Consider the following 138,212-nt stretch of genomic DNA (forward strand, 5'->3'; position numbering starts at 1 on the left):
AGGAGACCAGCCTGGAGAGAAGGTGTGCATGAACTAGAGAGAACAGCAGATGTGGAGGATGGTTCAAGAGTCACGGTTGAGAGGTGGGTGACGAGCAGCGTCACGGAAGCTTGTAATTTGGCAATATCTGTGGACATGGATGAAAATTCAGTCTTTTGAGCAGCCATCAATTTGGTGAACTGAGTTTCCAAATTGGTGACATCTGTAGAAATTTTCGCCTTGAATTCCTGAAATTGGTCCGCCAAATTGGCAACGGTGATGTTGGGAGCCATAACGATTAGTAGAGGCAACGAAGCAAAGTAACAGCGGCAGAGCAAGAGGCTCTGAATACCAATTGATGTAGCACAGCCGTGGGTGTGTTAGTTTTAACATTCAGAGCAATAGGACAGAAAAGAATAAGAGAAGCTGAAGGAAAGAAAGATAGAAGGCAGGCAAAAATCAGAGAGTTAAGAGAAGGTTTAATCAATATTCAAATCTGAATTTTAAAGAACTACATAGGGGTATTTATAGCAAACTAAAACCTAGAGACAATAGGATTAAAATCCCCAGCTAAAACAGAAATCCTATTCCTAATAAAATAGGAAACTAGAACCTAGAGACAATAGGATTAAAATCCCCAGCTAAAACAGAAATCCTATTCCTAATAAAATAGGAAACTTAGAAATCCTACTAGGATTTGGAAAACTAAAGAATATAGGAAACTAACAAATAAATTAGGAAACTAAACAATTTAGGTCCTATGCATCCTGCATCAGATAGGATTTTAAATTTGTATAATTATTTATCTAATTAATACATATTTAGTATATGGATATATCTTATAATTAGTATGATATGTTGATTTAAAGTAAGAAATGTTGTGTATGAGTTGTGCTTGTTTGATGAGCCTTTTTATTTTATTTTATTTTATTTTTCCATTTGTTAAGGATGAGCCTGTTTATTGGGAGAACAATTGTTTAGCTTTCATATGAGCAATTAAGTGTCTAATACCAAAAAATAAATGTGTCTGCCTCGTCATTATATAATTATGATTAATAGAATGTGTAATTTTTCAGTGTCATAGTCATATAGTCACGTGGTGTTAGAGCATCTCCAATGCATATGGTGTACATTGGAAGTGTAAAACCACATTTACATTTCTTTCACACCCCGGGTAATTTTTCCTCCAATTGAGTGGATGTAAACTTGCATATCTTGTATAAATTCATTTTTGTGTTAGTTTTTGTTTTGCACTCATTGTTTTTGTGTTTTCATTTTTCAGTGTGATGTTTAATTTTTTTGTTATTTTTTTCAAAAAAATCGATATAAAAATTTTGATGATCCCAAAAGATAACAAAAAACACAATAAAATTTGAAATAAGGAAGTTTTGAAGGAGAATTGAGAGTGATGAAGAATGGTGATTTGTGAACAAAGGGTCATGGGGTATATATAGAAAATCAGAATTTTTTTTAAAAAAATTTATATGTTTTTTTTAAAAATCCATTTTTTTATTTTTTATTTTTATAAATTAGAACATCACAATTTGGCAAAACAAAAAAAAAAAGAAAAAAAGGAAAATCACAACATTTGCATATAACTGAAGAAGTGGACTCCGCATTGGTGGAGAAATTATACTGTGATACGGTACTACCACGTGGCAGTGCCATGTGGTAGTACGGACTAATAAAATTATGATATATGGCATTACTGTTATTAGAGAGAGAGAGAGGAGTTTCATTAGAACACTGTTAATGCTGTTTACTCTCTTTCTCTCTTTTTTATTTTATTTTTATATTTCTTTCAAAGCAAATAACCCTAACACGTGAATTGTCATTGGAGTCTGCACCAACATTCATAAAATACTTCTGCAGCCAAGAAAAGGAGCCGCCCCAAAAAAATAAAGGACTAGCCTCTGCCAAAAATGGATAATGGTAAATCAAATCAATCAAACAATCCTTTACTTTATACAGCTTTTTTTCCCCCCCTTATTTCTGCATGTTGTTTCCGATTGCAGGCTATAATGAAACTCTTCTCTCTCTCTACTAACAGTAATGCCAGATGTCATAATTTTATTAGTCCGTACTACCACATGGCACTGCCACGTGGTAGTACCGTATCACAGTATAATTTCTCGCATTGGTGGCTTTGTCTACCAAGTAACCCAACAAGCGCGCGTTTGGAAGTGGGAGTTTTACTTTCTCCTCCTTTTTTACCCCACTAGCTTTCCTCTCTTGTTATTTTCTTAGAGCAACTCCACTCATTTGTCCTTAGCCATGGCAAAAGGGGAGTTAGGGCAGCCACTATTCACGTGAATAGTGGCTGCCTTTACAAATAGTATTTTATGTTTCCACCACCCGTTGCCATGGCAAATGGCAATTACTATTCATTTTTTTGTTTTTTTCACAAATTTTTTACCTCAATAATTAATTTGGATAATATTTTTGGATAAGATTTTCGGGTTCCTACGTGTTAATACTATTCATATCTCATAATCGGATAAAATTTTCAATTTCAAATTTCAGATAAATTTTTTTAAAAATTGGCTGGTATTGATAGAAAAAAATTCATTAATTTTTGGGTATTTTTTAAAATTTTTTCCTAATTTTTTTTAGTAATTTATTGCAAAAAAATTGGCTGCTGTTGGATTGGAGAAAAAAATCCGATCGGAGAGCCCAAACGACGCCACATGGCAACAGAAAAAAAAATCAAATGAATGGGCTGACGCCAACCTGGCGTCAGCAATGACATCTGCCCAGCCCTCGGGCTTGAGCTCGGGCTGAACTGGCCTAAGGGCCAGCCCGACTTCGTGGGTCCTACTCCCAACCCGGGCTTGGGCTCCTCGCTGGAACTGGGTTTTTTTTCTTCTCCCCCCAGCTTCTGGCTGGGCTTGCCGCTGAAGTTGCTCTTATGTAGTGAATGTGGATCAATTTTCGTATTTCAGACCGTTTGTGTATATATACATCCATATACACCTTTAGGTTGGAGTGTTTTTCAGCTGCTAGAGATGTAAAAGTAGAATATACCCTATTTACACCCCAACAATATGGATGCTCTTATTATTTTACTTATATTATAATATGTATTAGTATTGTAAATGTATTTCTATTTACTAATGATATATCTTGTGTCATGACATCTTACCTATGTTGTCTACTCATGTTGTCATACTTAAACTAATAACATAATGTGACAATGTATCCTCACACTGTAGTATTAATAATTGACACAAATTATTGTGCTAATCATCCAATTATAAAATACTCACAAGTGTACTAATCTATTGGGGTATAGATTTGTAAGTACGGAGCCGATCCTACGAGGAACTGTCGCCCTATACAAAGTTGTAGTTTGAGTACATAAAGAAAGAACACTTATTTAACAAAACACAAATGTAAAATACAAATTGGAAATTAGGAATGAGTAAAGAAAAGTAAAAGAAATGAAACAAAACAAGAACCCAAAGATAAACACAATTAGCACTTTCTATCACCCATTTGTCATCGTTGTATCACCATTGCTATGTATCACCAGTTTATCACATTTTAGCAAGAGACGAATTTATGAACTTCTTCTGTTTTCCAGTTTCGACCTCTGTCCCATTTTGGACCTGTAACTTTCCAACCGTTAATCCAAATTTTATGTTCTTTATATGGTGGGTTCCAGTATAGAAAAATAATGAACCCAATGCAGGTCAAATATCAAAAATAGATACAAAAGTGAGCAAAATTCAGTAGAAACAAACACACAACGTTTCAAACAACACACACAAAACAAAAGGGGGTGGGGGGTTTTATTCAAGTGAACTAATTTTAATGCTTAAAATGTAACCAAACACAAATTTTAACAACATTGATAAAAATGAATATCAAAATGTGGCTTACAATGATGAGAAACACTAGGGTTTTTGGAATCCACTCTAAACCATCCTACTCAAGTTATGAACTCTAAATGTGTTGATGAAGATGTTTGCAATCAAGACTGGGTCTAGTGGCTCAAGATGCATTGATTCTCTCTAGTATAAGTAAACTGTGGGTCTAGTGCTACAATACTCGTGCTTTCCATATAATATATCAATCAAGGTGTACTTAGTACTTCGATTTAATTACACAGAAAACTCATTAAGTTCAAAGAGAATATGAACATCACAAGAACCCTAATAGTATGATGTTTACATTAGGCATTCAAGAAACTAATTTACATGGATAATTCTTACTTCATCTATTTGTTGCTTAGGAAAACCTGAGGGTACATATAATCCCAACAATCTCAAGAAGCATGCTTTCAAAAGTGATCAATCAAAGAAAAACATATATCAATGATAGATTATTTTAGTGAATGGGAATTCATCAACAACATCTAGAAATTCATAAACTCAAGCATCAAAACAATAGAGTAATCATGTTTTGGGCTTCAACCTAAGCCCTAGATATGGAGTTTAGCTCCTCATGTTCATAGTAAACACAAGTTCAAATACAATTAGGAAGCGTTTACAAATTTTGTGAAGAAGATGAAAGCACAAGGTCTTCAATGATGGAGTGACTTCTTCTCCTATTTGGTATCCTCTTTCTTGCTTGGTTGCACCTTTGCTCTCCTTTCTCTAGCTCCAATCTCAGAAATTCCAAAAGTGTTGACAATGTGTGGAATGATTCAGCAGAAACCCTCTCTCTCTCTCTCTCTCTCTCTCTCTCTCTCTCTCTCTCTCTCTCTCTCTCTCTCTCTCTCTCCAACTCACCAATCCATAGGATACTCCACCTTTTCCTAAAGTCTTTGAAAATTTTGATGATAAGGCTAAATTGACTATTTATCCGGATGCTAAATTGGGTGAAAAATTAGTTAGGAGAGTGAAGTTCGATTGGGGCGATAGTTCGGGGGATAAAAACAACTAAAAATCCTTGAAAATTATCTATAAGTTTATGGGCAAATCACCAATTAACCCTAAAAAATTATTACTTCAAAGGCTTGAGGCCTTCTTTTTTATGTTATTTATTTCACATTTCTAACAAGGGTATAATTGAAAAATTAAACAAAGTTTGCTTTCCAATCCTATACAAATCAAACGTGGAAAAGAAAATAAAGTGGTATTTCCTTATTACTTTCTATCATTATCAAACATGAGAAATAAATCTTCCATTTCTCATCTATAAAAAAAAAAACATTGAAAATGTTTCTCATCAAATACTTTCCATGGTGGGAGGCCCGAAAGTGTATACTTACTTGTTTATGTTTTTATTTATCAATTTCGGATTTAGGGAAATAAAATAAACAAATGAGGCTGAAATGCTTAGGCCCATTCTTTCTATATGGAATGTAGTCCCAGCCCAACAAGGGATAAGGATATTAGATAACATCTGAACGGAAAAGAAGAGCTCTCCGGACTCTCCATTGATGGAGGTCCTCGCCAGCTCTGCAACTGCTTCTTCATGCCCTCATTTCATAATCTCCAACATGTACAAGAACCCTAACTCCGCCTCCATGGCTACCACTCCTCAGGTACTCTCTCTCTCATTGATTTCTATCTGGTTGACGGCTCATTTTAGCTCTCTTTCAGCGGGCATGACCAGCAATTATGAAATTAGAGAACAGCTTAATTGTCAGTTTATTCTCTATTCATAAAATTCAAACCTTTTGCTTTCTTCTTTCTTTGGGTCAAATTGTCTTGAACGCTGAATATTTTTGCACTTGGCTTGCTTTGCTTTACAACATGTTACGTCTAAACAACTGAGTATAGTTTTCATTACTTTGACTCATTTTGACAGGAAAGGCATTTAATTTCCTGATCATTTTTGCTACATTATGGCATTTAGATTGCTTTCCCTCAAGTTAGAACAAAAAGTGAAATCCATTCAGGTAGTTGGTAATATCTTGTAATAGTCACAATTTTATGTTGGAAATGAATCCAAAAGAGGCCTAGTGTCTTCTGAAAGATTTAAGATACTGCTCTATAATGTATGCTGAGCGCTATCTAATTGTAATGGTAACTCCATCAATTTATAATTTTCAATTGGACTCTTTGCAGTTGCTGCAACGGAAGTATGCACCAGTAAGGATTGTAGAAGCTCGAGCAAAGGCTCCCTTAATGTATTTGAAGATTACATCCTTTAAGAGACTATTAAATTATGGTAATACGGATAGGGCCTTGCTTTTACCGATATGCAGGCTCAACCAGAGTTTCTTTTCTCAGTGTAGTTTGTTTTCAGTACGCTATAGTAAGCTCAAGAAAAAACTTCGATTGAAGAAATATGCTGGCAGTCTCCATAAAGTGATAAGTTATTCAGAAAAAATTGGACATCATGCTTTTGTTCGATTCGTTGTTGCACTGATGGTGGTCATGTCAGTTTCTGTTTCCGTTAGCGAGAGTCCATCATGTAAGTTTACTTTTTATGGTAATGCAGTAGTGAGAGCCACAAATTGTGCAATGGTGAGAGAATTTACTTCTTGTTCTTTTATTTACTTGCGTAGGGGCTCTCACTGAAGAGAATCTTCTGTTCTTAGAGGCATGGAGGATGATTGACCGTGCATATGTTGACAAAAGTTTCAATGGACAAAGTTGGTTTCGATACAGAGAAAATGCACTGCGCAATGAGCCGATGAACACGCGAGAAGAGACATGTACGGATTCCATCCTTTTAGTAGTCACTACATACTGTATTTTCCTACATCTTCCTATATTAAAAATAGTTTGAAATAATCCAAGGCTGTTCTTTAAAAGGACACCTCTATAAGGTTCCTTGGAATTCAATTAATAAATAGTTTTGTACTATAGACTTCTGCACATACTACCATATGTGACTTGAAACATGTTGGGATTATTTGGTTCTTCCGACCCCTTGGTTGCAGAAACTTTATGACGATCTCTAATGTCTGCTCCAAATAGAGTACTTTTAATTTCATTGTTCCAGCTTGAGAGTTTTCAAGATTTACTGATCATAGCGTACCAAAGCCTCAATTCACTTGCCAGGTGGGAGATATCACCAAAAACTCTAAAATAAGATGCCATAATAAAAGCAGCACAACTTTTATAAGAAGAAAATATAAGAATTAAGGCTGAGCTGAAAAACTTTGCAACTTCAAAGGACTGGTCCATGAACTTCCGTTTTCTTCAAGAAGCAGTAGATTTGGGCTTGAAATATGCCAACTATTTTGGGCCATCCCCAGGGGTTAGCCTGGTAATTATCCAGTACATGTAGGATGGGGGGCTACACATACCTGGAAAATAGTCAGGTACTAAAAAATATGTGGCTACCTCATGAAGATGAAGCCAAAATTTTAAAAAGAAGCGAAATGAGTAATAAGGTAGGTGAGTTGTCATGTAAATTGTTTCAATATTGCATAGTGTTATATTATTAAGCTGTATTTGGGTGCTTATCAATATGAATAAACTTCATCCCTGTTAGTGTACTTCATTTAGTTGAAAGTACTATATTGTCTTTCCAGTTTCCCCAACTAAATCCTAATGGCGTATTTACAATCAGATATGGCAATAAAGAAGATGCTTGCCACATTGGAGGATCCTTTCACTCGATTTCTGGAACCTGAAAAGTTAAAGAGTCTACGGGTACAAGGATTTATCTTCTTATGGTCTTAGTGTATTGCATTTTGGCCTGAATAATAATGTGACACTCTATTAGATACCACATTAAATACAATCTCTACCTGTTAGTTTTAGATAGCATTTCTTCAGTGAAATTTCAATATAGATACTGTCCCTAAAATCTGTTTATATCTTCTTTGAAGGCAGTCTGGGACTCAAGGTGCTCTTACAGGCGTAGGGCTGTCAATTGGCTACCCTACAAAATTTGATGGATCACCTGCTGGTCTTCTTGTTATTTCAGCTTCTCCAGGAGGTCCAGCAAACAAGGCTGGCATCTTGTCTGGGGATGTTATTCTTGCAATTGATGATACAAGTACAGAAACAATGGGTGTATATGATGCAGCAGAGCGGTTACAGTAAGTTTCTTACCCACTTAACCTGTTGAATTAGATTTCGCCTCAAATAATTAGGTTCTAATAAGGAAATGCAATTATAACATGGCTTACAATAGTATGTATTTCATTTGCAATTTATCATTGAAATATTCCTTTATTTTATCTGACATGGACATACGCAAAAGACACTGTAGTTTTCCTGTCAATTTCTTTCTGATCTTGCTGATAGTTGTTTATTTGTTTCTTAGTTTTGAACTGTGGAAAATAAAATTTACCAAGTGACAGTTATAAATTGTGCTAAAAGTTTGTTATGCTATCTAATGGCTATATTACTAACTACCCATCAAGTACTAGGATATTTATTTGTGGATCAGTCACCAAATCTGTAGTTGAAAGCCATATCAGTTAACTTTCTGGAGAAGCTCGCTATCTTGAGGTCTTTGAATTTTTGAGTGCCATTGTCCGATTCCTTGTAATTGAAATAAGTTGTTTCAGAATCAGGACTTCTCTTTCCCATTAAATTCATTTATTTATTTATAACACATTTTTCCTACTTGTATAGGGGATCTGAAGGAAGTTCAGTGAAATTGACCGTTCGTAGTGGACCTGAAATAAAGCACCTGGATTTGATGTAGGTTCAGTTCTTCATTAATCCCTTCAGAAAGCCTGTTATCTCATTATACAGGGAATTATTTTTTCTTTTCTTCTCAAGGAAATACAATTTTGCATTCCCAAAAGTGTTTGAAGATTTATTGCTTTGATAAAATTAAGCTGAAAAAGCTTCAATATTGATATTCAGTTCATGGTGACATTTTAAAAATGCTTTTGGGCTGGTTGTCATTGTGGCTGGAAATTGAGCTCAGTGTTTAACCAAAGTCATCGTATTCGCTTTGACACTTGAGCAACTTCTAGGGGTTAGCACTTAGGAGCGGGGTGAATTTTCTTTTTTTTAAAATTATCTTTTGTCTGAATCTTCTGTCCTTTCTTTTTCATTATTTAAAATACTTTAAATTACTTTTTGCTGCCTTTAGGCGGGAGAAAGTTTCACTGAATCCAGTAACATCAAGACTATGTGCGATGCCTGCTTCGGGAAAGGATTCCCTTAGGATTGGCTATATCAAACTAACATCGTTCAATCAAAATGCATCTGGTAAGCTGAACTAGTAGCTGTTATCGGTTAGGTTTTTCAAGGAGTGGTACCTAAATCAAATATATATATATATATATATATATTTAATAAATAAGTTAGGAAATGTATTTCTATTCATAAAAGCAAGGTCTATTTTTCTAGTTTATTTACAGAAATTATATAAGTTGTGTCTCATGTGGCAGAACTCAGAATTTTACTGTGTTGTTTTGATCAATTATGTTCTCAATTCCCCTACCATTGATAGACGAATTTGGCTCTCCTGTGTATGGTTTTCAAGGAACATTGTTCATTTTGTTTAGAATTTTATTGACTTATTCTTTCACAATCTCATTTAGTAATTTGAAATGGTTTGAGCTCTTTTTGCATTGTTTTTGGTTTCTATTTTCATCCTTTATATATATATATATATATATATATATCAGAGAGAGAGAGAGAGAGAGAGAGAGAGAGAGAGTAGATAGAATGTGTTCTCATTATTATTTAAACCATTATATCTGTTCTCTCTGCTCTCTCCCTTGCCTCTCTCCTCTTTTTAATTAAAAGAACACAGATTTAAAGCATTACCAAAGGAGCTCATACTTCTGAGTGTCAATTTCTGCAATTTGGTTTAACAACTTGCATGCTGTGTAGGTGCTGTCAAGGAAGCAATTAATACTCTAAGGACTAATAATGTTAATGCCTTTGTGTTGGATCTTCGAGACAATAGGTGATTATCTTTCAACCTTGGTCTTGTAAACTTTGCCCTTTGGCAGGCTTTCTGAATGCTCAAGTTTTCTTAAATTTGGTGCAGTGGTGGTCTTTTTCCAGAAGGAATTGAAATTGCCAAGATTTGGTAAGTTACACTAGAGAATTGTGGCAAACTTAATACTGCATGCCTTTAAGTCTTACACTTTCGTGGTGCCTTTCGAAGTTGTATATGTTAGCATTCATTTTGTATGCACATGAAGGTTTTGAACTCGTATTTCATATGCACAAATACAAGAAACCAATTCTCTACAATTCATTTCGTTGAAAGCCATTTTAATGCATTAGAGCCTAAAAGGGATTTATGTGATCTGCTGGGCGTGTGAGATGTGGACGTGTAGGATTCACACATTTCAAGAAATGTGGAAAGTCACGTTTTGGGAGACAGTTTATTTCTTTTCCAAGGGTTTTCCTTTTTACTTGAGTTGTCACATCCATACGTCATTGTTTTGATTAAGCATCAAAGTTTTGAAAGTGTGATGTTTCAGGGTTATGCTATAATAGTGTCTTTTGCAGTTAAAAACAACACAAGATCAGTTAATGCTGTTTGTTGGTATGGGTTTTTTCTTTGTATGGAACACTGGTTGCATAAATTGTATCCATGTATATTAAGAGATACTGACAAAATGAATTTCAAGTTAAAAGCTGTAAGAAACATGCCAACGATTTTTAGATTTCATTAAGGATTAAAAAAGAGAAGACATGCTTCTTTCTCATTATTCAACCGAACGATGTTTATGATTAAGTTAAGCTCAAAGTTTTGAAACTGTGATGTTTCAGTGTTATGCTGTAATAGTGTCATTTGCAGTTAAAAACAACACAAGATCAGTAAATGCTGTTTGTTGGTATGGTTTTTTTTTTTTTTTCTTTTTCTGGAACATGTGGTGGATAAATTGTATCCATGTATAATAAGAGATACTGACGAAATGAATTTTAAGTTAAAAGTTGTAAGAAACATGCCTAAGATTCTTAGATTGCATAAAGGGTTAAAAAAGAGAAAACTTGCTTCTTTCCTCATTATTCAACCCAAACGATGTTTAAGAAGAAAACCCATTAAAGCAACCAGATTACTACATCATTGCTTGAGGTCTTTTGATTATTAATATTCTAATCTGTTATGTTTGATCCAAATTTCTGCAGCACAAACTTCTATAATCGAGTTTCGGTTTTTTATTTTTTATTTTTTAAAAAGACATTGTTAGTCTTTCAAAATTAAGCTTACGCTGCATTATGTCAGGTCCAGTATATTCTAAGTTTTCACAATTAGATGCTGCCTTCCAGGTTGGACAAAGGTGTGATTGTATATATATGTGATAGTCGTGGTGTTCGAGATATATACGACACTGATGGAAGCAAAGCAGTGGCACCGTCAGAACCCTTGGCTGTGCTGGTATACTTCTATACATTATACAATGAACTAGATTTGTTCAATTATATTCCGTGATACATAGGCAAACATTTGCAAATGTTATTATTAATGGTGCAGAGTTGTCATCATTTTGACCATCTGTCATCAAGCTCGGGCCTGTCTCTCTATACTGTTTAATAGTGGACCCACTTTTTGATTTTTGATATTTTATCTTATTAACAGAGAGCCTTGCTATAGTTGCATCCATGTTTTATTGCTTTAGAATGTGACATTCTTGAAAAGTGGGTAATTTAAATTCTAGGATTCATTGTTATTTCCCTTTCTGATTTTAATATTGAGTGGTGTTTTCAAGTGCTTTCCCATGAAATATTATCTTTAAAGAATTGTGTGGTCAAAAATTGGTGTATGTATCTTCTGAGATTTCTTCAGGTGAATAAGGGCACAGCTAGTGCAAGTGAAATATTAGCCGGGGCATTGAAAGACAATAAACGTGCGGTGTTGTTTGGAGAGCCCACATTTGGGAAAGGGTAAATTTTTTTTTTTTTACTCTACACAGTTCCTATAAATATAATCATGCATTCCTGACTTGAGCCATCCATCCCAATATGCAGGAAGATTCAGTCAGTTTTTGAGCTGTCTGATGGCTCCGGGTTGGTTGTTACAGTTGCTCGTTATGAGACACCTGCTCACACAGATATTGATAAGGTCTGATGCTATCTTCTCTCTCTCTCTCTCTCTCTCTCTCTCTCTCTCTCTCTCTCTCTCTCTCTATCAATTAACTCTGTTCTCTCTCTCTCTCTCTCGCTCTCGCTCTCTCAATTAACTTTACCCACATTGCTTCTTATAGGTTGGTGTGGTTCCAGACCATCCCTTGCCAACCTCATTCCCTAAAGATGAGGAGGCATTTTGTAACTGCCTCCAAGATCCTGCATCTGCTTGCAACAAGGTCGAGCTGTTTGCAAGATGACAGTATCCCCTTTGAAGACAAGACCTTCCTTTTTCTTTTTGTGCATTAGCATTGTTTACAGTACAGGAAATTGACAATTTTTTGTTTTCATGTGTAGTTTGACATTCTTTCAAGGTTTTATTTGTTTATGTAATGTCACATATTCAATGTCTGGGTAGAACCAAGATGGTAAACAAATTGCAAATATTTGATTAAAATCAATTAAAGAAATTTACCATGTCAATGTGGATTAGTTGTGCCACTGTCTTGCAACCCACAGAGAACAAATGCTTATTTTGTTTATTTATTTAATTATCCAATGAAAGTCATTTCCAGGTAGAATATTTAGATTTACCTCGTCTTGGAACTGTAAACCACAAATTTCTGCAGTTATCTAAACTGTACCATAAGAAGAGAAAATTCCTTATGAGATAAATACCAAATTCTACACTGTATGGAACAAAATGTACCATGAACTTGTACTTTGAGTATATACATGGCGTATGGATACTGATAGAGCCTCAGCATCCAAGCTAGACGTACGAAGAAAATGGCTTAATTATGCCATCGAAAACCATCGTGTACACAAATTGGCTCTGTCTGAAACTTGATTCCTTGATCTTAGCTTCAACTGATGTAAACGGGATCCGAAGGTCGTGTAAGAGGAGGAGCAAAAAGCCTTGTAGTGCTTGATCTCTACACTTCCAGGCCAACCAGTGAAAGTCATTCTCCAGGTTGACAGCGGGTTTGTATTCTCTATTCACCAAAACATCTTTGTCCATGAACCCAAAAATGGAAAAACAGCAATCAACAACCTAAACAGCAGAGGTGTGTCACTTTTCCTTTCTCTCTTACTCAACTTACCCTTCCCCATCGGCTTTCTTCGAGATTGCCTCCGTGCAGATTCAGTTCTTTCAAGATCATCCCACCCACCAAGACCTGATGCATTTTGGCCACTATTATCAACTGAGACATCATTGCCTACTACCCAAGATTGATAATCCATCTTTTTGTTGCTAGTTTCTTGTTCTTCATCCATTTTAACGTTATCTACAGTGCTGGCAAATGGTTTCCTTCTCCTCCTGGTCTTGGACTTACGTTTTGGCCTACTTTGTGTTCCTCCCCACAACTTCTCAAATGCCAGTGAAAATGCTGACTGACAAAGGGGGAATGCTAAAGCCATGAGGAAAGCTTTTGCACCCGTAGACAGCAGCAAAGATACGATAATAGCTGGAAATGCCCAACCATAGGATCTGAACACCTGCACCCACCAAAAAGCAAATATATTTCATCTTACAAAATTTTTGTTAAGAAGGCTTTTGTTTAACTTCTAACTCTGGATACAACACATGGAAAGATGCCCAAAGCAGCCAAAGATAACAAAGAACAGAACACAATATCCAGTTTTCACAGTGATTTCTATCATTTGAGCTTGAACCTGATATGGGGGCATTCACACATATGGGAAATGCAAGTATCATGACAATAGGAAGAAAAAAAAAAAAAAGAGCTTCCTCTCATTGAAACAAACAACAAAACCCAGCTAAAGCATTGATGCATTTTAATACTTAAAACATCTGGGTTTTTTTTTCTTTCTTTTGTTTTTGTTTTTGGACAAGTCAAACCAAAAATTGCAACATCCCAAATCGCAATTTATACAAATAACCAAAAATGAAGTGAAAGTTAGAACCTTGAGAATCCAGACACTATCAATGGCTTCATCCAAGATTCCACCAGAGCCTTCCTCCATCTCCGACTCCGAGTAATCATCTGACCACCACCGCCTTTTCTTCTTCTCTTTACTTCCATTGTAATTGTAGTCTTCTTCTTCTTCTTCGTCGCCATCAGCATCTTCTTCTTCTTCTTTGTTGCCTTTGTCTCTTAAATTAAAACCGAATCTTTGGGACCGAATGGTTTCGGCATTGGAATCCCAACGACGGTACTTAGGAGTGTAGGAGCGACTTGGTTGAGACGAAGGAAGTGGGTTTTGAAAGAGAGAGTGAAAGGAATATTTGGGTCGCCATGGATGAGGCTGTGTGAGAAGGAGGACACTGCTCTCCATTGGCGGTGTGAGCTTCCATTTGCCACGTTCTTGTTATCTTTTGTCCAATTAAAACATCTCCAACTTTATTACCCAAAAAAAAATCTTTAATTCTTTCTCGGTCACAAAAATAAATTCCGAACTTTTTGGCAAAGCCGCGATTTCTTTTATTTTCTTTAAAGATAATAAAAGGGAAATTCTATATGAACCCTATTATTTGCTCTTTACACTCCATAATTTTTTACACCCCATTAAATTTTAATAAAATTTTAAATTACTCATTATATCCTTTTTTTTTTCCTAAATTGCCCTCATGAACCCCATTCCCTAACTCACTATGTAAACCCTATCCCATATCATACACCACCTATCAAAAACCCCCTTCCCTTTCAAACACACCCCCTTTGAAATCAAAACCACCCCATCTGATATCAAGCCCCACCCTATCGAAAATTCCCTCCTCTTGCAAACACACCCCATCAAATTTACAACAAGCTCCACCGCACACCCCATCGTCTTTGAAACAGAGTCATCGCCCAACCCATCTCTGCAAACCACCGAACTCCATCGCACAATCCATCTCTGCAAACCCGAACCCATCTCTGAAACAGAGCCATCACACCCCACAGCCAACCCCAAATGCCTCACCCCGTCGCAAACCACCATCTCCTCAACCATCTCAAGCATCCATCACCAATCTGTCAAGTTTTCACAAATCCTTTGAAGAGCCAAGGTTTGATTTCGATTTCGATTTCTATATTTACATTTCTAAGTGTTGATTAAGCCTACGTTTGATTTCACTTTTGAAAAGCCAAAGTCTGATTTTAATTTTTGATTTCAACGTTGTGGGTGTATGGTTCGAACATGGTTTTACAAAACTAGAATATAGTTTCGGTGGATTACCACCGAAATGGTTCCGTTGCTTTAGTGGTAGTCCACCGAATTTGAACTTGATCTGTACTAAAATTAATTTTACTTTCGGTGGGTTACCACCGAAATCGTTACCTTATTTCAGTGGTAATACACCGAATTTGTTTCTATTTTTTAGGAGATTCCCACCAAATTTATTTCTGTTTTTCAGTGGTACTCCAGCAATATGTGTTCTTTTTTCAATGATAATCCACTGAATTTGTTTCCGTTTTTCAGTGATTATCTACCGAATATAGGAGCGTGACAAACGTATGTTGTCCTTTACTAGGCCGTTCGTGGCATTAGGGGAAATAGCTGCATTGCGTACACGACCTTCCCAAGTTCAACAAGCAGTTGAGACCTTGCAACAGATTTTAGAGGGTACAAACATACGGTCTACCATGACATATCAATGTCGTCATGGTTAACTGACTTGCTAGCATGCATTTATTAGAACTCATGAAACTTTTGTTGTTTTGATTAGTTATTGCATGTTTGTATTATTAGAACTCATGGAACTTTTGTTGTTTTGATTAGTTATGAAGTTTGTCCCACTAAAAAAAGTGAATGTAAAAAAATAAATAGAATTATTAGATCTGGAACTATTTTTGTTTTGATTAGTTATGAAGTTTGTCCCACTAAAAAAAGTGAATATAAGAAAATAAATAGATTTATTAGTTTTATAATCTCAATTCTGTAATGGGTGCATTTTGGTCAGTCATTAGGATGTCCGTATCTGTAGTAGCTAAATTCTCCACTCCCGGAAGTTGTTGAAAAGCATCCATACGCGCTTGGTACCTCGAGTACAAATGTGTTACATTGCATATGTCACTTTGTTCATGCCATATTCTAGAAACTGGTGGAATAGGATGATCTGGAGACAAATGAATCTACAAACCAAGAATTCATTCATATACGCATAGCATATAAAATTAAACAATGTTGCATAAACAAATAAATTCATACCTGGACATAGTGATCATCGTCAACAAAATCAATGGCAATCTCACGTAGCTTGATTTCGCTTGATTGAACTGAGAAAGGAAGAAATGTAAGGCATTGACGCATGCTTAGAAGGATTAAAACCACATTATAACATGTGACAATAATAATTTGCATTCGACCTTATATCAGTTGTCTCACTAGACTTGCAAGACTTATAGTTACCGCTCCTTTCACAGGCAAGTATTACACGAGGTCTCCTCTTGCCCTCACCTCCATAATTAGACATTTTAATTACAATGACAATATTATTCATTTTTCCTTGTGCACGAGCCCATCTAAGTAATGCATCTCTACCATTAAATATCTACACATAAAACTCATCTTATTTAAAAATAAAATTTGAAACGTTAATGCCACGTTAATGATACTAAAAAGGATTTTAGACAAATAATTACCGAATAAATTGTGAATTAATCACTGTAGTCCATTACACATTCTGTTCTCACATTGTTGCCTTCAGTAGGGGCGTCACCTTATTTTTATTCCTTCAATGGGAGTAAGATCAAAATAGCTTGCATTAAATTTGTGGTCGACAATAAGTTATTGAAAAAATAAATAAATTTCGGTTCGATGCCACTGAAACGCAGGTAAAAGTTCGGTACTGAACCACTGAACTACGTTCCATGTTACGGTGGATCTCCACTGAATATTAAGTTCATAACAGGTCAAACCCAACCGAAAAAGTTGCAACATTTCGGTGGCATCCCACTGAATTTACCTATTGCATTCAGTACTGATGTACTGAACGCAACCAACGACCATTATGAAATGCTAAACTTGCAAAACCCCAAAAAATAAACTCGTACCTCATTCGAAGCCCTCTCTAACTTCAATCTCACCTTTCATGAATAAATACAATGTATATTTTCACAAATATAAACATATAAATCTAGGGTTTAGGGTTTAGGAACATGATAGTTTGAGATTAAAGTCAAACTAGGGTTGCAGGAATATATGTGGGGTGTAGTGAGCAATTTTAATTTTAATTTTAAATTTTTTTTGTCCTTAACAGTAATTATATACAAGGGTAAAATAGGTTATTCATGTTTAAAATTAGTATGGGGTGTAAAAAGTAAATAATGGGGTGCCAATAAAATCTCCCATAATAAAAAATTACACCAGCGGTTTCTAGCCAAGTAGAAAATGACATGACTTTAGGGTCAGTTTGGTATTGTTGTGCTGTTAATATAATCATTATCAGATTTTCTGTGAGAGAAATCAGCTGTGAATGAAAGCAATTTGGCGTTTGGTAAACTTTTTATTAAAATTGTTGTTGGTACTAATTCCCGCATAATCAGAAAATGATTCTCGCATAATTATTAAACCCAGCACCTCTTCGAAACTGATTCCTTCATAATCAGAAAATGAAAACACTTAATTAGCTGCTTTCCCTTATAGCTTTATCTCACAGCAATTTTTAATAATAAGTGATTTTCTCATAGTTTACCAAATGGGCTGGGCTTTCCAAAAAAATTTAAAAATCAATTATCACCTCAAATAAGCAATGCCAAACGAGCACTTAGAACATCTCCAATCGATATGTCAAATTGTCATAAGGACATGAAATAACAAAAATTGAATGTTAAAATTGCTCAAACCGAGTAGTCAAATCCTATATGAATTTGAAGGCTGGATGAAGTATGTCAAAAATAACATATCAAAAAGCTTGATGTCAAATATTATTTTAATATTTTTTTAGTCATGTACCCCACTATCATTTACTTTCTTTTAAAACTTTATGCATCATATGAGTCCCATCTGTTTTTTAAAATTTAATAAAATAATATGATATTTGACAAAGGGTGGAGTTAAATTTTTTTCAAAGCATCAAATGACCAAATAAGCCATCAAATTCAAATTTAACATTTTGCATTTGACATCTCCGTTGGAGATGCTTTTAGTTCTAACACAAATTGAATCCTCAAATTGAAAAATTCCAAAAAAAAAGGTTCTATGGGGCATGATCTAGAAAATCCATCCATTCCAATTGGAGTTTATTAACTTGATTTTTATTATTGGTTTTTATATTGGTTTTTGTTTTTATCATATTCCTAACTCATTACTCCACATTCTCACGTCATTAGAACTAACTTGGGTAAACTCAATTTGATCTTTAACTTTATAAATGAGATGTTAGTTAGATTTACCTAAGTTTTTGTGCACTCCGAAGTGGTCTTGGAAAGTATAAGGTTTCGTCTCTCTTTCCCCTCCATGAAAAAAAGCATTGGTCTTTACTTTCATACTAAACACGTAAAGATGAGTTGATTATTTGTTGTCCCCTAGACACGATATATATATATATATATATATATATATATATATTTGGGGTCGGTAAATAGGCTTTACAATTTTTTAGCTGTAAGTTCTAATTTTACGTTTACCAATTCCATCCTCCATATTCCATCATTGTGGCCGTTTGACTCTCGTGGTGTTGACCAATTGTAGCTTTCTTTCACCAATTATATTGTTCCCATCTTTTAGGTTCATTCGACTCGAAGAGGAGGATGAACAGGAGACACACAAGAGAGACAAGGAAGAAAGAGTTTGAGAAGAAAGGGAGGGAGGCTCGAGGACACATAATTTCATACAAAATTTGCAGGTATGATACTTTGAATTACTTAATAGTTTTCTACTACAACACACTCATAAATTATGTTTTTTTTTTGTGGGTCAATACTCATAAATTATGTTAACTAAAAAGAATGTTTAACATATTACTGACAGGATTTATCATTCACCATGGATTCTCAAAGTTTCTTATTTCTTTTTGACTTCTGTCTTAATTCATGTTAAAGTAATCAAGTTATTGTACGTGATAATAACACTAAACGACATGTTATACTCTAGGTGTTATATCATATAATGGAATGATTTGAGGAAATTAGTAACACCATACCACATCGAATTCAGTTACATCAAAACATTACTCATATCACGATCATGCACATTAACTTCTCGTCAAATTCTACTCGAAGTGACATTAGCCAAAAAAAGAAAATCTACATAATTGCAAAACCTAACTTGGTATTTTTATTTATTTTAAATAAGACCTAAATTGGTATAAATAATGAGCAGGTGACTATTTTTACATAAGAAAACAACAACTTGATAGAGGAGGGGCATTGAAGAAGAGTTTGAGAATCAAGAGAGGGGGAGGCTCAAGGAGATTTTCATAAAAAATTTACAGGTATAATTATTCTTGACTGATTTTTTGTTCATCATCTATTTTAATTTTTTTTTTCCAATTAATTTGAAAGTTTTTATTTATTTATAGAAAAATGAAATCTTACAACCGAAACCACGCGGCTAGGCAGGCCAACTAAATCAAAGTAAATCCATTTAGAAGTTGAACCGATGTTGGAAGGAAAAGAAAACTAGAAAATTACAATTAAAGAGTCGGCGATAAATCTTACAAAAACATAAGAAGGAAACGACATGTCGTCGCCAGTGGCAAGACAAAAGGCGAGCTCCCCTGCCGAGAACCAAAACGTGAGGCGCTCCATAGCCATAGCTTCCGCGAGAGAGAGAAGGTTTGGAGCCATGAGGCCGACTCCGATGGACTTCTTCGGCGACATGGACGACCAGGGCTCCACCATGGCCATGGACGTTGACGACGTTGACACACTCGAGAGCTTTGCCGACGGCGTCATCGGCGAGAACAAGCTGGCCGACGCTGACTTCTTCAATTCCTTCGAGGACGATTTCGACGACACCGACATCAACTGAACCAACCGCAGCTTCTTCTCCATCGAACCCATGTAATGATTTGCTTCGATTTGCTCTGTTTTCTAGGGTTTCGGCTAGGATGAAGTTTCTTCTTTAATTAGCCAAATTGGTTATATATAGATATGGATTTTAGTTTGTGTTTATGCTATATGTGATTGCTGTGTGAATGATGGATGGTGTTCGTTCTGTTTGGTTGGCGTTTTTAAGCTCTGCGTGGTTTCTGTTCCAAATCAGAAAGTAATTGGTTTCTTATGTGTGTTAATGGGATTATGTTTTTGGGGCTTTTGCAAATGGTGTGTAGTGTTAGCTGTTTTGGGTTGTCTAGAAGAGTGAGGAAAGGCAAAAGAGAAGTGGGTATGTGAAGGTTTTGTTGAGTCAATGGTAATGATTCAGTGATGAACAACGTTTGAGAATTTTTGTTTCCATGCTAATTCTGGCTTTGTATGCAGTAACCATGTGGAATTATGGTTCTGCTTTGCAACTTTGGCATATCTATATGCTGTATGCATTTGGTCTATGCTGTTCAGTCTCTTGCATATTTTGCATTTGATTATAGGTTTGTCTGTATTATATGTCATGACTCAGTGTCTGTGCATTCACGGTGGTTATGCCATTTAGTCTAATTACTTCTTGTCATTCCTTATTTCTTAGGTGCTCTTTTGATTTCTCGGTGCTCCATGTGCATCGAGCTCTAGGTGCTTATGAATTGAGGTTGAAACCTCAAACCATTGTTAGTCTTGCTTATAGTTTTCTCTTTTGCAGAGGTGTCTATATGAAAGTTTAAAATGATTGGTTAGTGGGGTACTCTTAGTTGTTTGGCGGTCTATATTACACCTTATGTGCTCGAGTTATGGTGATCTGTGGTGCACCTTAGGTCCTCAAGTTATGGCGATCTGGGACACGCCACAGGTTGCTTGAGTTATGTTTTGGAGTACACTATAGGTGCTTGAGTTAGGGTCCCCTCTTTTATAGCTGCCGGGGGGGTTGGGGGGAAGGGTTGTATCATAGAGAATCTAGCAGTTTATACTTTCGTGTGACTGCAAACTGTGGAGCTACACAAGATTGATTCAAGATATAATAGGAATCCTGAAAGCTTGTGTCGCACTTTGAATTGCTATAGCTGAGGAAGCGAAATCCCACGACTGAGTCTGCTGCTTTCGACTTGGTATGGCCATGTTGGGTTTGTCTAAAATTTTTATTCATATGCCAGAGCTTTTGCATTTAGCATGCTAGATAGGTAATAAGTAACCTTCTAGGTTGGCTTAAGAGTGCATGGCAACCAGTTTGGGTCAATTGGGAAGCCTTCTTGATGAAGTTTAATTGGATGGGTTCCGGCCGTCACATTTAACCGAATTGTATTCGTCCTTATATTAATATAAACCAAATCAACTAGTGACCCAAAAAAAAAAAACCCAATCAACTCGCAAATCAATTCGAAGAAAGAAAACAGAAAAAAATATTTTTTTTTGGTGTACAAGAAGAGAGTTCATTTTTCGTTAGACATGCAATACTGCAATGATGGTTCTTCTATTGAAGTAAATCATCTATGGACCCTAAGAGGTAGCATTCACCTCTGTACGGTTGCACCCGAAGTCTTGTGTTTAAATCCCCATTCTTAAATATTGCTTGTATTAAACAATAAAAAAAAAGGAATATACACCAATTAAACCCTTATACAAGATTGATTACAAACGATGCCTGTGGCTCTGGATAGTATGACAAAGTTGGGTTTCAAAATGTAGAAGATGCAATTTATGATCAAGGACAAGAAGGAAACAGAGACTAGGAATAGTAAGTTTACAGGAAGAAATGTTGAGAAACAAACACATATGGAAACAAGGGAGTTTAGATAGAACAAACCAAACCACAAGGTTTTCTAAACTACTCGAAGAAAGCATATTATAACATGAGCACAAAGTTAACAAAATAAAGCCAAACTGTTATATGTTAACTAGCAATAAAGATTAATTAACAATAGTCACCCCAAGTTCCTAGACCTAACTAGCCTAGCTAGCCACAATGCTAAAAAGACTAGGTTCAAGCCAGTAAACTTGTTTTTCAAGCCCTGTTAATCCAAGATCATCACTGACTCTTTTTATGTTTTTCCCTCTCAAATTATACACACATAAAAAACAGGTGTCATCAGATGGTGCATAGGTGAAGTAGATTGAGTTCTCATGATCACATTCCTGGGGTGTGACGAATATGGACTGATTCGAACCCAAAACCAATGCCTGGTTGCCAAAGGATTCCACCTTTGTCCATCCAGATGTACATGTACCATCCCGATTATTATATTCGAGCTTATAAACAACGAATCGAACCTGGGGGATGGGCAAAGAACTGATCCTCTGAACCAAGAACAGATCACTTGCCCCAGTTTTGGCTATGCAGGGCTTTGGGAACCAATTATTTAGTTTTAGTTACAAGGGCGCACCAGCTGGGATAATTTCCAACTTTTTTATGGGAATCAAGGAATTGGTGAAATCCCAGACTTCAACGCTGCAATCTACGTTTAAGGCATAGAAGCCATTGCGATCGCTCGTAACATCAACATACGCTTTCTGCCCGGCAAGCTTTGTCCACTTGTTATCTGCAGGCGTGCAGAAAGCAAGACAGTTACACCCATCTTTGGAACCGTGGTAATTGTACATTAGCAAGACCCCAATGCTTTTTTTGTTGCCGCAGGTTGGTTGCAAAGAGACAGCAACCTTGAGCATCCTTTGTCGCCAATGTCTCCCAGACTTCTGGAGTACTGGATCAATGCTATACAGAAGAGTATCAAGTGGTGGGAGCAGAAGCTGGATCCCTACAGATACGGGATTTAAGAGCAGCAGTTGTTTCTTGTTGCTCAAGAAAAGCAGCCAGCCGTGAGAGGATCCAATGCAAATACTATCTCCATGGCAGAACTGTTTAGGCATGTTGTAAAACTTGCCTTCAAGACTGTAAAAACCAGCACCATCTTTGCCCTCGTCTTGAAAAGCAAGGAGCAGCGGCGGCTCTGGTAAGCAAGTGAAGGACGGCGATGAGCGCGAGATGTATTTGATGGCCTTAAGCCATGGACGACAAACTGCTTCGAGCCGCAGTATGTTTCCTGGGGACAGTTTTGATAAGATCAGTTGAAAAGGGTCAATTGGAAGTTCGGACCAACTTGTTCTGCTATGTTTTGTTTTTTGGGAAAGAATGGCTGTTTTGTCGGCCATTGATGTGTGACCTTGATCAGACGCTGAACCAATATTTTGGAGATTCTGAGAAAAGAGAACCCTAGCGAGAAGAGAATAACGAAAACTCACTAATAAAGGGTCTGACAAAAAATAAAACGAGTTATTTATACTAGCCCCTTGGCACATGCTCTGCATGTGTGAATTGGTTTTCTTTTTTCTTTTATATTTTATTTTTAGAATTAAGAAAAGATAATATCTATATATATAAAGCAAAAGGCAGAGAATGGTGAAACATTCAAAATACCAGAAAATATCCTTGGTTAATGCAAACATTAAGAACTAAACTTACTAATTAAATGAGGATAATATGGTAAATTCACACTTTTTCATATTTAAAAAAATTAAAAGAAAAAGAAAAAGCAGATAATAGATCCTATTTTTATGGAACATAACTACCCATTATCTTTTTTAATTCTAAAATAAATTTACTTATTTTTTAAAAAAAACCTCTCACAAGTGCGGAAGCACGTGCAGAGAGGCTAGTAGATAGTTATGTTCCATAAAACAGGACTTATTATCTGATTTTGTTTTTAATTTTAATATGAAAAAAATGTGAATTTACCATATTATACTCATTTAATTAATAATTTTAATTCTTAATGTTTGAATTAACTAATGGCATTTTTTTTGGTTTTTGAATGTTTCACCACTCTCTGCCTTTTGCTTTATATATATATAGATTAACACCCCTCAGTTTCTTCGAGTTTTTACAAAACCAAGGTTTTAAAAATTACTCAAACACTCTCTAAGGTCTTTGTCATGTTTACTAATCCATAATCAAATTAGGAGGAATTGAATGAGGATAAATTGAATTGATGAGGAGTTGGATTGAGGAGAATTAGATTCCGGATTCCTATTGAAGTTGTTTACTAAATCATATGGAATTGAGGTAGGAGTGGTGCTAATTGCTAAAATGTTCTCGTTGTTGGGGTAAAGTAGATGACAAATTTTAAAATTTTAAAATTGTGTGAGGATATAATGGGTAAAAAAAGATGAATTCCTAATGAGTTAGTTCTCCAGAAATTAGAATACCACATCGATCCCACCCAAGAATTTGAATTCCTCCAAAAAATCAGGAATTCAATTCCTAATTTTGTGTGGACCCTACTTACTTTTTAATTCATTGATGTGAAGTAAACACATGAATTCTCAATAATTGGAATTCAATTCCTGATTAGTAAAAATTGCTTTCACAAAACCCCTTTTTCTTAAAATTCCTTCACAAAAATTGTTGATTTCATAAAAAGAAATATCAAAATGACAAATCTGCCCTTACATAACATGAGCACAAAGTTAAGTATACATAACATGAGCACAAAGTAACAAAATAAAGCCAAACTGTAATACGTTAACTAACAATAATCACCATAGTCCCTAACTAGCCTAGCCAGCTACAGTGCTAAAGGACCAGGTTCAAACCAGTAAACTGGCTGTTCAAGCCCCGTAAATCCAAGATCACAGGCTTTTGCAATTTCTTTCCCTTTCAAATTGTACACACTTAAAAGCAGCTGTCAGAAGATGGTGCATAGGTGAAGTAAATTGAGTTCTCATGATCAAATTCCTGCGGTGAGATTAATATGGACTGATTCAATCCCAAAACCAATGGATAGTTGCCAATGGATTCTACCTTTGTCCATCCATATGCACATGTTCCATCCCAATTATTATATTCGAGCTTATAAACATCGAATCGAACCACTTTGGGGTTCAAAGAATTGACCCTCTGAATCAAGAACAGATCACTTGCCCCACTTTTGGCTATGCCGGGTATTCGGAACCAAGAATGTCCTTTTAGTTCCCAGGGCACACCAGCTGCTGGGATAATAATTTCTGACTTTTTTTTATGGGAATTAAGGAATTGGTGAATTCCCAGACTTCAACGCTGTAATCTGCGTTTAAGGCATAGAAGCAATTGCCATCGCTCGTAACATCTAGGTACCGTTTCTGGCCGTCAAGCTTTGTCCAATTGTCATCTGCAGGCGTGCAGAAAGCAAGACAGTTACATCCATCTTTGTAATTGTAAATTAGCAAGACCCCAATGTTGTTTTTGTTGCCGCAGGTTGGTCGACAAGACAGAGCAACCTTGGGCATCCTTCGTTGCCAAAGTCTCCCAGACTTCCGGAGAATAATTTCTGGATCAATGCTATACAGAAAAGTATTGAGTGGGGGGAGCAGAAGCTGGATCCCTGCAGATACGGGATTTAAGAGCAGCAGTTGTTTCTTGTGGCTCAAGAAAAGCAGCCATCCGTGAGAGGACCCAATGCAAATACCATCTCCATGTCATAAATGTTTAGGCATGTCGTAAAACTTGCCTTCAAGACTGTAAAAACCAGACTGGCTAACACCATCTTCGTCCTTGTCTTGAAAAACAAGGAGCCGCGGCGGCTCTGGTAAGCAAGTGAAGGACGGCGATGACTGTGAGATGCATTTGATGGCCTTAAGCCATGGAAGACAAACTGCTTCAAGCCGCAGTATGTTTCCTGGGGACAGTTTGTTGATGTGTAAAACCCTTAAGCTGAATGCCTTGGAGCCAAAGTTACAAAGTCTGTCTATGTTTCAGTCTATAAGCTTTATTTTTTTCCTTAATGTAATTTGAGCCATTGGATCATAGTCCAAGTGGTCTCTTAGCTAGCCTAGGATTTAAGTATCAGATCATGACAAGTGGGATCATCTCATAGGATGATGGAATCAAAGGCTAGGATTGAATAACTTTTGTAAATCAGTTAGAGAATTAGATTCTTCTCTCACACACACACTTACATACATGTAGAGTGTAATACGAATTCATCTATCTACAAGTTTCTAAGAGAGCAACGTTCTCTCCCTCATACATTCTTTGTGATCTCTTTCTTCTTCCCAAAAATATACAAACTGCTAAAAACAATGTACTCTAACATGGCCTCAGAGCCAGGTTTGATCACTTGAGCTGGGCGTGAATCTGTGAACAGGGAGGAGGAATTGATTTGAGCTGGTTCTGAGCTTCTTTCGACGATTGCAGCTGAGATTTCTTGAATCCAATGTCTCACATGACAGGATCTAGCACTTCTGAGCTTCGCACACCAGTGTTCAATGGATAAAACTATGAGTTATGGAACATTCGGATGAAAACAATACTGAAATCTCATGGACTGTGGGATCTGGTTGAACATGGCTGCAATGGTTTAGATTCAAATAAGGAAAAGGAGATAGAAGAGACTAAGGTTGTTGAGAAGTCTACAATGGCTGAGCTTCTGATGAAGGACGCTCGTGCACTTGGATTGATCCAAAGTGCTGTCTCAAATCAACTCTTCCCCAGAATTGTGAATGAGGAGACCTCAAAGGGAGCTTGGGATATTCTGAAGCTGGAATTCAGAGGAGACAAACATGTACGAAATGTAAAACTGCAAGGATTGCGTAGAGAGTTTGAATATACTCGCATGAAAGACAGTGAATCCCTATCTATATATCTTGCTAGATTGTTTGATATCTTGAATCACATGAAGAGTTATGGTGAGGAACTATCTAGGGAGAGAGTAGTGCAGAAATTGCTGTTTAGTTTGCCAAAATCCTATGATCCTATTTGTTCTGTGATTGAGCATTCTAAGGATCTAGAAACTCTAGAAGTGCAAGAGGTGGTTGCCTCCTTGAAGAGCTTTGAGCTCAGATTGGATCGCCATACTGAAAATTCTACAGAAAAGGCCTTTGCTAGCCTGAATATTGAGGAGAAGAATCCTAAGAGTGGCAGTTTTTCTGGAGACCAAAAATCTCAGAAAAACTGGAAGTCAAGTGATGGTAACAAAATAGCCTGTAAACATTGTGATAAGCTGCATTATGGCAAGTGCTGGTTTGAAGGCAAACCTAAATGCCATGGATGTGGAAAATTTGGGCATATGATCCGAGAGTGCAATGGAAATAAAAATGCACATAAGGTGAACTATGCAAATCAGGTGGAGGAAACAGGAACTTTGTTCTATATGTGCAATGCTGCAACAGGTGTGAAAAAGAATCACTCATGGTATATTGATAGTGGTTGTAGTAACCACATGACAGGAGATGAGGGACTCTTAGTGGATATTCAAAGGAATTTGACTTCTAAAGTCAAGATGGGGACTGGAGAGGTAGTTCCAGTGGCAGGAAAAGGAACTCTTGTGATAAAAACCAAGCTGGGGAAGAAGCACATTCAAGAAGTAATGCTTGTACCTGGTCTGGAACAAAATCTACTCAGTGTTGGGCAAATGATGGAGCATGGTTATTATCTTGTGTTTGGAGGGAATATGGTGAATGTTTATGATGATCAGTCACTAGGAAATCTGATTGTGAGGGTTCAAATGACCAACAACAGATGTTTTCCACTTACAATGATGCCTGCAAGTGAGTTGGCTTTAAGAGCAAGTGTTTCTCACTGCCTGCAGACATGACACAAGAGGTTAGGACACTTAAGTGAGAGAAGCATAAAACTGCTTGAGAATCAGGGCATGGTTCATGGCCTACCTCATTTGGAGCAAGTCTCAGTGGTTTGTGAAGGTTGCATGCTAGGAAAGCAACACAGAGATTCCTTCCCCTTGGAGTCTACTTGGAGAGCATCATACCCTTTGGAATTGGTTCCCACAGATATCTGTGGACCAATGAAAACAGACTCAATCTCAGGAAATAAATACTTCCTGCTATTCACTGATGACTGCACTAGAATGTCATGGGTGTACTTTATTAGAAACAAGTCAAGTGCATTGGAGTGTTTTAGAAAATTCAAAGCCAAGTGGGTATAAGAAAATTCGAACCAGCTACCTAAGGATGCGTGGTTTCTGATAAACTAGTTCAAATCATAAAGTAATTGGTCGCTTATGTGCGTTAATGGGATTTTCCCTCTTTATATTTCATTGTTTATCTTCGCAATAATTGGGGCTTTTGCAGAGCGAGGAAAAGTAAAAGATAAGTGGGTTTGTGAAGGTTTTGTTGAGTCAATGGTAATGATTCAATGTGCACAACATTTGATATCTTTTGTTTCCATGCAAGTTCTTGCTTTGTATGCAGTAACCAGGCGTCTGTGCATTCCTGGTGATCCAGTTATGGTAGTCTGGGGTGCACCGTAGGTGCTCGATTTTTGTAGGTTTAACATGTACAAGATAAGGCAATATGATCAAAGACAAGAAGGAAGAGGACACTAGGAAAATAAGTTTACAGGAAGAAATGTTTAGAAATAAATACATATTGAAACAAGGGAGATCAATTCCAATAACATGAGCACAAAGTTAAAAAATAAATAAATAAATAAATCCAAATTATATGTTAAGCTTCCACAAAATATAATGTTTAAAGATTAAATAACAATAATCACCCTAGTCACAAGCTAGCTACAGTGCTAAAGGATAACGTTCGAGCCAGTAAGCTGGTTGCTTTAATAATCCCAGATAACCGACCTTTTTCGGTTCTATCTCTCTCACATTATAGACAATTAAATCATAGCTGAAAGAAGATGATGCATGGAGGAAGTAGATGGAATTCTCATGATATCCTGGAGCATGATCAAATTCCTGGGGTGAGATTAATATGGAGTGGTTTGAACCCAAAACCACTGCATACTTGCCAATGGAGTCCACCCTTCTCCATCTAGATGTACCATCCGGATTATATTCGAGCTTATAAACATCAAATCGAACCCTTTCCCAGGCAGAAGAGTCGACCATCGCAACCAAGAACAGATCACTTGCTCCAGTTTTGACCAAAAACAGATCAGTGGCATCAGTTTTGTCCATGTAAAGCTGGAAATCATAATTTAACTTTGGTACCATGGGAGCACCAGCTGGGATAGTTTCCAACTTTTTGATGGCAGAGGAGTTGGGGAAACCCCAGACTTCAACACTGTAATCTTCGCGTAACGCATAAAGGCGATGGCAATCACTCGTAACATCTAGGTACCGTTCGTGCTCGTCAAGCTTTGTCCATTTGTTATCTGCAGGCGTGCAGAAAGCAAGACGGTTACGCCCATCTCCGACATTGTACATTAGCAAAACCCCAATGTTGTTTTTGTTGTTGCAGGTTGGTGGCGAAGACAGAACAACCTTGCACATCCATTTTCGCCAGTATCCACACGTTCCCTTGAGGAGAAAAATTCCTGAATCTTCCATAGGAGGATATTGATACATAATGCTATCTATATCCGGAAAAGTATTGAGTGGTGGGAGAAGAAGCGGAGCCGCTGCAGATGCGGGATTTACAAGCAGCAATCGTTTCTTGTTCGTCAAGAAAAGCAGCCAGCCGTGAGAGGACCCAATGCAAATAGTATATCCATCGCCTAACCGTTTAGGTATGTTCATCAAGCTGTAAAACTTGCCTTTAAGACTGCAAAAACCAGACAGGCGACCGCCATCGTTGTCCTCGTCTCGAAAAAGAAGGAGCCGTGGTGGCTCTAGTAAGCAAGGAAAGGACGGCGATGACGATGAAATGTATTTGATGGCCTTAAGCCATGGACGACAAACTGCTTCGAGCGGCTTTATGTTTCGTACGGACAGTTTTGATAAGATCAATTGAAAAGGGTCAATTGGGAGTTGGGACCAATTTGCTCTGCTGCTATGTTCTGTTTTGTTGGATCCAATGGCTACTTTGTCAGCCATGAATGTACGGTTTTCGCTGAACCTAGCTATATATTTTAGAGATTCGGCGGAGAAAAGTTAACCCTAGCGATATAATGGGGAATAACGGAGAAGCAGCTTACTTGGAGTACCAGTCTGAACAAGTTTGTTGTATATATAGGGGCGGATATGTGGCACTATATTTTTGACACAAGTTTTGACACAAATTTTCAACTATTAGATTAGAATGGATTGAATGGCTAAGATTAACTAAACTAATTATATATTTTTAAGAAAAATATGTATTAAAAATAATTATTAATTAACTTTCTCTTTCTTATTTCTCTATTGTCAATCAATGTTTTATAAAATCTTCCTATTTCGTATCCTCTAGAATTCTTCATTTAATGACTTTCCCATCCTCCTCCTCTTTCTTCTAAAAGCTTTACAGGTTTATGATTCTTTTTCTTCTCTATCCCTAACTTTGTGTTTTGCTTTTTTTAACTGCTTAGTTTTTGGATTGTTACAGTTATACATAGATTATGACTCTCGAAGTAAAGGCTTGGGGATAACACCCCATCCACACACACACAATGAACTGCACAGCAAACTGTCTTTTGCCATATATTTTTTAATGTTACTATTAATCATAATGAATAAAAGCTTGTAAGCCATTAAGATGTTATAAAAAAAAAAAACAGAAAGAGAGAGAGAGTTAGATCAACCAAACGGTGGAGAAGAAATATTGCAACAAATTTGGGCCTTATCTTTTAAATATTAATATCTTATTTTCTCTTCAATATTGGTAGCTTGAGACAGATTTTCTATGTCGTGGATGAATGCTCGGTTGGTGTAGATGACAATGGCAAGGGGAAGATAATGGTGAGGTTTCGCAGGTTATTAATTGAGAAGATCATGATAAGAAAACAAAAAGGGGAAAGATAATTGAGTGATTTTCGGAATTATCATAATTAATAAATAAAAATGAAATTTACTTGGCATTAGAGATTTAATTTAATTTAAGTAATTAATGAAACATAATCTCAGCCATTCAATCCATTCTAATCTAATGGTTGAAAATTTGTGTCAAAATTATAGTGCCACGGATCCGCCCCCATATATATATATATATATAAGAAGTTTGAGTTTGGCCGAAAAACAAAAAAAGAAATTTGAGTTTGGCCAAAAAACAAAAATAGAAGTTTTAAGGCAAAAGAAATGGATCTTTGGAGAAGTTTGCGAAAAAAATATAATTAAAAAAGAAGTTTGCGAAAAAAATATAATTAAAAAAGAAGTTTGCGAAAAAAATATAATTAAAAAAGAAGTTTGCGAAAAAAATATAATTAAAAAAGAAGTTTGCGAAAAAAATATAATTAAAAAAATATCCGACCTGCCGGATTCGAACCAGCGACCTAAGGATGGCTATTGGTTTACCCGACTACAGTCCTCCGCTCTACCAACTGAGCTAAGGTCGGATTGCTGAACAAGATACCAAACAAATACTACTTATATGCAAAACAGATGCAGTACATAATAAGCTAGTTAGTTTTGTTACTTTTTGACAGTTCATTTCCTCCGATTTTTAATTGACCTAGTGTCAGTTTGTTCTTCAGCTAGGAGAAGCATTTGAGAACCCAATAGAAGTGATCCATTAATTGTTATTTAGAAATAATTATAGTTCTCCTTGTTTGTCTACGCACACTATAAAACATAAAAACGACAATTATAGCTTTTCTCAAAAATAAGGGATGCTATTGATGCTGTCACCATCCAACATTGAGATAGAATAGAACAGGCCAAAGATGACTTGTGCCATTGTCACTTGCCATTTGCCACTATATAAGCCTGTCGTAATCACTGTTTTGAAAATATATAAACAAAGGTATGGTGGTTAAAATATTTTTTTTATTTATTAAATTGTTAAATTAATATCAATAATGCAAGAGACTCCAAATTTATTCACCAAAGTATGGTGACCCTAGTAATATTCTATAAAAATTGATGACAGGGGTACTTGCAATGTGATATGTGAGTTAAATTTAGTATACAAATTTGACCTCGCATTAATATTAAATCAATGAGCAATGTTACGCATGCCACATTTGTATATTATTCTGTGTACCACCTCTTTAATAGAGGCGGAAGCCACCTCTTTAAAGATGGTACATAGGGTGGTATATAAATACAGTACATGACTATCATTTTTGTAAACTTTTTTATATGAGTAATGCTACACTTACCACATTTATATCCCATATTTTCATACCACCTTATGTGGCAGATGAAGTGGACAATCACATTAATTAAAAAGTGTCAACAAATCATAAAAGATAAGAAAAGATTAAATTAATTTTAATTGATGTGTTGTCCACCTCATCTACCACATAAGGTGGTATGAGAATGTGGTATACAAATGTGATAAGAGTAGCATTATTCTTTTTATATATGCCGGCTTCAAACTTATATATATATATATATATATACAGTCCCCTTCTATTGAGGGATCCCTCAAATAAAATTATTTGAGGGACGCCCTTTAGGGTACCCTACAATTTTTTTCTCAATGATCCAAACCATCTATTTTTTAGGTCTTCATTCATAGATCATCCTAACAAAAAATTAGACAAATCGGAAACCGTTTCGACATTCAATTGTGTCTTACAAAATCAATGAACACGGTACTTCAAGAAAATGCTAAAATTTCAATAACTTAATTGAGTGGTCAAATGATATCGGATTCAAGTGATTTTTTGTAGGGATGATCTTTGAATGAGTATCTACAAAATAGAATGTTTGGATTAGTGAAATACAATCCGGAGTGGGGCCTACAAGGGGTGTCCCTCAAATAAGCTTATTTGAGGGATCCCTCAATGGAAGCTCTCTGTATATCAGTCCCCTTCTATTGAGGGACGCCCTTTAGGGTACCCTACAATTTTTTTCCCAATGATCCAAACCATCTATTTTTTAGGTCTTCATTCATAGATCATCCTAATAAAAAAATTAGACAAATCGGAAACCGTTTCGACATCCAATTGTGTCTTACAAAATCAATGAACACGGTACTTCAAGAAAATGCTAAAATTTCAATAACTTAATTGAGTGGTCAAATGATATCGGATTCAAGTGATTTTTTGTAGGGATGATCTTTGAATGAGTATCTACAAAATAGACGGTTTGGATTAGTGAAATACAATCCGGAGTGAGGCCTACAAGGGGTGTCCCTCAAATAAACTTATTTGAGGGATCCCTCAATGGAATATATATATATATATATAAGAATTTCACATGAGGAAAAGCGAAAATTTTATTTAATTAAACTTGATTTTATTGAAGTGTCCAATAAGGGCTATAAAAACAATGCAGTTGTGCAAAGTGCAGACACATACAGATCCACTAACAAACACACGCACAATCTAAGTCCAAAATGAGTAGCTCCAAGGAAGTAGCCAATAAGCCTCATGTTGTTTGCATGCCTTTTCCAGTTCAAAGCCACATGAAGGCAATGCTTCAACTAGCAAAGCTCCTCCACCATAGAGGTGTCCATGTAACCTTTGTCAACACAGAGTTCAATCACAAAAGGCTTCTCAAGTCTCTAGGGCCAAACTCCCTCGACGGTGTGCCTAGTTTCCGATTCGAAACCATACCAGATGGCCTTCAAAGTTCAGACGAAGATACCCAACAAGACATGTTATTGCTTGGAGAGTCCATCAAAAAGAATTTCTTGGCTCCATTTCGGGACCTCATCACAAAACTCAATCACACGGCAGGCGATCCTTCAGTGACACACATCATTTCAGATGGTTGGATGACGTTGTTCCCCCTGGCAGCAGCTGAAGAACTTGGAATCCCTGTTGTACTCTTCTTTACTATTTCTGCATGCAGCTTGATGGGCTACATACAATTTCCAGCTTTGGTTGAAAAAGGACTTGTCCCACTCAAAGGTGAAATTACTCAAACATGAGTAGCTTAATTCCAACCTTTTTTGGAATGTCAATAATAGGGCCTCCCTTACCTCTTAATTTTTAGATTAATTCTCCTGTTTCTAAACAGATGAAATTTTTCTTCACTTGGGTATTTGCAGATGAGAGTTGTTTAACAAATGGCTTTCTGGACAAGGTGATAGATTGGATTCCGGGAATGAAAGGTATTCGTCTAAGGGATCTCCCACACAACTTGAGAACCACAAATCCCAACGAGAAATCCTGGACAAACTGCTTGGAAGCAATTGGAAGATTTGATAAAGGTTCAGCAGTTGTTCTTCATAGTTTTGATGCACTGGAGCAAGATGTTTTGGATGCTCTCTCATCCATGTTTCCACTTGTTTATGCAATTGGCCCCTTCCCATTACTTCTTAATCAGATACCAGAGCACCCTTTGAAGATTATGGGATATAGTCTACGGAAAGAAGAATCTGACTGCCTCAAATGGCTAGATTCCAAGGCCCCAAATTCAGTTATTTATGTGAATTTTGGCAGTTTGGCATTCATATCACCCGAACAGCTTGTTGAGTTTGGTTGGGGACTAGCAAATAGCAAGCTTCCCTTCTTTTGGGTCATTAGGCCCGACCTGGTTGTTGGTGCATCATCAATTTTGCCACCTGAGTTTGTGAATGAAACTAAGGAAAGAGGACTAATAGCAAGTTGGTGCCCACAAGAACAAGTCCTTGAGCACTCATCAGTTGGAGGATTTTTAACACATAGCGGTTGGAATTCAACCATTGAGAGTCTATGTGCAGGCGTGCCTATGTTGTGTTGGCCATGCTTTAGTGACCAGCCAACAAACTGTTACTATACTTGTAATGAATGGGGTATTGGCATGGAGATTTGTAATGATGTTAAGAGAGAGCATGTGGAGAGGCTTGTTAAAGAGTTAATGGAGGGAGAGAAAGGTAAGAAAATGAAAAACAAGGTCATTGGGTGGAAGAAACAAGCAGAAGAAGCCTCTAGCCCATATGGTTCCTCATCCTCAAACTTGGACAATTTTGTGCATCAAGTGCTATTAAGAAAAAGCTAGACGGGTGTCAACAGAGTCTAGCTCAATGAAAGTGGGCATTGACTTGCAAACTAGTGGTCTCAGGTTTGAATCTTCATGACACTTTGGTAGTGTGTATGAGAAATCCAATCCTTTTGTAGTTTAACCTATCACTTGTATTTTTTTTTTAAAGAAAAAAAGGAGAAAAGCTAAACGGGCAAGTCATTGGCCCAAATTGTAGCTTGGAGCCCAAACTTGTTGTGAATGTAGTTTTCTGTCTTTGAATGCATGTCGGTCTAATTTGTTGAAGAATATAAAGTTTTATATCGTAACATTGACTAAATAAAATATACTATATAATAAGTGATTTCTTTACTAATATAACCGAGACTTTTTGTAATAAAATCTCACACCTAATTTAACATAATTGTTCCTCAATATCCTCCGCAAAACGTTCTTTCAATAGTTTAGTTTTGTTGTTTCAATAGTTGATTTCTCCAATTTTCAATTACCTTCATTTGTCCTTTAACTAGGGAAAAGCACATGTGTCGTGTATCATTGGAGAACCCAATAGAAGTGACCCAACTGTGTTATTAGAATACTACGATTTTCTTATTTCTTCATTTTATAGCACATCTATTATTTCACCCGATGTTGGCGTGACTTGTGGATATTGACTTACTTTCCTTACACACCAAGAATTCCTATTATAATTGTAATTGATTTACTTTAATTCATGATTTCCTACTGCAAATAGATTTAGGAATTTATTATTTACTTCCCATTCAGGTTTCGTTGTATTATAAATATGACCTCCTACAAGGAGAAGAATACACAGAAAATTCCCACAAACAAATATTCTCTCAATAGTTTTAATATTTTAGCATGGTATCAGAGCCAGGTTCGATCTAGGGACCTGTGCTTGTGTTCTTCTTGAAATTTAAGTGCTCTTCTCCCCCCTTGAGAGGGGGGGGAGGGGAGTGAAAGGGATATGTTTATTGACCTATCCCAATTACCTTGACATATTTCCATGAAGATGTTGCTTATTTCTTGACTCCGACGACCCCTTCTCTTCAAGGGGAGAGGAAGATTGAAGAGAAGTTGTGTCTGAGTGAATTAGCTAAAGTTTATATGGAAGAATTTATTGTTGCCACTGCCGTGCTCATGGGGTTTCGGTGTTCTGCCTTACCTATTGCCGTGCTCACAGGGTTTCTGTGTTCTGCCTTATCAATTGCTGTGCTCACACAGTTTTTGTGTTCTGCCTTATCTACTGCCGTGCTCATAGGGTTTCTGTGTTCTGCCTTATCTACACCCGTGCTCACAGGGTTTCTGTGTTTTGCTATGTGCCCTATTTTTTAGGGTTTGCTCTTGTGTTTCCGCTGTGAACTTTGTTTTAGTTTGTCACTTGTTTCACTCGTGGTTGACTAAAAGATTTTCTCTACAATTGGTGTTTCTCAAGTATGGTGTCCTGTGACTCACTTGTCAAATTGGGCCTGCGAAATATCTTTGCCCAACTTGAGGGGGAGTGTTGGCGAGTCCTTATTTCATTAGAATTTTGGTTACTTACCAATTATATTTTGTCCTATTGTAATAGAGATTATTTTATTTAGTGTTATGGGGGTTGATGATTTTTTCAACCCTCATAGAGGTAGCACCACCGACTCATTCTCTCATTCTCTACCAACCATCGTTGAGTTGAGTGCCCAGATGGCTCCGCTCCTATAGATGCAGACTTTTACCCCGAACCTAATCCAGAATCAGGATCCTCTTTTGACGACCCCGACCCCGACTCCGACTATGACGACAACGACCTCGACCCCGACTCCGAAGACGACCTCGACCCCGACCCCGACCCCAACTCCGAAGACGACCCCTACCCCCACTCCGATGATGACCCCAACCCCAAATTTGGCTCTGATTCAGACCCTGATCTCGATTTCAACTCTGACTCCGGCCTTGACTCAGGCTCATATTCCGATCCCAATTCCTACTCAACTGTATCCTATGCATCTTTCGCTGCACAGATTATGACTTCTCGACTAACGACCCCGACACATGGACCAGATTGCGCATTTTGTGAAATCCGAGGATCAATTGACGGATATTTTGACAAATGCGATTTTCAGTAAAGCATTCCACAATTCACTAGATCAGTTGGGCATTGGCGACATCTATGCACCAACGTGAGGGGGAGTGTTGGCGTGACTTGTGGATATTGACTTACTTTCCTTACACACCAAGAATTCCTATTATAATTGTAATTGATTTACTTTAATTCCTGATTTCCTACTGCAAATAGATTTAGGAATTTATTATTTACTTCCCATTCAGGTTTCGTTGTATTATAAATATGACCTCCTACAAGGAGAAGAATACACAGAAAATTCCCACAAACAAATATTCTCTCAATAGTTTTAATATTTTAGCACCCGATGTTTATAATAAGAGATGCCATTGGACTATTATTTTGGACCATCCTAAAACAACAAACCAACATTGAGATAGAATCTGAATAATTCAGGCCAAGGATGACATGTGCTAATGCTACTTGCCACTAGCTATAAGGCACTGGTTTCAAAACATAAAAGCAAATCATATCAACTTTAAATTAAAATTTAAGTCAAGTTAGATTCTCCTCACTAATTGATAATAAAATAATAATTAAGATGAATTATGTGACAATTGGTTCTTCAACAGAGACTTATTGTTACATAAATTTGGCTTCTTTAGCATTATTTAACTTGAATTTACAAACTCTAAACTTAAAATAAGTAAGGGGCTGGAGGAGACGGAGTTGGAGTGGTTGATTTTTTAATTATTTTTTTTAATACAAGCGATAGGATAAACAACATTTCCGATACAAGACAACATTTCGCATTGCAGAAGCCATTTTTATAATTTTCTTCAAGCTTATAAACCAATGCATTTGTGGGAGACACACAAAAACACAATCTAAAATGGGTTCCAATGAAGTTGCCAATAACCCAATACATGTTGTTTGCATTCCAGTTCCAGCTCAAAGCCATACAAAGGCAATGCTCAAATTAGCAAAACTCCTCCACCATAGAGGTTTGCATATCACCTTTGTCAGCACAGAGTTCAATCACAAGAGGTTCCTCAAGTCTCTAGGACCCAACTCCCTCGACGGCTTGCCTAGTTTCAGATTCGAAACCATACCAGATGGCCTCTCAAGTTCAGATGAAGATACCACTCAAGACCAGCTCTTGCTTGGCGAGTCAATCATAAATAATTTACTGGCTCCATTTCGAGACCTCCTCAGAAAACTGAATCACACAGCAACTCCCGACAATCCTCCGGTGACTCACATCCTTTCGGATGGTTTGATGACGTTCGCGATCACAGCAGCAGAAGAAATTGGAATCCCTATAGTACTTTCGTTTAGTATTTCTGCAAGCAGCTTCATGGGGTATAAACAATATCCCACTTTACTTGAAAAAGGACTTGCTCCACTCAAAGGTGAATATTACTCAAACATTTACCTATTTTTTGTTAGCTTTATTAAATTTTAGATTCTTAACAAATAAAATTTTCCTTCACCTGTGGGGCATTATTGTAGATGAGAGCTGCTTAACAAATGGCTTTCTGGACAAGGTAATAGATTGGATTCCAGGAATGAACGGCATCCGGTTACGGGATCTCCCACACAACTTTATGACCACAAATCCAAATGACATCTTCTGGAATTACTGCTTGGAAGTAATGAGAAGGGTTGATAAAGCTTCAGCAGTTGTTCTTCATACTTTTGATGCTTTGGAGCAAGATGTTTTGGATGCTCTCTCATCCATACTTCCACTTGTTTATGCAATTGGCCCTCTCCAATTACTTCTCAATCAGATACCAGAGAACCCTTTGAATGCCATGGGATGTAGCCTATGGAAAGAAGAAACTCAGAGCCTCAAATGGCTAGATTCTAAGGCCCCAAATTCAGTTGTTTATGTGAGTTTTGGCAGCTCAGCTGTCATAACACCCGAACAGCTTGTCGAGTTTGGTTGGGGACTAGCAAATAGCAAGCTTCCATTCTTTTGGGTAATTAGACCTGATCTCGTTGTTGGCGAGTCGGCAATTTTGCCGCCTGAGTTTGTGGATGAAACTAAGGAAAGAGGTCTAATAGCAAGTTGGTGTCCACAAGAGCAAGTCCTTAAGCATTCATCAGTTGGAGGGTTTTTGACACATTGCGGTTGGAGTTCAACCATTGAGAGTCTATGTGCAGGTGTACCTATGCTGTGCTGGCCATGCTCTACTGACCAGCCAACAAACTGTTACTATGCTTGTAATGAATGGGATATTGGAATGGAGATTGGTAAAGATGTCAAGAGAGAGCAAGTGGAGAAGCTTGTTATAGAGTTAATGGAGGGAGAGAAAGGTAAACAAATGAAAAACAAGGTCATGCAGTGGAAGAAACTAGCAGAAGAAGCCACTAGTCCACATGGTTCTTCATCCTTAAACTTGGACAATTTTGTGAATCAAGTGCTATTAAGAAAAAACTAGATGTTAATTTATCTATGGGAATGTCTTCAATTGTCCTGTCGATGATATATCTTCTTGTTATCCATAAATGTTGACACGATTTTCTTGAATATAAATAACAAGAAAAACATTTACAAAGTAAATTTGTAATGATTTGTCGGATTCAATCTATCTATATGTATTATATACACGAGAAGTGTTAATTCGACTTTGATAATGTGCTTGTTCCGGCAATTATGTCGAAATAATCTGCAATTCTTGCATTTGGCCCATCCAATTCCAATTCCATGCACAGATCATAACACCAAAATTATAAGTAAAAATGAAAGCTGAGTATATATATATATATATATATATATATATATGATATATTTGGTGCATTTAGTATATATGGAATTACTGTATATTAATGCAGTACGTACTTGAAGCTTGGATTCAAGAAAGGCTAAGAGGATGCTGGGAATTATGCCTCTAATGCCACCTCCATCAATGCTTAGCACTGTCACCCTGCTTCTCTTTGTCAAACCAGTCGACATTGTTCTGGTTCAAATTAAAGATAAACCACAAGGACTGGAAAGCTGCATAATCCGAGCCAACACAGCTGCATTGAATTCACCAGAAAAAATTTAAAAAGTTGAACGAAACGGAGGATTTAGGTGCAAGGAGGATGAGAGTGAGATCGGACTCCGACTCGGGCACTGATGACGTTGCCATTGATGACTCGACCGCACTGCGTCATAGTTAAGCTGTGCGCTCTGTGACGCCTGAGGAGGTTTAGTGAGAGGCAGAGGACTTGTGGCGCTGAGCATTTCAATAATTTTCAGGATCCAAAATAGAAGAATCTGACAAATTTCTTCGGCACAACAATAATGGAATATAAATTCTTGGTCAAAATAGTGGAACCTGATGCGAATGGGAAGGGGCAAAAAGGAAAGAGCAGAAAAGGTATAGAGGAGGGCATTTTCGACAATTCACTATTCTTAAGGTCAACCAGTTAAGTAGGGGCACAAACGTCATTTCACTATTCCTAATGAACAGTCCAGGAACGGCAACTCGGGGTTCAGTTTTAGTATATATATAATATAATTTGTGCGACTCATAATAACAAAGACAGCTCCGTCTCAGACTCTCTCATTTTAATGTAGACAGCCTTAAAAAAGAATTTATTTATTTTAGTTGTTTTGATAATATAGGGGGCAAATCTATGCCTCAAGATGCCATGCTTATCATTATCTAAATTAGTCTTCGGCGGCTCAGAGGAGAAAAAACCTCATGATAACAATTTTCATTTTCAATTGCATATAGCAGTCATTCTCATGATAGCCACACAAAAACAATCTTCACAAAAGATGTTGCCAACCCTATAAAACTCTGCATTTATGAGAGTGCAAACGCATACACAAAATACACAAAACAAATATTTAGAGTAAAGATGGGTTCCAAGGAAGCAGTAGCCAGCAGCAAGCCTCATGCTGTTTGCATTCCTCTTCCGGTTCAAAGCCATGTAAAGGGGATGCTTAAGTTTGCAAAACTCCTCCACCACAGAGGTTTCCATATCACCTTTGTCAACACAGAGTACATTCACAAGCGCTTCCTCAAGTCTCTTGGACCCAACTCCCTCGACGGCTTGCCTAGTTTTCGATTCGAATCCATACCAGACGGCATTCCAAGCTCAGAAGAAGACACCACTCAATACATTCGTTTGCTTGGTGAGTCAGTCACGAATTATTTACCGGCTCCATTTCGTGATCTCCTCATGAAACTCAATGGCACGGCCAATATTCCTCCGTTGTCTCACATGGTTTCGGATGGTTGGATGAGCTTCACCATCACAGCAGCTGAAGAAATTGGAATCCCTGTGGTACTCTTCTTCACTATGTCTGCAAGCGGCGTCATGGGATATAAGCAGTTTCCTACTTTGCTGGAAAAGGGACTTGCTCCACTCAAAGGTAAAACAAAAGAGAGATTATTTCAACAAACTTTATTAAAACGACAAGTATAAGTACCAAATCAAACTTTATTTCAACAACTTACAAATTGTATTGGAAACCTTGTCTATTTTCTCATTATTGTTGAGGACATGTGAGGTACATATAAAAGCTTACTTTTCTTGACTTGGGTATTTGCAGATGAAACCTGGTTAACAAATGGCTTTCTTGACAATGTCATAGATTGGGTTCCAGCTATGAAAGGTATCAGGTTAAGGGATCTCCCAAACAACTTTATTACCACAGACCCTGCCGAAGCATCTTGGATCTTCTGCTTGGAAGCAATCCAAAGATTTGGTAAAGGTACAGCAATTGTTCTTCATAGTTTTGATGCATTGGAGAAAGAAGTTTTGGATGCTCTCTCATCCATGTTTCCACTTGTTTATGCAATTGGCCCTCTCCAGTTACTTCTTAACCAGGTACCGGAGCACCCTTTGAAGGCTATGGGGTATAGTCTGTGGAAAGAAGGAACTGAGTGGCTCAAATGGCTAAATTCTAAGGAACCAAACTCTGTTGTTTATGTCAATTTTGGAAGTTTAGCGGTCTTAACACCAGAACAGCTTGTGGAGTTTGGTTGGGGACTGGCAAACAGCAAGCTTCCCTTCTTTTGGGTAATTAGGCCTGATCTGGTTGTTGGTAAATCGGCGATTTTTCCACCCGAGTTTGAGGCTGAAACTAAGGAAAGAGGCCTTATAGCAAGTTGGTGCCCACAAGAGCAAGTCCTTGAGCACTCATCAGTTGGAGGATTTTTAACACATAGTGGTTGGAATTCAACCATTGAGAGCCTATGTGCAGGTGTGCCTATGCTCTCCTTGCCAATCTTTACTGACCAGCAAACGAATTGTCATTGTGTTTGTAATTTGTGGGGAATTGGCATGGAGATTAGTAAAGATGCCAAGAGAGACCAAGTGGAAAAGCTTGTTAAAGAGTTGATGGGGGGAGAGAAAGGTAAGCAATTGAAAAACAAGGTCATGGAGTGGAAGAAACTGGCAGAAGAAGCCGCTAGTCCACATGGTTCTTCATCTGCAAATTTAGACAACTTTGTGAATCAAGTACTATTAAGGAAAAGCTAGATGTTACATGTGTACGGAATGTCTTTAATTATCTTGTCGATGATATATCTTCGTGTTCTTCAAAACTTTTAATAAAATTTTCTTGAAATTAAATTACGAGAAAACGTGTCCAAGGTAATTTTGTATGTATGATTTGTGGGGTACAATCTATATGTGTATCATGTATAAAGAAATTCCTGTGATTTGATGTCCAATTAATCTTGAATAGGAAATGAAGTTTGGTCACAGGTGCTTGTACAAATTGAGACCACAAGAAGTGTTTATATAAGTTCGATTGTGGGAGGATATCAGTTGTGTATGATGCTGGATGAGGACTGAAGGACTGAAGAAGTGGGTTAGGCAACTGGCAGACACATTCGAACCAAAGACAGGACATTAACATCATGATAAATAATTATATGTATTGAGTCCCGTTTTGTTTGAGGGATCCCTCAAGTAATGTTACTCATGTCCTGCCTTGAAATTTCTTCTTTAAGGTATTCCATGCTGCCCTTGCAGTTGTGGCTCCCATGATTCTTGGAAAAAGCGTATCATGCAAGGCTTGTTATAAGGCCTTTGCATCTTTTTGTTGATTTTTCTTCAGTTGCCTCAACTGTTCTACGGTTGAATTTTCTAGATTATTGAAACCATTATCAACTATGTCCCATAAATCTTGAGACATAAAATAGGTCTTCATTTTAATACTCCAGAAGTTATAGTTTTCTTCCGTGAAAATAGGAAGAGGGTCAGAGTTTTAGCTAGTGGTTGACATATTGGTGGATGACTAGTGAACCAATGCCCAAAGTTGATCAGAACAAGCTCTGATACCACTGTTGGGTAAATACATAATTGGACTGCTAGCTATATATATAGAGTAGCTAAGTCGGCAGCTTGCTTTGGAAAAGTCGGTTGCTCATGCAAATAACTTTTCCAAAGTCATTTTCAGCCACAATTGTTCTCCTTATTCTAGATTTCTATAGTCATAGTATATGGATATTTCTAGTGATTTTAACTTGTTTATTTTCTGTTGACCCAAAAACAAAACAAAAACTTATCCACTTTCTCTCAAATTTTCTAAATTTTTCTATATTATTCAAGACCTTTCTATATTATTCTAGTACAAGTGTGCATTATTTGGTTAACACAGTCATTGGCATGATAGCCACACAAAAACAATCTTTTCGTTTTGGGTAAAACCCACACAAAAGATGTTGCCAACCCTATAAAACTCTGCATTTATGAGAGTGCAAATACATACACAAAATACACAAAACAAATATTTAGAGTAGAGATGGGTTCCAAGGAAGCAGTAGCCAACAGCAAGCCTCATGTTGTTTGCATTCCTGTTCCAGTTCAAAGCCATGTAAAGGGGATGCTTAAGTTTGCAAAACTCCTCCACCACAGAGGTTTCCATATCACCTTTGTCAACACCGAGTACATTCACAAGCGCTTCCTCAAGTCTCTTGGACCCAACTCCCTCGAAGGCTTGCCTAATTTTCGATTTGAAACCATACCAGACGGCATTCCAAGCTCAGAAGACACCACTCAATACATTCGTTTGCTTGGTGAGTCAGTCAGGAATAATTTACCGGCTCCATTTCGTGACCTCCTCATGAAACTCAATGGCACGGCCAATATTCCTCCGGTGTCTCACATCGTTTCGGATGGTTGGATGAGCTTCACCATCACAGCAGCGGAAGAAATTGGAATCCCTGTGGTACTCTTCTTCACTTTGTCTGCAAGCGGCGTCATGGGATTTAAACAGTATCCGACTTTGCTGGAAAAGGGACTAGCTCCACTCAAAGGTAAAACAAAAGAGATATTATTGAAGCAATTAACTGTTTCATTTTCTTAGTCTAATCCCCTGTTTCTAAACAAATGAAAGTTTTCTTGGGTTTTTAATTTGAAAGATTCACTATTATACCCAATATAAGAGTTCAAATTATAAAAAAAAACCTTATATGAAAGAATGCTGCTAAATGAACCCAAAATTAACTGAGTACACCCTACTACCAAACTACTTATTGAATTACTAATTTACCATAATATAAAATGACCAAAAAGGATATATTGAATTGTGAAACAAATAAAATTTTAATAAGTACACCTTACTCACTATATTCAACCCTTATCAGACGTAGAAAAATCTTCGTATTGCTTGGTGCTCACGAATAACGTAGCGAGTACTAGTTTAGGATTGGTATTACGAAATTAAAGATGTTAATGAAACTCAAAATCTGAAAAAGGGCACAAATTCATGTAAAAAGAGAAACCTAGTTTAGGATTGGTATTAGAGTGTTGTACTAGGGCTATTTCTGGTAGTTAAATAGGATGTACTTAGTTAATTTTATATTTTGATTAAAATATTAGGGTTAACTTAGATTATAGGGTGTACTCAGTTAATTTTAGGGTTCATTTAGCAGCACTCTATATGAAATGGACTTTAGAAACACACTCAAAGTCCATTTACAACATAACAAAAAGGCTTATAACTTCTTTTAAATTACAAAATTGTCATTGATTTCTTAAAACAAACCTAACCCCAAAATCTCATTAAAAAAAAGCCCAAAACATTCAGTAGGGCATCAAAGTAATTTAATAATCAAAATTAAATTCAATAAGGCCAGCTATCATTTTTTGAATTTTTTTTTGGATTTGTTTATAGATATTAAATGATGTAGGATTTATTTATAATTTTAGTGCTAAGAATGGGTATATGACTAAATATCTCTTTTAATTTATACTATCTGGTATGTAACATCCCGACTCCAAATTTAACCCTTTATTTAAGTTATTTAAATTATTTAAGGAAAATTACAAATTTACCCTTGAGATAGGGGTATTTTGGTCATTTTCTTATCCGGAGAGAGTTTGGGGCAGTGACTAGTATTTTTGGATAGGTCGTACTGAGATGAGTTCATAAACACGTACTGGACACGAATCGGAGTTGTAACGAGAGAGATATGGTCAAAAGAAACCCAGAGGCACAATCGTAATTATTTTGAAATGAGATTTTTATAAAAAAAATCAGATTTCTCTCTCTCTCTCTCTCTCTCTCACTCCTCTTTCGCACGCGACGGCAGCTGGCCACGTTTTGGCCGGCCGTGCTCTCCTCCGGCCACCGATGACGATGGGACCAGTACCAAAATGACCGGGCCATCATCCTCTTCCAACCCCAGCCGGCTTCCGCCTCCAGCCGCCGTGGTTTCGCCGGAAAATGGAGAAGAAGCGGCGGGTGTCGTCCGAACTTCTCCGCCGTCGATCTCCCTCCTCTGGCCACCGATTCCGACGAGTGAGGTATGGTTTCTCACCTACTTTTCATGCTCTAGCTGCCTGTTGGGTAAGATTGGATCAATTCTTAGCGTAGCCAATTCGATTTACAAATTGAAATTCGGCCGGTTTTGGGATCTCGATTCCGACCACCTCCGATCAGTTTTTGGGGTAGGAGTTTGGAGCCGTGGTTTTGAGATTCTCCGGCGACACGTTATCACTTTGGGCACCCAGCGCTGCCGGCGAGTGGGCGAGGGTAGTGGAGTTGCACTGTGTCTCGATGAGATCCTTAGGTTGTCACGAGTGCGTAGGATTTCACAGATATCTCAATTCGGACGTCGTTTGACTATCGAACGGACGATCGCATATTGCGCGTTATCCGGGTTCGATAGATTGGGACCGTTAAATGGTCTCGAATATAATATATGTTAATCTAAGTATTTCTAGGATCGTGTAGGAATTCGCAGATTGTGAATCGGAGCCCCGGATGTTCTGAATAAATAACTTAAAGTTTATGTTTTATAATAACCGTCAGATCTTGCGATCGTGAGCGATCCGACCGTCCGATATGGACCAAACTTGCAGGACGAGTGTCCTATACCTTATAGAACCCATAGGAACTTTCGGATCGGAATTTGGAGGTCGTTGGCCCCGTAGGCCCGTTTGACCAGGGTTAGAGTAGTTTGACCCTTAGTTGACCGTGAGTCTCCCGGAGAAATCTCACCTTCCCAGGGGGATTATCGGGTGCTAGACTATTGTTGAGGTTTACACAATATTAGAATTATATATATTTATATACGTTTGTAAAGGTAAAAAAAGAGTCTAGAATGTCAGTTTGAAATGCTATACGCACTACCTTAGGTACCTCTCCGGATTTTGGTTACATTACAAGTACCACCCTGTGACAGTTAGGTCCTACTTGGCATAGGTTATCCAGCGTGCGGACAGGCCCCATACGTGGCATTGGTTGTATCGGCGTATGGGGAGATTACGTGATAATATGTTGAGGTCGCACGTGGCGTAGGTTATCCGGCATGTCGACAGACCCCATACTTGGTGTTGGTTGTACTGGCGTATGAGGAGATATGTGATATGATGTGCATGTCTCACGTGGCGTAGGTTATCCGGCGTTGAGACAGACCCCATACATGACGTTGGTTGTACCGGCGTATGGGGAGATATTATGATATGATGTTGAGGTTGCGCGTGGCGTAGGTTATCCGGCGTGTCGACAGACCCCATACGTGGCGTTGGTTGTACCAGCGTATGGGGAGATATGTGATATGATGTGCAGATCTCGCGTGGCGTAGGTTATCCAGCGTTGAGACAGACCCCATACGTGGCGTTGGTTGTACCGGTGTATGGGGAGATATTATGATATGATGTTGAGGTCGCGCGTGGCGTAGGTTATCCGGCGTGTCGACAGACCCCATACATGGCGTTGGTTGTACCGGCGTATGGGGAGATATGTGATATGATGTGTAGGTCTCGCGTGGCGTAGGTTATCCGGCGTTGAGACAAACCCCATACGTGGCGTTGGTTGTATCGGCGTATGGGGAGATATTATGATATAATGTTGAGGTCGCGCGTGGCGTAGGTTATCCTGCTTGTCGACAGACCCCATACGTGGCGTTGGTTGTACCGGCGTATGGGGAGATATGTGATATGATGTGCAGGTCTTGCGTGGCGTAGGTTATCCAGAGTTGAGACAGATCTCATACGTGGCGTTGGTTGTACCGGCGTATGGGGAGATATTATGATATGATGTTGAGGTCGCGTGTGGCGTAGGTTATCCGGCGTGTCGACAGACCCCATAAGTGGCGTTGGTTGTACCGGCGTATGGGGAGATATATGATATGATGTGCAGGTCTCGCGTGGCGTAGGTTATCTGGCATTGAGACAGGCCCCATACGTGGCGTTTGTTGTACCGGCGATGGGGAGATATTGTGATAGTATGGTATGGTCGCACGTGGCGTAGGTTATCCTGCGTTGAGACAGGCCTCATACGTGGCGTTGGTTGTACCGGCGTATGGGGAGATATTGTGATAGTATGGTATGGTCGTACGTGGCGTAGGTTATCCGGCATGTTGACAAGCCCCATATGTGGCGTTGGTAGTACCGGCGTATGGGGAGATTATGTGATATACAGATAAATGAAATAAGGTATTGCATATGTATGGACTTAGGTTTTATGGAAGAACTACGTGTGGCTTGATCCCTCAGTGAGGGTACATAGACAGCCTAAGGTTATTAGGTGCAGCCGCGGACATAGATGTAATTGTGTTAGGAGGTTAAAACCTCGTATGTTGAAATTGAAAAAGTTAGATGATGTATGTTGAAATTTAGTAGTCATAATTTATATTCTGAATTTATCGTTTGCCTTGCTTAAGGCATGAATTGATTTGCTAGCATGCTTGGTAGTTGAGAATTATAGGAAGGCCGAAGGCTGTTTATGTGAATTGCATGAAATTATATTGTGCATGCTGCCAGTTGTGAATATTAAATTGTGTTTTATGCAGGTTGTAATTTTGGGAAATGTCCAATTTATAGGGGAGACTCTGCCAAAATTTCAGTAAAAAGTCTCGGTTTCTTAGTAAGTGGGCCCGACATCGGGTTGATGTCGGGAAGTTCACAGGATCTACCTCGGTTTTTGGAAAAATTGGGGCGGGACCTTTCATGGTACTTGAAATTTTCACTTGTGTCCTAATTCAGTACATGAACTATAATAATATGTAGGGTATCAAACCAAACTTTATTAAAACTACAAGTATAAGTAGGGGTGGGCACTCAAACCGGCGAACCGGAAATCCAAACCAAACCGCACCGAACCAAACCGGAAAAAAACCGAGTTGACCAAAAAGTCAAAAACCGGTCAAAAACCGAACCGGACCGGTTTGGACCGGTTCCGGATCCGGTTCCATGTCTTCAAAAACCGAACCGGGCCGAACCGAACCGGTGAAACTAAAAAAATATATAATTTCAATATATATATTTATATTTAATGCTATATTTTTAATTTCACTAAAAAAAACATAATATTTATCCAAGTTCAATGTCAAAATATCTCTATTTTCTCACTTTAATATTTATTTTTTATATGAAATTGAATAATTTGTTAATTTTCAAGTAAAAAAATAATATTTCAGTTGAGAATTGTATTAAAAAGTAATTTAAAAAAATAATTTTTATAATCCGGTTCAAAACCGAACCGAACCGGAACCGGACCGAAACCGGTTCAAACCGAACCGGACAGTTTTTGAAATTTTTTTTATTAAAACCGAACCGAACCAAACCGGATGAATAGTATTGGATCGGTTCTAATTTGAGGCAAAAACCGGTCCAAACCGAACCGTGCCCACCCCTAAGTATAAGTACCAAATCAAACTTTATTTCAACAACTTACAAATTGTATTGGAATCTTTGTGTTTTTTCTCATTATTGTTGAGGACATGTGAGGAACATATAAAAGCTTACTTTTCTTGACTTGGGTATTTGCAGATGAAACCTGGTTAACAAATGGCTTTCTTGACAATGTCATAGATTGGGTTCCAGCTATGAAAGGTATCAGGTTAAGGGATCTCCCAAACAACTTTATTACCACAGACCCCGCCGAAGCATCTTGGATCTTCTGCTTGGAAGCAATCCAAAGATTTGGTAAAGGTTCAGCAATTGTTCTTCATAGTTTTGATGCATTGGAGAAAGAAGTGTTGGATGCTCTCTCGTCCATGTTTCCACTTGTTTATGCAATTGGCCCTCTCCAGTTACTTCTTAACCAGATACCGGAGCACCCTTTGAAGGCTATGGGATATAGTCTGTGGAAAGAAGAAACTGAGTGGCTCAAATGGCTAAATTCTAAAGAACCAAACTCCGTTGTTTATGTCAATTTTGGTAGTTTAGCGGTCTTAACACCAGAACAACTTGTGGAGTTTGGTTGGGGACTGGCAAACAGCAAGCTTCCCTTCTTTTGGGTAATTAGGCCTGATCTGGTTGTTGGTAAATCGGCGATTTTTCCACCCGAGTTTGAGGCTGAAACAAAGGAAAGAGGCCTTATAGCAAGTTGGTGCCCACAAGAGCAAGTCCTTGAGCACTCATCAGTTGGAGGATTTTTAACACATTGTGGTTGGAATTCAACCATTGAGAGTCTATGTGCAGGTGTGCCTATGTTGTGTTGGCCATGCTCTAGTGACCAGCCAACAAACTGTTACTATACTTGTAATGAATGGGGTATTGGCATGGAGATTTGTAATGATGTTAAGAGAGAACATGTGGAGAAGCTTGTTAAAGAGTTAATGGGGGGAGAGAAAGGTAAGCAAATGAAAAACAAGGTCATGGAATGGAAGAAACTGGCAGAAGAAGCCGCTAGTCCACATGGTTCTTCATCTGCAAATTTAGACAACTTTGTGAATCAAGTGCTATTAAGGAAAAGCTAGATGTTACATGTGTATGGAATGTCTTTAATTATCTTGTCAATGATATATCTTCTTGTTCTTCAAAACTTTTAATAAAATTTTCTGGAAATTAAATTACGAGAAAACGTGTCCAAGGTAATTTTGTATTTATGATTTGTGGGGTACAATCTATATGTGTATCATGTATAAAGAAATTCCTGTGATTTGATGTCCAATTAATATTGAATAGGAAATGAAGTTTGGTCACAGGTGCTTGTTTAAATTGAGACCACAAGAAGTGTTTATATATATAACTTCGATTGTGGGAGGATATCAGTTGTGTATGATGCTGGATGAGGACTGAAGGACTGAAGAAGTGGGTTAGGCAACTGGCAGACACATTCAAACCAAAGACAGGACATTAACATCATGATAAATAATTATATGTATTGAGTTCCGTTTTGATTGAGGGATCCCTCAAGTAATGTTATTCATGTCCCGTGTTATAAAATGAGGCTGGATTCATTAAATTGGACTACAATTCCACATATTAGAGGAAATAAGTCCCAAGGGTGATACTAGCCTATGGGATTGGACTAGACATAGTTCCAATCATTTGGACATCTACAAAGTTTGACTGTTTTCGTTTGGACACTAGTTTGATACACAAATTTGGTGTCACCTTGGATCCATGACCTCCAAAGTTACAGCAAGAAAAGCTCCGTCTGCGTAGCAAAGACACCTCTGTCTCAGACTGCTTGTTGCATAAACCCTCTCCTATTTGTCTTCTAATTTAAAACCTCTCCTATTTGTCTTCTAATTTAAACAGCCATACAAAAATATATCATATATAACAATGTAATATAAAACTGCACCAATCATTTTAATAATTTTCATTTCCAATTGCATATGCCTGACTCCTTTGTAGGACTCATTGTCATGACACAGCCACACAAAAACAAAACAAAAAATTGTTGCCAACCCTATAAAAACAGTGCATTTCTGAGAGTGCAAAACACAGAGAAAAATATACACACAACAAATATTGAGAGATGGGTTCTAAGGAAGTAGCTAACAGGCCTCATGTTGTTTGCATTCCTTTTCCAGTTCAAAGCCATATAAAGGGAATGCTTAAGTTTGCAAAACTCCTCCACCATAGAGGTGCTCATATAACCTTTGTCAACACAGAGTTCAATCACAAGAGGTTCCATAAGTCTCTAGGGTCCAATTCCCTCGACGGCTTGCCTGGTTTTCGATTCGAAAATATACCAGATAGCCTTCACAGCTCAGATGAAGATACCACTCAAGACCTTCTTTTGCTTGCTGACTCAGTCAGAAAAAAATTTCTAGCTCCATTTCATGGCCTCCTCAAGAAACTCAATCACACGGCCAACATTCCTCCAGTGTCTCACATCGTTTCGGATGGTTGGATGGCCTTCACCATCACAGCAGCTGAAGAAATCGGAATTCCTGTGGTGCTCTTCTTCACTATTTCTGCAAGCAGCTTCATGGGATTTACACAGTTTCCCACTTTGGTGGAAAAAGGACTTGCCCCTCTCAAAGGTAAACAAATGAAGATTTTCTTGGCTTTTTTACTTTTGTTTTTTGGCACTTGAATTTTAATGTGTCCTAACTTAGTACATGAACTATAATAATAGATACCAAACCAAACTTATCAAAACTACAAGTACCAAATCAAACTGTATTACAAGTACAACTTCCAAATTTGATTGGAAATTTTGTGTTTTTTTTTCTTCTTCTCATTATTGTTGAGGACATGTGACAGAGAAAGTCATTGAACCAATAGTGAATAAAAGCTTTCTTTTCTTCACTTGGGTATTTGCAGATGAAAGCTTCTTAACAAATGGTTTTCTGGACAAGATCATAGATTGGATTCCAGCAATGAAAGATATCAGGTTAAGGGATCTCCCAAACAACTTTATGACAACAGATCCCAATGCCATATCTTGGATCTTCTCCATTGAAGCAATCAAAAAATTCGATAAAGGTTCAGCAATTGTTCTTCATACTTTTAATGCATTGGAGCAAGAAGTTTTGGATGCTCTCTCATCCATGTTTCCACTTGTTTATGCAATTGGCCCTCTCCAACTACTTCTTAACCAGATACCGGAGTACCCTTTGAAGGACATGGGATATAGTCTATGGAAGGAAGAAAACGAGTGCATCAAATGGCTAAATTCTAAAGAACCAAATTCGGTTGTTTACGTGAACTTTGGAAGTTTAGCAGTCGTAACACCCAAACAGCTTATGGAGTTTGGTTGGGGACTGGCAAACGCCAAGCTTCCCTTCTTTTGGGTAATTAGACCTGATCTGGTTGCAGATAAATCAACCATTTTCCCATCTGAGTTTGTGGCTGAAACTAAGGAAAGAGGCCTAATAGCAAGTTGGTGTCCACAAGAGCAAGTGCTTGATCACCCATCAGTTGGAGGATTTTTAACACATAGCGGTTGGAATTCAACCATTGAGAGCCTATGTGCAGGAGTGCCTATGCTCTCCTTGCCCGTCTTTGCGGACCAGCAAACAAATTGTTATTGTGTTTGTAATGTGTGGGGAATTGGCATGGAGATTAGTAATGATGTCAAGAGAGACCAGGTGGAAAAGCTTGTTAGAGAGTTAATGAAAGGAGAGAAAGGTAAGCAAATGAAAAACAAGGTCATGGAGTGGAAGAAACTGGCAGAAGAAGCCGCTAGTCCACATGGTTCTTCATCCTCAAACTTGGAAAACTTTGTAAATCAAGTACTATATTAAAGAAACGCTAGGTGCTAAATGTGTATGAGAATGTCTTTAATTGTCTTGTCGATGATATATCTTGTTGTTCTTCATGGCAGAAAATGTTAATGAGCTTGAGGTTGTTAATAATGAAGTAGTTCCACCTAGAACTTTATTAGAGACTTATTTGCATCCTAGTCGTGCACCCAATCCTTCATGTATCATGTTCCCATCTAACATGCCAACATATGAGTTTAAACATGGAATGATTCAATTGTTACTTATTTTTCAAGGCATGGAAAATGAAAATCCTTAGAGAATTTGAAGAAGCTATAAGCCCCTTTCACAATGGTCAACCTATCGCAATTAATTTCATAAGGTTATTATGATTTTTTATTTTTTTTTTCATTTTCTTTGAAAGAAAAAGCACAAAGTTGACTACTCACTAAGGGCTAGGCCTGACCCTTAATGAGTATAGCCTTACGTTTTACTTTTCTTTCAAAGAAAAAAAAAAACTTATGAAATTAATTGCAATAGGTTGACCATTGTAAACTCGGAAGTCTAAGTGTCGAGTGCGTTGTAAAAAAAATAACAGACTTGGAAGAACAAGTGAGAAGGGAGAGAGAGCTCTTGAGAAGTTGGGAACTCCCGGTCCCGAGGTGGTTTTGAACAATGCCGCAACACTCTATTTATAGGCTGGAGATCAAAGCTAGTAGGATGGGCAGCCGTTTCACTTCTCTTGTTTATTCAATTTTTATGCCCTGCTTGCCCATCACCAAGTAAATCGCACTTCCCTTTTGTTATGCCAATCTTGTCCCTGCTTTATTCTCTTTTAGAGCAGTTCCAGCGGCCCCGGGGAAGGTAGGGTTTAGGCCCAAAATGGGCTTTCAGCGGACAAATGCTGTCAAGGATGTTGGTGGGCTCCACAAGCATGGACTGGCGCTCAGGCAAAATCAACCTTTGTTTTAGTTTGGGTTTGCTGATGTCAACAATAAAAAAAAATTTCAAAAAATACTAAAAATTTCGGAATTTTTTTTAAATAAATTAGTCATATTTTTCACTTCCACACCAAAATTCTATATAAATTCCTCTCCTCATATCTCATGTGAATAGTGGTTGCCATGACAATGGATGAAAACACCACAAGCCTTTTGCAAGGGCTGCTACTATTCACATGAATAGTAATAGCCATTGCCTCCCTTTGCCCTTTGTCATAGCAAATAGATAGAAGTGCTCTTACAGGCTTACAATTGTCTATTCCCCACATGAGCACCATTTCTAGCTCTTAAATTTCATCAAAACAAACTGAATTTATCAAATGAAAAGGACTAATAAATATATTCTAGGAATATAAATTAAGATACAAAATGTGCTCATCAAATTGGCATGGAGATTAGTAATGATGTCAAGAGAGAGCAAGTGAAAAAGCTTGTTATAAGTTTACCTATTGGTCATTCCAATGTTATATATTTTGTTTTGTTATTACGTGCTTCAGTCACTCATTTGGGAATGCTTCTTTAAGAAGTACTTATTTAGAAAAAATTTTTAAAAAGTACTTATGCTCAGTTTTATTTATTTTTTCTTTGAAAATATGTTGAATTTTTTGTTATAAATTTAAGTGCTTTTTAAAAAAGCAATTGGAAGTGCTATATGGAGAAGCACCTAGCACTTGTGTGACTTGGAAGCAATTTTAAATATTTTTGGTCAAACACTATCAGCAGGACTTTTGGTTAAGTAATTTTAGCCCTTACAGAACAAACATTATTGGTACAAATCGTCTTGCATTCTGTACCCACTGCAGTCGGACAAAAATTGATGAAATAAATCAAATGTTGTTTTTGTGATTGATTTTTAAGATGAAATAAACCAAGAGACTGGCAACGTTCACCATTCGCATAAAATCATCTGGTCAACTAGTGATACATCAAAGAATTATACATAACTGGAGGCCAACAACCAATGAGAAACCTTTTTTTTTCCCCTTTTTTACAATTAAGGCCTATATATAGGGGCCTAAAAACATAATGCCTTGTTCACGACCAAAAAGGGATAAAGAAAAAAAAAATTGAAAAAAAAAAGAGAAGAAATTACATTCCTAATAACAATGTCCAATGGAACCTGAACAAGCATATACAATAACATGGTCTTTGACATGTTTTGCTCCATCTTACTTATCAGTTTTCCTTGTTAAATTAAATTTCCTAGTGGTGTAGACAGCATTTACTCTAAAAAAAACAATTAAGGAAAAATTATAGAGTTGTATTTTGATTCTGAATGGAGCATTTCACAGGCATTTGACTGAAGAAACAACAGTCAGGTACAGGGTTAACCGTTACAGGTAAATTGAACTGTGTAATTCGCTACAAGCTTCAACTTCATGTGTGCACCGTGATTCCACCCTGAAAAGAAAACATAGGATCGTCATACGTTTTTTCACCAAAGAAATCAGAGCCATTAAAACATAAACTAATATCTTATGCACTTGAGTTATTTCCATGCTTCTGTATGTTTTTTCTAGAGGCAGTATGCATAAGCATTGCTCTGTGCTCGCCATCTGCTGTTCCTCCACACCAAACTACTTAACTGAAGCTGACCCAAGTTGAAGGTTAGTGAATTAGTTGCATATTTTATGTTCATACTAACCAGGGGATTCCATAATCTTTGTGATTATTTCTGCCTTCGTTTAGTCGCATATGATCTGACTCATTAATGCTTTACCTAGGTACCATAACTAGGGGTCGCCTAGTTTAAGGGCCACAAAGATTGGCAACAACAGAGCATGCTTATACTTCCTCTAGTCGAATGATAAATACATAAACATGAAAAAAAACTGGGTGCAAAAGAAAATAAGTTGCACTGTACTGCCAACAGACCAGATCAAATAGCTAATGAGGATCACAAAAACATAAATTGAAATAATTCAGCAAACTCAAATCAAATGAACACAGTTCAACCAAGTATAGCTTATAACCATACGCAAAAGTGAAGTCTACGTTTTAAGATTTTGAAATATTAAGTAGATAACCCTTCTAAAATTATACATCAAGCAATCGTCTGGACAAACCTATGAAGCACGTACACTCCTACAAGGTGGCCATGGCTGTGTTGGATACAGCAGACATAAAGACAATTTGCTCTCAAATATTTTTATTCGGGGAAAAACTATATTTTCAAAATGTAATCTTAGGACTTCCTCAGAAGGAAAGGGACTCAAGCTAAGGTTTATCTATTTATCTCTACAATTATAGCTGACTTATTTCTCTCTCCAATTAGCCTTTTATGTTCAAATATTTGACAGTTTAAACACCAAGAGAAAAGCATTAAATTCATCTGTTTACTCAACTATGCAAAACATCAAGAAAATAAGGATAATATTAGAGGCATAATACTACAAATCTTATCCACAAATCACCATAAAACGATGATGTCGAAAGCACAATAAGATTAATTTAATAAAACCCAAAGGCAATAGATCTTCATAAAGAGAAACAAACCAGCTAAGCTGAGTGGCTCGTCTCACAAGAGGAAAAGGATGGCTAGTTCCTAGCATTCCAAAGCATATGTTGGGACCTGCAATAATTGATTTTGGTAATATTAGTAACCAAAATATTATTACAAAAACCAAAATCACATTCCAAATCACTGCTCTGCCCCTGCTATAATCTCGAAATGCACAAGAGATCCAACAATGTTGTAACAATCACAAATGATTTGTTTGACACAACAAAACCGTGAGTACCATGAAGAAGCATGTAATAATGTTAAAGTCACGTTAAAATTCACTAAGAATTTTTTTCTTTTTCTTTTTTGGTTCAAGTAAATGAACCGAAATCATTGTCCAACACAGCTGGACACAACTGTGCTACCTTATGTTGCACTTCTCTCATATAAACTTTTTTCCACACTTTTTCCTCGGTAAAGATTTAGCAAAGTTTGTTTTTCCCAGTTTTTTTATTTGTTTGGCACTGATTTCAATTTTCTCGGAATAGTCTGTAAAATAAAAAATACTGGAGAGAACCAATTTAAATTAATATGTTGAGAGTTTTAACATTTTGTTCCTAAAATATCTCAAAGGTAGGCACCAGAAATTTTTAGTTGCAGTAGAAGAAAAACATTACTAGAATAGACAGTACAGCACAAAAAGGAACACCTTTCAAAACTCAGGAGAATGAACAGTTGAGAAAAGTAATTAAACATGTCAAGGATGAATAGTTAATTTTGATTTGTAAAGCAACTTTGAAAACAAAAACACGAAGGAAAGGCATAATTTCGTTAAGGGCTTTTTGTACCTCAAGCATGTTTTCATCAAGAAAAGCGGATGTTGTATGACTCATTCCATGAGAACTATCATATTGGAGGATCCGTAACTTCCCTTCCTGCATCTCATAACACGACTCGTAAGTTCTGGAAATTGGCTGAGGAACAAGAAAACTAAAAGAATCTTTCTGAATCCCAATTGCTTACCTTAGTTCCATAGACAAGGCCACCTCCAACTGAAGGATGAAAGCAAGCGACATTGACTTCATCCTCTGCACTAGGAAGGACTCTCACAAGTTCCATATCAGAAACTCTATAGACCTGAATAATAAATATGATTGTTACATGAACATTTAAAATAAATTTATGCCAAAATTCACCCTATACCTACCTAATACCACTGTCAATTACAGTAGAGGACAACCAGAAACAACACTAACATTAACGTATATATCATGCATAGCAATTGAAACTTATAGTAGAACTACAATGCATAATTACCAGGAAACTTTAAATAAAGTTGATAAACATCTATTTCATACACAAATAATTATTCAGCTCCAAAATGACTTTTAGTTTACACCGTCATTTATTGCATTCTAAGGTTAGTGTAATCTAACTTAGGTTACATAGATTAGCCTCAATCATAATTAATAAAAATTTCATATTATCGTCCTTATTATAAGTAGATTAATTTTCACGCAACATGTGACTTTTCCAGATTGATTGAAGCACCTGATCAAAATGAAACTTTGACACTCGATCGCAGGCAAAACAATTAAGAAAGGAGGGGAAAAAGAACTAAAAACTCTTACCTCCAGAATGGTGTAAATAGGCACTGTTGTCTCTCCATCAATGACAACACTCTTAAGAAGTGAACTGTGACGACGGCCATAGGCAAGTAATATATGCTCTGATGTAGGAGAGAACTGCCATGGTAAATTCCAGGATGAAAAACCTTTAGTAAGTGTCTGATGAAAGTACAAAGCTTTTCTTGATTTTTTTTTTTTTAATAATATAAAAAAAATGCTTAGAACTTCAAATGATTAGTTCATGAATCTTTTGCATATAAATGATGCACAGCATAAATCGTGGAAATTGGGGAATCAAATTCCTGAGTTTAATTTCCACTAAAATAGGTGTCTTTCACAATTTCCATAGTGCCATTTACAAAATTCTGTCATTTACAAAATTGACATACATAAATCCAAACACTGAAATCTTCAATTGCCAGAAATTGAAATTATGGAAATCTAAATTCTGTCATTTTAGAATTCTATGTAATTATCAATTCCTTCAGCCAAACGGAGGGTTATAGTTGGAATGATCAATGAGAAACTAGCGATCAACATGAAATTATAAGTGTATACATATCCAAAATGCAGCTGACCTGAATAGATGTCAAGCAATGGGCAGCTCTTATTGCCCGGGATGCAAGAACCATGCCAAATCTAGATAAATAGAATGAACATCAGGACATAGAAAGAAAGAAAATTCATATGGAAAGTTAAAGAGGAGGTAAGAAAATAGAACGCATATTTATAGGGAGTTCAAACTTACGTTGCCTCCTCAAGGGAATATATCCGGAGCTCATATACGACATGGTGAGCTGAAATTGGATGTCGAGTTGGAGAAGTTGCTGCCCCTGTGACATCATTGTTGACCTGGCTCTGTAATCCAGGATCAGCTTCCATATGGGGCAACATACATGCAACACAAGCGGCTAAAAACTTTCCACAAGGGGAAAAATGGGCACCCATTTCACTGTAACAGATTCACAAGTAAAGATCCAAAAAAGATATAGCCAGTAATAATACCATCAAAGTCCAAACTATCATGTAATGCTAAAAAGAAAAAATACCCAAACACTTCATGAGCATCAACTAATCAAGTTGAAGTATCTGTTTGCGTAAAAATGCAAATTCAGTAAAAACAAACTACCAGTTGATGTTGCATCCTTCTAAAAATGTACTTGCTTAGAAGACTTAAAAATAAGCTCAAAGCAATGTCTAAAATTGATAAAATAATAACATGTCATGAAAATTGAAAACAGAAAGAAAATTACCTACAAAGTACAGCATGTGGAATGATTAAGCGACATCTTTCTGCATCAAGGGGAGCACAAGGATTTTTCACATCATGTGGCCAAATTCTGAGCTTCACAGTGCAAGGTAACTCTGCAGCTGCTGCTGCAGCAAATGAGTTTGCAAGTTCAGATTGGATTCTGTTCACAACAGGTTGAGGCTCACTTTCACTGTGTGTGATATTATTGAATCCAGCACCTTCATTAGACCCAATTGTTGGCACCATATGAGTACGTGAAGTACGATGCCGGGAACTAGATCTTCCAGTACCCCTGGATTGATTCACACTGGTCGGTATTACTGAGGAAGTTAAGGGAGCTGTATTATCCATCTCACCGTGTGGAGATGGATTATCATGTGCAGCATCACCTACCAGCCGCATATTCCGTTGGCTAGCTTGGGTCTGACCAATTAACCACCCTTGTAAGAAAGGAAGTTCCCAATATGTTGAGTCACCAAATGGGAAAATATGATTACTTCTCCCTTCTGGTTGAATTTCCATAGGCTCCAAACTGTCCATTGCAGGTTGAGAAACTTCAGTTTCCATTTCACTCAAGAAAGGATTAGTTCCTGTGTCTTCTGGCACTGGAGAAGAGCTATTAGGTTCAATTGGGGACAACAGAAGTTCATACTGCCCTGAAGGAGTTGAATATGTTAGAAGCCGCACTGAAGCTGAAGGATCAACTCTTTGTTGTGCATTACTTGAACCATTGTCCAGATCACTACGCTGCATAGATATTCTCCCATTATCTCTAGCAAATGAAGGCCATATCAGAAATGGTAGAGACATAAGAGGTAGTCCATCTGCCAAACCAGAACGATCACTAGAGTGAGCATCTGCCAAATATACAGTAGGTGGAGGATAGCGCAGGTAACCCGGAGAAGTTGCAAGTGTCATCGAGGAATCTGATGAGTCAAGGTCATTGACCTATAAAACAGAAAAATGGCAGACTTAAAAGACAGTTGATCATAGAAACAGATTAATATGACTCCACAAAAAATTACCTCGGCAGTTAAAAGAAACGGAGCTGCATGCGGGTGAAAATGCACAGCCCGAAGTGAACGTCGTGTTTTCAGTACTATGGTTGGTGAGGATGTCTCCCCTCTCTTATTGTAGTGCCATATGTATAACTAATGCAAGATTTAAAAGGTTAAGTCCATTAATGAAAATAAAAATAATTATGTCAAATTTCCAACTAAAAGCTCTTACCTTGTGACCTGACGCAACAGCAAGAAGCTCACCTTGGGCATGAAAAGCTATCGAAGCAATGGGACGCACTGTGTGGAGGAAAACACACTAACAATCATATCCACGACACAAATTTAATCAAATAAGAATTCATTGTTTGTAAATCACTATGAATGATAATCCACATAGATACTTACAAAAATCACGTGATCCTATACACTCTGCCGTGTTTGCATCCCACAAGCGAACTTCATGATCCAAACTTCCGCTAGCCAAAATGTCTGGCTGCAAAGGATGAAACCTAACCTGCGAAAGCACAACCAGCTAATAAGAAAAGCACAACCAGCTAATAAGAAAAGCACAGCCAGCTAACGAGATGAATCCAGTAGCTATGCTGAATTGTCAGATCTGCTAACCAGTAAATTTGTTTCTGAATAAAATAGCTAGATTTAAGTGGAAACACCCTAAACAGATTTGGATAAAGTAACCAAAAGAATTTTTATCAAAGCATAAAATTTGAAGAGGATTTTGGCCTCATAAACATAGATGGGTATCTCATAAAACAGAATATGGATGAAAAAGAAGCTTCAATGTGTCACTAAACCTCTACCATGTTTGTTTAATAAATAGTTCACAACATCTTGCAGATGGCTGAAGCAAGAAGCTAATAATCATTCAAAGTCACTTATTCTCACCAAGAATAATAAATAAATAAAGGGAGCTTTAGGCTTACCACCCAAGGTGTCCTACGGTGACCACTCAACACCTTTAAGCAGATCCCAGTTCGGCAATCAATAATCTTTACAGTATGGTCTCCGCTGCAGTTACAGTTGCATATTGCAAATTGATAAAATGAAACATTTCTCGGAATAAATATAACTCAACCCTACGCTTTAGCCAAACCCTTGTACCACAGTGAAAAATATATACACAAAGCAGAACTTACTGAGTAGAAGCCAGTGTCTTTCCATCGGGGCTGAAGGCTGCTGCAATAGTTGACCGTGGAGGTGGCACAAGCGGACAATATCTGGCAGACAAATGCTGTAGTGACTCTGCCTCCACCCTGTAGTCAATCCAGTTTCAAGACACAAACAGAAAGATCAACTAAATGCAAAATGATTCTAACAAAGGAAAAGGCAGTATGCTTTATTTTTATTGCATGAACATTACAAAAGAGAAACTAAAAAGAACGGGGGCTGATTACCATGAGACAAGGCCATGTCTAGCATCTCTAGCTGCTTCGCACCTTGAGCCAATAGAATCAGAATGAGACTTAGAAGCTTCCCCCCATAGTTTCTTTGACGAGTTTTTTGTTTGAGGAGAAACCTCTCTCCGTGCTAACAGTCTAAGGACATTGCTAACACTGCCAGAAACATCATATACATGCAAATCAGTTTTGACTCCAGAATGCCCAACAGGCACACCTTAAAATTATCAGTGGGTAATTAACATATTGATCATTTAAGAAAATCAAAACCCAAATCCACTTCTGGAGGCAAGAAAATTACTTTAAAAACACTTGTAACTCCTCAATTTTCAACAATTTTGTCCTTAATTCTAACCAATTATGATAGCTAATTAATTGAAACATCCCATTTAGATTGGAGCTAATTAAAGCAAGAAAATTAAAGCATGAACGGAATTAGCTACAATAAATTTTTCCCAGAAACCTTATTCACAGAACATCAATTGGGGAGTTGAATTACACGAAAACCAATATAAAAAAAACGTATCAAAATTCTAAAATTTACCTGTGCTTGCATGGATGGGGCTGAGGAATGCGCGGCACAGAGGTAGACGGAGCATTGGGCTCGTCGGCCCACAAAGAACCTGCCCTCATTATTTTCCAGGGAAAATGTCATAATCTCAGCTTTTCCGGCATTCTACGGAAAAATTCAGATTGATAAATTTAAAAAAATCAACAAACTTTCACATGCAAATCATTACGTCGTGTAAGCGTAACCTAGGAGGATTGGGAATTATTTGAATTGAAGGAAGGGGTTTGAATTGAGGTTGAGGGCATGGATTCTTTGCGAGCGAGCGTTGCGTAGGCTCGGGTGCGGAGCGAGAAGGCGAGATCTCTGGTTGACGAGAAATGGAAAATTGAGAAGGGAAGTCAGTGGCCGTGGAATTTGGATTTGTTTTGGGAAAATTCCGTCTTGGGTTTCTGTGATGGGCATTGGACACAGAAGGAAGGAGGGGGCTCTAGGCGGCTAGGGCCCTAGTGACTTGTATGTTGGACGACAATGCCCTTGGCCCCCTCAGCCCTTATGTGTGGAGTCGTTGGAAACCAACGACACGCGTTTTGAGCTTCGTTAAACGGCAGCCTGAACAAACAATTCCTTACTCTTGTCAATTTCTCTCTACTATTTGCTCCACATTTATTGTATAGAACAAGCATATTAACTTCCTTTCTTCGTACAACTTATTGTTTGAGTAGAATTCCCTACAAGATGCTACGAGTTCGTTTGAAATTACTTTTATAGGAAGAATTTCTGCTCATAAATACAACTAGCCTCCCTGCACGCGCTTCCGCGCGTGCGAGAGGCTTTTTTTTAATCATGCGCTACGCGCGACTTACATAGTTTGACAAATATTTTTTCGCAATTGTATTTATATAGATGTCCATTTCAATAGTTTCATATTTTAATCGCGTGAGTCTGATGCATGATCGTCTTAAAAGTTTTCCTTTTATCGCCTGTATTTTTCTAGACGTCCATCTTAACAGTTTACATGTTATAAAATAAAAAAAGAAACTGTTAAGATGGACGTATAGAAAAATACGGGTGGTAAAGGAAAATTTTTAAAACGGCGATATATCACATGCGTGCGCTTAAAATATGAAACTGTTGAAACGGACATCTATATAAATACAATTGCGAAAAATATTTGTCAAACTATGTAAGTCGCGTGTAGCGCGTGATTAAAAAAAAACCTCTCGCATGCATGTGATTATCATAGTTGATCATATTGAAAAGAATTTAAAACAAATGCAAGAACTAATTTAAATTCCTCTTTGTATTTATTGATAACAATTATCATTGTTAACCATTGAACCGAATTTGGAACAGATGTAATTGAATAAGTCTTTATTTAAAACAAAACTCGTTACACCAGAATATAGTAATTGAAGCTAGTATTGCAATGTTGACCAACAAAAAAAAAAAAAAAAAAGCTAGTATTGCAACCATTGAAAAAGGAAAAGAATAAACAAAAAATTCATGACAATTAAAATCCTTTTAGCTACTGCTTGTACATAAACCTCCTCCGGCAGCACTTTTATGCCCTCCTACTACTATCTTCTTTGGTAGCCTCATGCAGCAAATTGGATCTGCATTTATATTATTTTTTTTAAAAAAAACAACCAAAAAAAAAACTTAATATGAAGCAAGATATTAAGAATACTAAAACAATCCATCAAAACAATAGACTTATGTTTCGGAATAAGTCTATCGCAGCGTGTCATTATGGGTGTGTTATTATCAGCTTCACCACGCCCTTCAAATTCTAAAACAGATTAGCCCTTCAAGTGTTTGGTTTATTCAAAGCCAACAACTTTAAAGTTACATATATGACATTCCTGGATAAAGCAACTGCCATAAATGAGAGATGACATTCTTCACAAACTTTAATTTTCACCAAAACTTATAGCATCCATATAAACATCATTAGGGACAAAAGCAGTTTTCAGAAATCAAATTACACAGTTTATATAATTTTTGACAGGAAGAATGAGAAAAGCTCACAGTGTAATTGCCACCACAGAAAATTATGTCCCTTCTAGCATCCATATGAAATAACCTAATAGAAACATTGAGAAATCGCCCAATTAGTACATAGAAACACAGAATCTAAAGCTAGAAACATAGTTTCTTTTGCATCACGACACCTTCACCTAAAGCGAACACACAGCCACACAATTGTTTAAACCAAACCATAAACTTGCAATTTCCTTTTAACATGGCCAAAATACCGACACCTCCATCTGCATCTCCACCACTCTATCACCCTAAACACTAAAACCACAATAAAATGCATTCTACCAACGAAAAATAAAACCCATTAAAAAAATGCCAGATTCCAACAGCTGACCTGAAATTGGGATTTGTTATACAGAAGCAATTCAATTACTGAAAGCGAAAAAAGACAAATATGTCACTCAAAACAAAAAACAAAAAAACAAAGGTATGAATAAGGTACCTTTGGACTTGTCCATGAAGAAGAGCGACTTTGGTTCACTGCTCGAAGAAGTCATGATCAGTGCTTATCACTCACCATGATGCTTCCCTTTTGTTTTGCTTTCATGTTATTCTTGAACTCCCTCCAACTCTGATCCTCATTTTGCTTTTAATTCCTGTATAAAAAATAATCCCTTGAGAAAAAAAGAAGAAGAAAAAATCAAAGCATAATCTTATTCGTAACATAAAAAATCGAAGTTGATGCCTGAACTGGACACTTTACATCAATATGAGACTGAATCTGGATCTAGAATGACCTGGACACTTGACAAAAAATAAACACAAAGAAAGAAGAAACTAATAATGATAGTGTAAACAAATAACAAATGTAAACCAACACCCAATTCCTGTCAGAAACAACCCAAAAGTATCCTAAAGGGTGATTTGTTTGCTTTATTTTTCCTTTGTCACCTGCATCTTCCAGAAAGACAAAAATAGAAATCGTGGATTCTCACTAACACATGAACGTGGAGAAATAAAGCCATGGCTTTGTTAGGCACATTTAGAGGCCTAAATTATCAGCCGAAAACAGAACACCTAGTTACAGTAGAGCCAATATTAAAATGTCTAATTTTTTTTTTGTTGGGGGGGAGGGGAAGGGATTGTATAATAATGGACAACTTTTGAAAGAACCCAGTAGGAAAAAATCATCTTCCAACTAAACTAATGTATGCTTATTGGAAACTTAAAATACAAAATATAACAAAATGAAGAATCATTAACCTTAAATATAGTTTCCTCTGCGTCTTCTGGAACCATTATGCTTCAGAGAGTGCGAGGTGAGAGGCGATTCCATCTGTTGAGATAAAATTCCAAAGACTTTTTAATTTCATAAGTCAAACACATAAATAATTACAAACACAAACACAGACCTAGACCCTAGCCAAAGTTTCAGTCAATCAAACATAAATTAGGGATAGCTTTGTGTGAGAGAGAGATTCGTACCATTTAAAGAATTGATGCTCTGCATATTGAAGATTAATAAACAGAAAGCATGGAACCGGAGTCATTGAAGCAATTCTGGACTTTGAGTTCTTGAACTAATGACTGGACCCTGAAATTTGAAGAAGAAGAAGGTGAGAGCGTAAAAAAACTTAAAGGAATTGCTGCCCTATATGGATTAAAACTAAAGAGAAAGAGAACTGGTTATAAGATAACTAAAACTAAATTTTTTATTTTTTTCATTTGATCCCTTTTCTCAGAAACCATACAATAATAAAAAGGCGGCCAAAAACATAATAGTGAAATCAAACTTACACACATCGTTGAGTTTTAAAATTTATTCCCCACTCCACTGATTCCAACAGTTTTCTCAAACTTCGGTTCTGTTGAAAAGGTCTCAAGCATGCAAAGCACAGGGTGAGAGGCTAATATCCATATAACATGAATCCTAGGAAGAAATACTTAAGTTTTGTGCAAGCCTAAACACATGAAAACTTGACCGGACTTGGCATCTTGAAGCATCGCATACTCGTACATGAAACTATTATTCAAAAAGTCAATATAACAAAGAAAAAGAACTAAAAAGACAAAATTTCACCAACACTAAAAAATCTTACAAATTGATACAACGTACAAATCTCTTCACTGTTCTCACTTCTAATTTCATTTTCACCCTCATTATGGAATTGTTGCGTTCATTGAAATTAGTTTTATTATAAAGAACTAAGCTTTTCTAATTTCTGTTCATTTCCCAATTCTTATTTACAAAGCAAAATTAGATAATACAAAATAAAACCGACCAACAAAGTGTTCAAACTAAAATCAACTTTGGCATTTTAGCAAACACTTGGAATGCTAAGCTGAATATATGCAAGTGAATAATCCAACTAAACCCTTACAGAGGAAACAGTTCAAATATGAAAGAAGCAGAGGCAGGGCGTCATATTACCTGAGACTGAGGGTTGGTGATGCGAGATGGACCGTCTGATTTAGAATCTGAGTAAACGTCGATCGGTGTTAACAGCATCATACCATAATTTTCTTGCCTCTCTCATACACTGCAACATCTTACAAATACTGAAAATTCACAAAAAGAAAAAATGAAAATAAGCACACAAAATCATACCATAATTTTATTCCAATTTTCTGGAATAAACACAGGCAAAGAGAAAATCAGCCACACAAAGACATGAACTACCAGATTGATGAGCACACTGGGGGTTCCAATATTGATTGCTTCAGCTCTTTTTCCTTCAATCTTCCTCCCTGTAACAACAAACCAAACTCAATTTATGATTTACTTCTCAATTTTCGACATCACAAATGAAGAAACGAACCTAGAAAAAATAAATAAAAACCTCAAACCTTTTTATGCCGTGAGTAGATGAGGATTCTTGCTCTGCGAAACATGGGAGGGGAGGAAATGCGTTTCCAAGTTTGAGGGCCATGGTGGGTTTTGGATGGTTTCAGTTTTGCTTTCATCTTTTTTGAATAGAACGTGCCAGAAGAAACTGATAGGAAGAGCAACTGCTCTGGAGTGGGGTCTGTTAAACTTTTTTCTTTTCTTTTTCAGTTCTTCATAATTGTTCTTTTACAATTATACCCTACTTTAATTATAATCGGTGCGTATTAAAATTTTAGTGTATCAAAGATATTTTCAGAATTTTGAATGTTTTATCATTATCATCCTTTTGCTTTATATATATACTAACATCTCCATACGCGCTTCCGCGCCTGCGAGAGGCTTTTTTTTAAAAAAATTTAAATTTATTTTAGAATTAAAAAAGATAATGGGTAGTTGTGTTCCCTAAAAGTAGGATCCATTATCTGCTTTTTTTTTTCTTTTAAAAAAAAAATATGAAAAAGTGTAAATTTACCTCATTATCCTCATTTAATTAATAATTTGAATTCTTAATGTTTGCATTAACTAAGGGCATTTTTTGGTATTTTGAATGTTTCACCATTCTCTGCCTTTTGCTTTATATATATAGATACTAGAACTTCAAATATATCCCGTACGCAATTAACAAGGACGAGAATTAAGTACTCGTAAAAGACAAATCAACCCTCAAAGTTTGATCAACGTTAAATGCTAGATTGCCCAAACTAAGACTCCTCTTTACTAAATTCATGCAATGCATACTTTAAAATTCAACTCATCAAACTTTGGGAATGATGCGAGGTTCAATAATGTATTGTGGAAAAATCTTTCCTTGTAAGAAATCATGCTCCATAACACTATATCATCTATAAGATGTGCATATAGATTACATTGTGATACTTTATTACTATGCTTCAAGATGTGTATTCCATCTTTTTTGGCCATCTCCAACTAATATTTTGGAGCAAATCACTCAAAAGGAAAATTTGTGAGCTTCAACCATTCATCATCTTTCTATCTCCAAAAGAGCATATTTCAATAATCTTTTGACTTTATAAAAACTAAAACAACTATCCCATTTTTCACTCAATTATTAAAAACAAATTCACAGCAATTTTAATAATCAACTTTGAAGTTGGCCCATCTCATTTGTCATGGTTTTTCTCATTTCTTACTTCAAAGGGAAATGATGATCAAGTTTTCCTAATTAACTAGCAAACTAGGAGAAAAATGAATTTGGGGAAGTGGAAGTGATGGAAGAGGAGGAGGAAATGTTAATTCATTCATTCGTCATTGCCAATCTTATCATTAGCTTACTGCCTCAATGAAGAAGATGAGGCTGAGGTTGAAAACCTACACACTGCTCGTGAGTTTTTCTCTTAAACTTCATATTATATCATTTAATTAAAGTTTGTTCATCTTTCTATTGATGCATAAATTTGGTTCAACAAAAGATGATATTTTTGAGATCGAGGTCTGATAATTCTTCCTGACTAAATCAATGTAACTAACCAAGTCGTCCTCTAAAACCTGCAAAACAAAAAAAGCTAACGATAGGTGACACGATGTGGTGCCGGTCAAGGACCCTCTGATGCTTAAGTCAGTCGATTGTTTGAGAGTAAATTGCACAATAGTTTCTGATGCTTAGAATTGCATACCTTTGATGATGGGTCTTTTCAGCCTTTTTATATCATCCCAAACCACCTAGTCCTTCTCGGAGTAGAACTCCATAACAACCTAGCCCTCCTTGAACTAGGAATCCATAACAACCTAGTCCTCCTTGGACTATGACTCCATTTAGATAGGCGTATTGGTGATCTCGAAACATCCTAGCTTTTCCAATACTAGGATTCCTTTGAGTGAAAATCACATAAATTCGGTTGATGTTAACCTTATGCACAACAAGTCCAAGCTCATGGACCAATGGGCCCACAAGCCCATTTGGGTCGAGATGGGGAAATATATGGTGATTAGGCTCAAGCCTAGCTCGACCACTAACACCAAGTTCAACTTTAATGTGTCTTTCAATTTATGTGCAGATTACAAAAGGAAAAAAGCTTTATAGATAATTACTAAATTGTTATTCAACTCCAAGTATGTATTTGTCTATCCCTAGCAAATTTTCTTGCTAGTATGTAATTGTGTATCCTTTTGTTGCAATTCTGAACTCCCATGTATATGATTCTTAATTGGTTTGATTAATAGATTGCTTTGAATTGATCGCCCAATTTGTTTCAGTTTATAAGTTTGAGAAGATGTTCGTATTTGTTCCGATTTATGGATGAATGATTGCTTGATTGCATATATTGAGAAATATATTTTTTAATAGTATAAATGATGAGGTTCTTATGCAACGATTTCAAATTTTGAAAACTCGTCGAGGACAACTATGATTGTAATGAATAGGAAATATGATTTTGGATTTTTTTTTTTTAATGTATTATGAATTTGAATTTTTTATCATTTATATTTTATGAGAGGCCCCCACACACATGAAATCCTAACTTCGTCACTAATTCGTCCTCACCAAAAATTTCAAGGATAACAAAAAGGAGTGGGACGAGGAGGAAATGGGAAGAGAGGAGGGAAGAAAAGGGAGGTGCAGCGAGGGAAGGGTAGAGAAAGGGGAGAAAGGAGGAAAAGGTAGGGAAAAAGAGGGATGGGGGAGGAGAACACCACTCACTGAAGCTAAAGTTCCTGAGGGATTTTTGATTTAGAGAGAGCACATTTTATGTTGGTTAAATTGTAGCAATAGTCCCTGGACTAAGACTAAACTTTACTTTTCATCCCTCCTATTGCTAAATTGTTACGATGGTACTTTAATTATGCCTCTAATTTCAGAAATCGTCCTTTTCGTCAGCTTAGTCAACTTTTCCGTTAAAAATGATGACATGGCATGGGCAAAAATGTCTTTTCACACAAAAATTTAAAAAATAAATCTCATCTCATCTCATCTCTCTCTCTCTTCTAATTTCTTCTCTCTTCCCTCCCCCCCCCCCAACCCCCCTCTCTGCAAAATTCAGATGGTCCTTGATTTACAAAGTTTAATATTAAAATAAAAATCCTTCCATTTATTTGAAGGAGGAGGAAATAGGTTTTAGAATTATAGGGTTCAGATCCTCTCTCTCTTCCCCTCCCCCATATCTTCTCCTCTACTTTCTTACATAGGAGGGTGTCAAAGTAGAGTAAGATTTTACACAAGATACCTTCAGAAACATTTACACAAATATTAAAATAATAATAATGCAATATGACTCCAATCTCCAAATTCACCAAATCTAGTGTACATATCAATCAATGCATTACCAATATACAAGTCTGAGCCAAAACCCATTTTTTAACAGAAAAGTTGACTGAGATGACAGAAAGGACGATTTCTAAAAATAGAGGCATAATTAAAGTACCACCGTAACAATTTAGTAATATGAGGGACGAAAAGTAAAGTTTGGTCTTAGTCCAAGGACCATTGCTACAATTTTGCCTTTCATGTTAAAACGGAACCAAACTATTTCTTTAAACGGTTGCTTAATGTTTTTAGGGGTAATATGTAGTTTTGCCCTATGAAGTATAGCATAATTATCAATTTACCCCCAAAACTTTTTTATTTATTTGGTAAATTAAGGACCTAAACTATATAAAAAAGGTCAATTTGGGAATTGCCATTAAATTTTTGGATGTTCTATCCAAATTTCGATCACATGACCAACACATGGTTAGTTTTTTAGGATTTTTTTTTTGGTTGGAAGAAAAAAAAAAGGTTAAGGGTAAAGTTGGAAGAAAACAAAAGAGTTAAGGGTAACCACCCAGACCATCATCTTCCCTAGCTCAACCACATACCATCCCCACAGCCCCACTCGAAGGCCTTGCACCCAAAATTCCTTATTTATTCTTCTTTTAATTTTTTTAATTTAATGATTTTTCAATTTTAAAAATGACACTAATCTATCTATATATAAAAAGTAAAAAGTAGAGAATGGTGAAACATTCAAAATGCCAGAAAATGCCCTTGGTTAATTCAAACATTAAGAATTTAAATTATTAATTAAATGAGGATAATATGGTAAATTCACATTTTTTTTCATATATAAAAAATTAAAATTAAAAATAAAATATCAAATAATATGTCCTATTTTTATGGAACATAACTATCCACGTTATCTTTTTTTAATTATAAAAATAAAATAAAAAAGAAAAAAGAAAACCAACGCATGTGCTAAGAGGCTAGTGAGAAAGAAAGAGAGAAATGGATGGGTTGGGAGGGGACGGTGATGAGAGGAGATGGGGAACAGGCTGTTGGGTTGGGTACAATACAAGAGGGGCTAGGTTTTTTTGTTTGTTTTTGTTTTTCTCTCTCTCTCTCTCTTTCTCTGTTTTTTCTCTATTTTTTGCTATTATTTAATAATTTTTTCCTTCAAAATTACGAATTTACCCCAAAAAATCTGTCATATTTCCTCACCCACCTTATCTTCTCACCCATCATGTAAATTTGAAAAAATATAATCCTATCTTTCCGCCTTATTCTTAAAATACCCTTTAATTATTAGTTCAAAAAAATTCTCTTTGCTAATCTATTAGGAATCCGGATCCTTTGTTTTGGTTTATCTCATAATTAAAACATACAAATATATTTTTCTTAAAAAACATAAATTAAAAATAAAAATTATTCTTAAATAAACGCCAAGTTTAATGTCTTTCTTCCTCTTACTTGTTCTTCTTCCTTTCTCTGCAAGTGAATCTGTCTCTTGAATCCAAAAATTCCCTCTCCCATTCATTAATATTGGGGAGATATATTTTCTTTATGTTTTATTACCCCCCACCCAAAAGCAACCCTTCACCACTGTACTAACATGGGTTTGATTTTGAATAATATTTTGACAGACTGAAATCGGACACTTTAGCTACCCAAGTCTCGCCCAATAGAAGGTTTGTGGTTTTCATATCTCTATGGATGATGGTGCACCTGGCACCAGTATGAAGATAATGTAATCCTCTAGCAGCTCCAATGCAAATTTCCAACCTTTGCTTCTATGGGAGGTTGGTTGCTCTTGTACAGGTGTTCCTTTAGAGTCCCATTAGCCATGTAATCATAAACAAGAACCATCTCACCGTCTTCTTCACAAAAGCCAATCAAAGAGACTAAATGCCTATGTCTAAGCTTTGAAAGCATCTCAATTTCAGTTTGGAATTCATGAACTCTTTGTTCAAAAAAAAGAAAAAAGAACTATATATAGAAATAGAACATTCTCCCCAAAATTCCCTCTCTCATTCATTATTTCGTGTCGCTTTATTTAATTAACTAATTTTTTTTCTTTTTTAATTCTTATGAAATTGTGTTTTTATTTTAGGGTTGAGGTTTGTTCTTTAAGTCCTTAAAAGTCATTTTACAAAGGGGTTTATATGCCCATAAAATTTTGAAGATAAAGTGAATGAAAAAATAGTACAAATGGATGAAAATAGTAGCTCTCTTCCTTAATTTACCCAAAACAAACCTTAAGGATAATTTAACAATTATGATAGAATTTTGAGCAAAACCGCAGATTAGACTTTTTTTAGAGTACAGATTAGGGGTGGGAACTCAAACCGGCGAACCGGAAATCCGAGCCGAACCGCACCGAATCAAACCGAAAAAAAACCGAGTTGACCAAAAGGTCAAAAACCGAACCGGACCGGTTTGGACCAGTTTCGGATCCGGTTCCATGTCTTCAAAAACCGAACCGGGCCGAATCGAACCAGTGAAACTAAAAAAATATATAATTTCAATATATATTTATATTTAATGCTATATTTTTAATTTCACTAAAAAAAACCTAATATTTATCCAAGTTCAATGTCAAAATATCTCTCTTTTCTCACTTTAATTTTATTTTTTATATGAAATTGAATAATTTGTTAATTTTCAAATAAAAAAATAATATTTCAGTTGAGAATTGTATTAAAAAATAATTTAAAAAAATAATTTTTATAATCCGGTTCAAAACCGAACCGGAACCGGACCGAAACCGGTTCAAACCGAACCGGACAGTTTTTGAAATTTTTTTTATTAAAATCGAACCGAACCAAACCGAATGAATAGTACCGGATCGATTCTAATTTTAGGCAAAAACCGGTCCAAACCGAACCGTGCCATAATTTCCGGATCCCCAAAATCAGGTACTACACCTGAACGCCAAATAGATCATAAACGTCAAGGCTTAAGCTGATTCAGTGGTGGGCCACCCATCCAATCGACCTATACCCTCACCGTCACCATAAACCACGACACATACCCAAACAAGCCTAGCCTTACGTGTCAACCGCGCACTGACACCGCTACTCATCGTCCGCCACGTGTCCTCTTTCCCTCCCAGCTCTCTTTCTCTACCGTAGAAAACAAAACGACAACAACAGTAACAAGCCACCTCCACCCCCAATCTCACCCAACTACATGTCTTAAGCCTTAAGGAAAGGTTCCTCTCCCACTGCCAGTTCCTCTCCTCCACGTGTCAAAGCGGCAAGGCGGCAAAGCGCGTTAGCCAAAAGTCTGGAACTTTCACGCGAAGCGCCATCGCACCGTCCAGACTCGTCGGCTCATGAGCATCCCGAGCGATCGTAGCCGTCACATTTTCGGCCGCGAAGCCCGCTGCCACGTGGAGTGAAGGACACGTGTCGGAGAGATAGCGGATCAGAAAAGATTATTTAAATCTTATCCAAACCCAGTTCCAAACCAAGCTCTTTCGTTTCTATAAATGCAGGAGCTTCACAATCCTACCTTTTCCCACACAAAATTTTCAAATCCAAAAAAGATCTGAAAAACAAAAGCTACTGTGACTTAACTGAGAATCTGAATCTCCAAAGAGCAAAAAAATTCACACGCAGAGCAAGGGAAAAGGCAGAGGTCCAAAATACAGCTTTTTCTCCTCTTTAATTTATTTCCTCCCACTTTTTAGGCTTATTTTCTGTTTGGCTTCGGGAATGGCGTTGAACCTAACGCACCAGATCGGAGCACTCGCCGGAGCATCGATTTCGACGACAGATACGAACTCATCCTCCGCTGATTCGGTGAGCGCATCGCCGAAGTGGAGGTCGTCGACGCCGAGCCTGACGTGCAAAATCCAGAGGCCGGACGCGATCGACGGATTGTCGCCGCCGTTGAGCCCTTGCCGGTCGCCTCTCGGGTCGACCCGGCCCGATCTGTCAGTGGCGTGCCAGGCTTTCGCGACGGAGATAGAATCTCCGGTTCTGGAACACCAGGTGAGGGGTGCGCAGAATAAGGGGACGGGGGTGCCGGTTTACGTGATGATGCCGTTGGATAGCGTGACGATGAACAACTCTGTGAATCGGAAGAAGGCGATGAACGCGAGTCTTCAGGCGTTGAAGAGCGCCGGAGTGGAGGGTGTGATGATGGATGTGTGGTGGGGTTTGGTGGAGAGGGAAGCGCCCGGCGGGTACAATTGGGGCGGGTACGCGGAGCTTCTCGAGATGGCGAAGAAGCATGGCCTCAAAGTCCAGGCTGTGATGTCGTTTCACAAGTGTGGCGGCAACGTCGGGGACTCTGTCACGTGAGTCTCTCTCTCTCTCTCTCTCTCTCTCTCTCTCTCTCTCTCTCATATGTCATTTTCAGTGTTCATTGTTTTCACGTTTTTCTGATTCTCTCTCTCCCCCCCTCACTCTCTCATGTCATTTCCAGTGTTCATTGTTTTCACGTTTTTCTGACTCACTCTCTCATGTCATTTCCAGTGTTCATTGTTTTCACGTTTTTCTGACTCTCTCTCTCATGTCATTTCCAGTGTTCATTGTTTTCACGTTTTTCTGATTGGTTTTAATTTTTTCTTTCACGTGCGACTTTGGAGCGTGGGTGCACGCTCTTGTGTGAACCAAAGTACATTAGCTTTTGTCTGAATTTGGCTGAATAGATTTTTCTGGAAGTTACTTTACTTGAGCAGTACATCTAGGCCTGGCTTAACAACATATTTGGAAAAGTGGATGTATACCAGTTAGAAAAGTAACTGTTGGGTCTTAAATTTGTCATTATTTTTTGCAATTGGGGATAGTGAAACTGTAAAGTTCTCATGATTAGGTATTGATAAACTGTGATTAAAGTTAAGAAACATCATAACCAATATGATCATATGCCATCCATCTTTAGTGAAAGCTGTAGTTTGGATTGGGGTTGTTAAAATTGCGTTCATTGGATTTGTTACAAAAAATATAGATTAGGTTTTTCTTTTATACCATTACCAAAAGAGAGGTCTTATTTTCTATTGATAATGGCATCTATAGCAACATTGCACTTGAACATTACATTGTTGTATGGGATTTTGGAGATTTGTGGCGCTTTGGTGAATAGTCTATTTTTGTTGAACACAGTATTCCTTTACCCAAGTGGGTTGTGGAGGAGGTTGATAAGGATCCAGACCTTGCATACACTGATCAATGGGGAAGGAGAAACTGCGAGTATTTATCACTTGGCGCTGATACCCTCCCGGTCCTTAAGGGCAGGACACCCGTGCAGTGTTACGCCGATTTCATGCGTGCCTTCAGAGACAACTTCAAACATTTCCTTGGTGACACCATTGTGGTAATACTTCTGGCTTTTTATTCTTACTAGTTGAATTCAGTTGGGTGCTTAGGAGTTTCATAGTTGGTTGATTGTGACTTCAATTTTCTGATAGAGTTTATTGTGCTATTGAAACTATCCCACTATATAAAACTTAATAATAATCGTGTCTCTTGTTAAAGCATCTCCTCTTGTTAAAGAATCGATTGCATGTGCCTGAAAGATGGACGCATAAACTGTTTACACTGAACCAACAGTGCAAGAGCATGTTGGTTCATAGCAATTGCCTTAGGAAGAAGTGTTTCTAACGTGTCTTTATTGGTTTGCTGCACTTTGAACCTTGACGTTGACTTAACTTTGAACCTTGAAGTGCTTGAATAACTTGTTTGTTCTTACCTTTGTGGTAATGTGCTATCAGATGCTTAGGATAAACTCATCCTCTGGCACATGCTGAAAAAACATATTGCTACAAGTTCACTTAAAAGGAATGTTAAACAGAAAAAGAAAACTGAAAGCTCTGGTGGTTAAGAATGGCTTTTATTGTTCGTTAAGACTATGCATGTGTCTGCAACCGTATTCAATCTTTAGTTTTGTAACATTTGAACATGCTGCCACATGCCTTTCCTGTTTGTTAATTTTCAATATTCCTAATTCAGGAAATCCAAGTTGGAATGGGGCCAGCAGGTGAGCTTCGTTACCCTTCATATCCGGAGCAGAATGGGACATGGAGGTTTCCCGGAATTGGTGCCTTCCAATGTTTTGACAAGGTGTTTAACTCTCTCTCTCTCTCTGTCTCTGCTTGTAGCTTTTTGTTTCCTAGAACATGACTAATATATGTAACATGATGCAGTATATGCTCAGTGGTTTAAAAGCTGCTGCTGAAGCTGCTGGCAAGCCAGAATGGGGAAGCACAGGCCCCACTGATGCCGGTGAATATAATAAATGGCCAGAAGATACCCCATTTTTCAGAAAAGATGGTGGAGGCTGGAACAGTACTTATGGTGAATTTTTCCTCGGCTGGTATTCTCAGATGCTCCTGGACCATGGTGAGAGGATCCTTACCTCAGCCAAGTCTATCTTTGAGAATCACGGTGTGAAGATCTCAGTAAAGATTGCAGGCATCCACTGGCATTACGGAACCCGGTCCCATGCCCCTGAGCTGACAGCAGGGTATTACAACACACGATTCCGGGATGGTTACATTCCTATTGCTCAAATGTTAGCGCGCCATGGTGCAATATTCAATTTCACTTGCATTGAGATGCGTGACCACGAGCAGCCACAGGAGGCTCAATGTTTACCAGAGAAGCTTGTTAGGCAAGTGGCTATGGCGACTCTGAAAGCAAACGTACCACTCGCAGGTGAAAATGCATTGCCAAGGTACGATGACTACGCACACAAGCAGATATTGGAAGCATCGTCGTTGAACATTGAGGGAAATACCGAAGGCAACCAAATGTGCGCGTTCACTTACTTGAGGATGAACCCGCACTTGTTCCAGCCTGATAACTGGAGGCATTTTGTGGCATTCGTGAAGAAAATGAAGGAAAAGGGCAGTCACAAGTGCCGGGAACAGGTCGAGAGGGAAGCTGAGCATTTCGTACACGTTACTACACCTTTGGTGCAGGAGGCTGCCGTTCTTATGCGCTAAGATTGCATAATTTAGGCTTTAGCTAGCTTTGCTTCTACCGCCCTCGAAACAATCTTATATATTGCCTGGCCGCATATAAAGGTTAGATAATGGCAATACTTCAATCCCTGGTTCTTTTTCCATAGCTCATTTATTTAAGTTGTGGCTATGGAAAATGAGTGGGGCTGTGTACCATAACATGGGCGGTAACTCTAATATCCCCAAAAACCTTATCTATTATCATGCTAATATTATACATGATTTAAGCAAATTCATATATAGTTTTCTTGCATGCACAAGTCTTAAAGTGCCTGTTGTACAATGCCGTTAGCCAAATAAGAATGTTCACTCTTCCTTTTATGTATAACTATGGAAGACTCAGTTCTAGTGATGTTTGACTCTATAGTCTATGGCATGTGTGTGTTGTACTCTTTCCTCTTATGAGGTTTTATCTTTTTGAATTTTTCTCAGAAAGGTTTTAATGAGGCCATTTTGTCTGCATGTTGTCGCATCTTGTATTGTATTCTTGATGTGTTAACGAAATCCATTTTCTCAAACAAAAACAAAAACAAAAACAAAAACGATGGAAATGTGCTAATGAGAAATATGGTTTTGTTTTTTACCAGCCAATATTACCCACAGAAGGGTTTTATAGAAATAGTTTTTAAATGATATTATCTAAAACAAATAGATAAAAATTTGTATTGGATTAAACCTATTTAATGTTTCAATAATTAGAGGATAAACTTGGGGATAAACTTGATAAACTCGCCACGTCATGTGAAAAATTACGTGTTCGGTTGTGCTATTTAGAGCTCTTTCAAGTTGTCAATTATGTTTTTTTTTCAGATGCACAAGCACACCAGGTGGAATTCGTGGAGTCACATGTTTGGCACAAAGAATTCTATGGCTCCAATCACAAGTTTTTATATTTTTGGCAAAACAATCACAAGTTTTTATTTAATAATGAATTTGTCCAAATTACAAGAAAGAGAAAGAAAAAAAATCATGGATATTAAAAATCTTTCACACTGTGGTCATGTTTATCTTGAAATTTTAAGTTTTTTCTCATAGCAAGAAATGCCAAAATCAATGGTATAAATTAGACGCATGTAAACCAATCAATGCCAAAGTTAATGGTACAAATTAGCACAAAATTTTTAGTGGTGTAATTAGCTTTGATGGGGAAAATTTTCTAAGTATGTTTTTCTTAACGACTTCTCAGTTTGGGTTCCGGAGGGCACAAATTTGGGTGGACATATCCTTGTCATGCGTGGCATGTAATCTATATATATAAAGCAAAAGGCAGAGAATGGTGAAACATTCAAAATACCAGAAAATGCCCTTGGTTAATGCAAACATTAAGAATTAAAATTATTAATTAAATGAGGATAATATGGTAAATTCACAATTTTTCATATTAAAAAAATTAAAAAAAAAAGAAAATTCAGATAATGGATCCTATTTTTATGGAACACAACTATCCATTATCTTTTTTAATTCTAAAATAAATTTAAATTTTTTTAAAAAAAAGCCTCTCGCAGGCGCAGAAGCGCGTGCAGAGAGGCTAGTATATATAAAGCAAAAGGTAGAGAATGGTGAAACATTCAAAATACCAGAAAATACCCTTGGTTAATGCAAACATTAAGAATTCAAATTATTAATTAAATGAGGATAATATGATAAATTTATACTTTTTCATATTTAAAAAAATTAAAAGAAAAAGAAAAAGCAGATAATGGATCCTATTTTTATGGAACACAACTACCCATTATCTTTTTTAATTCTAAAATAAATTTACTTATTTTTTTTATAAAAAATCTCTCGCAAGCACGGAAGCGCGTGCAGAGAGGCTAGTGCTTAGTTAAAACAGAACATGCAAATATGGAACTAACAATTTCCCTAATATTTGCTAAAATTAGAAATTTAGCCCACCTTATATATTTTTTTAAGTCCAAGCGATTGGGGCGGGGAATTTAAACAAATATTCATTGGGTGTTTGAGGGTTTTGAATCTCTACTCACATACGTAGAGGTGAAAGAGTTTAACCAACTGATCTATACCCCACTTGCCCACCCCCACCCTATATCTTACATCTCCAACAGAAAATAATAAAAAAAGATAAGGTTATACTCATCGTGGCACATGACAAGAAAGTCTACCCGAGTTTTTCTCCACAAAGAGCACTCTTTGTTATTCTCGATCAGTGCTTGGTGGTGCGTAGTCCTCTCTTTTGGGAGGACCATGCCAAAATTGGCAATTTCCATGCTAATTAATGTCACCCAATGCCCATTTCAACAGCAGAAATACACGCTGCAGAGAGACTCGTTCCCAGATCCCTGTATACACTCCTCTTTCAAGACCATAACTTATTCTATATATACATATCAATCAACAGAAGTTTACATCATCAATTAACAAACTCCAACTTACACAGAATCATTCTCATTAACACCATAATTTCTTGAGAGAAAATGTCTAGCATGCAGCAACCCTTGAATGCAGGCCAAGCCCAAGGCCAGGGCCAGGTATATATATGGCATCAATGTATGTTCTCAATTTAAGCAGCAGTATTTAATTTATTATGACAATTTTACCCCTTCTGTTGGTGCAGGCTAAGGCAGAAGAGTGGATGCAATCCACACAGGACACAGCAAATCAAGCTAGGAACGTGACATCTGATGCAGCTCAATCAGCCAAGGAGTCTGCCCAGCATGGAAAGGACCAAAGTGCTGGATTTATTCAGCAGGTTAAAAGATTTCTTATCAAATGTTAATGGGTCATGCTAGGGAGACCAACTTTAGATACCAACTTGTGTACCAACTCTCTAATAGAGGTGGAGCGCTGTGTCCTGTGTGGATTGCATCTATTAGAGAGTTGGTACACAAGTTGGTATCTAAAGTTGGTCTCCCTAGCATTTTCCAATGTTAATTCTATCACTCTTTTACACGAGAAATTTGACGTATTAACTAACTCTTAATCTAGTAGAATGTCCTGACTTTAAGACCGTCCTGTTTTCTCTAGAATGAATATATAAAAAATCATTAGTTACGAGTAGAAAAATTTGTTGGGTATATTTTGCTTTCTAAGTGCTAAATTATTTAAAAATAGCTTCACAATGCAATGTTTGGTGTTGTTACAGACTGGAGAGCAAGTGATGAACATGGCTCATGGTGCCATGGACAGTGTGAAGAGCACACTTGGCATGAATGAAAAGAAATAAACAAACATGCCATCTTCCTCTTATGATGTGTGAAGTGGTGTTAGCAGCTACTTTGATGGATTTAGGGTCTTTTTAGAATCATTTTGCTCTTTCCTTAATCATTAGGGACAAGAAAATTTGTCCGTCAGTTGTAATAAACGCTACAGATCTTTAATTTGTTTTCCTTCCAAATCACAGCTTATGTAATAAAACCACACCAAATGCAATGCAATGCATTGCATTGCAAACAAGTTGGTTTCCTTCACCTTTATTAATATACTTTCTTTTTACTGTTATCTGTGGACTGTCCAATTCATCATTCTTTGTACGACTAGAATGCAGAAGCAAATTTGTTAGTATATTATCTCTATTTAATAAATTTTTTGTCAAAGTTAAGAAGGGAAGGGGTGAAACGCGGGTATCATGAGAAATTAACCAATTCGGAGCACATCAAAGACTTGGGTCAATTCACCTAACACTCTATTAGTATTTAGAGTTTTTAATATTTGATAAAACCTTTTTTATCAACCAAAAAGGGAAAATTTTCAATTATACCCTTGTAGCATTGAACAAGTTGAATAATGAACTTAAAATTTTAGGGTAATATAGTAATTACGCTCCATTTTTCACTCGCCACTTTCTCTGTTCCATGGATCAAATTGCCTTTTGACCTTGTCCATGTGCATTGCGTTCATCGCGCAACCAATTTATTGCAGCAAGAAAAGCAATGATGAGTTCTATAAAAGGAACTTTTGCGATATAGTTTTAAGAGTAATGCTACTCTTATCACATTTCTGTACCACATGATGTGACACTTTACTTGGACATGCCAACTCATTTAATTTCATTTTAAGTCATCTTATTTTTCATTCATTTCGGTTAATATATTTAATAATAAACTTTGTTAGACTTCTCAATATCCTTGCATCCTCCTCCTCACCACTCTTGAAAGTCCCTCTAAACCCTGAACCCCTCCTCCTTAATTTACAGAACCAATGGAAAAAACATCACAAAAGATACAAAAGAGTAAATTGGAAAAACAGCAGGATCGATGCAATTAATAGGAAAAGACCAATCATCGTAGATAGATCTGAGAACTTTCAGCCATGAACAATGGCCCATAACCCTTAACATGATATAGACATTTTTCTTCCTTTCGACTCCTTTAATTTTCAATGAAACAATTAGATAAAATCATTCTTTATAAAAGTAAAAAGGAAAGAAAAGATGGTTTGCTAGAAATCAAATAAGAATCAACTAAAAGAATGGAGAACGGAGAATGGCTGGAAGGACAAGAAGGGAGGAAGATCTAATCAATTTTTTAAGGGTTTTTAATAAAAATTAAAAAACGTAAAATGAAATTAAATGAAGTGGCATGTCCAAGTAAGGTGCCACGTCATGTGGTATGGAAATGTGGTATACAAAATGTGGTATGAATAGCATTATTGTAATTTTAAAGCGTAATATAAAAGAAACTTTTCTTACCCAAGCAGGATCCTAGCAGAGAAAATCAAGGCAAAGGATCGAGATCGTATAGGGTTTAGGGTTAAAATTTCTTAATATATTCAAATTAAAAGTGAGCCTCCCTTGAAGATCATATATCAATGGCAGACAAAACTCCACTCCTCTCCTCCAAAGTATGTAGCAAATCAAGATGGTGTGAACTTCCAATTGACCTCTGTGCATTGATCTTATCAAAATTGTCTGTAAAAAACGTACTGCGATTTGAAGCGGTTTGCCCTTCATGGAATAAGGCAGTCAAATATATATCGCAGTCGCCATCATCACTCGCTTGCTTACTAGAACCGCCATGTATCGTTCTTCATAAGTATGACGATGATGTCGGGTTTCGTTTTTGCACTCTTAAAGGCAAGATTTACCACTTGAAGGACCCTCACGGGAATTACGCCACGCTGATGTTATCTGCTTTGGATCCTCTCACGGATGGCTGCTTTTCTTGAGGAACAAGGAACAAAAACAGATCCGACTGCTGCTCTTAAATCCCTTATCTGGGATTCAACTCCTTCTTCCATCTTTCCAAACTTGTCCACTGTTGAGGCCCAAAAAATCTAGGGTTTGGCCTAAATAAATTCTCGGCCCAGTACGACACCTTATTAAGAAAAGAGCCGGTTTAGAGCACGCGAAATTCGTCATGCACGCTTGCACGAGCCACGACCACGTGTCATGCCAAATAAACATGCAATCCATCACGCTAAGAATTAAAATGAGCCTATAAAAGGCACTGACCCTACAAGCTCATGCTAATTATTCCGCCAAGTATCATGTCTCTTTTCAAAGATGATAAAATTCAAGCACGCCAATTGACACACCATGCCAAGCAGGAAATCATTATTTCACACCTAAACATGCTACAAGCTTAAGTGGGCCCAAGCCACAAAAATGCCCGGGGCTTGTTGAGTGGGTTGTGGTATAGAAGGTAACGAGCTTTCATGAGGTCCATTGATGAGCCGAGAAATAGAAGTTTTGGGCTGCTTGGGAGCCCCAAAACTCAAGCCCATTTCTTGAGCCCAAATACATGGGTAAGTATAAAAGAGAAAAAAAAAAGTCCAATACTCTAGAAGAAATAGCCCAATACTTTAGGAAAAATTAGCTCATCATTTCAATAAAAATGGTCTATCACTTAGGAGGTTGGCTCATTCTCTTAATACACTAACCCATCACCTTAGGAAGGCCAAATAGCCCAAATAATTTAGAAAATATCCAAAAAATCTCCAGCACATGGTTTGAAATGAAACCACGATAGGAAACCAGGAGATGTTTGTACGCTTAGGAAGCTGGGAGACTCCAGCACATGGTCAAAGACAAACCCAACGCAAACCATTAGAAAAACCAAGGGATACTTAAGCAAAACACTCTAACTACTGTGCATACCTATTTCTTTCCCCCATCAGATCTAGCCATGGAAGAAGGAAAGAAAGAAAGGAAAGAGCTGTCTAGGAATGGAAGTCCCCCAATGAAACAGTTGAGAGAAAAGGCTAGAGCTCCCAAAAATCCCTGTTTTTGTGCGATTGGGCAGAGAGGATTTCACTAAAATAGAATAAGTCGAAGAGAGAGAGGAGAAAGGAAGAGAAAGACTTGACAAAATTGGAGAGAACCCATTAGGATTTCTTGGGAAGGAGGAGCTTCCAACGACTATAAAAGGAGGTACCTCCTACCCATTAAACTCAACCAGAGCAGTCGAGCAAGCTTATTCTCTAACTGCTAACATCAAGCCCAAGTGCCTCACCTTCTATCTTCTTCTTCTTTATCCTAAGCAACACACATCTGGGGAGCAAGCTTTATCTCTCCTCCTTGAAGCCTCTGCAATTTTAAGCCATATTCATCCATCTTCTCCTATTTTCTCTTCTGTTAAAACACTCCAGAGATTGATAGACTTTTCGTCAAGCTGCCGGAAACTACTCAACACACCCATCATACCCCATCTCTCTCCCTCGTCAACAAACCCTCTTAGAATTCATTCCCCCTTGTCTTAAAACCCCTGTTTTTCATAGGAATTCACAGCCCTTTCTTTGTTTATGCTAAACTCATGATTGTTTTGCTCCCATGCTACAAGTCTCTCATGCCAAGCTAAGATTCTACTTGCAAGCACTAAGAATTTATCTGTAAGAAACTGTTATTTTTGCTGGTGAGGATAACCAGGGTGCTTCCTAAAACTTCACTACCCTTTCGAAGCATTATTGAGGTCTGATTCTTGAACTCAGACACAAGAGGTAATTTCACCCATTTGCTCCTTACGGCAGCCCAAGCCCATTCGTCAGGCTGTTGGAACAAAAAGACCCCCACATCCACATATAATTTCCATCACATACCCTAAGATCCCGACACGCATCGGGCATGCGTATTGTATAATCAAATCCAACAAATGTATTCATACTAATCCTATAACACCAGAACGTTGCTGTATGGGCTCAGTGGAGGATATGGAAAGAAGGATTAGCAAAGTTGTTCTGTCTTCGAGACCGACTTATAGCAGCAACCAAAACAACAATGATAAAATTGGAGTCTTGGTGATGTACACCTTCAAAAATGGCTGGTTGGAGCAAGACCAGATCAATTTCCTTGCAGTCTATTTCCTTATGTTTTGTACCACTACAGATGGTACGTGGAGAAAACTTGGCAAGCAAGCACAGTACATTGACATTACTAGCTCTAATAATAAGTTCTATGCATTACGCATAGATTTTTGCGTCCATGTCTGGGATTTCCTTGATTCATCTCCTGTTAAAAAGTTGAAGATTCGACCTCATAACGTGTCAATGATAGTTGAACAAGTGAAAAATAAAGATCAGCTGAACAGAGCTTACATTATCAAAACAGGGAAGATCTATTCCTAATTTTGAAGATCTATGAAAGTTGGAGCCATATTGCCAATAAAACAATTTCGTTCCATGTTTATAATTTGCGTTTGATAGATGGTAAATGTGGATGGATGGAGGTGGAATCGATTGGCAATTGGGCATTCGTTTTGGGTTCAAAGCAGTCCACGGTGATGATCTGCTTCGGTGATGGCTCAGAGTGGGAGGAGAATTCAATTTACTTCACAGAAATGCCTTACCTTAAAGGTCATTTAGGTGTGTTCAACTTGAGAGACAAAAGAGTGAAAAAAGTTTCTGATTTTCCACAGCGGCCACCTTACTCACCAGATCTTTGGCTTGATCCCAAGTTTTAGCAATTAACAAGACCTTTTTCCTAATACAAGACTTCTTTAAGGTATCTAGATCCTTTCCATTGAATAATGTTGATTTCAATATTTATAAAAAATGATGTTCTTACCTTTTTAAAAAAAAATTTATTTATTTATTTTAAGGTTGGTAATTGAATATGAATTTATGGTATGTTTACTTATGGGTATTTTAATAAATGTAATTCCTTTTTTTTGTGTGTTTACTAACATATTGTGATTCCTACCTTTACTTACAAATAAAGAATAATAAATTATGTGGTTACGTTGATCTAATTCCAATTTCTTATTCCTTTATTCTTAAAGTTCTTCGATTTATGGCGAGTTGAAGAATTCCTCCGTCAAAAGGGATATATAAGATGCCTAATGTTGTACAATTTTGATTTTATTTATGATAATTCCTTGTTATTTTATAAAAATATATTTTTATTTTTTGAATTTACAAAAGGAAAAAAACACTCGATTATGATAGCCATAACTACGTAAAGACACTAACGGCCAAGGCTAGTTTCTTCTCAAAGCTTCCTCTCCACTGATACCCTACGTCATTCCACCACTCCACCACTCCACCTCTACAAAAATCTTTTCCCCTTCTCCACCAAATTACACATCTGCCACTACCACTCTAACCAACCTCTCTTCTCCACCAATTTTAAAACGTAATATAATAGGAACTTTTTAAAAAAAAAATTATATATATAATGAAATATAAAATATAAAATCGTCCAAACTTCATCTCCAAATAACCTGTTAATGCAGCTTTCCTTTCCTAGCCTACACGGAAGTCAACTTTACAATCTCTTCCTAGCAATTAGCTTTTCCTGCTGTAAATCGGATTTCCTGCTATAAATCGAATTGTATTCATGTCTATATTATTTCCTACCTTAAGTAGATATCTGGTACTAGTATAAATAGGGACTTTGTGTAATCTGTTAAATACAAGGAAATATATTTTCTACATGATATCAACCTAACCTAGGGTCCTTCTCCCTTATTAGATCCAATCCTCCTCTAGGTCCACCTCATGGCTTCTTCTGAATCCACCATCTCCCTCCCTAGCCCCAACTCTTCTCATTTTATCAAGCTTAGTGACTCCAACTATCTCCTTTCGCTCCGCCAACTCAATCCCTTTTTAGTCGGTCATGACCTCTGCAAATTTATCGATGGCACTCATAAACAACCTTCTACCCAAACCTTCACTTCTACCATCGCAACACCTACAACCACCATTGCCACTCTTACCCAAACCAATCCGCCCATGCTCAGTGGTACCAACAAGACCAACTCATTGTTAGCTACATTACCAATACACTCTCTGAGTCCATTCTTTCTCTCACCGTCAATTGCACCTCTGTCGGGGATCTCTGAGAGTGTCTCCAACGCCACTTCTCTCAATCCAGTATGTCCAATGAATCTGCTTTTCGTTTTCAACTCATGGATTTGTAAAAAGGCTCTCAACCCATTGATGCTTACCTTCGTCATGCAAAGTCCCTTGTCAATTCACTGGCTGCCATCAATGAACATGTCTCCCCAAAAGAACTTGTCAATATTGTGCTTTGGGGTTTAGGACCCGCTTACAAAATGCTCATCACGGCAATTCTCAAGTTTCCTCTGCTTCCTGACTTTGCTAATCTTCGTGCTCGTTTGTTAGCTTTTGACGCACAGGCTCCTTGAATCTCTCCTGATCAAAACACAGCGCTAATGGCCACCCAATCTTCTTCTCACACCACCGGTCATACTTCCTTCCCTTCTCATCGTGGTGGTAGCTCTTCCAGTAACAGGCGTGGTGGCCTCAGTGGCTAGTGCAGTCATGGCTGTGGTGGATGGCGCAATTTCTCATCTTCCTGGAGCAACTAGTGGAATGGCTTCCAGCAGCCCTAATGGCCTAATCAACCGTGGCCTCATTTTGGTCCAAATTCTGGATCTCAAAACAACTGGCCTTTCTTTCAACCTCATTGGGCCCAATCTATAGCTTCTAGCAAACACTTTGCCCAGCCCAACTCAGCTCCTTGGTGCACCACCTGCAATACCAATCAACATACTACTGCAATATGTCTCTATCGCTACAATGACCTAGAATCCTTTCCTTCCTTTGCTGGGGCTCAATTCATGCAGCTACTTGACTCCACTTGGTACCCTAATACAGGTGCCACTCATCACATGACTAGTAGTCATTCTAATCTCCAAAATCAACAGCCATATCAGGGTAATAATTATGTATTTCTTGGTAATAGAGATTCTATCTCTATCTCTCATATTGGTTCTCTTCCTCTTCCTTTAGGTTCTCACAAATTTTCTCTTCAAAATGTCTTTTGTCTTCCCTATCTTCGTACTGATCTTCATTCTGTTGCCCGTTTTACTCATGATAATTTAGTTTTTTTTGTCTTTACTCTTGACTTTTATCAAATCTATGGCTTATGTACTAGTTCGTTACTCTTTTAGGGCTATTATAAAGATGGTCTTTACCCACTTTCCCTATCCTCTCACTCCTCTACCGTCCCCCATGCCTTTACCACCATGCACTCTCCTACTTGGCATCGTCGCCTTGGCCACCAATCCGATCATGTGCTCTCTCACTTAGCACCATCTATAGGCTTTAAGGTTTCTAATGTTTTCTGTAAAGATTGTGCACTTAGCAAATCCACTAAACTATCCTTTATTAGTAATAAAACCTTTGCCCCATCTCCCTTTTATTTAATTCACTGTGATGTATGGATGTCCCCAGTAATTTCTGTTACTGGTTATCGCTATTACTGTGATGTATGGATGTCCCCGGTAATTTCTGTTACTGGTTATCGCTATTATGTCTTGTTTACAGATTACTTTTCCTGTTACTCATGGATCTATCTTATGCACTGTAAAAATGAGGTCTTTTCTCACTTTCAAACCTTTCTTGCCATGGTTAAAAATCAATTTCACACCACTGTGCAAATCATTTAAAGTGACAATGGGACTGAATATGTTAATAATGATTTCTCTGATCTTTGCAGTTAACTTGGCATCCACCAACGTTTCTTATGTGACCACACACCTTAACAAAATAGCCTAGCTAAACGTAAACACAGACACATTGCCACCATGATCTGTACTCTCCTTACCACTTCTCACACTCCCCACAATCTCTGGGTCAAACCTGCCCTCACTGCTGTTCATCTCATAAACGTCCTACCTACTCCTAATCTTCAATAGGACACCCTATATAATCATCTCTTCTAACATGCTCCCTCCTACTCTCATCTCCGAGTGTTTGGCTATTCTTGTTTCCTTTACCTTTGACCATATACTAAAAAAAACTCACCAACCACATTCTTGAATGTGTTTTCTTTGGATACAGTTCTCACTACAAAGGTTACTATTGTTTACATCCCTCCACGGATCGTGTTTACACGTCCTGTCATGTTTTATTTAACGAAATGCATTTTTCATTTGAGCATTTGCAGGTATCATCTTCTTCAGAGTATATGGATATTGAATTTCGCCCAATTCTTACCTCCTCCGCTCCTAGGCCCGTATCGATCACTCCTGCCCAAGACTCAAGCTCGCAACCTTACTGCACCTCCTTGGTACGCACCTTTCCAACTGCTGCAGTCACAAACCATGACCCCAGCCCCGCTGCACCTCCTAGTCCACTCAACGACACTTCTTCTACTTTATCCCAACCATTGCTCCAAACTTATTTCATATCCCAGCCCTGCCCTTGTTCCAATAGCTCTGAATCTTCTAGTTAGTAGCTCCGAACCCTCCAGTTACAGCAGCTTCGAACCCCCCGGTTACAGCAGCTCCGAACCCCCCGGTTACAGTAGCTTCGAACTCTCAAGTTCCAGCAGCTCCGCAATCTCCTGCCCCTGTTCCTCACATGTGCACCCGCCTTTAAGATGACACTCAAAAGCTAAAGCTTCATATCGATGACACTGTCAAATATCCCATTCCCCGTGCCTTATTAACTGTTGTTGAGAATATTGAACCTACTTGTTTTTCATAGGCCACTAAACATATTGAATGGCGTGATGCGATGATTGAAGATATCAATACATGGTCTTTGGTTCTTTCATCTCCGTCTCAGAACTCCTGAATGGACTCAAGCCATGGTTGAAGAATTTCAGGCTCTTGAGAAACAGAAGACTTGGACTCTAGTTCCTTATCAACCTTCTATGAATTTCATTGGCTGTAAATGGGTATTTAATTTGAAAAAGAATGCTGATGGATCCGTTTCTCGCCACAAGGCTTGGCTTGTTGCTAAGGGATTTCATCAGGAGGCTAGTTTAGACTATGATGAAACATTCAGCCCTGTTGTCAAGCATTCTACTGTTCGCTTGGTACTTGCTTTAGCTGCCTAATTTCATTGGACTATTAAGCAACTGGATGTTAAGAATGGTTTTCTTCATGAAGAAGTTTACATGCAACATCCACTTGGTTTTACTGATTCCAAACAACCATACCATGTTTGTCGCTTATTGAAATCTTTATATGGCCTCAAACAGGCTCCACGGGCTTGGAATGAAAGATTCACCACTCATCTTCTCACACTGGGGTTTGTTCAGTCCTTAGCAGATACTTCCTTGTTTGTTCGAGCATCTGGCAGTGATCTTCTCATCCTTCTTTTATACGTAGATGATATTCTCTTGATTGGGAACAATTTGCTTCTGATTTAGCAAACTATTACAGCTCTTGGTCATAAGTTTGATATGAAAGACCTTGGCAAATTAACCTATTTTTTGGGCCTTCAGGTGCAATATACTTCTTCTGGTATTCATGTGAATCAAACTAAATATGCTACTGATCTTCTAGCTAAAGCTGGCATGACACACTGCAAGCCCTGTCCTACTCCTTGCTTACCTACTACAAAATTACTCAAGTTTGATGGTGTTCCTCTCTCAGATCCTAAGCTCTATCTGAGTCTGGTGGGAGGGCTTCAATATCTCACTTTTAGCAGACTTGATATTGCTTTTGCAGTAAACACTCTCTGTCAGTTTATGCACACTCCCACTGAGCCTCATTTTGCTGCTGTGAAACGTGTTCTACGTTATCTTGCTGGTACCCTCACTCATGGGATTCATTTCACTTCTGGTGATGTTCATCTTCAGGCCTATTCTGATGCTGACTAGGCTTGATGTGAATGATAGGCGCTCCACGACTGGATATGTTGTTTTTCTGGGCAATAATCCCATCTCTTGGTGTGCCAAGAAACAAAGCACCGTCTCTCGTTCTTCGGCAGAAGCAGAATATCGAGCTCTTGCGATCACTGCAGCTGAGATGTCATGGCTTCGACAACTTCTCTGTGATCTCCATTTGTTTCTTGATCGACCCCCTATTCTTTGGTGTGATAACATTTCAGCTCTTGCTCTTACTAGTAACCTTGTCTTTCATGCACGCACGAAGCACATTGAAATTGACTTTCACTTTATTCGTGAACGCGTCACTCGTGGTGATATGGTGGTTTCTCATATTCCAAGCAGTAATCAACTTGCGGATATCTTTACTAAGGGCTTACACACTTCTCAATTCTCTTATCTTCGTGACAACCTAATGCTTAGTTCTCCTGGCATTAGCTTGCAGGGGGATGTTAGCCTACACCTCAGACCACCTGATTAAAGCTCTTTTGCCCATGTGCTGTTAGTTGTATATTGTGAGCTGGCATGTTAGTTACGATTACTAGTTAGTTAGCAGTCTGTTAAGTTAATCAGCTGGTTAGTGTTAATTAAGCTAAACTGATCTACATGTATGGATATATAAGCTGGTACTGTTCCTTTGAGAAATAATGGAAAAACATTCCTTCAATATCAAATCTCTCTCTCGAACTCTCTCTTCTACCTTCTGTGATTGCTAAACTTGATTGAGCTCTTTAATGGAGTCCTAGAGGAAAGCTTTCAGTTGGGTGCATGTGGGGTTTTCGGATTAAGCGCTACTCTAGCAGCTCCATTGAACGCTACAAAGCTTGTCTAGTTGCCAAGGGTTTCATCAACATCCGGGCATAGACTATGCTGAAACCTTCAATCCTGTTGTCAAGCATGCCACCATTCACACTGTTCTTAGTCTTGCAGTTTCTCGTGGTTGGTCCCTTCGTCAACTTGACGTCAAAATGCTTTTCTCCATGGTTTTCTTCAAGAAGATGTCTACATGGCTCAACCCCTTGGTTTCATTGATCCTACTCGTCCTTCTTATGTTTGCAAGATCCACAAAGCACTCTATGGCCTCAAACAAGCACCTCGTGCTTGGTTCCATCGCATTAGTACTTTCCTTCTCTCTATGGGCTTTACACGGAGCCAAGCTGATACTTCATTATTTATTTTTCAACATGCGTCCCATACCATCTTTCTTCTTCTGTATGTCGACCACATCGTGGTAACTAGCAGTGATTCCACTCATCTCTAATAATTCATCTCTCTTTTAGGTGGCCACTTTGACATCAAAGACCTTGGTGTACTCAACTATTTCTTAGGTTTACAAGTTCTTCATAAGGATGGTACTTTCCACCTCAATCAACTCAAATATGCACATGATCTTTTACAGAAAGCCAATCTTCTCAACTCCAAACCCACATCTACTCCATTGGCTGCCGAGGTTCTCCTCTCTGTGTCTGATAGTGCTCTTATCTCCAACCCAACCGAGTATTGCAAGCTTGTTGGCAGTTTACACTATTTCACTCTTACTTGCCCTGACATATCTTTTGCCATCAGCACTGTTGATTAGTTCATGAGTGCCCCTCGCACCTCTCACCTTGTTGCCGCCAAACGGATACTTAGGTACATCAAGGTCACTATTGATCTCAGCTTCACCTTCACTCCTCAAACTGCCGCCGCTCGCCTCTTTGCCTACTCTGATACGGATCTGGGTGCCCCGATTCTCGTCAGTCAACCACTGGATTTGTGATTACTCTTGGAACTAACCTCATCTCATGGTGTTCCAAGAAACAGCTCACAGTCTCGCGCTCTAGTACATAGTCGGAATATCTTGCCCTTTCTTATGCTTGTGCCAAAACCACTATGCTCCCTTCTTCATGAATTAGGCGTGCATCTTCGGTTCCCGGTCCAACTCTTTTGTGACAATCTCAGCACTACGTACATGGCTGCCAATCCAGTTTTCCATGCCCACACATGTCACATTGAGTTGGACTGACACTTTGTCCGTGAAAAGGTTGCTCTTGGAAGTCATCAAGTTTGCTTTGTTCTTCTGTCGACCAACCTGTGGACTTGTTCACCAAAGCCCTTCACAAACCATGCCATCAGCATATGTCTTTCAAACTTGTGCATCCTGTGACGCCCAGTTTGTGAAGGGGTGTTAACGCAACTTTCCTTTCCTAGCCTACACGAAAGTCAACTTCACAATCTCCTCATAGCCATTAGCCTTTCCTGCTATAAATCGGATTGTATTCAATTGACCTCGTGCCTTGATCTTACCAAAATTGTCTGTCAAAAACGTACTTCAATTTGAAGCGGTTTGCCCTTCATGGAATAAGTCAGTCAAATATATATTACAGTCGCCATCATCATTCACTTGCTTACCAGAACTGCCATGGATCTTTCTTCCTCATTTTACCAGTGATATTGGGTTTTGATTTCGCACTCTTGAAGGCAAGAGTTACCACTTGGAGAACCCTCTGTGTGATAATGGTCTTTGCCTTGGGTCCTCTCATGGATGGCTCCTTTTCTTGAGGAACAAGAAATTGCTCCGATTATTGCTCTTAAATCCCTTTGTAAGATCCATTTCACACCTATAAGCACAAACCTTGAGAAGCCATTGAAAACAAGCACATCGGCAGCAACTAGCACACACGAATAGCCTTGGTCTTCCTCTCTCTATACACTCATGTTCCATCCTATAAAGGGGTAGGAATGCGAGTCTGTATTGGTGGATGAGAGCCTTAAGGTTCCTTGCCCCTAAAGTAACTCTCCAAGTTTATCCTTATTACGTCGAGTATCCATAACCTAATGTAAATAGGTATTCTACAAGTGAGATAGAGCTCCCACTCTATCAAAACTATCTGAGAATATCAACTCTATCTCTCCCTTCTATCCTTGTCCATTTAGGAGCCCTAAATAGATGTGAACTCAATAAGGAGTTCTAACATTCTCCCACTTGAGTGAAACATCCATTTAAGGCTCTTCTTTAAGAAACAAGAATTATTTCCTTATGTGAACAGTTTGGAGAAACATTTTGATAACAATACCTAAACCACACTCGCTGTCAAATATCATCAACTCAATGGACTACAGACATGGTATTCAATATAAGATATCATCCACCTATAATCACAATAAGCAATCATATCCACATAGAGTACCAATAAGTTATGGTCAACATCATAAGATGAACAATCTTAATTTTGACGTTATACATTCATCTTATGACAGGTCCACTTTACGTTCTACATTATACATATCACCTGCAGCTTAAAACAAGTTTATAAACTGAACTGTAAAACTGTAATCATATTGCAAAACCAACCAACTCAAAACAACATTCATTCATGAATCTAGAAACTGTCTAGAATATCTCAAAATAAAAACAGCTCATGGTATGAAAGTAAACTTAAACAAACTAGTTAAGATTATCAAAAGATAAAGCTCCCACTAAAAGCATCCTCAAAACTAGACAGTAACCCCATGTTAATCACATGCCTCTGAAACAAATTGTTTGGGATTGCCTTATTCAAAGTATATGCCTGCATTTCTGTAGTGTTGATATAATCAACAGAAGTTGAACCTTCTCGAACTTTCTCTCTAACTAGCAGATACTTTACTTTCATGTGTTTGAGTCCAGCATACCTCTTGTTATTCTTGCAAAAGAACACCACCCCTTTGTTATCACAAAATAATTGAATAGGTCTTGCAATGGAATCAACAACTTTCATGTCTTCAATGAAAATTTTCAGCCACATGGCATGTGTGGTAGCTTCATAGAATGCCAAATACTCATCAAACATGGTAGATGTAGCCATAGAAGGTTGTTTTGCACACCTCCAAGCTACTGCACCACCTCCCTCCCATTATGAACACAAACCTGGAAGTTGACTAAGAAGTGTCTTTACGTCCTGTAAAGTCTAAATCTGTGTAACCAACTAACTCCAAGCTATAAGTCCTGTTGTAAACTAACATGTGCCTCTTGGTCATTTGCGTATACCTTAACACATATAGCCGGGCGGCTATACTTCAATGTTTTTTAAGGCTTTTTTAATAAATAGTATAGTCGGGCGACTATACTTTGGTTTTTTTAATATAATTTTTTTAAATCAATAGTATAGCCGTGCTATATTGGGTTCTTTTTTAATAAATAGTATAGCGTGGCTATACTTAAGTTTTTAATTTTTTTTAATAAAGGGTATAACCGAGCGGCTATAATCTTTAAATATAATATAATTAAATAGTATAGCGGCTCGGCTATACTAGATTTTTTAAAAACGTTTTTAATAAATAGTATAGCCGTGCGGCGATACGCTTTAAATATAATACAATTAAATAGTATGGTTGCGCGGCTATACTTCTGGAGAAGGTACCATTCTTCATGTAAAGTGTTACTTGAAAAGTGAAGCATAAGCAAAAGCATGTCATGTCCTAAAATCCTATGTCCCATATTAGATACAAAATGCTTCTCTACATGTCTTCAACAGATGAAAGCATCCCTCAACACTACTGCAGTATAGGTGTGCGGCTATACTTTTTAAATTCAATATAACTAAATAGTCTAGCCGTCTGGCTATACTACAGTTTTTCCAAATTTGTCTCAGTATAGCCGCGCGGCTATACCGCATTTTTTAAAAAACTTTTTAATAAATCATATAGCCGTGCTGCTATACTAGGTTCTTTATTTTTTTAATAACATTTTTTCCTTGAATTTCATTTATCATTCAGAATAATTTAGAAAATTCACGTTTTTTAAAAAGTAGACACACAATACATGTATGTACATATGTTTCATGTCTAATACAGGTGTTTTTTTTTTATTTACAAAATGTACAATTTCAAACAAAGATTTATTGGTATAGTAGTAAGAGATAAGGTAATGTTCTTTATGTAAAGTGTTGTTTGAAAAGTGAAGCATAAGCAAAAGTATACCATGTCCTAAAATCCTATGTGCCGTATCAAATACAAAATGCTTCCCTACATATATTTAACAGATGAATGCATCCTCTACGTATAAAATACGATTATGATTAAATAGTGTAGCCGCGCGGCTATATTATAGTTAAAATAAAATTAAAAAAATGGTATAGCCGGGCGGCTATTAAAAAGTTTTTTTTTCTATAAATAGTATAACCGAGTGTCTATGCGCTTGAGATATAATATAATATATGTAAATAGGATAGCCACACGATCATACTTCAGTTTTTTTAATTTTTTTTAATAATACGTCAGGTTTTTTTAAAACATTTTTATAAATAGTATAGCCGGGCGGCTGTACGGGGTTCTTTATTTTTTAATTTTTATTCCTTGAATTTCGTTTATCGATAAGAGTGGTTTAGAAAATTCACGTTTTTTAAAAAGTAAACACAAAATACATGTACGCACGCATGTCATGTCTAATAAACGTTTTTTTGACAACATTGTCAATTTCAAAAAAGGATTTATTGGCATAGTAGTTAGAGATAAGGTAGTGTTCTTCATGTAAAGTGTTGTTTTAAAAGTGAAGCATAAGCAAAAGCATGCCATGTCCTAAAATCCTATGTGCCGTATCAAATACAAAATGCTTCTCTACATGTCTTTTAACAGATGAATGCATCCCTCTACGTATAAAATAATATTATGATTAAATAGTATAGCCGCAGAGCTATATTGTAGTTTTTTTTATATTTTTTAAAAATAAATAATATAGCCACATGACGATATTGTTTTAATATATTATAATTAAATAGTATAGCCGAATACTTCAATTTTTTGTATTTTTTTAAAATAGTATAGGCCCTCAGCAATAAGCTTTAAATATAATATAATTAAATAGTATAGCCGATTGGCTATACTTCAGTTTTTTTTAAAATTTTTATAATAAATAGTATAGCCGACCGGCTATACTATTTTTTGGTTTTTTATTTTTTATTTTTTATAACTTTTTAAATAAATAGTATAGTCTTGCAGCTATACTGGTTTTTTTTTTTTAAATTTTAAATATAAATAATTTCCTTGAATTTCATTTATCAATAAGAGTAGTTTAGAAAATACACGTTTAAAAAAAAAAAAAGCAAACATACAATAATTGTATTGTACACGTATGTATTTTTCATATTTAATACATGTGTTTTTTAACAAAATTTTCTATAATACACACAAAATTAACGTATTATACACATAATTTTTACATATTATTGAATAAAAATAAGATATAAGATAATTTTTACATATTCACGAGAGGTGGTAGTATCCTTCACGTAAAGTGTTGTTTGAAAAGTGAAGCAATTACCAAGAACACTCCAACTCAGCATGCAATTCTCTACGACAGATAATGTGTGCAATAACATAATTTAGTAGCACTTAAGAGTAGATCAAAGGCAAACATTCCCACACAAAAAGAAAAAGAAAAAATTGAACTCTCATATAGATTTACTGTGAAATTTCTCTTCAATATCGGCTTTGGATACTAGCAAATTAATATCTATACAGTATTAACTAATGCAACTAGAGGGTCCTTATTTAATTTTATTTCCAAGACATGCTTCAAAAAAATAGGTGATATGATGGCAATAGACTCACAATATGGAGAAAATACGACCACAATAATAAGGCAATATGACAATATTGCCTTCTTATTGTGGTTGTATTGCCTTTCTATTGTAATGTTATTGCCATCGTATCACCTTTTTTTAAAGTGAGTCTTAGAAATAAAATTATACAGTTGGGAGTATGAAGTTTTTGTATTGCCTTCTTATTGTCATTGTATTGCCTTTTTATTGTCGTCGTCTTGCCTTGGTATTGTATTCTATTGTCTTGTATCACCTTTTTTCTTTTCAAGTCGTTCTGGGAAATTTTTTGCTCGGTTTCAAACAAGTAAATGGTTCTGTTTCAAATAAAAATTTAAAGTTCATTAATGCGAATCCACCATTTCAAGAACAAGTATCACAAATTGGGTTTGCCAAACCTTTTGGTGGTGGTTAGTGGTATGGATGAGGAAGATGGGTCTTTGGACTCCTGAAAAGAATAATAGAATTGAGAATTAGGACTGAGAATCAATGAAAGAGAGGAGATACAAAATTGGGGTTTCATCTCATATAGAGCATAGCAAGGAGGAAGAAGAAGCAAAGAAAAAAGCAATTTGGGGTGTCATCTCAGAAAGAGCTGAGATGAGAAGAAGAAGCAGCAGCGAAAAAAAAAGCAAAATTTAGAGAGAGAGCAAAGACCAATTTCGCACGACAAAAAGTAGTGATAAAAAGGTGATACTTGGCTAATAGGGAGCTTTTATAGAGGGTATTTTTAAATGAGTTTCTAAAAAAAGGCATTGTTGAATAAAACATTGGAATCAGGGACAAAGTCGCGTATTTTTCAAAAAAATTTGTGATTCCATGTAAAAATCTGTAATCAAATACTCCCTATTCCACTTTTTTATCCCTTTTGTTCTTAGAGTTCTCCAATTTATGGCGAGTTGAAGAATCCCTCCATCAAAGAAATCTATAAGCTGCCCAATGTTGTACAATTTTGATTTTATTTATGATCATTCCTTGTTATTTTATAATAAAAAAATATTTTTATTTTTTGAATTTGAAAAAGAAAAGAAAAAACTCGATTATGACAGGCATAACTGTAAAAGCGTAACGACACTACCCGCTAAGGTTAGTTTCTTCTCATAGCTGCTAGTTTCTTCTCATAGCTTCCTCTCCACTTGCATGGAACAGGGAGATACCATACGCCACTCCACCACTCCACCTCTACAAAAATCTCCTCCCCTTCTCCACCAAATTACACATCTGCCACTTTGTTCCACACTGTAACTCAGCCATGGCTTCTCTGCAAACCCATCATTACAATTTTCAATTCCACCGCTGTGTCTGCTCTCTCTCCCCCAAGCTCCACGGCCTCCAAAACCCCAAGCTTTCACTGCGCTTTCCCATCTCATTTTCCGGGAAAGTTAGGGTAACTTTTAGAGGAAATGGGAAGGGCAGAGATGGAATTTACTCGCTTTGCTGCTTATGCAGAGCTGGTTCTGAGGTTGAGAAAGTTTCTGCTGAGGAAGGAAATGAAAGGCCTCCTTTTGATATCAATTTGGCCGTGGTTCTTGCCGGTTTTGCATTCGAGGCCTATAGCAGCCCTCCTGTAAATGTTTCTCAACTGAAATTCCTTTTTTTTTTTTTTTTTCTTTTGGGTCATATTGAATTGTTTGCTTTCTTAAAAAATTGAGGAAAAGGAAAGAACTTTAGCTGTGAACTTGACTGGTATTTGGTTCCTGAAGCTTTGTTTAGTTACTGAGGAAGTGTGTGAAAACTAAGCTTTTTTGGGATCCTGATGGTGGATTACCTTAAGCGTTTTAGTTTCAAATTCATGTGATTTTTGTTGGATATTTTTTTTTTTTTTTTTGGGTTTAGGATAATATTGGGAGGCGAGAAGTTGATGCTGCAGATTGTAAGACAGTGTATCTTTCAGAGTATGCATTCAGTTCCTTATCAGATACTTCCTTATTTTTAGTTGTATGCATTTAGTTATACAGTTATACTGATTCATGTTTCTAGGGAAAAGTTACAAATAAGCTGATAAATTTGTAACTTTTTAACAGTTACAAAATGCTTTTCATGCACGCAGGTCATTTGTACGTGAGATCTATGATGGCGAATTGTCAGTTAAACTGAAAAAAGGCCTCAACTTACCTGCCATGGATCCATGGGTTGGTTATTCGTTTCAACCTTTTCTGCATTACGGATTACAGTGATTAATTACTACTGTAGGCTTCTGTATTCTTTTATACATGTAATTCACATTTCTTATTTGTTTCTTTTTTTCCTTTTAGTTTTTGCTTTTTTATTTGACATTTGATGTGCTTTTAGGGAACAAGTGATCCATACGTGGTCATGCAATTAGATGGTCAGGTTGTCAAAAGCAAGGTTAAATGGGGGTAAGGTTTGCGACTTTACTTTCATATGTAATTTTAAATCTTTGATCCCCTTCCACGGATTAAAGAGAATGATAATCTTTATGGTTCACTAACAAAGCTTGCTTAAAGACTTTTGTGATGCCTTAGATTTTAATATAATGATCTTGCCCTTGTTTCGCTTGAAATGAAAAATTTACTTGGATCTCTTCTAAGGTGTAGCAACACCCAAAACCCGAGAGTTAAAACCTAATCCTAAGCCCTAAAAAGGCACATTTTGCGTTAAATGAAGTGTCAACTGATTGGCCGTGCTTGCTGATCAATTGACAAGCACAAGCGGCGCTCATAGCATCCAGTTGAACAGTGGAGGAGCGGACTCTGTATATACACACACACAATTTATAGCTCTTCAATCTGTATATATGTCATAATTCTTTTTGTTGTCATCTTCTCATTCTGTGCAAAGTTCAACTTTATTTGTATGGTTAGTTACATTTTTCACACACCTGTATATTAATTATTGCTTGTTAGAATTGGTAGAGTTGGAAAACTTTCTTATTAATTGATTAATTTCTGTTTGCTGATAATGAATCTTTTGTTTCTGACTGCCTCTTTATGTAGGAAAAGTATCATGGAAACTTAAATATGTGAGATATCTAAAACGTATTGCATGTTGCCTTCATGACAGATAACATAAACATATCATCATAAAAATTTCAGTGGATCCACAAAATTCATGGACATTTGCTTTAATTCAACTCAAGCTTGATTTTATTTAAAATAATGTAATGGCTGCAGGACGAAAGAGCCAACATGGAACGAGAACTTCAGTTTCAATATCAAGCAGCCTCCGACCATAAATCTGCAGGTCAACATGTATTCTTACATTATCTGTACTCTTTTACTTCCCATACAGAAAGCTCTTGCCTATAATTTCATTTATTTTCTTCAGTTTTCTGTGTTTAAAATCAGGAAACAGTTGTAGAAAAAAGAAAAAGAAAAAGAAGTAACATTGAAAAGACCCCTTCCTTAAAATTGACTGCAGTCACTCCGCAACAAAATGTTTTCATCTCTCTGTATGTGAAGGGAAATAATTATCTTGTTTCTAATAACTGTTTGTGAATGGATATCTCCTCTTTCCAGGGCCGGTTATCTACAATATTACTGATGTAGAGGGTTTTTAACTTTGTACTCTTGAAGATTAAGTTCTTTTCATAAGTACTGCTACATTCTTGGCATGTTAGCTCTCTTTTTAAGATGTCAATCATATCCTGTTCTCCAAAGTTTCCTGTTACCCGGAATGCAGACCTGTTATCATCTGACCTTATGAGCATGATTAAGAATGAGAAAAAAATAAACGTTCTGAAGAATTAATTGGTCATTTATAGCTTTCTGTTTTCCCAGCCTATGAAGAACCATATGTTGCACTTAGTTATCTGCATTCAGCATTGTTGTTCTTATTCTTGCTATTGTAATAATCATATTGATCTTGTATTGCCTAAGAATACTTTCAGAGGGAAGAGATGTCAACTTCTAATGTTATTAAATGATACGTTAATTATCCAATTACTGTTAGTGTTATTTTCAAGTTGCTTCATAGCTTCTAATTTCCTAATATCTGGCATCAATTTTTAGGTAGCAGCTTGGGATGCAAACCTAGTAACTCCACATAAACGAATGGGGAATGCAGGCATCAGTCTGGAAGGCCTTTGTGATGGTAAAAATCAAATCAATTATTGTTAGTGAGGCTGTATAATTTTACTTTTCAAAATGATTAACATATGTGTATTTTTCTAGGAAATTCGCATGATGTACTGGTGGAATTGGGAGGAATGGGAGGTGGTGGAAAGTTACACCTAGAGGTACGTTTTCCTGGTGAAATGTAATTTTGGTATAGGTAGTTGGTTCCAGAGATAAGAAGAATGTTGCATTGTCTCCTGTTGTTGTGAGAATACACCTTACAATTTGGGATCTCATGTATAACAAAAAATTACTACGTGTTCTGTATAAACCTACTATAGCTCGTCTTGTGTGCGTATATGCCAATACAAGTCACCATGAGAAAGTTCCATTCACTTCAAGTCTTTTTCTTGCCAAAAGATCTCAGATGTGTTGCAGGATTTCTGGGAAGGAATGAGACTGTTCTATTTCTTGGAATGCCTTCATTTGGGTGTCCTTTCCCTTATACATTTTCTTAACGTTTGATTCTCAGGAAATGCAACCTTGAGTAGCCTTTTTCCTTTCAGAGAAAAAAAGGAAAATATTTATTATTATTTTTAAAAAAACCAAAAAAAAAAAAAATCACCAGAATTTTGGGTGTTTTACATTCTCCTTATACAGAGGGATGCTTACAAGTTGTCAGTTCTTTCAGTGACTTAAATTGATGCTTAATCTTCTTGTTTTCTTCTATGCTATAGCCTGTATGGTCCTTTTTATTTACCTGCTAAGAGTTCTCTGCTTGTAGTGAAAGTTTTGTAAATTGTTTATGTGTGGTTCAATTGGGAACTTCTTTCGTATGAAGTTTTGTTATTTCAACTACTGATACTTTAATTCTATTGTTAATCTTAAGCATCTAAGTTTATATTTGCTGTGATGGTCTGTGGACTGGGCCCTGCAATATTATATATGTTCACACTGATTTTCTCTTTTGACGTAGTGTTCTGTTTGAGTTATAACTGCTAGTGTTGAGCTTTCAGGTCAACTATAAAAGTTTTGATGAAATTGAGGAGGGAAAAATGTGGTGGAGGAGGGTCCCCTTTGTTTCTGACTTTCTCCGTAAAACTGGTTTTGAGCCTGCTCTAAAAATGCTTGCTGGCTCTGACACTGTGCAAGCACGTGAATTTGTGGAATATGCTTTTGGGCAGTTAAAGTCATTCAATAATGCCTACCTTTTGAAGAATCTGATTTCAAGTAGTGATGAGAATAACACAGAAGGCACTAGGAAATCTAATAATTCTGCTGGTGTGTCAGACGTGCCTTCCCAGATGGAGGGTATAGCAGAAGGTTCCTTAAATAATACAGGCTTCAAAGAAGGGAGCAATTCAGATGATTCCAATGCAGATAATGGTGGTGTGGAGAATGGTTATGCCCCTGAACCCGTGAAACAACTTGGTGAGGAAAGGCAATCAAATAAGAATTTTTGGAGGAACTTTGCCAATGAAATTAATCAAAATGTTGTTGAGAAATTTGGTCGCCCAATTCCAGAGAAACTAAAGTGGGATGGGTTTGACTTATTAAACAAAGTTGGTTTGCAGTCACGAAAGATAGCAGAAGCATCTTATATTGACTCAGGGCTTGCGACTCCAGAAGGCGTAGATGTTGATAATGATAAAATAAGTGGCCCACTTTCTGTTAGCATGATTCAGTCTTCACTTCCAGATATTAAGGAAGCAACAAGGGACCTAGTAAGGCAAACTGATTCTGTTTTAGGAACATTGATGGTTCTTACTGCAGCAGTATCTCAATCAAACAAGGAAGCAAATCTTGCTGGAAGGAGCAAAATTAAAGAAGAGGATACTAGCAATGTAGAAGATGATGCCTTGACATATCCCATCAACGAGAAGCTTGCTAGCTCCCAGGGAGCTCAGGAGATGAAAGAACTCTTTTCTACTGCAGAAAGTGCCATGGAGGCTTGGGCGATGCTTGCTACTTCTATGGGGCATCCAAGTTTTATAAAGTCTGAATTTGAGAAACTATGTTTCTTAGACAATGCGACGACAGACACGCAGGTATTATTTTAATCTTTTGAGAGGATCGAGGAGCTTCTTTATCTAGTTATAGTTCATCTCTAAAATCTGAATAATCATAAAACCTTATATGTGGCAAAAGGCTGCCAATTAATTGTGAGAATTATATTGTGGATGACTAAATTATAGGAAGCTGCAGGTGGCAATTTGGTGCGATTCTTCCCGGAAAAGATTAGTTATCGCTTTCAGGGGAACAGAACAGGTAGGTTATATATTGTTTTTATTCAAATATGGGGTTCAGGTATGTATCTTCCAGCTCAAAATACCTCTACTCTAATTTTTGCAGGCAAGATGGAAGGACTTGCGAACAGATTTAATGCTAGCTCCTGCTGGGTAACATCTTTATACTTATCAAGTTATAACTTGTTTATTTGATCGACATTAGTGATTTGTGATCTTTCTTCCTAATTTTCTTTGGAGTCATAATGCATGTAATAAGTGTCCAGACTGGACCAGCCAGGTGGAACATTGAATGGTCTGGTTTCAAGTTCGGATTAGTACAGGAAGTCATCCGGATTAGTACAGGATCCATTTTATGTTTAATAACCCACTTGGAAGTTAGACTGTCCGACATTGGTTTGACTGGCAAACCTTTGAACTAGTTGTGGTTGAAGAAAACTTGGTAGTTATTCTCTGACAGAAAATTATGGTTTGAAGCTGATTTTGGATTCAAACTGCAAATGAGTTTTAATATCATCTCTAATGTACAATGTGCAAAATATACTGTTTTTGGTGCGCTCTCATTGGTTAATGCAGCTGCCATTACTGTTGAGTCATAATTCAAAGTTTGATGAATCAATTAAAGCCTTCAAGTATAGTTATTCTCTGACAGAAAAGTATGGTTTGAAAGTTGATTTTGGATTCAAACCACAGATCTTAAGGGTAGAAGACAATGAATTAAAGGTTGGGGCTAGCAACACTTGCTGTTATGCTACTGATAGCTTGTATTTAACTATTACATTAATAACTTTAAGACAATTTTGTTTAATTTAATGCATGAGAATGACGTCATGGTCCAACTGCGGCCGGTCAGAGTGGTCACCTCTGACCCAGTCACTTTATCTGGGTTGCCAATCAGTTGAGGTTTTCAACGATCTCATATGCACTAAGTTTCTCAATGGTTGTTGATTGATTTATCTAAATTAATATTCCACAATTTCAGATGTGCCCATTAAGTTAAGTATCATACTTTGTAATGTTGGATTCTATACCTCTTTAGGCTAAATCCTGAAAGGATAGGTGGAGACTTCAAGGAAGAAGTTCAAGTAAGCAAAACCAACTCATTCATGGACGAGATGAACAGATTATTGACAAAATCCAATCTTTATGTATTTATTGACGGTGATAAAGTTATTTCAGGTTCACAGTGGTTTCTTAAGTGCATATGATTCTGTCAGGATCAGGATCATCTCTCTCATGAAATTGGCAATTGGTTATATGTAAGTTTTGATTTTTTTAATCTTTTAATCTTATTTTCTGAGCATGAAGCGACTGTCCTACTTATATACAAGTCAAGCAGCAGAGGACAGGTATTATCTAAAAGAATATTTCGGAATCAGTTTGCTTCAGTTAAATACATTAGGCATGTGGTTTAACATAACTTGCATCCTTTATATATGCGCACTGAAGTCCTTTCAACGATAAAATCTTGGAACCTTTAGAGTAAACCAGATGTTAATTATTTATTTATTTTGATGTCCATTTATTCTTTTGCGATTTTCAAAGTATGGGTTCTCTCCTTTTGGTGTCCATTTTGCATTTGCATCATGGAATTTGATTTTTCAGTTGTCAAAGCAAAAATTAAGTGGTTTTCTGTAACAGTGACGATCTTGCTGAGCCGCTGCACAAATGGCATGTTTATGTTACTGGTCATAGTCTAGGTGGTGCATTATCTACCCTCCTAGCTCTTGAACTTTCATCAAGTCAATTAGCAAAGTGAGTTCATATATTCTACTCAGTGAAGTTATTATTCTTCTTTATCGTATCATAGTAAGTTTGCACGTGAAAGAATTCGTATTCATGCACAGGCAAATCATTAACCATAGGTTATGTTGGGCTTTGATTTTAACTTGTACTAATCCAATCTTCCCTTTATGACTGTAAATAGTGTTTCTTTTCACCCATGGTATTTCACCTTTGAAGCCTTTTTGGTGTAGAAGTTATTGACCAAAAGAAAAATAAAACCTAGAAATGCTTTGATAGACAACCACCCTGACATATTTCTTTATGACTTGAATATCCTGAGATGTTAGCAACATAACATAAACCTATCATCCTTATGGTTGTAACAAATGCTTTGATTTGTACATTGAATTTTCTATGTGTATTAGGCGCGGAGTGATTTCTGTGACCATGTATAACTTCGGATCTCCTAGGGTCGGTAACAAAAAATTTGCCGAAGTTTATAATGAGGTAAGATTTTTAATAGTAATTCTTTAGCTGTTTTCTATTGCTTGGCTTTTAATTCTTCATTTGAGTGTTGGGTGATTATCCTCCCATCTTTCTTTTCTATGGCTTCATTATTGTTTCTGCTGCAGTCATCTTGGTTGGAACAATTCATTGTTTTTTACAACAGGCTAATTTCTGGTCTACACTGTAGCTGCTAATCTTGTTAGAGTCTTGCAGAAAATAATTTTCAAATCTAGGATTGTGTTACAATAAAGGAATTTACTCATTAGAATACTCCTCCACTCACTCGTTCTCTCACTATCTATCTAAATATTTACCAGTATATTATATATGTATTTATACATGTTAGAGTTTTATGATAGTAAATATGGAACTCTTTGGACTTAAATTTACAGGTATGATGAAGTCAGATCCACTGTAATATTCAAATTTGCCTCATGAAGTTGAAATAATTATTAAATATGTGAAAGTTTATGTGTTGGATGTCACATGCGTATTTGTTTGGTGAATATTTATGCAACATGCAAAACTTACCTCTGCAGAAAGTCAAAGATAGCTGGAGAGTTGTGAACCACAGAGACATTATACCAACAGTCCCCCGCTTGATGGGTTACTGTCATGTAGCTCAACCTGTTTACCTAGCAACAGGAGACCTAAGAAATGCCTTGGTGGGTAGTTCACTGTCAATTCTCCAATTAAACTTCTGACTGTGTGAAACCTAATTCAGGATTTTTAATTTCTTGATAGATGGACGTGGTATATGCTATTTAAATTTATATTTTATGGACAGTGTAAATGTTGTCCTTCTAGCTAATTGACATGATCCTCTAAAACTTGTTGGCGTAGCAGATATATATACATCAGTCCTGATCTCTTGGACTACAGGGGTCCAAGAGATTTGTGGTCACTCACCGTTGGATGTAAATTCAACGGTTCACTCACTCTTGCACTCCTTTTAAAAAACTTTTTTGAACCATTGGATTAATATCCAACAGTGGGTGACCACAATCTCTTGGACTCCTGTGGTCCAAGAGATCGGGACTGATATATACATATACATATATATATATAATTATCACATTTTAAAATGGCCGAATTGTCTTTATTTGCTTCAATTCAAAGTCTACTTGTCATCTTAAAGTGAAAGCAGTGTGAAATTGTTTTGGGGTCCTTTTTTATGGTCAGAAAGCACCCTTCTTTCCCTTATACCCAAAATGTCTTCCCCCAGCATATATGTACAGTAACAAAGTTGCGCCAATTAGGGTATTCTTAAGTACAGGTTTATTGGCATTTTCCATGGGAAAAATCCTTTTCTCTTTGAGGTTTGACATGCTTCACAGTCATTTAAGTTCCTTCCCCAGTAAATGCATGGCAGGGGATGCTCTAAACTCCCTGCCAAGCTGCATGACTGAACTGATTAATTCATATCACAAGGCATCAACAATTTGAATTCCTATTCCATATCTCTTCAATACTTCAGATGCAATGCTGGACAAAGTTCAATTTATGTGATTTATAACACATTGAAATCCTTGCTGAATGAATACAAAGACTGATACAAAATATAGTACATTTTTACTTAAAGCTGTGCTAATGACATCCAGGACAATATTGAGCTTTCTGGAGATGGTTACCAGGGTGATGTGATTGGGGAGTACACACCAGATGCGCTTATCAGTGAATTTGTACGTTTTGCCTTATTTAATCTTTTTCTTTTGGTAGTATGTTTGCTTATGGATGTCTAATATCACATTCATATGTCCACATATCTATATCAGTGTTTTCAATTTCGAACGCCTGCTGACATGTTTTAATATAGTAGAGAGAGAGAGAGAGAGAGAGAGAGAGAGAACATATTTATAGTCGAAGTCTGATCAGTTCTTCTTGAGCCTTTCTCTAGCGTTTATATCTTGGGATGCAACCACTGTTGGGTGCAATAAAGGCAGAATTGAAACTGAAGCTTTGTCCCGCTTTACTATTTGTAAAACCAGATTCCAAACAAGATCAGGAAAGAATCAGTCATAAGATCCCAAGAAATTAAAATGAATTATCTTTGTTATGTTCATGATGTGACTAATGCCCCAGCTGCATATAACGATTTTCTTCTTCCAGATAAACTGATGAAAACAATTTTAAAAAATTGCTATGTTGATTGCATCCTCGCTATATCTCATCTCACCAGGAGTATATGTAATAATTCTCTAATCAAGATGTCCTTATTTTAGGAAAATTATGTATTACATTGTAACCCATCCCACAAGATGCTGTCATGAGTCATGATCTGAATCGTCTAGTTTTTAGGTCTCCTTTTCACGGACCATCCTTGTCAAGTAGGATTCAATTTGATGTTAAGATATCTTTTGAATGCCTGCTCCAGTGTGTTTTTCTTTAACAGTCTTCCCACTGTTCAAAAAATCATTCTTAATGAAAGTTTGCTCCAGATGAAGCTTTTCTGGTTTTTTTTATCAGAAGTTTGACTAAGGGTGATTTTATCCTACAGATGAAGGGTGAGATGGAACTTATCGAGAAAATATTAGAGACTGAAATAAATATATTCAGTTCAATTAGAGATGGGACTGCACTTATGCAGCACATGGAAGATTTTTACTACATCACATTGCTAGAGGTACATTCATGGGTCGAACTTATAGATGTTATTTGTTAATTTTTGTCATATTTTGGTGGTTCAATTTGGTATTTGAGGGAAGTAGGGCCTATTTTAATTCCCTTTACATTATACCATGAGTTGTAATGTCTCCTCATCTCATTGTAAGTTGTTAATTCCTCGAGTTGTAAGTTACTATTTGTTGTAATATCTCCTTATCTCATTGTAATTTGTTAACCTGTTTTCTTCTTTCCAGAATGTGAGATCGAATTACCAAGTTGCAGCAGCAAGGGCAGTGTCAGATGAACAAAAAAACATAAAAATTAGCTGAGGATGGCATCCAACAGGACTTAAACATGCCTTTGAACATTCGTAATTGCCAATGCTTCTAGGCATTGTGCCTGCAACATACCTCCAGTCAGGTGCCATATATTTCTCCAAATTGTACATTGTATACAGGATTTTTATGAAATGGAACAACATCAGCAGCCATTCGTAACTCAAAGTTTGTATAGTTTTCTACAAATATCACAAGTCTATTCCCCCAAACAATTTTCATAACCATGGTCTACATTAGATTTCTTTAAACTTTTTTATGTTGCCTATGTCACTCTCAATTTCTCTGTCTTTGTCTCATCTCTCTCTAAACAAAGCTCATACCCTTTTACGTGCACACACAACCTTTCTTGGTTTGACACTGCAATACCAAGCTTAGTTTTCGAATGGAAAAAAGGTCAAGTGCCAGGATTGACACCACATTGCAGAGGAGGGAAGGAAATTTCTCAAAAACAGCGGTACCGCATAAATAAAGAAACAAATACAAGAACAGAGATAGACAGAAGCTTTGCTGTAGACATATATCACTTGGTATTAAAAGCTTTAAGCCAGTTTAAGAATATTGGCAGAGAGTGGCTTTTGCTGTCAAGATATGAACAGTTATCTCCATTATACTAAGCCTTAGTTGTAAGAGGTATGTATGCGCATTTTATTTGCCGTCTACGCATGGGAGCATGTGTGAAGAAGGGGGTTAGCTTGATATGCATTATTGGCTCCTATCTTAACAGTGGTAGCTCCACAATGAAAAATAATGTTCAAAACATAGCATTTCATATAACTATATTAGAACTACTGTAGGATCAAAGAATCGTGAAAGTGTCATCACACGTGTCTTAGTATTATTGGTCGAAAATGACAAAATAGTGTTATCTTGTTTCGTGGGAGTCTCTCCTCAAGATAATAAGGGTTTGGATTGGAGCCTAGTAAGAAGCCTATAGTTTTAGGCCCAAGGAAGATAAGAAACACACATGTCAAAAAGAGAAGATAAGACACCACTAAGGTTGTGGTCCTGTTGAAAAATTATTCATCTCTGACGCTCCTCAGGCGGAGCCCACATATAGAATTCATCGTCTATTATTGTATAATTTCACCAGGTTGTGGCCCATCTATCCTCAGCTGGATTGCCCTTACTCTTATGGCTGGTTCTGGGAAGACACTGTATTTTTCTTGGTTAATCACGATTAGGATTCATACATCACATGTATTAGCAGCTTCTCAGCAATAATTCAAATGAGGCCGAAGGAAGAGGGGAGCCTCGAACTTTCGCCCAAGTACGAGGTAAATGTTCTCAACAAAATCACTGTAGCTATAAGCTCTAAAAGTAAGTACGTACAAGTTGTGCCAAATTATTTTACTCTTTAACTTGTTCCATTGCACCTCATGCTTTGGGCATCATACTTCATACACAGTAGTGACTTAACTGTCAGTGTCGTGATAATAAAATTATATTACAATTTTCTAGCCTGTTTCACATTCACAGGCTGTGAATCTCGAGAAACATTCTTAGTGACCTGCAGTGTCTTCTTGCAGCTCATGATTCTTAAGCTTTGCCTTAATATGTCAATCTCTCGTTCCTTCTTGTATTGTTCATGCTCCATAGAAACTATTCTGGATTTTAGGCCTGCAATCATTTCTTCTTTGGCTTTGATGTCTTTCTTTAGCTCTTCCACAGTGTCTTCCTCCTCTGCTCTCCAGTACAGCCCATTTTCTACAGTAAATGTCATTGCTCTATTATATCAACACACACACAGAGAGAGAGATATATATATATATATATATGTTCATACTAAACAAGTGAAATTCAACCAGACCAAATTGCTTGTCGTATGAGGGAGCTTGAATTTATAAGAACATATAATTTAAATGACCATGTGGGAAGATTAGAAAGAAAAAACATTATCTATGAAGATTAGATCTGGTTAACTGTACATAGGAATCAAGCCATTCCATTTTTCATCAATTCCAAATTCTTAAATATACTTTCAGTTAAAATGAACATGTAGGAAATTCTGCTTTTTATGCTTTTTTGCTTGTGATGAGAGCAGAAAAAATCACTTACTTTCAGATGAAGAAAGAAATTGAGAACCATGCACCTACTGCTAAATCCTGATGTCGGTTATCATCAAAATATAATTAAACACGAAAATTGCATCATGTACATAATTTCATGAGAGTGAGAGAGAGAGAGAGAGAGAGAGAGAGAGGGAGAGAGATTTACATACCACAATGTGTCCTCTGAATGAGTTCATCAAGCTCCATCTTAATAGCCAGATAAAGCTGCTTCCACTTCTCGACAGTCTCATCTCTTCTTGCTCTCTCCTCCCTCATTTGCTCAGCCAACAACACTTTCCACTCCTTCTCCCCACCACTCTTATTATTTCCAGCTCCCAAAACTAAGCCTGCATCCTCAATCCCTCTAATTCTCTCCTCCTTCTCCTCCACCACCTTCCTCAACATCTTCACCTCCTCCCGCATCTTCTTCTTCTCTTGCTTCCACTCAGCCTCCTTGAATGCAAACACCATCATGTCCCTCTCATATGCTGCACTCTCTTTCTTCCTCTCATACACCATCCCACTCATTTCCTCTTGAATATTCCTCACCTTTTCTCTCAACCCACCAACATCTACTTTCTCACTTGAATTGCTCTTCCTCTTGCTAGCAAAACCCCCCATCTTAAAACTTAATTATAATTCTTCTTGCTAGCTAGAAGCTACTTTTTGGGGTCACTAAGAAGGGCCTGTGTGACATAAATTTTATCCACAGGGGGAACAGAAGAGGCTCCTCTTGCTCTTCCACTTAATGAAGAGTTAGATATGTTGTGTATTTTATAAGCCCCATTGGATTTCACTCTCACAATGTTAATAATGATTGAGGGAAGCATAAATGAGGCTCGTGAAGAAGACTGAAGACTGTCTTGTATTTGTACATATTTTTACAGAAAGATTGGACACCCATGATCTGTATGCAAATATAATTGGATTATTCCAAGTCACATGCAATTTTCTTATTTGGGAGCGTGGCTTTTATTTTTATGTTTTATACACGGGACATTACGAGAGAGGATAATCGAATCTAGGACTTTGGTGCAAAAGTAAATATACTTAATCACTTGCGCTACAAGACCCTTGCTAAGAGCATCACTTCTAAATTCAAATCTATCATCATTATATATGCCAGCTGCTTTCAATGGCAATGGGTCTACATTTAGACTCACAGCACAGGGCATCCTTGTACAGTTTGCTCTATCATTTGGCTCTAAAATTCTTATCACTTATCTATTATTAGCCAATATTCCAATTTCCAATGGGTCCTATAAATAGTTTTTTTTGCAATGGCATTACTCTAGCTGTCCTTGGAGTAGAGCCTCCTTGCCCAGTTAGATTGGACTCAACTCAATATTCCTCAAGCAAATGATTGCTGGCCAAAATAATATTTCAAAATGTAACATGAATTTGAAATATTTATTCCACAATACTTGTTCTGTATCTGTAGGGATGACACAAAATGTACATGTGGGCAGTCTTATATTATTATTATTATTATTATTTTTAATTCTTTCAAAAATAATCCACCTGATTGGTTTTTCTTTTGGGTAGCTCACAAATCACCTTGGCAATTCAAAGATTACCAATTAACCATCAGTTGATGACCTACCCATTGCTACTTCTAGAAGAAGTCTTGGCAGACCACCAAAGGCATGAAAATCCATTGCAGTTGTGAGGGTTTTTATTATTATAATTTTATAACCAGACAAAAAATTTATGCAGGCATCTGTGTATATGTTCACACCCCCATTTGTGCAACTACATTTATTGTTATGTCTTTGGATTCCCTGACTGACAGGGACCTATTTGACTTGGAGGTGGAGATGTTTGGTGGTTTGCAATTTATGAAGAGAGAAAAATGGGCAACAAGAAAATGGCATGTATATGTATAATATGCTTGTAAGCCTTGTAAACTAGTGGGTAAGTAAATCCATGGACAGTGTTATATTCTAACTTCCTATCAGATAGTGAGTGGGGTGGGGTACTAGTGGGGACATTGGCTGTAGATTCAGTGGCTGCAAGTTGAAGGGTGGATATGCAAGCCCTCTTTTGTTAACACCCAGCATTTTACTCAACACACACCCATAAAAAGTTTAAAATATATACCCAATTACTTTAATGTATTTTCTATAGGAAAAACTGTATATTTTTCTCTCTACTCCTTCCCTTCTCTCTCCCCCATCCCTTTCCTTCTTCAAATCCATGGCTTATTGTTGTTCTTTTAGGTATGAAGTAAAGGGAAAACTACGGTTTTGGTCCCATTTTGTCATTTTTCTCCTTACTCTTTGTAGTTTTAATCTTTTGATCATGTCTTACAGTTAGTTAACTTTCTTTTTACAATGTGATATTGTAAACTACTCTAATTTAAAGAGAGGGAGATCGAACTGGAGTGTAAGGCGAACACACTGCTTTGACTAACTGACCTAACCCACATATGTAGTTAGCTAATATTAGCAGTTAAAGATAATCAAATATTCATAAATTACTTTTTTTTTTCTTTTTTGCCAAAGTTAGAGAGGGAAATGGGGATTTTTATCACACACAAAGTCAATGTGCTATGAGGATTCGAACCTAAGACCACTGATTTGCAAATTAAGACTCTTTTCCAATGAACTAGACCTATTGACAAATATTCGTAAATTACGTTGAGACTTCTGTATCACAATAACTATATTTTTAAGCTTAATAGAAACTCCCTCCTACAATGCCATTGTATTATGGATTATATGTGTAATGAATCGAGGATGAAAATGAAAAATGACCTAAGCTGCATGGACCAAATTGTCTTATTTGTCCTTAATTGTTAATGTTCAACTATCTGGAAATGATTAAAAACAAAAACAAAAACTAATTACAAATGTTAAAGTAGAAAGTTCAAAATTATGATTATCTTTTTAAAACACAAAATTTAGTGAAAATAAGTAGGAAGTTGGGGAATTTGTTTAGTAGAGAAGAGTGTACGTGTAGTGTAGTGTAGCCATCACTGAGGACAATAATGTGTAGGTAGAAAGCCCCAATAAATCCAATCAAGATGAGGTGGCTGACATTTCCCCATGCCTATGTTCCTGGGGACCCCTAAGTTCGTTTTCCATGACTTTATCTTTAGTTGTATGACAAAGTAAATTAATTATACTCACTAAATCATGGAAAAATGAAAAGAAAAGAAAAGATGAATTTATAAATTACTAATTTATATATTATAATAATGAGTGAATAATGTATTTACATTTTACAGTATAATATTAATAAACAGAACATGTGTTCTAACATGGATGAAAATTTTCTTAAGCCATGGCCTATTGTTGTTTTGTTAGGTATGAAGTAAAAGCAAAATTGGTTTTGGTTCTCTTTTGTTATTTGTAGTTCCAAATCCAATGTGGTGATCATTTACAGTTAGTTTAAACTACTCTAATTTATGAAAAATAGAAGCGAACTCAAGTGTAAAGAGGCAGACACACTATCATAGTCACCTGACCTAACTCACATCTACCAATGAACTACATTAGCAATTAAAAATAAATCAAACATTCGTAAATTACTTTGACAAAATATGCATGTAATGCTCGTGTGTGGGGTTATAACGGTTAGTTAGTTAATAATATTTGTTTATATATATCGAGGTAACTGGATTTCATTCTTTAACCAAACAACATAACACAAATAACAAGGATGAAAATTCCAGACAGAAATTAAATGTGGGCGGTGTGTTAGTTTATTGTATTCAGAGCTCAATAAAAATTCCTCCCACCCACAGTATATATACTAAAGATGGAAAATGACCTCTGAGCTGCATGGACTAATTATTTTGCTTGTCCTTAATTGCTAATGTCAACTAACTATACGGACCTGAATGTAAAAATAAAAATTACAAAGGTAAAAGTAGAAAATTACATAAATTAAAGAAGCCAAAAGTACGTCTCCCTTTTGAGACTTAAAAAAATCAAAAATTTAGTGCAGACAAATAGGAAGTAAGGAAAAAATAATAATAAAAGAGAAAAGTGTAGTGGTCTCTAAGAACAATAATGTGTAGGTAGAAGAAGCACCAATAAATCCAAACACTACTTAATGAATCGAAAGACTAGTATTTTGGCTGACATGAATTTTCCGATTCCTATGGTCCTAGGGGACCCTAAGTTCGTTTTCTATAACTGTATTCTTTTTTATTTATTTTTATATAAGCGATATTATAGGAGAAGAATGTTCTCGCATACTGTCAATGTGCCATAAGAGTTCAAATATGATATTACTAATCTACAAATCAAGACCATTTTTCATTGTGCTTGCTAGACCACGTTGGCCTATGACCGTATCTCTTTCGTTGTATGACAAAGTAAATAAATTATACAAACTAAATCAAGAAAAAATAGAAAAAGAAAAGGAAAAATTGTTTGGGAACGTCTCACTAGTGCGTGATATTACTAATTCACTTATCGTAATATGAGTAGATGATGAAATTATACTTGAATATTATAATTAATAAACAAAACACGTGTTATAACATATGTGACGTTTTTTTCGAAATGAAACATATTATATTTAATAGCCCACAAGCTGTAGAAGGCCCACTGCGAGATTGTAAACTGGATTCTATGGAAAGAAGTAAACCGTGGCCTACACTTGTTTCTAGTAAAATGTCTCAATGACATTCATTTTGATTTTATATTGGTAGTGGGACTTCCACGGAGCATCTTCCATTGTTAGGCTTTAGGTAGGTTGGTCCGTTTGATCATCAGAAGCTCCACATCATCAACCTAATTATTGTCCTTGATGATATGATACTCCACACCAATTAGAGATACCTACTCAATGAATAATAACTTTTTCAATTCTCTCCATCCCTTATTAATTTGTGAGGCTTGACACATGTTTATCTATCTTTCTTGGTTTGATTGTGAGGCTCAACTCACACATACTATACGGATGTTAGGACTCGAACTTAGGACGTTGTCTGAGAGAGTAAATACTTCAAACTACTACACTAATAGATCCTTTACTCTCTTTCTTAATTTGTTAGTAATATCATCTATTAACAAATTCCTGACTTCGCCCTTTACCTACAAATAAAAATCTCATAATAATTTGAAAAAAGTGTGACATGTAAAAGATCGTCAGTCCACACTTAGCAGACAAAAAGTAGAAAAATCCTTTTTGTGATATTGTATAATGTCCCTTTGATCTTTTTAAGTTGAACTTGCATGCATCCCCTCTTAATAATTAATGTAGAGCATAGTGCATCACAATAATTTCGTACATTATTGGAGAAAGTCTTCAATACTTTGTAGTAGAGTAATTTGGAAAGAGAATTGCATGTCCGGGCCCCTGAAATCAAATAAATGTACCCCAAAACTGAAAAGGCAGCGTTTAAAACCATGAAGCATTGCTTTTCCATGCCACAAAGGGTCCGTCATACAATGGGCACCGGGCGTTTTTGCCAGCAAAAGATTGTATCATAGTTGAGCATTATTATCATATAGATGTATTTAATAAGGTAATAGATTATTAGTTGGAGGAGTTAAATATTAGATTTTAAGATGAAATTGTGGAACTCTTTCGTCTTAGCTCAGCATTAGATCCATGTGATGCTTTCAAGCAATTTAACATTGATGATATATATACCCTTGGTAATAAATTTTATCTTCAAGATTTCACTACAACTGAGTTGCAGACTTTAAATCAACAACCGAAATTTTATAAGATTGATATGGATTACAATCCAACCTTCAAGAATCTTGATTCCATTTCTATATTACTTGAGCGCTTAGTGGAAACAAGATTAGCACAAACCTACTACTTGATTGATAAATTGATTCATTTGGTGCTAACTCTTCATGTTTCTATAGCAACAACATAACGAGCATTTTCTTGTATGAGACTTATCAAAAATCGGCTTTGAAACAAGATAAAGAAATTGCAGAAATTTTAATAGTGATATTATAAGTGTATGATCCAACTACTAATTACACTGATGCATTTTTTGATAGAACCTCACACACATAACTGCTATGATGTGCAGTCTATTAAGTTAAAGACAATATTTGCATTGGGCCAATTGGTAGTAGGCCCGCTTGTCCAAAACTGTTGTTTATAACTTATTTTTGTTTCATTTATTTTACATCTATTAAGATGTGTGGTTATACATATTAGATTTGACCATAATTTTTTAGTTTTCAATAATTAATATTTTTTTTAATCATTAAAATCGATCCAATCCAATTCAATTGGATGATAAAATTATTGATCTAGTTCATACTTTATTTAATAATAGAATTTGGTAAAGTTTTATTGGTTTCAAACCAACGAACACCCATTAACAGAATTATAATCCTCAACTTTAAAGTATCACAACATAATTTAAATATATTTGTTTTTTAATTGTAAATTTTGTATTTGTGAAAGAAACTCATCAAGATCCATCAAACAAGACTAGTATATTAATGGATATCAAATAATAATATAAGAAAAATTACATAACTATCCAAAGTATATTAATGAATTTGGTATTTCCCCAGGACTATACTTTCTCTGTCACTTTCAATTCAGTCTCACATTTGTGCACATCACATTAGACAAGTCCCAATGCAAATTCACCCCAACGTTGGTCAAACCGAAACCCCATCTCACCTCCTTCACGCCTTTCTTTCCAATGATCCAACGGCCATGAAATGGTTGGTCATCTGACGACACATCGTATAGAAGGAGAAAGACTTTTATATCACGTAGTTAGCACTATTTTGTTATTTTTAACTAATAACATTATGACGTTAGAGATAATACTTTCACGTAATATAACATTAGCCGAAAATAACACAGATTTACTATTCCTATTACGTGTCAAAAAATGACTGCAGATTCAAGAATCAAGAATTTTGGTAGGCCCGTATCAGGTGATGAGGGGGCCGCAACATCAACTCACAACGGTCAGTAGTTGTGATGTGTTGTTGTCCCCCGTTCGGTGGGAAGGAGATGGCTGGTTTAGTTACAAAATTGCCCTGAGAACTAAGAGATAATAACCACGAGGCCATTGTACACTTGTAAATTCGTAATTGTCTTGGTGTAAAATTTCACTTTTTATTTTATTTTAATCAAATGATATAAAAGCTTGAATTGAAAGGAAATTATGCGACCATTATTACCTGATTGAGTTACATTCACATAATTGGTTGGTTACCAAATATGCACTTATGAACTCTTCTCTCTTACGCAATAGCAAATTTTGGTTAGTAATAGTGTTTATTCTTTCAAAAACTTAGAAGAAAGTAGATGCAAAAGGGTGTTGGCTTGCTTTCTTTAAGCTTTTTCAAAATTTAATTGGAACTGCTTTTCTTTATGAAGAAAATGAAAATAGTTGCCAAAAAAGTATTAAAAAGAAAAACAATTTTGTTGTTTACTCTCAAATATGTGACATCAAACCATCTTCATCTTGAGTTTGAAACAATTTAATCCTTGCAAAATAGAAAAAGAAATATATGTGTAAAGGAATGCCATCTTCATCTTGGGTGCAAAGATAAATACTTTAATTACTCGAATAATGTTTATTTAGCGCCTTTGTGATGATCTCTTGGGAGCTCCTGGGCTTGTAAATGTTGAAGAATATAAGTTTCACATCGAAAACTTGACTAAATGAAATACAATATATAATGAATGACACCACTCTTAATAACACCGATGTCTTTTGTGATAAAATTCCACACCTACTGAACTTTGTAGGTGGTTAAGTTGATGACCATATTAGTGTTCTTGTAGGTGGATCGATGGCTCGTCTCTATGAAACTTAACATAGTACTAGAGTGGGTTGATTTACTGGGCATGTAAATATTGAGCCCTTACCTATTACCCCTTACCCAATATGTGATGTTCACATGTTGAACTTGAATGTTTACTTTTATTCTTATCCAATACGTGGTGTTCACATATTAGGCTTGAATGTTGGACTTTGATATAGACATGAAAAGACGTGTGGTGAAAAATGGACCCAACTATATAATTAAAAGTATAATGTGTATGTCATATGTTTTAAGATTATACCTTTGTGAAATATTAGATGGAGTTGAGTTATTGCGAGCCATACCAAACTCTTACAATGCAATTGCATCTTTTTAACCTATAGGCCATAAAACCAAGTGACAATTGAATACGATTACATAGAAAAAAAAAAACTCGTAAATAAACCATACTTAGTAAATACCAAAGGATATAATATGTACATATATTATTTAACAATTAAAAGAAAAAGTAAAAATCGTCCAATATATTAATATAAAATGATGTCATTTTTTAATTTTTATAAATTTTTTTTGGGGAATTTTTAATTTGTTTCTAATAGTATGGAAAATATGCAAATAATTCCTGAAAAATATGCAGTTATAATATGCAAATAATACGTTTTACAATCCATATAATTATGAAGTATTTTTCAAATATACATACGCATGGATAAACCTTAGAAAGGGTTGGAGCGAGCACCAAAGAGGAAATAATTGGAAAGCCAGGGCAATATTGTAATTTCAAATTTTCTGTTGAGTTACGCGTTCGTGCTGTTACGCCCTTGACAGACAGAAGCCAAACAGAGGCCGAGAGCGAGCGAGCGAGAGAGAGAGAAAGAGAGGGCCAACGGCGAGAGAGAAAGTGCAAGAAAGAGAAGGAAAGCGCGAGAAAATAAGAGGGAAAATAGTTGCAGAGGATCTTCTTCTTTCTCGTTCCGGAAGGATAAAAGGTCCGCCATTGGCATTGTAGCCTCTGCAACAACATTTCCCATGTGACCTCGTCCATTGTCTCAAAACATCCAATCCCACCTACAGTTTTGTGGCACAAAGCCGTACATTCAGAGCCAGAGGTACCGGAGCGACATTGCCATTCTTTTACGTGCGTGCTGCTCCAATTCCGAGTTTGAGCAATTACGCACAATTTTTTGGATCTTTGTGCGTACGGTTCGCTCCGGAGAGAAGAATCCATGGTTTCGTCGGCATTGGGTGGTGGCTGTTGCTGAGGGAATCTAGGGTTTTGGAGCTCTGCCTGGGATCTGAATCGAATCAGATTTTTCGTCTGCAATGGTAGCTTTTTCTTATTTTCTTGGTCTCCAAGTTTTAGAATTTATTTGCTATTCATTTAAATTTTTTTAAAAATTGTTGCCGTTTAAATTCCCTTCTTTAATCCGGGTTGAATGCATTGATCTTTGTTTCAACGTGACTTGATTCTGCTCTTAGTTAGCTGAAACAGGGATTAATTCGTTGCTTTGGTGAGCTAACATGAGACTGGAACTGTTTGATTATAGTTTGTGGCAGTGAAAATTTTGGAAATTTCTGGTATTTTATAGTGGTAAACGAAAATTAAGATATGTACAACATTCAAGTTCATTTTCTTGAGTAGGTTTATTGAAATTAGCTGTTTTCTTTGTGAACTTAGTTTAAGTAAACTTATGAGATAGTTGGGCTTTAGACAGTCTACTGAATAAATGGCTTTCTGGCTTGAAATGCTATTTGTTTTCTCAAAGTAATTGGCGTAAAGAAGAGCTGCATTGTCGTCATTGCTGAAGTTTGGATTGTGTAACCTTGGTTATATGGCCGAGAGTTTATTAGGATAGTTCCGCCTAAATTAATGACCACCTTTGGATATGCTATGAATTTTGTAAAGCAAAGAGCATATCAACAATTTAGTCTATACACAGCATGAATTGTGACATTATGATAGTGTATTATAAAAAATCACATTATACTTTAGTTTGCTTGTTTGACAACTTGATTTGAAAGAAAAGTTGATACTGCTTACTAGTTTATGCCTATCAAGATGAGGCATGGCTGACTGAGAAACTGCATGTACTGAATTTTTTTTATATCTAATAAAATTTTCAAATTTGTCAAATAATGATGACTATCCTCAAGCTAATATGCTTGTCATCCTATCACATATGCACCATGAATATTTTTACTATGCTGCTGTATTGATATCTTAATGTGGCCCTTTTTTCGCTAATGTAGTGGATGCTTCCCAGTGTATAATGTGAGATATACACTGGAAGAACCTGAAAGTACTTCTAAGGAAGAATATAAATACTAATTGCTAAGATAAACCTGAAAAATCCAAAATTAAAAGAAAAGCCTCCCTTTTTTCTCTCTTGTATACTTCTTGTGTCCTAAGGTAGTGACCATCGGTGTCGTTTGGAGGGAATATTTATTACTCCAGAAAATAAAGATTGAGTCTGTTTTAAAGCACAGTTAGAGGAAAAGAAAAGAAATCTACAGCTTTCTGGCCAGTATGTAACGAATTTTGGGAGTTCAATCATTCTTATCTTGACAGTTGGAAAAACCCATGAATCTGAAAGATCTTCTAGAACTGTAGATCCCCTTTTATTGTATGAACGGATCATACTGATTCTACACCAGAAGTGCATCCAGAACTTTTTAGGTCTCCTGGATAAGTGCTTTGAATCTGAAAGATCTTCTAGAATTTGATGTTTACTTTATGCATTAACTAGGAATTTATGCTAAATGGGATTTGTCTCAGGTGATAGAGGTAGATCTGAGGTTAAGTAATACCAACCAAAAAAAAAAAAAAAAAAAAAATCCTTGACGAATGGTTGAATGAATAAATTATCACCCATATACAGTTACAGAATAAGGAACGCCCCACAGTTCTGTTGTAGATTCTTATTTTCAGTACAGTTTTCTAATTGCATCACAGTCTTGCTGTCTAATGCTAGCTTAATATGCCTGCTGAGGATCAAATCATTGTCCATGATGATTTTAAATTAAAGATCTGGCTTGCTCTTTCTTATAGAGGCACTGATTATCTTATTTTCCACACAGGCTGCTAATGTTAATTTGGCGGTTGGATCTCTGGTTTGGGTGGAAGATCCTGAGGTAGCTTGGATGGATGGAGAAGTTGTAGGAGTTAATGGTGAAGAGATTGAAATAAACTGTACATCAGGGAAGACGGTCAGTGCTGCTTTTGTTTTTAAAATTCTTATTAAGCCTTGCATCCACTTTTATTAGCTATTTAAGAGCTAACATATATATTAATCTTGAACTTCAGTATGAATTTTTTAGTACCTGAAAGGTAAGTGCATACCTATCACACAGAGGGCTTAATAGACCTATCATGTTTGTAGGAAAAATGATGGCGAAGAATTTTAAAACACTTACTAGATTAGGAGAATGTTTTAATAACATAGTATACCCACAAAAAATTAATCAGGTTCTTTATTTACCAAGCAATGACTCAATGTTCATTTGAGTGCATGTATTTCATGTTCCTTGTTTTACTTTTCCTTTGATATTGACAGACCCGTCATGTTTATTTGATTTTGAACAGAGCCATCATGTTTTATTGCATATATATGAAATCTACTGACTGACCATCCTTGCATATTATTGAATATCATGATCAACTAATGGGCTCTTTTTTCTTCCCCTTCTGTTGTAGGTTGTGGCTAAAGTATCCAGTGTGTACCCAAAGGATCCTGAATTTCCTTCATGTGGTGTAGACGATATGACAAAGTTGGCATATCTGCATGAACCAGGGGTTTTGCAAAATTTAAAAAGTCGATACCATATAAATGAAATATATGTGAGTACTACCAAGATATACACAACCCCTTTTCTTTTTTGATTGTAGGTAGATTTATTTTTCCCCAAAAGGTCATCTACGTCATGTTATTTCCTAAACCTGCATTCATTTTCAAACATGGATGCTCTCATTCTTTTTTTGTATGCAGTCGATACTGTAATTGCCAATATTTTTTTTTAAAGGTATAACTTTAATAGTTGGAAGACGGAGCTAAACTCTGTCATTGTGTTTCCAGACTTACACAGGAAGCATATTGATAGCCGTGAACCCTTTCCGGAGACTACCTCATTTATATGATAATCATATGATGGAACAGTATAAAGGAGTAGCTGTAGGCGAGCTGAGCCCACATCCTTTTGCTATAGCTGATGCTGCATACAGGTATTTTGTTGGATTTGCCACTGGCTTCAATTTTTTAGTGTGGCTTAAAAATAAAAGAAAATGTTTTTCTAATGCAGACAGATGATTAATGAGGGAATAAGCCAGGCAATTTTGGTCAGTGGGGAAAGTGGAGCTGGAAAAACAGAGAGTACAAAGATGCTTATGCGTTATCTTGCCTATATGGGGGGAAGAGCTGCATCTGAGGGGCGGTCTGTGGAGCAGCAAGTCCTGGAGGTAACAAGTTTATGATGTTCTTACTTGTCCAAGTGGGTAGTAGCATTACAGTTAGTTCTCTTTTTGTTGTCTTGTCAGATGTCTCTTGTTCATGGCTTTTGTTGGCAAGTGACTTGCGTTTGTGATAAAATCCATATCTTCATTTATTTATTTATTTATTTTATGGCAGTCCAACCCTGTTCTTGAGGCATTCGGTAACGCAAAGACTGTGAGAAATAATAATTCAAGGTGGGAACCTTTTTTTCTTCTTCTACTGGGATAACTAGTTACTATTATTCTTGTGTCTACTGGGACAGCTAATCTTAGGGTGGAAGGTTATTATGGAAAGTAATATGTATTACTTTAACTTACATCTTCTATTCATTTGGGTCAATTTTGAACTTAACATAATTGCAGTCGTTTCGGTAAGTTCGTAGAGCTTCAGTTTGATCAGAGGGGAAGAATCTCAGGAGCAGCCATCAGAACTTATTTGTTGGAGCGATCCCGAGTTTGTCAAGTGTCTGACCCTGAGAGAAATTACCATTGTTTTTATATGCTCTGTGCTGCACCTCCAGAGGTAAATTGATCTCCTGTATACATATGGTATATTCTTCATATGTACTAAAAAGTAAACGTTTTGAATTAGAGAAAACTAGAACTATCACTGGATGATATAGATCCTAGCTGTACTAACTTAATTATTCTACTGCTGACCATAAATTGATATGAATTTCTAGTTTGTTACTAGCTGTACTGTGTGTCCAGTGCTCATGATTGTGTGCAGACAGACTTTGATGTCTGCATGGTAGTGCTACTCTAGCTCATGTAGAGTGGGAGTTGAGTGTGAGATAATTAAACCTATGAACAGTTCATTATCCAAATGACATAACTAATTCTTGATATAAATTTCTAACATTTGAATGTTTTCTTGTGCCCACATTCAGGATGTCGAAAGGTACAAATTGGGTAATCAAAGAGCATTTCATTATTTAAATCAGTCAAACTGCTATGAGCTGGACGGGGTGGACGATTCTAAGGAGTACCTAGCAACTAGGAAAGCTATGAATGTTGTTGGGATAAGCTCTGATGAGCAGGTATGTCACTGGAGATAGCTTATGAACATTAAATGATCTGTCAAATATCTTGACCACTGCTTTTCAAAAAATAAAAAATAAAAATCTTGACCACTGTTCTGATTTTTGCAGGATGCAATATTTCGAGTTGTAGCTGCAATACTCCATTTAGGCAATGTTGAGTTTGCGAAGGGGAATGAGACTGATTCATCTGAACCCAAGGATGATAAATCTCGGTTCCATCTCAAAATAGCTGCTGAACTTTTCATGTTCGTGACCATTATTTTATGTACTTTTGTAAATAACACAACTTTTGAGGTCTTCATAAGTGAAAGGCTAAGCTTTAATCTACAATTTCTGTTAGGTGTGATGGGCAATCTCTTGAAGATTCTCTGTGCAAGCGTGTAATTGTGACCCGTGATGAGACCATTAAAAAAAGTTTAGATCCAGATTCTGCAGCCATCAGTAGAGACGCATTAGCTAAAATTGTATATACAAGGTTATTTGATTGGTATGTTCATAAATATACTAGTTCGTTCATCGTTGAGAAAAAAATTTCTGCGTTGACTTATCTCTGGTTGTTATTTTTTCCTAAAGTGGTGAACTGATTTTCCCCAGGCTTGTAAACAAGATAAATAACTCTATTGGTCAGGATCCTGATTCAAAATATTTGATTGGAGTTTTGGATATTTATGGATTCGAGAGTTTCAAGACAAACAGGTGCTTAACCGGTATGCTTTTATTTTCATCGTTTAGAGGTTAAATTATTGCAGAGGACTGCATGGATTCCTTCTGTTTTTGGGATGGGGATCTTGATTAAGAAAGTTAACTCTCTTGCTGCTCTATGATGCCATTTGACTCATAATTGTTTTCTTCTTTTGCGCTAAAATACTGAAAAATCCCCTGGGTGTTTTATTTAGGCAATCACATCAGTGAGTGACAAATTTTCAAGTGATCTCACAGCCTTTGCTTCTCTGGCTTATTTACTCATGTAAAAACATTACTGCTCACACATTTCCGTGATATCTCTGTTCTGTTATTAGTTCTTAGGTTGGTCTGGTTGCTCTTATTATATTCTTGACATTACTCCTGATGTGTATAATTTCAAAACTTTTAACTGGTGTGCAGCTTCGAGCAATTTTGTATCAATTTGACAAATGAAAAATTGCAGCAGCATTTTAACCAGGTGTGGGCATGAATACATAATATGTATTCTTTGGTATTCTTGGATCTTCAAGACTACTCTCATTTACTCAATTAAGTGTCAACATTCTGCTTGACAGCATGTGTTCAAGATGGAGCAAGAAGAATATACTAAAGAAGAAATTGACTGGAGTTACATAGAGTTCATAGATAATCAGGATATTCTCGATCTCATTGAAAAGGTATGCCATGTATATTTTTTTATTTAAGGTCTGCTTATCTTCCCTTTGAATTAGGCCATATATATTTGAAATTTATTTCCTTTCTTTGAATTAAGCTATCTTTTAAACTTCTCGCCTGTTCTCTGTTGATTGATTTGCTGGTCTTCATGTGTTGTACTTAATTGAATTGTTATTATCATTTATTTGCAAGAGAAGGGACTGTCTATCTGAATGAAAGAGTTGTCAGTGCCTCATGATATCATGTGTTATTTCTCTGATGTATGTTTTTATCATTTCAGAAGCCTGGCGGCATCATTGCTCTTCTTGATGAGGCTTGGTATGCACTAGAACATAAAACATTAATGCAATACCTTCCCCCTCTCCCTCCCTTCCTTCCTCTTAAGATATCAACCGGTTAAATTTATTTTTGCTTTTCAAAAACCGGTTGATTATGCAGACTATGACATATTTTCATTTAGTTCTTGTGATATGATGACAAGTTCTTGTTATGCTTTGTAGTATGTTCCCAAGATCAACACATGAGACATTTTCACAGAAGCTTTATCAAACTTTTAAAGACCATAAACGTTTTAGCAAGCCTAAATTGTCACCAACCGACTTCACCATTTGTCATTATGCTGGTGATGTAAGTTTTGAATTCAAGCTTCTTATATAAACTACATCAGACTAATGAATTCAACTCCTACCAACGATAAGTTATCAACTTGATATTTATTTCATTGGAAAATTTGGTTTTCAGGTTACTTATCAAACAGAATTCTTCCTAGATAAGAACAAAGATTATGTTGTTACAGAGCATCAAGCACTCCTTAGTGCCTCTGAGTGCTCTTTTGTTTCAGGCTTGTTCCCTCTTTTACCTGAAGAATCTGCCAAATCATCAAAATTCTCTTCAATAGGTTCTCGATTCAAGGTCCCTTTCTGTTCTAAATTTCTAATTAAGCATATGCTCATTGCACAGTGAAATATTTTTGTGTTTACGTTCCTTCTGTTTTTATTCTTATCGTCTTCTTGTACAGCAACAACTGCAATCTTTGCTTGAAACACTAAGTGCAATTGAACCTCACTACATACGTTGTGTAAAACCAAATAATCAACTTAAGCCAGCCATTTTTGAGAATGGTGCTGTTTTACAGCAGCTTTGCTGCGGGGTAAGCATATTGTGTATTCAATTCATTTATGTTAATCTTACCAGTTACATTTTTTACATAGTAATGCAACATGGCCTGGTATTTATCTAATTCCAGGGAGTAATGGAGGCGATTAGGATTAGTTGTGCTGGATATCCGACCAGAAAGACCTTTGCGGAATTTGCAAGTCGTTTTAGCATCCTAGCACCCGAGGTTCTAAATGGAAGGTAGTTTCATCAAATTCTCTGAACATCAACCGAGCTCTCTCTCTCTCTCTCTCTCTCTCTCTCTCTCTCTCTCACACACACACACACACACACACACACACACTCTAGATAAGTTATCTATATTAGTTTTCTCCAATGCTTGACGCGTGTGAGTGCTGATCCGCTGGTGACCATAGCATTTATCATACAAGTCCCATCCTGCATTACAGAATTTTTGCTATATCTATATATGGTCAAAGATCCATTGCTACTCACCTCACAGATAAATTTTTCCTGCAGTTCCCATCCCTGCACGAGAGAATTCTTTCTATATCTATGCAGAACATCATGGCTAACCTGTGAGGCTGAAACTATTGATTGCATTAACTGTGCAATCACTAGACTATATATAAATATGTGAAATGTCATGGATGTTGGATGAAACAATTAATTGTGTTGCACTCTAAATTCAACAGGGCCAGTGGAGTATCAATCTACCTTTTTATCTATCTAGAACATCATGGATATCTCCAACAATCAATTGCATTGACCACACAATTTAGTCAACATGATGAATGGAGTATATATGCACTACCTATATGGAACTTCTTGGATGTCCTGCAACAAATGATTGCACTGACTGCACAGTGAAATCAACATGATTAATGGACTATATATTTACTACAAACATATATATATATATATATGCTGCTACGAATATATATGGATGTGTGTGTTCGTTTTTCTTTTTGTATGCTTGTCACTGCATGTTTTTTGTTGTTGTGCAAGAGAAATGGACTACGCATGTAATACAAACTATAGCAGTTTTGTGGGGTTGTGGTGTTCTAGCAGTTTTATGGCTGGAGAGAAATACGGAAGGGTTTTCGAATATTGGGATAGAGGAGGAGGACTTACAGGATAAAGTTAGATTTTAATAATAACTTTGGGTTTCATTATCTTTTGAATTTTGGGATGTATCTTGTTTGGAAAGTCTCACTAATTGGAAAGCAACTGTTCTCTGATATTCTAATTTAGGCTTAAGTCCTGTTTGATGGAAAATATTCTATTGTTTGTAGTATAGTTATCATTGATGTAGTGTTAAAAGTGGACATCTTGTGCATGACATGTATTACTCAGACTTGTAGCATTAGAATTTCTTCTTGTTTTTTTTTTTCTTTCTAATTTTATTTTGTTTTTATATAAAAAGTCAGGTAACTTTCTTAATTCTCTATTTTCAGTGTTGATGAGGTTGCTGCATGCAAGAAGCTTTTACAGAAGGTCAACCTCAAGGGATATCAGGTACTTAGAAGTTCTGCTGCTTTAACACACTTACAGTTAGATTTTTATCTTTAGTTTTTAAGTGCTTAAATAATTAAGTGGGAACTACTTATGTTTCCACTTCTGCATTTGTGGTTTTCTGCATTGATTTGCTTAAAATGGATGGCAGTTTCTTGTCACATAGGTCTTGGCTCTGTATTGCAGTATAATGTTACTGATACGAAGGGGTGTAAATGAGCCGAGCCAAGCCGAATACCAAGGTGCTCAAGCTCGGCTAGGCTCGGTTGTGAATCAAACTCAAGCTTATAGTTGGCCTGGCTCCGCTCGTCTCTTTTTTTTATAAATTTTTTAATTTTTGTAAGAGCTCTTGGATTAATGAAAACTAAGAAATAATAAAGCAAATACACAATAGTAGGATTTGTCCTAGGAGAAATGTACATTTTTGAAAGATTGTTCATTAATCTGAATAAGGAAAAGCAAATATTTTTTTTTTATAATAAATATTTTGGATTTAACTAAAATTACATGATAGATCGATATCTTTTTGGACATCTATTTTAATTATACAATAAAAATGACTACATCTTTACGAGCCAAGTTTTGATGACCAAGCCAAGCTTGAACGACCTCAAGCTATCTCATAAAAAGTACAAGCTTTATGAGCCGAGTACACCAAAGCTCAAGTTTGGCTCATTGTTCTAACAAGCCTAATATTTTGTTTGAGCTCAGCTCGTTTCTCTTACGAAATGAGCTCGAATGAGCCAAACGTCGATCTCAAACTGTAACAGCCTTAAATCTACATTTTCAGAAATCAAGCCACTTTGTACTGCTGAGCTTAACCTACAATCTTTTGTAGGGTACGAAGGAACAATCTTTTTGATAGGTTTGTGTTGCAGGTTGGCAAAACAAAAGTGTTTCTCAGAGCTGGTCAGATGGCAGAACTAGATGCTTATCGAAGTGAGGTCTTGGGAAGATCAGCAAGCATTATCCAGAGAAAAGTCCGCTCCTACCTATGTCGCAAAAAATTTGTCTTGTTACGGTTGTCTGCCATCCAAATCCAAGCGTTATGTAGAGGTACCAAGTATTTTCACCTTGTGCTTCTTGGTGATAAGGTACCTTGTAGCCGAAGAGCTGGTACTCAAGATATTTTTTTCTTTTGACTGATCACAGGACAAGTTGGACGCCATCAATATGAAAACATGAGAAGGGAAGCTGCTTCTGTGAAAATCCAGAAATATGGTCGCTCGTATATCTCTAGGAACGCTTATAAAAATGCGTGCTCTTCAGCTGTTTCTATTCAAACTGGTATGCGTGGGTTGGCTGCTCGTAAGGAGCTTAAGTGCAGGAAGCAAACATGGGGTGCAGTTGTTATACAGGTGAGGATTACATTGGCTGCTTGTACTTATTTCTTCTTAATAAAGTTTTTCTTATAAAAAAAGAAAACAAGATCACGTGGATGGTTGAATCTTTGAAGAAAATACTATGCACTTATATGAATAAGTTGGTTTTAATTTTATAATTTTTTACAATTTTTGTACACGCTAATCCAGAGGGAGTTAATGTCTACTACAGAGTCAATGCCGGAAATACTTGGCCCGTGCTCGTTATTTAAGAATGAAGAAAGCAGCAATTGCAACACAATGTGGTTGGAGGCGAGTAGTTGCTCGTAAGGAGTTGCGGAAGCTTAAGATGGTGACGATCTCTTTCTTTCTCTTTATTTTTCTCCTTTTGATTTTGTCTTCTTCTTTTGACGCCTTGTCTTCTTTATTTATTTATTTCCTTTTGATTTCTTTTTCTTCTTTGATGCCTTGTTGGTATGCTTTTTGATTCTTGGTTTCAGTATGTTGCAATCCAGCAAGTATTGTCGGATCTGGTTTTATGGAATTTATTTATCTTGTGTATATAATGGGTTCCACCGCCTAAAAGACAAAATTAAACAGTAGTATCAAATAATAACAATCATGGCCAAGTCTGTGCTTCATCAAACTACCAGCTCTCTCTCTCTCTCTCTCTCTCTCTCTCTCTCTCTCTCTCTCTCTCTGTGGTAACATATTTGCAATTTTGTTACGAACCAATTTACATTGGTTTCACACAGGTGTGTATTTGAAATGAGCATCATATTTTTGAATTTTAACTTATCTTTTATTTTGCAGGCTGCAAAGGATGCTGGTGCTCTCCAAGAAGCGAAAAATAAGCTGGAAAAGGAAGTTGAAGAACTAACCTGGCGTTTGCAGCTGGAGAAGCGAATGAGGGTAATGATCCCCATCTTCTCCTAATGTATTAAGGCACAATATCCTATGTGGCCATGACTGCAATCATGTGACCAATATTATATGGATACCCAATCAGTTGAATAGCAACTACCCACAAAAATAAATTATGATATTTTGATTTTTGGGTGAATGCTTTAAGCGTTCCATTTGACAGATTTTCTTCGTATAGGTTCCATTGTTTTGTTTGATATAAGGAGCTGATACTGTAAGCCTGTAAAAGCATTCTGTGTGTAGAATGAGAGAGAAAATTCTGTTTATATGTATTAAATTTTTTTAAAATTTTTAATATTCTGTTTGGAACTATGTTTTGTTGATGCAGTAGAAATTTCATGGTTAGAAAAGAAATATACTCTTTGAAAGGACAAGTTCCAAACCAATTTGCCCAAGTCTAATAGTAAGACCTATTTAGTTCAAAGAGTAGTGTCCATCTTAATGTAAGGGTCTGCCAATAACAAATATATTTCTTTACTCTCTCTTCTCCTCTCTATCATATCTTGCTAATTTCTCTCATATTAAGTTGTTTTGTACTTCCTTTTCTCTAAACCTCATTTATTTACTTACATTTCTACCATCTGTAAGAATCATAGGATCACCATCATGTAACACCTTATCATTGGTTCACCATTTACCTGTGGTTCAAATTGTTATTTATACATCCATTTGGCTCCTTGTTGATTAAGGTTCATTGTTTGATAAGAAGCACAAGCAGTATAAGTATGCTGACTGTTTATATAGTAAGTTTGAATGCTGTAGTGTCATGAATATGTTTTGGTTTGTTAAACTAGATGTAGCTTGAATTAATGTTTTTCTCTAAAATATCCATGGTAGATTGCTTGTCCACTTTACTGTACAGTTTCTCTTGTGATATAAAATTTCATGTTTTCTTTACAGAAAAATGCAGAACAAGGGAGGGGCTACTTTAGGACTCCCCCCCTTTTCTTTCTTTCTTCCTTTTCTTTCCAAACTCAGTAGTCCATTTGCGTGAGTGTAAATGCAGGCTGACATGGAGGAGGCCAAAACAAAGGAAAATGCAAAGTTGCAGTCTACTTTGCAAGAGATGCAACTCCAATTTGAAGAAACTAAATCACTGCTTATGAAGGAACGTGAGGCTGCAGTGAAAGCATCTGAGGAGGCAGCGAAAGCAGCTGAGGCTTCAGCGAAAGCAGCTGAGGCTTCAATGAAAGCGGCTGAACAAGTTCCTGTCGTACTGGAGCTTCCAGTTGTTGATCATGAAATAGTCACTAAGCTTACTGCTGAAAATGAGCAGCTCAAGGTAAAAGCACTGAAACTCTTGTATGCATTTGTTTCTCTTGAACAATTCAGGTATATAAGTGACCATTTCATGATTACATTCAACTGCATTCAAATATATAATTGGCTGAGTTTTTTTGCCATTGTATTTTATGATTTTAAGCTCTGATCCTTTGCAGGCTCTGGTAGACTCACTGGAAAAGAAGATTGATGAAACAGAGAAAAAGTTTGAAGAAACAAGCAGGCTTAGTGAAGAGCGGTTCAAGCAGGCTACGGAGGCAGAGTCAAAGATAATTAAATTGAAGACTGCCATGCAGAGGTTCTTTCTTGACTTCTGTCAAATTAGGATGCATCATTGATCTTTACTCTGACATTTAATTGAATAGTTGGAACTTTTATGCTTAATTGTGTTTTGTTATTCTGATTTTCTGATATAGATTATTGTCTGTATCATCCTCAGGCTTGAAGAAAAACTTTCTGACATGGAAACTGAGGACCAAATTTTGCGGCAGCAAGCATTGAAGATTTCATCTTCTATGAAAATGTCAGAACATTTAGCAGGAGCAGCAGCTCAGGTAGGCATCCCATAGAAATGTTTAGTTTTCACATTAGTCCTTCTAAGAACATTTTATTGATTTTTGTTTCTCCCCTTATAATTGCAGCCCTTGGGAAATGGTCATCATGTAAGTGAATAATATAAAGCAAGTGTTGTTTACCATAGTTGGCATTTATTTGCTGTTCTTTCTATGATCCTAATGTTGGATTTATATTATGTAGGAACCACTGAGACCTACACCATCAAAGAGATTTGGCTCAGAGTCTTTGAGAAGATCCCAAATTGAAAGGCAGCATGTATGTATTTGAGAAGCAAATGATGCTTTCCAATTCACTTATTTTTTTAATTTATTTTGTTTTACCTGTTCGTTTATATTTAATTTATGTTGTTTTACTTTTTCTATTTTATTTTTGCTTTACTTTTCTCATGAAGCTTATTCTGCTTCTATACTATTTTTGTATGTGGTGCAGGAGAGTGTAGATGCTCTTATGAATTGCTTGACAAGTAATGTTGGGTTCAGTGAAGGAAAGCCAGTTGCAGCAATTACAATATACAAATGTCTTCTCCACTGGAGATCATTTGAAGCGGAAAAAACTAGTGTATTTGACCGACTTATTCAGATAATTGGTTCTGCAATTGCGGTAAATTAATTTCCATTATAAATCTTGTTTTGCCAATAACCAATCATCAAAGTGGAGAAGGGAGGGGGTCAGGGATTAGACGCTTTCATGACTTCTGTTGCCATGAATCCTTAATTTCTTATTGAATGCTTTGATGAGATTTCTCATCAATTGAGAAAAAAAAAAAAAAACCTACTTGCATCTCGGTACCAGCTTTTTATTGTATTTGATCATGAATTCTATATATTTCAGTTGTTTAGGGGTGCTTGTCATCAGTGAGTTCTTTTCCGTCATGATTAGATCAATTACTTGCATCTCGATATGAACTGTTGAATTTTATATAGTACATAAGGAAACTCTCTAACGTGGCTTCGACATTTTTTTAAAGTGCCAGCATCCTTGTTGAGGCCACCCTGCAATATTGTCAATGATCCGAACTGTCTATTTCTTGGTACTTATCCAAGGATTATCTTTGCAAAAAAAAAAAAGAAAAACCAAATTTAAACCCACTTAGCCATCTAAATGTAATCAAATAAATATATGAAAGTCGTATTTCTGATAACCATTTAGGCATCTGTATATATTCACGTTTATGACATTCATATATGAATGACATATATGTATGTTCTTTTCTCTCTCTCTCTCTCTCTGCATAAAGGTTCAAAAGTGCTATAACCAAATCAATTAGATAAAAGCTTTTAAAGCTATCAAAAGAAAAGAAAAGGAAAAAAAATAAAATGTTTTGAAGAAATGCAGAGCCCTAAAGCAATTTGGGATATTTATCCTGTACCCTTATTGGAACTGGGGATTAATAACATATGTTTCTTAGCAGGATCAGGATAACAACGGTCATATGGCTTATTGGCTTTCCAATACATCTACATTGTTGTTCCTGCTCCAGCGGAGTTTAAGAACTGCTCCGCGAAAGCCTCCTACTCCAACAACTTTATTTGGAAGGATGACCCAAGTAATGAAATTTATTTTATTTATGTATGAGTTTGATTTTGTCCAAGTGTATCTGATTTCTATCTTTCTTCTTGTACATGATGCGATATGATGTTCTTGTTTCTTAGGGCTTCCGATCTTCTTCTGCCAATCTTTCCGTTGGTGCTTCTGATGTTGTGCGTCAAGTTGAGGCCAAGTATCCGGCTTTGCTCTTTAAGCAGCAACTTACAGCATATGTAGAAAAGATATATGGAATCGTCCGAGACAATTTGAAGAAGGAAGTGTCACTTATGCTTTCTTCTTGCATCCAGGTACTATGAATTTTGAATTTCATCATTGGAACTTGGCATGAATCTTCCGTACTTCTTACATTCTTTTAGGTGTTAGGATGGAAGAGTTATTGCTTGCTGAAGCTTTGATTTCTCCAGATAATTTTTGCTGTACTCTATGGTTCATATCTTCTAGAAGTAAGCATGTGATCTAAAGATGCTAGTGTGAACATTACATCCAGTCATTTTTATAAATTTTTTCATTTGGCCTGAATTTGTTTACCATCTTGCTTTTCCTTTCTTTTCTATTTCTTCCCTTTCTTGATGCGGATTTTCCATTGCATATTATGGTAAACATGGATGTCTTCTGTACCAGTTTGGTTTGATTTATGATTCATTTTGTTATGTAAATTGGTGAGGATGCAAGTTAGCAACCTTGGTTCCCAGGAAGCAGCTTTGATTGATGAAACATTGTGGGATGAAATATGACAGGGCTTTTTTACATGAACCAATTCGGTTAATTATATCCCATGGTATCATTTAATTAATTGCAGTCACATGTTTTCTTGAAATTTCAGGCACCCAAAACATCAAAGGGGAGTGTTTCAAAATCACCTGAAGGATCAAATAGTAATAGTCCTCCAGCTAATCCTTGGAATAGCATGATCGCTAGTCTTAATGGGTTTCTCTCTACGTTGAAAGAAAATTGTGTAAGGCATTACTTTTGACAATTTTTAAAGTGATCAGTATCCTTTTGGATACATTCTAATCCAATGATTAACCTTGTTTCAGGTTCCTCCAATTCTTGTTCAGAAGTTATCTACTCAAACTTTCTCATATATCAATGTACAGATTTTTAATAGGTAAGTTGCTGTTTTATCTTTGTCAACAAATATTGCATAGAGTTATATATATGATGGGGTTAACTTGTGGCTGCATTGTTGCTTGATTCTGCTGCAGCCTTCTTCTTCGTCGAGAGTGCTGCACATTTAGCAATGGGCAATATGTGAAGAATGGGCTAGCTGAATTGGAGCTATGGTGTAGCCTAGCAAAAGAAGAGGTACTGTTTTATTCTTATCACCAGTGAAAAGGCTAATTTTCACTTTCCTTAATCACCTGGATCCTCCCTCCCTTCCATCTTGAATGTAGCACTGGTTATTCCTTCATTAGTTCTTTTGATCATTGTTGGTTGATGTTTCATATCATTGCAGTATGCTGGCTCATCATGGGATGAACTCAAATATGTAAGGCAGGCTGTAGGGTTCTTGGTAAGTTGCGGTCAAGAAAATAAATGGAGTGCTTATGATGGTTCTTGTTGCTAGTTACTCTTTTTCTCTTTTATGATAAATAAATCCTGTCATTGATTTCTGTTGTCACCTTGTCATGGACTGAATAGTATTTGTTACAGAGACTGAAAATGTAAATAACCTTTTATTCTGTACCTTTTAATACTTTGTGTGTTAAAAATTTGATGATTTAAAAAGATTTCTTTTTCATCAAAGGAATATAAGATCAGATAGGGAAGAAATGTGACTTAGTACTGAATTTGCCAACAGTTAACAGCATTATAAACAGATACAACATATTAAGCAATGATGTTAACTCTAGATAAGTAGACATTATTAATGGCACTAGCATGGATTTCTCTTGCTTACTTATATCCCATCAAAGATTTGTGAAGTGCTTTATAATGATGCTGGTCAGTTGGCCTGTTACATATTATTGAGGCAGTATTGCCATTGTCTCACTGTGGAGGGTAAGTCGAGATAAGAGCCTGACAACTGCTCAGTCAACGGTTTTATCTTGAAAAAAGGAAAAATTTGTGCAAAAGTTTTTAACCTTGCACATCCTGTATGCAAGTTGAATTCTTGAAAAGTATTCAATTTGATTTTGCATTAAGCTTGTAGCACCATTCCTGACACATCATTTGTTTAAATAATTATGGAGGCGTGCTTTTCTCGAAATTTGCTGTATATATTCGAATGATGGAAGAAAACAGTCTCCTAATTTCATGATGAGTTTGTCCTGTACAAAGATGTTTATTAAATAGATTTATAGGCATGATACTGAATTCATATTGGAAATTCATCTGTAATTCTTCTCTGAAAACTAGTTTGATCTCTGCAGGTTCTACACCAAAAGTCCAGAGTCTCGTATGATGAACTTACAAATGACCTCTGCCCTGTAAGTCTCTCTCTGTGAAACTGGCAGATGAAATGAATTTTTAGTCAACATGTGCTTGAAGCTGGAGATTCTTGAATTAATAGATTTTGCTGCATTTATAAATAGACTTGATTACTCTCTATCTAGCTCATTTATGCTTCTGTCATCAGGTCTTGAGTGTTCAGCAGCTCTACAGAGTATGCACACAATTTTGGGATGACGATTATAACACGCAAAGTGTAGCCCCTGAAGTGAGTTGAGAAAATTGAAAACTTGATTTGAAACTGCTTAATCCATGATTGTTGGACATAGTGAAACTTCTACTTTTCTTTTATAGGTCATTTCCAGCATGAACTTTCTGATGACAGATGACTCCAGCAATGATGATAGCAGCTCCTTTTTGTTGGATGACAATTCCAGGTTAGGAAACCTCTTTTCTTTTTCTTTTTTTTCCCCTTTAATTAATGCTGATGTTTGAACTTTCTTCTAATCATACTTTGTGAATGCAGCATTCCTTTCTCGGTTGATGATATTTCTAGTTCCATGGAAGACCAGAGCTATTCAGATGTGAAACCTCCTGCTGAGCTTTTGGAGAATTCAGATTTCCAATTTTTACAGGAGTAAGGCTGTCATTTCTCTACAATTCTCTTTTTCTCTTTGTGGAGCACACTTTTGACAAGGATTCAACCCAAACTTCAACTCTTTCAACTCCTGTAAATCCGCCCCAAATTTCTCCCCTCTTCAGGTGCTCTTCTTCATTGTAACTTCCATTTTCCTGGGTTTAATATTCTTATTTTCAATTAGAAATGTAAAATTATAGTAGGCTGGATCAGATAGATAGAGGGGCAAGGATAGGTTTCGCAGTTCGAGTTCACATATTTTTGGTTAATCTTTTATTTTTATAACGGGACTTGGGGCCAGCATTCTTTATAGGGGTGGTAGCCGGGTAGAATATTGTGAATGTAGTTTGGTGGGAGGAGTTGATCTCAAAACTAATGCGCTCCAGCCCCAAATCTTCATTTGTACAAAGTAGTAGAATGTATTACAATACAAGGTATATATAGTGGAATTGCCTAATGTTTTCAGCAAAACTGTTGCAGACACATCAGTTATTTCTTTTTATTTTCCCTTTTCTTCTTTTGGTTCTGCTGCAGTAACTTCCATAGAATTTCTGTGGTGGACTTGATGTATGCACAAATTCTAGACATTGTGAATACGAAAATTATCGTTCGAAGGTCGTTTCATAGTCTGTTTCGTTGTTCGCGTTTATAGAAAAGCTTTGCATGAAGCGCTTGATGCATGCACAGATTCACACACAGAAGCAACAAACACACTTCGCACACCCTTTAATGTTTTGATATTTTGTTTGTGGATGACCAAGTTTACTCTGTCCTCAACTTGAATTCATGATCAAATTGTTAAAGAACCATTGCCCATTCCATGGCCCATCGCGTTCAAGCATTAAGAAGGCGTGTATTTGTTTTGCTTAAATTTCAACTCATGTTAGTTTATATAATAGTATACTTGAAGGACAATGCCAATTACCATACTATTTTGTCAACAAAAAAAATATATATATATTCTCAAATTTATTTACAATAATAGGGGTGTATTTGATAGTTCTATGTCACCAATGACGGATATATTTTATTTTCTGTCTTGTATGAGTCATATTGAAAAAAAGAAGAATCGAATACAGGATTTCGAATGGAATAGTAAATTCTCTTAATTCATTCTTACTAACCTTCAAATTTCTTGTTAAAAGAGTTAAGTGTAAACCCTTGACTCAAAATTCATCCTTTCATTCTGCTCTTGTAAGGTGATTAGGACTCTAACTAAAGCTTTGTCTCCCCAAAATTAATTTGAATTTCTTAGCCACTTGGCATCCCAACTTTTATTTTGGGAAAATCTTGAAGAAAAAAAAAAAAGCAGCAATTTTTGTGGATATGAAGTGTATTATTTTTCAGTTGGAATATTTTATTATTTTGTGTGGGTTCAGCTGGTTAATCATTTTGCTAGGCAGCACATGGTAGCCCTGAACTTGGTAGAATTTTTTCAATAAAAGCTATTGTTGACCATTTTCTGAGCCTTGCTGAACCCTTTGCTCCAAGCTTCATGTGATCACATGTGTTCCCATGTAATTCACATCAGATTCTCTCCCACTTGGGGAACAATTTGACTCGAAATTAAATATACAATATCTGATACCATTTCAGTTATTACAGTTATGGAGTTAGTTGCATTTCTTTATATCTATATTATAGTACTGTTTTCTTAAATAATATTAAAAAAAAAGTTAGAAATTAGCTTAGGGGCATGGAGCATGCATTATGATCCGTTTCTGGTTTATACATGAATCATATGGAATTAATGTTAATACCACTCTGATTTGGAGCATTCTGTTGCTGTACTATTTCATTAATCTTTTTTATAGTCAAACTCAAGCTTCATTAAAATAAAATGAGACTACAATGGAGGGATAACATTAATTTTAAATGCTCAAGGATCACGTTATGTGCGCATAATTGTTCATTCCATGGAAATGCAAGACCACAAATCTGTATTTTGAAGAATCAAAATGATAGTGTCATTTCGTCAATTCCAGAATTTTAAGCTACAGTTTTGCAACCATATTCCTTCTCAAATTCACAAATTTTGATTTCTCACAAGGCATTGATGGATTCTAAGAAATATCATCCATTGATATTCCTAATCGGCATCATTCATAATTTAGACTAAAACGGTATCTGATTCTTTACAAGTCTTTAACTTTCCATATTAATTAATAAAGATCAAATTACGTGTTATAAGTGTCAAAATTCATGAGAGAAACTTGTAATTTAAGCAGTGCTCAACATTGATATTGGAGCCCCTTTAGGCAAATCTACGGACATATGGGTGGTTTCTTTTATGGTAATCTCTAGTAGCTGCGCACAAGGTTTTGCATGTGTTCTTAGTCATATGATTTTAAAACTAATAATAATAATGTAGCGACCGGAACAAGAATTTTAGGTAGCGTTTCATATTTCACTGAAAACGTACTGTTTTGTATTCTCTGTCTTCTAAAAAAAAAAAATTATACTTTGGAAAATTGATATTCAACTTCATTGTATATATTCACATTATCCGCCCAACAACTTAATTAATG

At 36.7% G+C, this 138,212-nt stretch overlaps 16 protein-coding genes, 1 long non-coding RNA gene, 1 other non-coding gene and 1 pseudogene across 23 annotated transcripts; 12 read left to right on the forward strand and 7 right to left on the reverse strand.

Annotated features, from left to right (window-relative positions):
* On the forward strand, positions 5,308-12,374 carry LOC18792112 (carboxyl-terminal-processing peptidase 2, chloroplastic). 2 transcript variants are annotated; one of them, XM_020554112.1, is made up of 14 exons: positions 5,308-5,470; positions 5,997-6,099; positions 6,178-6,345; positions 6,440-6,589; positions 7,453-7,535; positions 7,719-7,927; positions 8,469-8,537; positions 8,938-9,056; positions 9,687-9,762; positions 9,847-9,888; positions 11,082-11,190; positions 11,599-11,696; positions 11,781-11,874; positions 12,017-12,355. In XM_020554112.1, the coding sequence occupies exons 1-14, from the start codon at positions 5,366-5,368 to the stop codon at positions 12,134-12,136; spliced, it is 1,545 nt and encodes a 514-aa protein (XP_020409701.1). In that variant the 5' UTR covers positions 5,308-5,365; the 3' UTR covers positions 12,137-12,355. The 2 variants fall into 2 exon arrangements, with proteins under 2 accessions (XP_020409701.1, XP_020409700.1); XM_020554111.1 differs by having other exon boundaries at positions 5,997-6,345; positions 12,017-12,374.
* LOC18788847 lies at positions 12,523-14,212 on the reverse strand. Its single transcript, XM_007224302.2, has 2 exons — positions 13,806-14,212; positions 12,523-13,376 (listed from the first exon to the last, which is right to left on the reverse strand). The coding sequence occupies exons 1-2, from the start codon at positions 14,175-14,177 to the stop codon at positions 12,876-12,878; spliced, it is 873 nt and encodes a 290-aa protein (XP_007224364.1). The 5' UTR covers positions 14,178-14,212; the 3' UTR covers positions 12,523-12,875.
* LOC18790773 (small acidic protein 1) lies at positions 19,516-20,033 on the forward strand. The gene has a single exon (XM_007221657.2). The coding sequence runs from the start codon at positions 19,611-19,613 to the stop codon at positions 19,794-19,796; it is 186 nt and encodes a 61-aa protein (XP_007221719.2). The 5' UTR covers positions 19,516-19,610; the 3' UTR covers positions 19,797-20,033.
* On the reverse strand, positions 22,220-22,999 carry LOC18788250 (probable F-box protein At4g22165). The gene has a single exon (XM_020555155.1). It carries the CDS (start codon positions 22,997-22,999, stop codon positions 22,220-22,222), a length of 780 nt encoding a protein of 259 aa, XP_020410744.1.
* Positions 28,351-29,610, reverse strand: LOC18792873 (putative F-box protein At4g22660). Its single transcript, XM_007224933.1, has one exon. It carries the CDS (start codon positions 29,608-29,610, stop codon positions 28,351-28,353), a length of 1,260 nt encoding a protein of 419 aa, XP_007224995.1.
* Positions 30,953-31,043, reverse strand: TRNAY-GUA. The gene is given in 2 exon segments: positions 30,953-30,988; positions 31,007-31,043. It is a non-coding gene; the product is annotated as a tRNA-Tyr (tRNA).
* On the forward strand, positions 32,993-34,581 carry LOC109946653 (7-deoxyloganetin glucosyltransferase-like). Its single transcript, XM_020555109.1, has 2 exons — positions 32,993-33,509; positions 33,650-34,581. Exons 1-2 carry the CDS (start codon positions 32,993-32,995, stop codon positions 34,579-34,581), a joined length of 1,449 nt encoding a protein of 482 aa, XP_020410698.1.
* LOC18791400 (7-deoxyloganetin glucosyltransferase) lies at positions 37,282-39,212 on the forward strand. Of its 2 annotated transcripts, XM_020554996.1 has the most exons (3): positions 37,282-37,950; positions 38,008-38,016; positions 38,117-39,212. In XM_020554996.1, the coding sequence occupies exons 1-3, from the start codon at positions 37,497-37,499 to the stop codon at positions 39,046-39,048; spliced, it is 1,395 nt and encodes a 464-aa protein (XP_020410585.1). In that variant the 5' UTR covers positions 37,282-37,496; the 3' UTR covers positions 39,049-39,212. The 2 variants fall into 2 exon arrangements, with proteins under 2 accessions (XP_020410585.1, XP_020410584.1); XM_020554995.1 differs by having other exon boundaries at positions 37,282-38,016.
* On the forward strand, positions 40,370-42,310 carry LOC109946618 (7-deoxyloganetin glucosyltransferase-like). The gene is made up of 2 exons (XM_020554997.1): positions 40,370-40,976; positions 41,157-42,310. Exons 1-2 carry the CDS (start codon positions 40,460-40,462, stop codon positions 42,086-42,088), a joined length of 1,449 nt encoding a protein of 482 aa, XP_020410586.1. The 5' UTR covers positions 40,370-40,459; the 3' UTR covers positions 42,089-42,310.
* LOC18788157 (7-deoxyloganetin glucosyltransferase) lies at positions 43,194-49,961 on the forward strand. The gene is made up of 2 exons (XM_007227015.2): positions 43,194-43,872; positions 48,836-49,961. The coding sequence occupies exons 1-2, from the start codon at positions 43,359-43,361 to the stop codon at positions 49,765-49,767; spliced, it is 1,446 nt and encodes a 481-aa protein (XP_007227077.2). The 5' UTR covers positions 43,194-43,358; the 3' UTR covers positions 49,768-49,961.
* On the forward strand, positions 50,459-52,512 carry LOC109946671 (annotated as a pseudogene).
* On the reverse strand, positions 54,318-62,241 carry LOC18793419. The gene is made up of 15 exons (XM_007226092.2): positions 61,737-62,241; positions 61,190-61,348; positions 60,932-61,048; positions 60,719-60,803; positions 60,183-60,291; positions 60,007-60,074; positions 59,802-59,927; positions 58,778-59,724; positions 58,273-58,476; positions 58,103-58,163; positions 57,528-57,641; positions 56,920-57,033; positions 56,745-56,831; positions 55,950-56,025; positions 54,318-54,854 (listed from the first exon to the last, which is right to left on the reverse strand). The coding sequence occupies exons 1-14, from the start codon at positions 61,823-61,825 to the stop codon at positions 55,999-56,001; spliced, it is 2,307 nt and encodes a 768-aa protein (XP_007226154.2). The 5' UTR covers positions 61,826-62,241; the 3' UTR covers positions 54,318-54,854; positions 55,950-55,998.
* Positions 63,506-66,838, reverse strand: LOC109948392. Of its 2 annotated transcripts, XR_002271008.1 has the most exons (7): positions 66,531-66,835; positions 66,364-66,431; positions 65,481-66,242; positions 65,169-65,277; positions 64,947-65,019; positions 63,875-64,339; positions 63,506-63,786 (listed from the first exon to the last, which is right to left on the reverse strand). It is a non-coding gene; the product is annotated as an uncharacterized LOC109948392 (long non-coding RNA). The 2 variants fall into 2 exon arrangements; XR_002271007.1 differs by having other exon boundaries at positions 63,506-64,339; positions 66,531-66,838.
* Positions 73,072-77,197, forward strand: LOC18792502 (beta-amylase 1, chloroplastic). The gene is made up of 4 exons (XM_007223052.2): positions 73,072-74,084; positions 74,893-75,103; positions 75,739-75,849; positions 75,933-77,197. The coding sequence occupies exons 1-4, from the start codon at positions 73,498-73,500 to the stop codon at positions 76,731-76,733; spliced, it is 1,710 nt and encodes a 569-aa protein (XP_007223114.2). The 5' UTR covers positions 73,072-73,497; the 3' UTR covers positions 76,734-77,197.
* Positions 79,136-80,212, forward strand: LOC18789565 (late embryogenesis abundant protein 1). The gene is made up of 3 exons (XM_007226013.2): positions 79,136-79,240; positions 79,327-79,461; positions 79,855-80,212. Exons 1-3 carry the CDS (start codon positions 79,187-79,189, stop codon positions 79,933-79,935), a joined length of 270 nt encoding a protein of 89 aa, XP_007226075.1. The 5' UTR covers positions 79,136-79,186; the 3' UTR covers positions 79,936-80,212.
* Positions 90,734-91,306, forward strand: LOC109946675 (uncharacterized mitochondrial protein AtMg00810-like). The gene is made up of 2 exons (XM_020555197.1): positions 90,734-90,845; positions 91,008-91,306. Exons 1-2 carry the CDS (start codon positions 90,734-90,736, stop codon positions 91,304-91,306), a joined length of 411 nt encoding a protein of 136 aa, XP_020410786.1.
* LOC18792426 lies at positions 97,275-107,941 on the forward strand. 3 transcript variants are annotated; one of them, XM_020553708.1, is made up of 19 exons: positions 97,275-97,355; positions 97,408-97,851; positions 98,121-98,179; positions 98,335-98,416; positions 98,577-98,644; positions 99,419-99,488; positions 100,256-100,337; positions 100,418-100,482; positions 101,317-102,348; positions 102,506-102,568; positions 102,653-102,699; positions 103,586-103,631; positions 103,726-103,805; positions 104,188-104,301; positions 104,697-104,778; positions 105,318-105,443; positions 106,380-106,460; positions 107,276-107,401; positions 107,637-107,941. In XM_020553708.1, the coding sequence occupies exons 2-19, from the start codon at positions 97,537-97,539 to the stop codon at positions 107,709-107,711; spliced, it is 2,613 nt and encodes an 870-aa protein (XP_020409297.1). In that variant the 5' UTR covers positions 97,275-97,355; positions 97,408-97,536; the 3' UTR covers positions 107,712-107,941. The 3 variants fall into 3 exon arrangements, with proteins under 3 accessions (XP_020409297.1, XP_020409303.1, XP_020409311.1); XM_020553714.1 differs by lacking the exon at positions 97,275-97,355 and having other exon boundaries at positions 97,369-97,851; XM_020553722.1 differs by lacking the exons at positions 97,275-97,355; positions 97,408-97,851; positions 98,121-98,179; positions 98,335-98,416 and adding an exon at positions 98,455-98,473.
* On the reverse strand, positions 109,002-110,620 carry LOC18791675. Its single transcript, XM_007226026.2, has 2 exons — positions 109,939-110,620; positions 109,002-109,424 (listed from the first exon to the last, which is right to left on the reverse strand). The coding sequence occupies exons 1-2, from the start codon at positions 110,387-110,389 to the stop codon at positions 109,165-109,167; spliced, it is 711 nt and encodes a 236-aa protein (XP_007226088.1). The 5' UTR covers positions 110,390-110,620; the 3' UTR covers positions 109,002-109,164.
* Positions 118,363-135,688, forward strand: LOC18792439 (myosin-6). Its single transcript, XM_020555500.1, has 39 exons — positions 118,363-118,812; positions 120,565-120,693; positions 121,181-121,324; positions 121,560-121,705; positions 121,783-121,939; positions 122,109-122,167; positions 122,336-122,495; positions 122,863-123,012; positions 123,124-123,260; positions 123,356-123,502; positions 123,610-123,711; positions 124,120-124,177; positions 124,275-124,376; positions 124,655-124,692; positions 124,875-125,001; positions 125,116-125,286; positions 125,393-125,524; positions 125,621-125,730; positions 126,948-127,008; positions 127,884-128,061; positions 128,158-128,363; positions 128,560-128,679; positions 129,141-129,239; positions 130,258-130,533; positions 130,691-130,830; positions 130,972-131,086; positions 131,174-131,194; positions 131,289-131,363; positions 131,538-131,708; positions 132,520-132,654; positions 132,761-132,943; positions 133,480-133,611; positions 133,694-133,764; positions 133,862-133,961; positions 134,113-134,169; positions 135,029-135,085; positions 135,235-135,315; positions 135,402-135,484; positions 135,574-135,688. The coding sequence occupies exons 1-39, from the start codon at positions 118,810-118,812 to the stop codon at positions 135,686-135,688; spliced, it is 4,548 nt and encodes a 1,515-aa protein (XP_020411089.1). The 5' UTR covers positions 118,363-118,809.

This window comes from Prunus persica, chromosome G1, assembly GCF_000346465.2.
Source record: "Prunus persica cultivar Lovell chromosome G1, Prunus_persica_NCBIv2, whole genome shotgun sequence".
Lineage (NCBI taxonomy): Eukaryota > Viridiplantae > Streptophyta > Magnoliopsida > Rosales > Rosaceae > Prunus > Prunus persica.

Bases quoted from the DNA above. Each gene is read 5' to 3' on its own strand.
- LOC18792439 (XM_020555500.1), top strand. The intron at 120,694-121,180 runs GTCAGTGCTGCT...CTTCTGTTGTAG, and splicing joins ACTGTACATCAGGGAAGACG to GTTGTGGCTAAAGTATCCAG. The intron at 129,240-130,257 runs GTAATGATCCCC...GTGTAAATGCAG, and splicing joins AGCTGGAGAAGCGAATGAGG to GCTGACATGGAGGAGGCCAA.
- LOC18788250 (XM_020555155.1), bottom strand. From the start codon at position 22,999: ATGGCCGACAAAACAGCCATTCTTTCCCAAAAAACAAAACATAGCAGA.
- LOC18789565 (XM_007226013.2), top strand. From the start codon at position 79,187: ATGTCTAGCATGCAGCAACCCTTGAATGCAGGCCAAGCCCAAGGCCAG. The intron at 79,241-79,326 runs GTATATATATGG...CTGTTGGTGCAG, and splicing joins AAGCCCAAGGCCAGGGCCAG to GCTAAGGCAGAAGAGTGGAT. The intron at 79,462-79,854 runs GTTAAAAGATTT...GTGTTGTTACAG, and splicing joins GTGCTGGATTTATTCAGCAG to ACTGGAGAGCAAGTGATGAA.
- LOC18792426 (XM_020553708.1), top strand. From the start codon at position 97,537: ATGGCTTCTCTGCAAACCCATCATTACAATTTTCAATTCCACCGCTGT. The intron at 98,180-98,334 runs GTATGCATTCAG...TCATGCACGCAG, and splicing joins AAGACAGTGTATCTTTCAGA to GTCATTTGTACGTGAGATCT. The intron at 100,483-101,316 runs GTACGTTTTCCT...TTGAGCTTTCAG, and splicing joins GTGGAAAGTTACACCTAGAG to GTCAACTATAAAAGTTTTGA.
- LOC109946675 (XM_020555197.1), top strand. From the start codon at position 90,734: ATGGCTCAACCCCTTGGTTTCATTGATCCTACTCGTCCTTCTTATGTT. The intron at 90,846-91,007 runs GTACTTTCCTTC...TCTCTCTTTTAG, and splicing joins TGCTTGGTTCCATCGCATTA to GTGGCCACTTTGACATCAAA.
- LOC18788847 (XM_007224302.2), bottom strand. From the start codon at position 14,177: ATGGAGAGCAGTGTCCTCCTTCTCACACAGCCTCATCCATGGCGACCC. The intron at 13,377-13,805 runs GTTCTAACTTTC...TGGTGGGTGCAG, and splicing joins ATAGTGTCTGGATTCTCAAG to GTGTTCAGATCCTATGGTTG.
- LOC18792112 (XM_020554111.1), top strand. From the start codon at position 5,366: ATGGAGGTCCTCGCCAGCTCTGCAACTGCTTCTTCATGCCCTCATTTC. The intron at 9,057-9,686 runs GTAAGCTGAACT...CATGCTGTGTAG, and splicing joins GTTCAATCAAAATGCATCTG to GTGCTGTCAAGGAAGCAATT. The intron at 9,889-11,081 runs GTAAGTTACACT...GCTGCCTTCCAG, and splicing joins ATTGAAATTGCCAAGATTTG to GTTGGACAAAGGTGTGATTG.
- LOC109946653 (XM_020555109.1), top strand. From the start codon at position 32,993: ATGAGTAGCTCCAAGGAAGTAGCCAATAAGCCTCATGTTGTTTGCATG. The intron at 33,510-33,649 runs GTGAAATTACTC...GGGTATTTGCAG, and splicing joins AGGACTTGTCCCACTCAAAG to ATGAGAGTTGTTTAACAAAT.
- LOC18790773 (XM_007221657.2), top strand. From the start codon at position 19,611: ATGAGGCCGACTCCGATGGACTTCTTCGGCGACATGGACGACCAGGGC.
- LOC109946618 (XM_020554997.1), top strand. From the start codon at position 40,460: ATGGGTTCCAAGGAAGCAGTAGCCAGCAGCAAGCCTCATGCTGTTTGC. The intron at 40,977-41,156 runs GTAAAACAAAAG...GGGTATTTGCAG, and splicing joins GGGACTTGCTCCACTCAAAG to ATGAAACCTGGTTAACAAAT.
- LOC18791675 (XM_007226026.2), bottom strand. From the start codon at position 110,389: ATGGGGGGTTTTGCTAGCAAGAGGAAGAGCAATTCAAGTGAGAAAGTA. The intron at 109,425-109,938 runs GTATGTAAATCT...CATTTACTGTAG, and splicing joins CATTCAGAGGACACATTGTG to AAAATGGGCTGTACTGGAGA.
- LOC18793419 (XM_007226092.2), bottom strand. From the start codon at position 61,825: ATGAGGGCAGGTTCTTTGTGGGCCGACGAGCCCAATGCTCCGTCTACC. The intron at 61,349-61,736 runs GTAAATTTTAGA...TGTTTCTGGCAG, and splicing joins CCCCATCCATGCAAGCACAG to TGTTAGCAATGTCCTTAGAC. The intron at 59,928-60,006 runs GTAAGAGCTTTT...ATCTTGCATTAG, and splicing joins CTGTTGCGTCAGGTCACAAG to TTATACATATGGCACTACAA.
- LOC18791400 (XM_020554995.1), top strand. From the start codon at position 37,497: ATGGGTTCCAATGAAGTTGCCAATAACCCAATACATGTTGTTTGCATT. The intron at 38,017-38,116 runs GTGAATATTACT...GCATTATTGTAG, and splicing joins AGGACTTGCTCCACTCAAAG to ATGAGAGCTGCTTAACAAAT.
- LOC18792873 (XM_007224933.1), bottom strand. From the start codon at position 29,610: ATGGCTGACAAAGTAGCCATTGGATCCAACAAAACAGAACATAGCAGC.
- LOC18788157 (XM_007227015.2), top strand. From the start codon at position 43,359: ATGGGTTCCAAGGAAGCAGTAGCCAACAGCAAGCCTCATGTTGTTTGC. The intron at 43,873-48,835 runs GTAAAACAAAAG...GGGTATTTGCAG, and splicing joins GGGACTAGCTCCACTCAAAG to ATGAAACCTGGTTAACAAAT.
- LOC18792502 (XM_007223052.2), top strand. From the start codon at position 73,498: ATGGCGTTGAACCTAACGCACCAGATCGGAGCACTCGCCGGAGCATCG. The intron at 74,085-74,892 runs GTGAGTCTCTCT...TGTTGAACACAG, and splicing joins AACGTCGGGGACTCTGTCAC to TATTCCTTTACCCAAGTGGG. The intron at 75,850-75,932 runs GTGTTTAACTCT...AACATGATGCAG, and splicing joins CCTTCCAATGTTTTGACAAG to TATATGCTCAGTGGTTTAAA.